Source organism: Oncorhynchus mykiss, chromosome 16 (assembly GCF_013265735.2).
Source record: "Oncorhynchus mykiss isolate Arlee chromosome 16, USDA_OmykA_1.1, whole genome shotgun sequence".
NCBI classification, from domain to species: Eukaryota; Metazoa; Chordata; class Actinopteri; order Salmoniformes; family Salmonidae; genus Oncorhynchus; species Oncorhynchus mykiss.
In genome coordinates, this window is record NC_048580.1 from 4,109,482 (window position 1) to 4,253,660 (window position 144,179).

The 144,179-nt window shown below is 44.0% G+C and overlaps 2 protein-coding genes across 4 annotated transcripts in view; both read left to right on the plus strand.

The window, feature by feature from the left end:
• Positions 1 to 24,935: 24,935 nt before the first annotated feature.
• Positions 24,936 to 119,897, plus strand: sptlc3 (serine palmitoyltransferase, long chain base subunit 3). The gene is made up of 12 exons (XM_036945981.1): positions 24,936 to 25,580; positions 29,487 to 29,693; positions 38,499 to 38,653; positions 39,169 to 39,317; positions 65,579 to 65,703; positions 78,538 to 78,631; positions 98,564 to 98,669; positions 100,953 to 101,172; positions 104,285 to 104,411; positions 113,668 to 113,803; positions 117,815 to 117,944; positions 118,701 to 119,897. Exons 1-12 carry the CDS (start codon positions 25,470 to 25,472, stop codon positions 118,821 to 118,823), a joined length of 1,683 nt encoding a protein of 560 aa, XP_036801876.1. The 5' UTR covers positions 24,936 to 25,469; the 3' UTR covers positions 118,824 to 119,897.
• Positions 119,898 to 135,516: 15,619 nt separating this feature from the next.
• Positions 135,517 to 144,179, plus strand: part of tasp1 (taspase, threonine aspartase, 1) — a 92,419-nt gene continuing 83,756 nt past the window's right edge. For 2 of the 3 annotated variants that reach the window (XM_036945982.1, XM_036945984.1), the window contains exons 1-5: positions 135,517 to 135,801; positions 136,524 to 136,727; positions 137,358 to 137,425; positions 139,778 to 139,846; positions 143,624 to 143,744. In XM_036945982.1, coding sequence (XP_036801877.1) covers positions 136,574 to 136,727; positions 137,358 to 137,425; positions 139,778 to 139,846; positions 143,624 to 143,744 — 412 coding nt within the window. In that variant the 5' untranslated portion in view covers positions 135,517 to 135,801; positions 136,524 to 136,573. Of the gene's footprint in view, positions 135,802 to 135,855; positions 136,272 to 136,523; positions 136,728 to 137,357; positions 137,426 to 139,777; positions 139,847 to 143,623; positions 143,745 to 144,179 lie in introns of those variants that run through there. The other variant, XM_036945983.1, reaches the window with a different exon arrangement.

Below are 144,179 nucleotides of genomic sequence, written 5' to 3' on the forward strand. Positions count from 1 at the left end.
CCTTTATATTTTTGGAGTAAAGGACGTTGCTCACTCATTTTGCTCTCTCCTGCGCCTGACTTCCTGCAGCAGCTACACTTACCTTCTGACACCAACAGATCTTCTCGTGGAGTTTTCATTCCTTTGGGTTTTCCAGCTGTCTAAAGCCATCCCCTTTAAATTTGGTGTACCTTTAATTAGACTCACTAGAAAATATGGAGAGAACAGTTCAGAATATCAGGGATGAATTACAGAAAGCAAAACATGCATATTCATCTCCTTTTCAGCACCATATAAATAAAGAAATTCTCTGGTCTTGTACTGTATATTATTTAGGGTTAGGAAAGTATTTATAAAAATAAAAAACATTTTATTTAGCTTTTACACATGAAATACACTCAGCAAAAAAAAAGAAACGTCCTCTCACTGTCAACTGCATTTATTTTCAGCAAACTTAACGTGTAAATATTTGTATGAACATAACAAGATTCAACAACTGAGACATAAACTGAACAACTTCCACAGGCATGTGACTAACAGAAATGGAATAATGTGTCCCTGAACAAAGGGGGGGGGGGGGGGTCAAAATCAAAAGTAACAGTCAGTATCTGGTGTGGCCACCAGCTGCATTAAGTACTGTAGTGCATCTCCTCCTCATGGACTGCACCAGATTTGCCAGTTATTGCTGTGAGATGTTGCCCCACTCTTCCACCAAGGCACCTGCAAGTTCATTTCTGGGGGGAATGGGCCTAGCCCTTGACTCCGATCCAACAGGTCCCAGACGTGCTCAATGGGCTTGAGATCAGGGCTCTTCACTCGCCATGGCAGAACAAGGACATTCCTGTCTTGCAGGAAATCACATACACAGAACGAGCAGTATGCTTGGTGGCATTGTCATGCTGGAGGGTCATGTCAGGATGAGCCTGCAGGAAGGGTACCACATGAGGAAGGAGGATGTCTTCCCTGTAACGCACAGCGTTGAGATTGCCTGCAATGACAACAAGCTCAGTCCGATGATGCTGTGACACACCGCCCCAGACCATGACGGACTCTCCACCTCCAAATCGATCCCACTCCAGAGTACAGGCCTCGGTGTAACGCTCATTCCTTCGACAATAAATGCCAATTGACCATCACTCCTGGTGAGATAAAACTGCGACTCGTCAGTGAAGAGCACTTTTTGCCAGTCCTGTCTGGTCCAGCGATGGTGGGTTTGTGCCCATAGGCGACATTGTTGCAGATGATGTCTGGTGAGGACCTGCCTTACAACAGGCCTACAAGCCCTCAGTCCAGCCTTTCTCAGCCTATTGCAGACAGTCTGAGCACTGATGGAGGGATTGTGCATTCCTCGTGTAACTAGGGCAGTTGTTGTTGCCATCCTGTACCTGTCCCGCAGGTGTGATGTTCGGATGTACCGATCCACTGAGAGGACGATCAGCTGTCCGTCCTGTCTCCCTGTAGCGCTGTCTTAAGCATCTCACAGTACGGACATTGCAATTTATTGCCCTGGCCACATCTGCCGTTCTCATTCCCCTTGCAGCATGCCTAAGGCACGTTCACGCAGATGACCAGGAAGCCTGGGTATCTTTCTTTGGTGTTTTTCTGAGTCAGTAGAAAGGCCTTTTTAGTGTCCTAAGTTTTCATAACTGTGACCTTAATTGCCTACCGTCTGTAAGCTGTTAGTGTCTTAAAGACCGTTCCACAGGTGCATGTTCATTAATTGTTGATGGTTCATTGAACAAGCATGGGAAACAGTGTTTAAACCCTTTACAATGAAGATCTGTGAAGTTACTTAGATTTTGTTTTTACTAATTATCTTTGAAAGACAGGGTCCTGAAAAAAGGGACGTTTATTTTGTTTGTTGCCGAGTTTATAAAAAATGGTTTGATTCATCCTGGAAGTTACCATATTCCATTGTTCAAGTCATGAAAATATTGGAAAGTGACATGTTGCTTCAGTTTGACTGAAAGTTTCACATTTATCTCCAGCGATCTTCAAGGTAAAAGATGTAAAACAATTTATATTTTACGATCCCAGCGGAGTAAAAATAATTACTCATTTACCTAGATCGTATCAACCCGCTCGGCCTCTTATCACACACAGTGCAGTGGAGAATAGTGGTATATTCTATTTGAATACGGCGCTGTCTGTAGACACACCTTCACCTCTTTGATCTACACCCCAAACGACTAGGGGGTGATTAGCGTGATATTTCTCCTGCTTAAGTTCAGAGGTCAGAGTAGAAAAGGTCATTCCATTCCATGCTAGTTCAAGGTCAGAGAAAAGTGCATAAAAGGAGAATTCCACATTCTATTTACGCTCGCTTAACTCCAGGACTTCCCCTTAGATTGCAAAGGACTGGAATATAGACATACTACATGTTAGTTGATTGAACAGTAATATGTACATGTATCTCTGTCTCTATTAGAGGTCGACCGATTTCAAGTTTTCGTAACAATCGGAAATCGGTATTTTTGGGCTCCGATTTTGCCCCAAAAAATATATATATATTTTTTTACAACTTTATTTAATCTTTATTTAACTAGGCAAGTCAGTTAAGAACACATTAGACACGTTATAATTCCTGTAATAACTTGCGGCTGATCTTGAAAGGGGTTTCCTTCGTTATTTTACTGTTCATGTCTTCCATAGAGAATGTCTTGATCTACTTCAGATAAGGTCTGTGTTTCGTGCAGGTTAGAGTGCAGGTTAGGGTGCAGGTTAGGGTGCAGGTTAGGGTGCAGGTTAGGGTGCAGGTTAGGGTGCAGGTTAGGGTTCAGGTTAGGGTGCAGGTTAGGGTGCAGGTTAGGGTTCAGGTTAGGGTGCAGGTTAGGGTGCAGGTTAGGGTGCAGGTTAGGGTGCAGGTTAGGGTGCAGGTTAGGGTGCAGGTTAGGGTGCAGGTTAGGGTGCAGGTTAGGGTGCAGGTTAGGGTGCAGGTTAGGGTGCAGGTTAGGGTGCAGGTTAGGGTGCAGGTTAGGGTGCAGGTTAGGGTTCAGGCTTAAACCACCTCTGCGTTTTGGTACCCATGTAAATCTCACTAGGTTAAGGTAACGTATATTAAGGTAACGTTTGTCAACATATTTTCATAAATCCACTCTACAAAAAAATAATCTTCGCTTATTTTTAGCCAATATTGATCAGAGTTACCTTGTCCTATGGATATCTACACAGTTATTAAATTGGCAAGGTGGTGTAAGCCTACACGAAACACAGACCTTATTTTAAATTAATCTGAAAATATCCTATGGAATAAATGACTGAAGGAACCGCTTTTCAGATTTTGCTAGAAGGTGTCATGGGATTTATGACTCGCAGTTTGGTAGTCAATTCTTACCATGTCCAATATTAAAATAGGATTTCCTGCATATAGAAAGTCTAGTTTTTGTTTTCAACATTCATCACAGGTAACTTAAACTCAATTTTCATTCAAACAGTTGAGAGTATGTCTCCTAAGCAGACTCTTCAGTATCATTGTCACTTCAGAGCTGTGTGTGTGTGTGTGTGTGTGTGTGTGTGTGTGTGCGTGTGTGTGTGTGTGTGTGTTTTACAGATGGCAGAGAAAAGCAGAGCACCAGTGTGGGACTATGACATGGAATTGGCACCAGGGAAAGCAAGGTGTCTTATTTGTGATAAAGATGTAAGCATGGGGTCAGCAACGGCTAAATCAAAAAATACCACCAACCTGTGGAATCACCTTAAGAACACCCATCCAAAAGCCCATAATATGTAGTATATTAAGTTAAAATAAAAGTGTTCATTCAGTATTGTTGCAATTGTCATTATTACAAACATGTGTGTATATATATATATACTGTATGTATACATTTTTTTAAAATCGGGCGATTAATCGGTATCTGTTTTTTTTTGTCCTCCAATAATCGGTATCGGAATTGGATAATCATAATCGGTCGACCTCTAGTCTCTATGTTACATGTTAGTTGATTGGACAGTAATATGTGTCTCTGTCTCTGTGTAACATGTTAGTTGATTGGACAGTAATATGTGTCTCTGTGTTACATGTTAGTTGATTGGACAGTAATAGGTGTTTCTGTCTCTATGTTACATGTTAGTTTATTGTAACTAAAAAATGGCTGCTGTTATTCTCTCTCCCTTCATACAGTGTGATACTATTAAACTTTAATTCAGTATAAGCTTAGGTGGGGAACACGTTCATCCCTACAGTCGCTCTTACATCAAGCTTTTATGATGTTGTCTTCTGCTTTTCTCTGCTTTAGATCCTACATGGAGATGGTGTTTTTCTCTCCTTTAGACCCTAAATTGTGTTTTGTTGTTATTTAGTGAGTTCTGCTTTCATGTAGCACTCTCTTGACAGGCAACACACACACACACACGCACACACACACACACACACACACACGCACACTTATCTTAACTCACAACTCACATACACCATTACCACCTTGACACCCAAAACTTACTGAACAAAAACATAAACGCAACATGCATTTTACTGAGTTACAGTTCATATGAGGAAATCAGTCAATTTAAATCAATTCATTAGGTCCTAATCAATGGATTTCACATGACTGGGAATACAGATATGTATCTGTTGGTCACAGACACCCTAAAAAAAAAAGTAGGGTTGTGGATCAGAAAACCAGTCAGTATCTGGTCTGACCACCATTTGCCTCATTCAGTGCAACACATCTCCTTGGCATAGAGTTGATGAGGCTCTTGATTTTGGCTCTTGACTACTGTTGACTACCCTGGTCAACAGTAGTCCACTACCCTGGTCAACAGTAGTTCACTACCCTATAGACCCTGGTCAACAGTAGTCCACTACCCTGGTCTACAGTAGTCCACTAACCTGGTCAACAGTAGTCCACTACCCTGGTCAACAGTTGTCCACTACCCTGGTCAACAGTTGTCCACTACCCTGGTCAACAGTTGTCCACTACCCTGGTCAACAGTAGTCCACTACCCTGGTCAACAGTAGTTCACTACCCTGGTCTACAGTAGTCCACTAGCTTGGTCAACAGTAGTCCACTACCCTGGTCAACAGTAGTCCACTACCCTGGTCAACAGTAGTCCACTACCCTGGTCAACAGTAGTCCACTACCCTATAAACCCTGGCCTACAGTAGTCCACTAGCCTGGTCAACAGTAGTCCACTACCCTGGTCAACAGTAGTCCCCTACCCTGGTCCACTACCCTATAGACCCTGGTCTACAGTAGTCCACTACCCTGGTCAACAGTAGTAAATTAACCTGGTCAACAGTAGTCTACTATATCGAGAATAGTTTGCCCTTTGAGACAAACATCTTGTTTTGAATCATTTATTAATGTGATGTGGGGTATTAAAACGAGGTCACCCAGGCCTGACGAAGAAATTATGTGATTTATTGACCCCCCAGGGGTTAACAGTTTAAATAAATATTCAGCCACTCCCGTCTGCATTATGACCCCTAACAGCGCAGAATACCTGGGAGTACAGCCATAGCTGTAGTATAATTCATGGGGTTGTGTCCATTTTAGAAAGCATTAGGTAGAAACTATGGCCCCTCATACAGAACACATGACAATAGAGGGAAAGGGCGTTCATTGAAGGAAGAAAGATTACCGGTTAACTCTGATGACATGAACCACACTTGAACTGTGAGTAAATCTACCATTCAAACGACAATTTATGAACACTTGCCAACCCCAAAAAAATAAAAACATTTATTTGTTATACTGTTAGGCACCTCAGCTGAGAGTAGTTTTCCGTCAGAGTAACCTGTGCTGGAAATGCTGTTGATTTGTTATTTTCTAATAACCAATTTCATGCAAGTGATTGACTGAGAGAAATCTTCACTGTAGTATTTCCAATTTGACAGGACGCCCAGACCCATGTTTTGAGAACAGTTTCAAGGTCTCAGCTTGGAGAGAAGAAGCCTCGTTATTGGTCTGTCACATGCTTGAACCTGTATTGTACTTGTCACATGAATTATATAATGAATAAGCTAAATTAGCTAAATCAGTCTGTTTACATTAGAGAACTAACGGGACTGCCCCGGGAGAGCTCCTGATCGACATGTATACATGATGCATTGAGTTGGCTGAAACCTCTCCAGCACGCTGATATTAAATAATAAATCATTTAAGATTGACTTTGGGTGTCCCTGTGTAAAAATGTCCATGACAAAACTGTTTGTTTTATTACATACATATTACATACACATTACATACACATTACATACACATTACATACACATTACATACATATTACATACACATTACATACACATTACATACACATTACATACATATTACATACATATTACATACATATTACATACACATTACATACATATTACATACATATTACATACATATTGCATACATATTACATACATATTACATACATATTACATACACATTACATACATATTACATACATATTACATACATATTACATACATATTACATACATATTACATACATATTACATACACATTACATACATATTACATACACATTACATACATATTACATACACATTACATACATATTACATACACATTACATACATATTACATACATATTACATACATATTACATACACATTACATACATATTACATACATATTACATACACATTACATACACATTACATACATATTACATACACATTACATACATATTACATACATATTACATACATATTACATACACATTACATACATATTACATACACATTACATACATATTACATACATATTACATACACATTACATACATATTACATACATATTACATACATATTACATACATTAATACATCTGTTGTCTAGTTTATGTCTCTTTTCTTTTTTAATGCAAGAGTTTGTTTTCAACTCACTCAATATTGTTAGCCTGAATGCTCGGGGTTTGAGAGAAAAAGGAAAGCCTTATTTTTGTAAATGCAGTAACACAGATTTTGTCCTTCTTCAGGAAACTAATTTGCGTGAAAGTGACCTGAAATTTTGGAATCAAACCCTTCAATTGACTCAGATGCTGTTTTATTTTTTGGACTTCTGTAAAGCCTTTGATAGAATTGAATATTAATTATTCTCTTTCGGTCTGTTAAACTTTTTTGTTTTGATTTGCATGTTTTACAAAGATAAAAATAGTTATGTGATATTAAACCTCCAAACATCCAGATAGATGTATGACAGAGATGACAAATGTAGCTGTTTTTTTTTTCATTTTGACAGTGGAACTTCTATCTCCAGATATGAATATTTCAAATCTGCATGATTTATCAATTTTTTAACAGAGAAATCTAAAATTCCCAACTGGCTGATGATACTACTATTCTTTTTTTTTTTTTAAGACAAAGGTCGCCCATGTCCTTAATGCTACCACTGCATTCTCTATTACATCTGGATTCAAACTTAACATTTCAAAATTTGAAATAATTAAGGTTTATATGACTCTGATGATAAAGAAATAGAAACATTCCCGTATTCTCGAATACATCGATCGAAAAGAAAAACACTTACAACATATGAATTTCTCTACAAAAATTAAGAAAACAAGGAATACTTAGCAGAGTGCTTCTGGGACTGTCTCGTTTTGTGTACCCCTCATTATCTTTATTTGTAAATATCTCTTCTTGTAAAGAGATCAACAAGACCTTTCTTGACTCGCAAACTAAAAATGTCAGTCCTCTCAAACAAAAAGATATGTAAGCAGGTCTGGAAGTATCGGAGATGATGAGATAAATAACAAGATCAACAATAGTCCACTACCCTGGTCTACAGCAGTGAACTACCCTGGTCAACCGTAGTCCTCTCAAACAAAAGATTTATAGCAGGTCTGGAAGTATCGGAGATGATGAGATAAATAACAAGATCAACAATAGTCCACTACCCTGGTCTACAGCAGTGAACTACCCTGGTCAACCGTAGTCCTCTCAAACAAAAGATCTGTAGCAGGTCTGGAAGTATCGGAGATGATGAGATAAATAACAAGATCAACAATAGTCCACTACCCTGATCTACAGCAGTGAACTACCCTGGTCAACCGTAGTCCTCTCAAACAAAAGATCTGTAGCAGGTCTGGAAGTATCGGAGATGATGAGATAAATAACAAGATCAACAATAGTCCACTACCCTGGTCTATAGCAGTGAACTACCCTGGTCAACCGTAGTCCTCTCAAACAAAAGATCTGTAGCAGGTCTGGAAGTATCGGAGATGATGAGATAAATAACAAGATCAACAATAGTCCACTACCCTGGTCTACAGCAGTGAACTACCCTGGTCAACCGTAGTCCTCTCAAACAAAAGATTTATAGCATGTCTGGAAGTTGAGATAAATAACAAGATCAATTGGTTGAAAATACGTTTGGTCAATACAAAATCAATTTAATATTTCATTCCAAACAATGTGTTGGGAGGTCTTCAATTTTTACTAAAATGTAATTATATTTCAAATCAAATTTTTGAATATTTTTTTTAATTTTTAATTTGTTTTTTTATGCGCCGAAAACAACATGTGTAGACCTTACCGTGAAATGCTTACTTTCAAGCTATTAACCAACAATGCAGTTTAAGAAATAGAGTTAAGATAATATTTACTGAATAAACTAAAGTACAAAAATTAAATCAATAGTAACTCAAGAAACAAACAATAACGAGGCAGGGTGTACCGGTGCGGGGTACAGGTTAGTTGAGGTAATGTATACATGTAGGTGGGGGTAAAGTGACTATGCAACGATAATAAACAGTGAGCAGCAGTGTAAAAACAAAGGGGGGGGGGGGGGGGGGGGGGGGGTGTCAATGTAAACTGTCCGGGTGGCCAATTGATTAATTGTTCATCAGTCTTATTGCTTGGGGGTAGAAGCTGTTAATTAACTTCTTAATGTTGGCTAAAAGCCAGGGAAAATGCAGTGCGGCAAATTCAAATAAAATGATATACAAATCAAACTTTCATTAAATCACACATGTAAGATACTAAATTAAAGCTGTGAATCCAGCCAACATGTCAGATTTTAAAAAGGCTTTTCGGCGAAAGCATAAGAAGCTATTATCTGATGATAGCACAACAGTAAACAAAGAGGGTAGCATATTTCAACCCTGCAGGCGCTACACAAAACGCAGAAATAAAATATAACTCATGCCTTACCTTTGACGAGCTTCTTTTGTTGGCACTCCAATATGTCCCATAAACATCACAATTGGCCCTTTTGTTCGATTAATTCCGTCCATATATATCCAAAATGTCCATTTATTTATTTGGCGCGTTTGATCCAGACAAAAACAGCTTCCAATTTGCACAACGTCACTACAAAATATCTCAAAAGTTGCCTGTAAATTTTGCCAAAACATTTCAAACTACTTTTGTAATACAACTTTAGGTATTTTTAAACGTTAATAATCGATCAAATTGAAGACGGGTCTATCTGTGTTCAATACAGGAAGACAACAAACCAACGCTACTTTTCAAGTCTTGCGCACTCTCAACAGTGTTACCCAGTTCCTAGATGGCCGTACTTCTTCATTGCACAAAGGAATAACCTCAACCAAATTCCAAAGACTGGTGACATCGAGTGGAAGCGGTAGGACGTGAACACAAGTGCCTAAGAAATATAGTTTCCCAATGAGACCTCACTGAACAGAGGCCTCAAAAAAAAAACATCTGAACGGTTAGTCCTCGGGGTTTTGCCTGCTACATAAGTTCTGTTATACTCACAGACATGATTCAAACAGTTTTAGAGTGTTTTCTATCCAAATCTACTAATAATATGCATATCTTATATTCTTGGCATGAGTAGCAGGAAGTTGAAATTGGGCACGCTATTTATGCAAAAGTGAAAATGCTGCCCCCTATACCTTAAGAAGTTTTAAAGAGTTTTTTGGACCTAGATGTGGCACTCCGGTTCCGCTTGTCCTGCGGTAACAGAAAGAGAAAACAGACTATGACTTGGGTGAGTGGAGTCTTTGACCACAGTTTGGGCCTTCATCTGACACCGCCTTGTATATAGGTCCTGGACGGCAGGAAGCTTGGCCCCAGTGATGTACTGGGCAGTACGCACTACCTTCTGGGCCGCCATACGTCGGAGGCAGAGCAGTTGCATTACCAGGCGGTGATGCAACCGGTCAGGATGCTCTCAGTGGTGCAGCTGTAGAACCTTATGAGGATCTGGGGACCCATGCCAAATATTTTCAGTCTCCTGAGGGGGAAAAGGTATTGTCGTGCCCTCTTCACGACTGTCTTGGTGTGTTTGGACCTTGTCAGTTTGTTACAGCCCTGTCGATGAGAATGGGGGCGTGCTCGGTCCTCTTTTTCCTGTAGTCCACGATGAGCTCTTTTGTCTTGCTCACATTGAGAGAGAGGTTGTTGTCCTGCCAGGTCTCTGACCTCCTCCCTATAGGCTGTCTCATTGTTGTCTGTGATCAGGCCTACCACTGTTGTGTCGTCAGCAGACTTAATGACGGTGTTGGAGTTGTGCTGGGCCAAGCAGTCATTGGTGAACAGGGACCATTTAAGAAATGATCTATCAGTAAGACATCACACAGAAAACATCAGAATGAAAAGAACTGGGATAAAAAGAAGGCCACACTTCAAAACACTCACACACACACACACGCACACACACACACACACACACACACACACACACACACACACACACACACACACACTCACACACACACACACACACACACACACACACACACACACACACACACAGAGGACCGAACAGCATAAGATAATCTTTTGAAGAGGAATGTTGAAGTGGGATTTCCCTGTAGAGTTGGGCTTGTTTCTGTAAACAGCTTCTAACGGTCGTTAGCCAACTAGATGAAGGAACTGGGGTAGTTGTGGTGATGCATGTGGCCACACGAGTGTAACTTCCTCAGTAGGTTTGTATAGGGATGCTGACTATAGAAAGCAAACGTAACAATGAGGGAAATTGCAATAGCTTTTCATAGCAAAATGTAAACCTTCAGTAACACTGTAAACCTACAGTAACATACAGTAACAATGTAAACCTACAGTAACAATGTAAACCTACAGTAACAATGTAAACCTACAGTAACAATGTAAACCTACTGTAACATACAGTAACAATGTAAACCTTCAGTAACACTGTAAACCTACAGTAACATACAGTAACAATGTAAACCTACAGTAACAATGTAAACCTACTGTAACATACAGTAACAATGTAAACCTACAGTAACAATGTAAACCTACAGTAACCTACAGTAACAATGTAAACCTACAGTAACAATGTAAACCTACAGTAACAATGTAAACCTACTGTAACATACAGTAACAATGTAAACCTACAGTAACAATGTAAACCTACAGTAACAATGTAAACCTACTGTAACATACAGTAACAATGTAAACCTACAGTAACAATGTAAACCTACAGTAACAATGTAAACCTACTGTAACATACAGTAACAATGTAAACCTACAGTAACAATGTAAACCTACAGTAACCTACAGTAACAATGTAAACCTACAGTAACAATGTAAACCTACAGTAACAATGTAAACCTACTGTAACATACAGTAACAATGTAAACCTACAGTAACAATGTAAACCTACAGTAACCTACAGTAACAATGTAAACCTACAGTAACAATGTAAACATGCAGTACATATATTAGTATAGTATATTTAGTTATATAGTACATATATTAGTATAGTATATTTAGTTATATAGTACATATATTAGTATAGTATATTTAGTTATATAGTACATATATTAGTATAGTATATTTAGTTATATAGTACATATATTAGTATAGTATATTTAGTTATATAGTACATATATTAGTATAGTATATTTAGTTATATAGTACATATATTAGTATAGTATATTTAGTTATATAGTACATATATTAGTATAGTATATTTAGTTATAGAGTACATATATTAGTATAGTATATTTAGTTATATAGTACATATTTTAGTATAGTATATTTAGTTATATAGTACATATATTAGTATAGTATATTTAGTTATATAGTACATATTTTAGTATAGTATATTTAGTTATATAGTACATATTTTAGTATAGTATATTTAGTTATATAGTACATATTTTAGTATAGTATATTTAGTTATATAGTACATATATTTTCATATGCAAAGGAAGACAAATAGTCCTATTTGTATTGCATGTTAGATCAATTTTACAGAATAGACTAAAACAAGAAGAAAGTCAAATCTAAATCATAATTGAAGAAATAAATACTAAATTTTGTGAAAACTAAACCAGTCATGTCTGTTGTTTTGGTCCGGCCACAGATTTTCATCAACATAACAGGTGATATTCTCCTTGGTCAGACAGCGGGGCAAATATCTCCTGACATGATGCATCCTCCCCCTGACAGGACTCTGATGGAATGTCACCACAGGCCTCCTCCATGGCCTGGAGAAGGGTCATACGTTTATTGGGGTTTGCGATCAAACACCTTCCACAGCCATGCTGAAAACAACTCCTCGGTGGAGTTGAGAATTTTAAAAACCTGGGATGGTGATGGAACCAGTCTCGGACCTGAGCAGCCCAATGGAAACACACTTTGTCCCAAATTACAACATACAGTTGCTCCTCAGGGTCACCTGGTGTCTCTCTGCTCAGGATCACCTGGTGTCTCTCTGCTCAGGATCACCTGGTGTCTCTCTGCTCAGGATCACCTGGTGTCTCTCTGCTCAGGATCACTTGGTGTCTCTCTGCTCAGGGTCACCTGGTGTCTCTCTCCTCAGGGTCACCTGGTGTCTCTCTGCTCAGGGTCACCTAACGTCTCTCTGCTCAGAACACCTGGTGTCTCTCTGCTCAGGATCACCTGGTGTCTCTCTGCTTAGGATCACCTGGTGTCTCTCTGCTCAGGATCACCTGGCGTCTCTCTGCTTAGGATCACCTGGACCGTCTCTGCTCAGGATCACCTGGACCGTCTCTGCTCAGGATCACCTGGTGTCTCTCTGCTCAGGATCACCTGGTGTCTCTCTGCTCAGAATCACCTGGGGTCTCTCTGTTCAGGATCACCTGGTGTCTCTCTGCTCAGGATCACCTGGTGTCTCTCTGCTCAGGGTCACCTGGTGTCTCTCTGCTCAGGGTCACCTGGTGTCTCTCTGCTCAGGGTCACCTGGTGTCTCTCTGCTCAGGATCACCTGGTGTCTCTCTGCTCAGGGTCACCTGGTGTCTCTCTGCTCAGGATCACCTGGTGTCTCTCTGCTCAGGATCACCTGGTGTCTCTCTGCTCAGGATCACCTGGTGTCTCTCTGCTCAGGATCAACTGGACCGTCTCTGCTCAGGATCACCTGGTGTCTCTCTGCTCAGGATCACCTGGTGTCTCTCTGCTCAGGGTCACCTGGTGTCTCTCTGCTCAGGGTCACCTGGTGTCTCTCTGCTCAGGGTCACCTGGTCTCTCTCTGCTCAGGATCAACTGGTGTCTCTCTGCTCAGGATCACCTGGTGTCTCTCTGCTCAGGATCAACTGGACCGTCTCTGCTCAGGATCACCTGGTGTCTCTCTGCTCAGGGTCACCCGGTCCTCTCTGCTCAGGATCACCTGGTATCTCTCTGCTCAGAACACCTGGTGTCTCTCTGCTCAGGTTCACCTGGTGTCTCTCTGCTCAGGATCACCTGGTGTCTCTCTGCTCAGGATCACCTGGTGTCTCTCTGCTCAGGTTCACCTGGTGTCTCTCTGCTCAGGATCACCTGGTGTCTCTCTGCTCAGGTTCACCTGATGTCTCTCTGCTCAGAACACCTGGTGTCTCTCTGCTCAGGATCACCTGGTGTCTCTCTGCTCAGGGTCACCTGGTCCTCTCTGCTCAGGATCACCTGGTGTCTCTCTGCTCAGAACACCCGGTGTCTCTCTGCTCAGGTTCACCTGGTGTCTCTCTGCTCAGGATCACCTGGTGTCTCTCTGCTCAGGATCACCTGGTGTCTCTCTGCTCAGGATCACCTGGTGTCTCTCTGCTCAGGTTCACCTGGTGTCTCTCTGCTCAGGATCACCAGGTGTCTCTCTGCTCAGAACACCTGGTGTCTCTCTGCTCAGGATCACCTGGTGTCTCTCTGCTCAGGATCACCTGGTGTCTCTCTGCTCAGGTTCACCCGGTCCTCTCTGCTCAGGGTCACCTGGTGTCTCTCTTTTCAGGATCACCTGGTGTCTCTGCTCTGGCTGATAAAGATTGTCATGTAAGGTGTTCAGGAAATGATGGAGATGGGCAGTGTTGTATGGTCCAACAGTAGCATGACGGTGGAGAACCACATTGTGGCTCACAGTAACTCATATGGTGACATTTCTCCCCCGCGCTGGCCAGGTACCTCAATGACGGCACGTTGACCAATGATGTTCCTTCCTCTCCTCCTCGTCTTCGCCTAAATTGAATCCAGCCTCATCTCTGAATATGAGTTCCTGGGAGAATGGGAGTTGTATCCAACTTCATGATCCTCTGAAATGACAGTAAATACTGTCATGGCGTGGGGGGGGGGGGGGGGGTCCTCCACTGTCATGCTACTGTTGGACCATACAACACTCTCCATCTCTTTAATGTCCTGAACACCTTACATGAAAAGGTCACTGTCCACATCAATGAGTCAATGAGTCTGTAATGTTTCAAGAGTGTAGTACTAGAACAGTATGTACTTGGTGGCCTTTTAATCAGAGGTCTGTTTGCAAAGAGAACATTTAAGCATTTAGTGTTTAGTGTTCAGACTGTGACTACCTCCATTCAGAGATTCTGTGGCTGAGGTAAGAAGCTAAGCCGCTAATCTGTAAACTTTTCAGCCTGTCTGTCTGTGGGTGAGGTAAGAAGCTAAGCCGCTAATCTGTAAACCTTTCAGCCTGTCTGTCTGTGGGTGAGGTAAGAAGCTAAGCCGCTAATCTGTAAACCTTTCAGCCTGTCTGTCTGTGGGTGAGGTAAGAAGCTAAGCCGCTAAGCTGTAAATCTGTATCTTTCAGCCTGTCTGTCTGTGGGTGAGGTAAGAAGCTAAGCCGCTAAGCTGTAAATCTGTATCTTTCAGCCTGTCTTTCTGTGGGTGAGGTAAGAAGCTAAGCCGCTAAACTGTAAATCTGTATATTTCAGCCTGTCTGTCTGTGGGTGAGGTAAGAAGCTAAGCCGCTAAGCTGTAAACCTTTCAGCCTGTCTTTCTGTGGGTGAGGTAAGAAGCTAAGCCGCTAAGCTGTAAATCTGTATCTTTCAGCCTGTCTGTCTGTGGGTGAGGTAAGAAGCTAAGCCGCTAAGCTGTAAATCTTTCAGCCTGTCTTTCTGTGGGTGAGGTAAGAAGCTAAGCCGCTAAGCTGTAAACCTTTCAGCCTGTCTTTCTGTGGGTGAGGTAAGAAGCTAAGCCGCTAAGCTGTAAACCTTTCAGCCTGTCTTTCTGTGGGTGAGGTAAGAAGCTAAGCCGCTAAGCTGTAAATCTGTATATTTCAGCCTGTCTGTCTGTGGGTGAGGTAAGAAGCTAAGCCGCTAAGCTGTAAACCTTTCAGCCTGCATTCTGTGGGTGAGGTAAGAAGCTAAGCCGCTAAGCTGTAAATCTGTATCTTTCAGCCTGTCTTTCTGTGGGTGAGGTAAGAAGCTAAGCCGCTAAACTGTAAATCTTTCAGCCTGTCTGTCTGTGGGTGAGGTAAGAAGCTAAGCCGCTAAGCTGTAAATCTGTATCTTTCAGCCTGTCTTTCTGTGGGTGAGGTAAGAAGCTAAGCCGCTAAGCTGTAAATCTTTCAGCCTGTCTGTCTGTGGGTGAGGTAAGAAGCTAAGCCGCTAAGCTGTAAACCTTTCAGCCTGTCTTTCTGTGGGTGAGGTAAGAAGCTAAGCCGCTAAGCTGTAAACCTTTCAGCCTGTCTTTCTGTGGGTGAGGTAAGAAGCTAAGCCGCTAAACTGTAAACCTTTCAGCCTGTCTGTCTGTGGGTGAGGTAAGAAGCTAAGCCGCTAAGCTGTAAATCTGTATCTTTCAGCCTGTCTGTCTGTGGGTGAGGTAAGAAGCTAAGCCGCTAAGCTGTAAACCTTTCAGCCTGTCTGTCTGTGGGTGAGGTAAGAAGCTAAGCCGCTAAGCTGTAAATCTTTCAGCCTGTCTTTCTGTGGGTGAGGTAAGAAGCTAAGCCGCTAAGCTGTAAACCTTTCAGCCTGTCTTTCTGTGGGTGAGGTAAGAAGCTAAGCCGCTAAGCTGTAAATCTGTATCTTTCAGCGTGTCTGTCCCTCACCCTCCATCCCCCCTCTCTCTTTTTCCCCCTCACCCTCCACCCCCCCTCTCTCTTCTTCCCTCTCACCCTCCATCCCCCCTCTCTCTTCTTCCCTCTCACCCTCCCCCACTTCTCTCTTCTTCCCTCTCACCCTCCACCCCCCCCCCCCCCTCTCACCCTCCATCCCCCCCACTCGTGCCATGTGAAAGGTACTGGGTTATTAGACAACACAAACCTTCATCAGTGTGAAGTGAAGACAGGAGAATTGATGTGAGGGCATGGACATACACACACACATACACACACATGCACATACACACACACACATACACACACATGCAAACACACACACACACACACACACACACACACACACGCACACACACACACACACATGAACATACACACACAGCCATCAAACACACTCTGAGCTTTGCAATTTAAATTAAGATTTTAAAAAAACTCTAGAGACAAATCAAAGAGACAAGCACTATCTCTTATTTGTAGAACGGAGGGAGGTAGAGGGAGATACAGTATGAGTGAATAAGCATATATATATATATATATTTATCAAGAAAGAGAGATAGAGCAGTATATACAGTGGGGCAAAAAAGTATTTAGTCAGCCACCAATTGTGCAAGTTCTCCCACTTAAAAAGATGAGAGAGGCCTGTAATTTTCATCATAGGTACACTTCAACTATGACAGACAAAATGAGAAAAAGAAATCCAGAAAATCACACTGTAGGATTTTTAATGAATTTATTTGCAAATTATGGTGGAAAATAAGTATTTGGTCAATAACAAAAGTTTACCTAAATACTTTGTTATATACCCTTTGTTGGCAATGACAGAGGTCAAACGTTTTCTGTAAGTCTTCACAAGGTTTTCACACACTGTTACTGGTATTTTGGCCCATTCCTCCATGCAGATCTCCTCTAGAGCAGTGATGTTTTGGGACTGTTGCTGGGCAACACGGACTTTCAACTCCCTCCAAAGATTTTCTATGGGGTTGAGATCTGGAGATCTGGAGACTGGCTAGTCCACTCCAGGACCTTGAAATGCTTCTTACAAAGCCACTCCTTCGTTGCCCGGGTGGTGTGTTTGGGATCATTGTCATGCTGAAAGACCCAGCCACGTTTCATCTTCAATGCCCTTGCTGATGGAAGGAGGTTTTCACTCAAAATCTCACGATACATGGTCCCATTCATTCTTTCCTTTACACGGATCAGTCGTCCTGGTCCCTTTGCAGAAAAACAGCCCCAAAGCATGATAGAGCAGTTTATATATTTATCTAGGAGAGACTGAGCAATCGGGGGAGAAGGGCCTTTGTCAGGGAGGTGACCAAGAACCCGATGGTCACTCTGACAGAGCTCTGGTGTTCCTCTGTGGAGATGGGAGAACCTTCCAGAAGGACAACCATCTCTGCAGCACACCACCAATCAGGCCTTTAATGTAGAGTGGCAAGACGGAAGCCACTCCTCGGTAAAAAGGCACATGACAGCCTGCTTGGAGTTTGCCAAAAGGCACCTAAAGAATCTCAGACCATGAGAAACAAGACTATCTAGTCTGATTAAATGGAGATTGAACTCTTTCCCCTGCATGCGAAGCGTCACGTCTGGAAGAAACCTGGTTCCATCCCTACGGTGAAGCATGGTGGTGGCATCATTCTATGGGGATGTTTTGCAGTGGCAGGGACTGGGACACTAGTCAGGACTGAGGCAAAGATGAATGGAGCAAAGTACAGAGAGATCCTTGATGAAAACATGCTCCAGAGTGCTCAGGACCTCAGACTGGGGCGAAGGTTTACCTTCTAACAGGACAACAACCCTAAGCACACAGTCAAGACAATGCAGGAGTGGCTTCAGGACAAGTTTCAATGTCCTTGAGTGGCCCAGTCAGAGCCTGGACTTGAACCCGATCGAACATCTCTGGAGAGACCTGAAAATAGCTGTGCAGTGACACTCCCTTTCCAACCTGACAGAGCTTGAGAGGATCTGCAAAGAAGAATGGGAGAAACTCCCTAAATACAGGTGTGCCAAGCTTATAGAGTCATACCCAAGAAGACTCAAGGCTGTAATCGCTGCCAAAGGTGCTTCAACAAAGTACTGAGTAAAGGATTGGAATACTTATGTAAATGTGACATTTTCATTTTTAATAAATTTGCAAAATTCAAGGGTTTTTCTTTATTGTTTATATTTTCTACATTGTAGAAAAATAGTGAAGACAATCAAAATGTGAGATTCTTCAACACCCTTTGCTTTGATGACAGCTTTGCACACTCTTGGCATCCTCTCAACCAGCATCATGAGGTAGTCACCTGAAATGCATTTCAATTTACAGGTGTGCTTTGTTAAAAGTTAATTTGTGGAATCTCATTCCTTCTTAATGCGTTTGAGTCAATCAGTTGTGTTGTGACAAGATAGGGGTGGAATACAGAAGATAGCCCTATTTGGTAAAAGACCAAGTCCCTATTACGGCAAGAACAGTTCAAATAAGCAAAGAGAAACAACAGTTCATCATTACTTTAAGACATGAAGGTCAGTCAATGTGGAAAATTTCAAGAACTTTGAAAGTTTCTTCAAGTGCAGTCGCAAAAGCCATCAAGCGCTGTGATGAAACTGGATCTCATGAGGACCGCTACAGGAAAAGAAGACGCAGAGCTCCCTCTACTGCAGAGGACACGCTCATTAGAGTTAACAGCCTCAGATTGCTGCCCAAATAAATGCTTCACAGAGTTCAAGTAACAGACACATCTCAACATCAACTGTTCATGGTTGAATTGCTGCAAAGAAACCACTACTAAAGGACACCAATAAGAAGAAGAGACTTGCTTGGGCCAAGAAACATGAGCAATGGACATTAGACTGGTGGAAATCTGTTCTTTGGTCTGACGTGTCTTTGTGAGATGCAGAGTAGGTGAACGGATGATCTCTCCATGTGTGGTTCCCACCGTGAAGCATGGAGGAGGAGGTGTGATGTCTTTGTGAGATGCAGAGTAGGTGAACGGATGATCTCTGCATGCGTGGTTCCCACCGTGAAGCATGGAGGAGGTGTGGTGTCTTTGTGAGATGCAGAGTAGGTGAACGGATGATCTCTGCATGCGTGGTTCCCACCGTGAAGCATGGAGGAGGAGGTGTTATGGTGTGGCGGTGCTTTGCTGGTGACACTGTCAGTGATTTATTTAGAATTCAAGGCACACTTAACCAGCATGGCTACCACAGCATTCTGCAGCGATACGCCATCCCATCTGGTTTGCGCTTAGTGGGACTATCATTTGTTTTTCAACAGGACAATGACCCAAAACACACCTCCAGGCTGTGTAAGAGCTATTTGACCAAGAAGGAGAGTGATGGAGTGCTGAGTCAGATGACCTGGCCTCCACAATCCCCCTACTTCAACCCAATTTAGATGGTTTGGGATGAGTTGGACCGCAGAGTGAAAGAAAAGAAGCCAACTCAGCAATTGTGGGAACTCCTTCGAGACTGTTGGAAAAGCATTCCCCATGAAGCTGGGTGAGAGAATGCCAAGAGTGTGCAAAGCTGTCATCAAGGCTAAGGGTGGTTTCTTTGAAGAATCTCAAATATAAAATATATTTTGATTTATTTAACACTTTTTTGGTTACTACATGATTCCATATGTGTATTTCATAGTGTTGATGTCTTCACTATTATTCAACAATGTAGAAAATAATAATAAAAATAAAGAAAAACCCTTGAATATGTGTGCAACCTTTTGACTGGTACTGTATGTGACGTACAGTAAATTCCCAATAAGTTCCAGAGAATCCCAATAAGTTCCATAGAATCCCATTAAGTACTAGAGAATCCCAATATATTCCAGAGAATCCCATTAAGTTCCAGAGAATCCCATTAAGTACCAGAGAATCCCATTAAGTACTAGAGAATACCATTAAGTACCAGAGAATCCCATTAAGTACTAGATAATCCCATTAACTTCCAGAGAATCCAATTAAGTACTAGAGAATCCCATTAAGTTCCAGAGAATCCCATTAAGTACTAGAGAATCCCATTAAGTACTAGATAATCCCATTAACTTCCAGAGAATCCCATTAAGTACTAGAGAATCCCATTAAGTACTAGATAATCCCATTAAGTACCAGAGAATCCCATTAAGTACTAGATAATCCCATTAAGTACTAGAGAATCCCATTAAGTACTAGATAATCCCATTAAGTACTAGAGAATCCCATTAAGTACTAGAGAATCCCATTAAGTACCAGAGAATCCCATTAAGTACCAGAGAATCCCATTAAGTTCCAGAGAATCCCATTAAGTACTAGAGAATCCCATTAAGTACTAGAGAATCCCATTAACTTCCAGAGAATCCCATTAAGTACTAGAGAATACCATTAAGTTCCAGAGAATCCCATTAAGTACTAGAGAATACCATTAAGTTCCAGAGAATCCCATTAAGTACTAGAGAATCCCATTAAGTACTAGAGAATCCCATTAAGTACTAGAGAATCCCATTAAGTACTAGAGAATCCCATTAAGTACTAGAGAATCCCATTAAGTTCCAGAGAATCCCATTAAGTACTAGAGAATACCATTAAGTTCCAGAGAATCCCATTAAGTACTAGAGAATACCATTAAGTTCCAGAGAATCCCATTAAGTACTAGAGAATCCCATTAAGTACTAGAGAATCCCATTAAGTACTAGAGAATCCCATTAAGTACTAGAGAATCCCATTAAGTACTAGAGAATCCCATTAAGTACTAGAGAATACCATTAAGTACCAGAGAATCCCATTAAGTACTAGAGAATCCCATTAAGTACTAGAGAATCCCATTAAGTACTAGAGAATCCCATTAAGTACTAGAGAATCCCATTAAGTACCAGAGAATCCCATTAAGTACTAGAAAATCCCATTAAATTCCAGAGAATCCCATTAAGTACTAGAGAATCCCATTAAGTACTAGAGAATCCCATTAAGTACCAGAGAATCCCATTAAGTACTAGAGAATCCCATTAAATTCCAGAGAATCCCATTAAGTACCAGAGAATCCCATTAAGTACTAGAGAATCCCATTAAGTTCAAGAGAATCCCATTAAATTCCAGAGAATCCCATTAAGTTCCAGAGAATCCCATTAAGTACTAGAGAATCCCATTAAGTACTAGAGAATCCCATTAAGTACTAGAGAATCCCATTAAGTACTAGAGAATCCCATTAAGTACCAGAGAATCCCATTAAGTACCAGAGAATCCCATTAAATTCCAGAGAATCCCATTAAGTACTAGAGAATCCCATTAAGTACTAGATAATCCCATTAAGTACTAGAGAATCCCATTAAGTACTAGAGAATCCCATTAACTTCCAGAGAATCCCATTAAGTACTAGAGAATACCATTAAGTTCCAGAGAATCCCATTAAGTACTAGAGAATACCATTAAGTTCCAGATAATCCCATTAAGTACTAGAGAATCCCATTAAGTACTAGAGAATCCCATTAAGTACTAGAGAATCCCATTAAGTACTAGAGAATAACATTAAGTACCAGAGAATCCCATTAAGTACTAGAGAATCCCATTAAGTACTAGAGAATCCCATTAAGTACTAGAGAATCCCATTAAGTACTAGAGAATCCCATTAAGTACTAGAGAATCCCATTAAGTACTAGAGAATCCCATTAAGTACTAGATAATCCCATTAAGTTCCAGAGAATACCATTAAGTACTAGAGAATCCCATTAAGTACCAGAGAATCCCATTAAGTACCAGAGAATCCCATTAAGTACTAGAGAATCCCATTAAGTACCAGAGAATCCCATTAAGTTCCAGAGAATCCCATTAAGTACTAGAGAATCCCATTAAGTACCAGAGAATCCCATTAAGTACCAGAGAATCCCATTAAGTTCCAGAGAATCCCATTAAGTACCAGAGAATCCCATTAAGTTCCAGAGAATCCCATTAAGTACTAGAGAATCCCATTAAGTACCAGAGAATCCCATTAAGTACCAGAGAATCCCATTAAGTTCCAGAGAATCCCATTAAGTACCAGAGAATCCCATTAAGTTCCAGAGAATCCCATTAAGTACAAGAGAATCCCATTAAGTACCAGAGAATCCCATTAAGTTCCAGAGAATCCCATTAAGTACCAGAGAATCCCATTAAGTACCAGAGAATCCCATTAAGTACCAGAGAATCCCATTAAGTTCCAGAGAATCCCATTAAGTACCAGAGAATCCCATTAAGTTCCAGAGAATCCCATTAAGTACTAGAGAATCCCATTAAGTACCAGAGAATCCCATTAAGTACCAGAGAATCCCATTAAGTTCCAGAGAATCCCATTAAGTACTAGAGAATCCTATTAAGTACTAGAGAATCCTATTAAGTACTAGAGAACCCTATTAAGATCTCATTGATCAGACTGAAAGCTGAAACAACCTACACACACACACACACACACACACACACACAGTGCAGGGTTTTATGTATAATAATCCTCTGTAACATCTTAGTTATACACACACACACACACAGAAAGAGAGAGAGAAACACAACATATTGTTTTCAGATTACATAGGCCTATCTAGGAGACCAGGGTGGAGGGAAGACCATTCTGGGACAGTATAGGAATAGAGATAGAGACCAGAGTGGAGGGAAGACCATTCTGGGACAGTATAGGAATAGAGACCAGGGTGGAGGGAAGACCATTCTGGGACAGTATAGGAATAGAGAGCAGGGTAGAGAGAAGACCATTCTGGGACAGTATAGGAATAGAGACCAGGGTGGAGGGAAGACCATTCTGGGACAGTATAGGAATAGAGAGCAGGGTAGAGAGAAGACCATTCTGGGACAGTATAGGAATAGAGACCAGGGTGGAGGGAAGACCATTCTGGGACAGTATAGGAATAGAGACCAGGGCGGAGGGAAGGCCATTCTGGGACAGTATAGGAATAGAGACCAGGGTAGAGGGAAGGCCATTCTGGGACAGTATAGGAATAGAGACCAGGGTGGAGGGAAGACCATTCTGGGACAGTATAGGAATAGAGACCAGGATGGAGGGAAGACCATTCTGGGACACTATAGGAATAGAGACCAGGGTGGAGGGAAGACCATTCTGGGACAGTATAGGAATAGAAACAAGGGTGGAGGGAAGACCATTCTGGGACAGTATAGGAATAGAGACCAGGATGGAGGGAAGACCATTCTGGGACAGTATATGAATAGAGACCAGGGTGGAGGGAAGACCATTCTGGGACAGTATAGGAATAGAGACCAGGATGGAGGGAAGACCATTCTGGGACAGTATAGGAATAGAGACCAGGGTGGAGGGAAGACCATTCTGGGACAGTATAGGAATAGAGACCAGGGTGGAGGGAAGACCATTCTGGGACAGTATAGGAATAGAGACCAGGGCGGAGGGAAGACCATTCTGGGACAGTATAGGAATAGAGACCAGGGTGGAGGGAAGGCCATTCTGGGACAGTATAGGAATAGAGACCAGGGTGGAGGGAAGACCATTCTGGGACAGTATAGGAGTAGAGACCAGGGCGGAGGGAAGACCATTCTGGGACAGTATAGGAATAGAGACCAGGGCGGAGGGAAGACCATTCTGGGACAGTATAGGAATAGAGACCAGGGTGGAGGGAAGACCATTCTGGGACAGTATAGGAATAGAGACCAGGGCGGAGGGAAGACCATTCTGGGACAGTATAGGAATAGAGACCAGGGTGGAGGGAAGACCATTCTGGGACAGTATAGGAATAGAGACCAGGATGGAGGGAAGACCATTCTGGGACAGTATAGGAATAGAGACCAGGGTGGAGGGAAGACCATTCTGGGACAGTATAGGAATAGAGACCAGGGCGGAGGGAAGGTATTTCAGTAGACTAATAACAACTCAAGGCAATTTGACAGAGACAGTTATTTCTTTCTTTCTTTCTCTCTGTGCCTCCCTCTCTCTTCTTAATCTCTCTCGCTCTCCCCCTCTCTCTCTCTCCTGCGCTCTCTCTCTCTCTCTCTCCTGCGCACTCTCTCTCTCACTCTCTCTCTCTCGCTCTCTCCTGCGCGCTCTCTCTCTCCTGCACGCTCTCTCTCTATCTCCTGCGCGCTCTCTCTCTCTCTTTCTCTCTCTCTCTCTCTCCTGCATGCTCTCTCTCTCTCTCTCTCTTTCTCTCTCTCTCTTGCGTGCGCTCTCTTTCTCTTTCTCTCTCTCTCTCTCTGCAGTATTGCCTCAAGGAGAGTATGCGGTTTAGTTTTCTGAGAAGCAGACAGATACTGATTTACTACACCAGAGCATAATGTAATAGAAAAGCCCAGTGCAGAGATAGTCACCTAGCCAGGTCAAAACCAGTTCAATATTACTCCAGACCACACCTTGAACAGTGCTCTCGGTGGCTCTAGCATACAGCCCTAGACATATAGTGCAAGATAGTTTCTGTACTCCTTTCAAAGTACCGGTGGTCTACTGCTGTGTCGTGTTATATCCTTAGCCTACAGGCTCATGTGCTTTAGACAGTAAGTTTGATTTATTAAAACAGCACAGGAACATTGTCTGTCATTTCAAACTATCGTGTCTCTTTTCTCACTTGGTTTGAAGCAGAGTCACTACAAGTTGTATTGTTTTCATTGCTTCCTGTATTTGTGTAAATGAGTAACCTAACACACACTATCACACCCTATGGGTAAAGTCCCAAATGCCACCCTATTCCCTAAATAGTGCACTACTTTTGACCGGGGACCATAGAGCTCGGTTTAAAAGTTGTGCACTATATAGGGAATAGGGTGCTATTTCGGATGCACCCTTTTTATTGTACACTATAATAGAGAAGTGAAAGGTAGCACCCTGAAACCAGAGTAATGATAACAGATACAGTCCAAACTACTGTTGAATTCTGTGAGCGGCCTAAGGTCTGGTGACGACACATATTTACAAACTACATTATATTTCGACGGATGACAGCCTATCACCAGTTTAGGAAAACGGAATGTACATTTTTCTTCCAATCGGATTTCAGATTCAGAAGTCTAATCATTTGTTTCACCAGCTGCTTCCTCAAGATCTATTTCACAGCGTGGAGATGAGCTGCTAGTTTTGTGTACACAATAATAAGAGGCTTGCGCGTGGGTTAGGTTTCCAACGCGACCTGTAGGAGTCACATAACTCTGGTCCGGGGCGTTACGTCGGCTTTGTTGACGCGGTGCTATCAACCCACACGTAACGTCACGGACCAGAGCTACCCGTAGTGCTGATTATAAATCACCTTTTGTCGTAATGACCCAAGGAAGGTAAACCGGTTTCATACCTGGGCTGCCATTCATTCACCGCTGCTGGGGGGTGAAAAAACACTTCCTACTTATTCACTCAGTGTACACCATATCTTCTCCTGACTAGATATGGCTCGAACTACAGCCCCTGTGCCCAACGGAAACCTCAAGATACAACTGAACGGGAATAACTTCAAAAACGAGAATTGTAAGAAAAATGGATACCACAATAAGGCACAGGTAAGTAGAATTACTGGCGAGTAGATGTCATGGGGCGTTTTCCAGTGATATGTGCGACATCTTGAGCAGCCTAACTTTTATTCTCTGTAAAAAAAAAAAATAACAATAGCGAGAAAAAAAACAACACCAACAAAAAAAGTCAATAATATGAACGGCGTAATAATAGTGTAGGCTCTGTTGCCGAGTTAGTGTCTGTCACTGTGACTACATGAAGCGTAGCGCTGCCTGGTGTCTCAGGGTCGCACTTGTTGATGCAGCCCGGTATATTAACTACCTCGTTACATTAAGGCCCACCTCGCATCTCCTCATCTTTATCCGGTCCCGGACGAGCCAAGAAGCACGTGGAATCGGACATTTCACGACACATTTTAAAACAGATTTTATAGATGGTTTTGAAATCTACAAATCTGATTCCTGGTCGTGCATCTTGTGTCTGAACGGTCAAATCTGATTCCTGGTCGTGCATCTTGTGTCTGAACGGTCAAATCTGATTCCTGGTCGTGCATCTTGTGTCTGAACGGTCAAATCTGATTCCTGGTCGTGCATCTTGTGTCTGAACGGTCAAATCTGATTTATTTGCCCTCAATTCTTTGAGGGGGGGTTGTTATTTGGCATATCTTGTAGTTTTCCTACCTAAATAGTTACTGTTGTGTGGACAGTTTGACAATACCGTGTGGTAGTTAACTAGCGAGCTGTTCAGAAACAAATGAGTGAAAGTGTTGGCAAACTAAACGGCACACTAGTTGACCGTTGTGGCCGGACAATAAAAACGGACTCGTTTTGAAAGTTGTGTCATCCTCTTTCAGGCTTTAAACGTGTTCTTACACTTTTGATTTTGAACATTTTGAAAGTAACTGGGAGTCTTCCGTGGCAGGTATTGTTTCCTTAGTTTGCTCTAATCACAACTCCTGAGTGCCACCACCTACCAGTCTACTGTAGTGAGCCCACACACCCTTTTACAACTACAGCAGCCATGTCAGAGTCACTACAGTCTGAAATAGGGATTGTTTTGACAGCTCATGTACTAATGGTTACTAACTAGTACTAATGGTTACTAACTAGTACTAGTACTTAGTTCGTTATATTATTGGAAAACAAAAGCGCAAGTGGAAAAAAAAAAATATGTGCGCATGTGCCAAAAGATCGCAACAATGCCAAATTAGCATAACCATTACAGATAAATCCACACTTTCTAAATTGCCTCATATATATATATATATATATATATATATATATATATATATATATATATATGGCAATTAAAAAGCAAGTGCCATTTAATAGTAATTTATTGAAACTCTAAAATCAACTGGTTATATTATATCGTGGAAGACAATATTTTAAAAAGCAGTAACCTCAGCAATGGTGCTTTGATGGAGAAGCCTATGGCTGTGCAATGACATAGCCTTGTTTGGTTAATTTAGCAGACAATATGCTCTTATTTATTGAGCCCTTATCACAGTCAAGACACACCTACACTACCGGTCAAAAGGTTTAGAACACCTACTCATTCAAATCAAATCAAATCAAATGTATTTATATAGGCCTTCGTACATCAACTGATATCTCAAAGTGCTGTACAGACACGCAGCCTAAAACCCCCAAACAGCAAGCAATGCAGGTGTAGAAGCACGGAGTCAAGGGTTTTTCTTTATTTTCTTTATTTTTACTATTTTCTACATTGTAGAATAATAGTTGAGACATCAACACTATTAAATAACACATATGGAATCATGTAGTAACCAAAAAAAGTGTTAATCAAAATTGATTTTAGATTCTTCAAAGTAGCCACCCTTTGCCTTGATGACAGCTTTGCACACATTGCACACAATAAATAAAATTACGTAATATAACATAATAAAATAATAGAATATATAAAAAATATATATATATTTAAAAAAAAAGATGGCCATGGTGAAGTGATGCCCATACCTGGAACAGTTGGAGAACATTTGAAACTCAATCTGGCGAGATGAAAAACCCGTTTTTTAAACCCGTGGTTAACAAACCAAAATCTGTTTTCTTTTGGATATACAGATGTTCAATTTGGTTTATTCTGCCTGTTCTTTGGAATTTTGAAAATGTATTAACAATTTCACACTGAACACTGACATACAGAGCATTAGGAAAGTATTCAGACTTATTCAACATTTTGTTAAGTTACAGCCTTATTCTAAAATTTAGATTTTTAATTTTTTTATCCATCTACACACAATACCCCATAATGACAGCAAAAACAGGTTTAGACATTATGCTAATTTATTATTCATTTATAAAACAGAACTATCACATTTACATAAGTATTCAGACCCTTTACTCAGTACTTTGTTAAAGCACCTTTGGCAGTGATTACAGCCTCGAGTCTTATTGGGTTTGACGCTACAAGCTTGGCACACCTGTATTTGGGGAGTTTCTTACATTCTTCTGTGCAGATCCTATCAAGCTCTGTCAGGTTGGATGGGGAGCGTCACTGCACAGGTCTCTCCAGAGATGTTCGATCGGGTTCAAGTCTGGGCTCTGGCTGGGCCACTAAAAGACATTCAGAGACTTGTCCCGAAGCCACTCCTGCGTTATCTTGGCTGTGTGCTTAGGGTCATTGTCCTATTAGAAGGTGAATCTTCACCCTAGTCTGAGGTCCTGAGAGCTCTGGAGCAGGTTTTCATCAAGGATCTCTCTGTACTTTGGTCCGTTCATCTTTCCATCAATCCTGACTAGTCTCCCAGTCCCTGCCGCTGAAACACATCCCCACAGCATGATGCTGCCACCACCGTGCTTCACCGCAGGGATGGTATTGGCCAAGTGATGCGCGTTGCCTGGTTTCTTCCAGATGTGACGCTTGGCATTCAGGCCAAAGAGTTCAATGTTAGTTTCATCAGACCAGAGAATCTTGTTTCTCATGGTCTGAGAGTCCTTTAGGTGCCTTTTGTCAAACTCCAAGAGGGCTGTCATGTGTCTTTTTACTGAGGAGTGGGTTCCGTCTTGCCACTCTACCATAAAGGCCTGATTGGTAGAGTGCTGCAGAGATGGTTGCCCTTCTGGAAGATTCTCCCATCTCCACAGAGGAACTCTAGATCTCTGTCAGAGTGACCATCGGGTTCTTGGTCACTTCCCTGACCAATGTTACCATGACTGTTTGTGTGTGGTTACCATGCCTGTTGTTTTTGTGTAGTTACCCTGACTGTTGTTGTTGTTTTGTGTGTAGTTACCATGATTGGTGTTGTTGTTTGTGTGTAGTTCCCATGCCTGTTGTTTTTGTTGTTTTGTGTGTAGTTACCCTGACTGGTGTTGTTGTTGTTTGTGTGTAGTTACCCTGACTGGTGTTGTTGTTGTTTGTGTGTAGTTACCCTGACTGGTGTTGTTGTTGTTTGTGTGTAGTTACCCTGACTGGTGTTGTTGTTGTTTGTGTGTAGTTAGCCTGACTGGTGTTGTTGTTGTTTGTGTGTAGTTAGCCTGACTGGTGTTGTTGTTGTTTGTGTGTAGTTACCCTGACTGGTGTTGTTGTTGTTTGTGTGTAGTTACCCTGACTGGTGTTGTTGTTGTTTGTGTGTAGTTACCCTGACTGGTGTTGTTGTTGTTTGTGTGTAGTTACCCTGACTGTTGTTGTTGTTGTTTGTGTGTAGTTACCCTGACTGGTGTTGTTGTTTGTGTGTAGTTACCCTGACTGTTGTTGTTGTTGTTGTTTTGTGTGTAGTTACCCTGACTGGTGTTGTTGTTGTTTGTGTGTAGTTACCCTGACTGGTGTTGTTGTTGTTGTTTTGTGTGTAGTTACCCTGACTGTTGTTGTTGTTGTTGTTTGTGTGTAGTTACCCTGACTGGTGTTGTTGTTGTTTGTGTGTAGTTACCCTGACTGGTGTTGTTGTTGTTTGTGTGTAGTTACCCTGACTGTTGTTGCTCTTCTTCCTCTAGAAAAACAGCACAGCACACAGCGCTGGGCCCCCCTCCAGTCGGCAGAGGTTTCAGAGACCAGAATCCTTTGAGAATCCTCCCATGTACGTAGCTGTGATGACATACCTGGGGTTCGGCATCGTCACACTGTTCGGATACTTCAGGGACTTCCTCAGAGCAGTAGGACTGGAGAAATGTCACATCGCCAGGGAGAGAGAGGAGCAGAAGGTAGAGATGTACAGTATAAGTCAATAGTTTGGACACCCCTACTCATTCCAGGGTTTTTCTTTATTTTTACTATTTTATACATTGCAGAATAGACATCAAAACTATGAATTAACACATATGGAATCATGTTATAAAGAAAAACCTTTGAATGAGTAGGTGTGTCCAAACCTTTGACTGGTACTATATATATAAATATATATATATATATATATATTGTTTTAAAATATATTTTTTCTGCCTCCCGCGTGGTGCAGTGGTCTAAGGCACTGCATCGCAGTGCTAGCTGTGCCACTAGAGATCCTGGTTTGAGTCCAGGTTCTATCGCAGCCGGGAGACACATGGGGCGGTGCACAATTGGCCCAGCGTCGTCTGGGTTGGGGGAGGGTTTGGCCCAGCGTCGTCTTGGTTGGGGGAGGGTTTGGCCCAGCGTCGTCTGGGTTGGGGGAGGGTTTGGCCCGGCGTCGTCTGGGTTGGGGGAGGGTTTGGCCCAGCGTCGTCTTGGTTGGGGGAGGGTTTGGCCCGGCGTCGTCTGGGTTGGGGGAGGGTTTGGTCCGGCGTCGTCTGGGTTGGGGGAGGGTTTGGCCCAGCGTCGTCTGGGTTGGGGGAGGGTTTGGCCCTGCGTCGTCTGGGTTAGGTTGGGGGAGGGTTTGGCCCAGCGTCGTCTGGGTTGGGGGAGGGTTTGGCCGACAGGGATGTTCTTGTCCCATCGCGCACTAGTGACTCCTCTGACAGGCTGGGCGCAATGCACGCTGACACGGTCACCAAGTGCACGTTGTTTCCTCCGACACATTGGTGCAGCTGGCTTCCGGGTTAAGTGGGCAAGAAGCAGTGCGGTTTGGCTGGGTTGTGTTTCGGACGACACACGGCTCTCGACCTTCGCCTCTTCCGAGTCCGTACGGGAGTTGCAGTGATAGGACAAGACTAACTACCAAGTGGATACCACTAATTTGGGGAGAAAAAAGGGGTACAAATAATTAATTAAGTTCCCGCAGCAATATTCCAACATCTGGTGGAAAGCCTTCCCAGAACAGTGGAGGCTGTTATAACAGCAAAGGGACCAACTCCATTTTTAATGCCCATGATTTTGGAATGAGATGTTCGACGAGCAGGTGTCCACATCAGAGTATATGAGCAGAGCAAGGAGTGGAGCCCAATTTGACTGGAGCGTGGAGCGACATTCCCAAAGGCTGAAGAGACGGCCTTCTCGCAGCGATGAGACAACACTGTAACTACCAATTGGATGGCATGAAATTGGGAATAAAAATAAATGAAACATTTCCTTTATTATTTTCCCATAACCCACCCCTCCCTTAATTGGAGTAAACTAATGGATAACAACACTTAGGCTTCTACTTCAAGCTTAGGCTTAGAAGGCATGAGGACTGCAGATGTGGCCAGGGCAATAAATTGCAATGTCCGTACTGTGAGATGCCTTAGACAGCGCTACAGGGAGATAGGACGGACAAACCCACCGTCGCTGGACCAGACAGGACTGGCAAAAAGTGCTCTTCACTCACGAGTCACGGTTTTGTCTCACCAGGGGTGACGGTCGGATTCGCGTTTATCATCGAAGGAATGTACAATGGAGCGGGATCGATTTGGAGGTGGAGGGTCCGTCATGGTCTGGGGCGGTGTGTCACAGCATCATCGGACTGAGCTTGTTGTCATTGCAGGCAATCTCAACGCTGTGTATTACAGGGAAGACATCCTCCTTCCTCATGTGGTACCCTTCCTGCAGGCTTATCCTGACATGACCCTCCAGCATGACAATGCCACCAGCCATACTGCTCGTTCTGTGCGTGATTTCCTGCAAGACAGGAATGTCCTTGTTCTGCCATGGCCAGCGAAGAGCCCAGATCTAAATCCCATTGAGCACGTCTGGGCCCCGTTGGATCGGAGGGTGAGGGCAAGGGCCATTCCCCCCAGAAATGTCAGGGAACTTGCAGGTGTCTTGGTGGAAGAGTGGGGTAACATCTCACAGCAAGAACTGGCAAATCTGGTGCAGTTCATGAGGAGGTGATGCACTGCAGTACTTAATGCAGCTGGTGGCCACACCAGATACTGACTGTTACTTTTGATTTTGACCTCCCCCTTTGTTCAGGGACACATTATTCCATTTCTGTTAGTCACATGTCTGTGGAACTTGTTCAGTTTATGTCTCAGTTGTTGAATCTTGTTATGTTCGTACAAATATTTACACATGTTAAAGTTTGCTGAAAATAAACACAGTTGACAGTGAGAGGACGTTTCTTTTTTTTGCTGAGTTTATATACATTTTACAGACACAAATCTATTTTACATTTCGCTTTAACTTGCAATGAAAACGACTTTCTGACTAAATTAGAAAACATATAATGTGTTAGCTAGACCGCTAGCTCTTACCGTATGAACGCTTCTCCCTCTCGGTCATGGTTGCCATGGTTGCCCTTAGTTTGAAGATGTAATCCGGAGACAGGTGTTTTATACAACGGTTATCTTCCTTCTTCTCTTTTGGATTCTCCGCATTTGGCAATCATCTCTCTGCTTCCACTGAATTCAAAACTCTTCTTCTTCTTTGGTGACAACGACACCGTTTCTTCCCACTACTGTCAACAGAAGACTCTACAATGTCAATTCAAATGTTTTTTTCTTTGATTTTTCCTTTCCTAAATCAGGGATTTTCTCATTGTCTGATTCATTTTCAGAATGAAATCAGCGGTTAGTTTCCTGAATATTTCCTTACTAACTCGGCTCGTAATTCAACAATTTCATTTACATACATGTTTATTATTAAGGCAACATGAAATGCCAAAACATTTTGGTAAAAAAAAAAAAAAGTTAAAATACTTCTGCTGAATGGCCTCCCGGGTGGCGCAGTGGTTAATGGTGCTGTACTGCAGCGCCAGCTGTGCCACCAGAGACTCTGGGTTTGCGCCCAGGCCCTGTCGTAACCGGCCGCGACCGGGAGGTCCATGGGGCGACGCACAATTGGCCTAGCGTCGTCCGGGTTAGGGAGGGGTTGGCCGGTAGGGATATCCTTGTCTCATTGCGCACCAGCGACTCTGTGGCAGGCCGGGCGCAGTCAGTTGGATGCGCGCTGTGTTAAGAAGCAGTGCAGCTTGGTTGGGTTGTGTATCATGACTTTCAACCTTCGTCTCTCCCAAGCCCGTACGGGAGTTGTAGCGATGAGACAAGATAGTAGCTACTAAACAATTGGATACCACAAAATTGGGGAGGAAACGTTTTCAGGAACTCATGTAAATCTGAAAAGGACATGGATAATGTAAATGCTCTCTCATTAGTTTTTTCCCCCCTTCTTGTTGTTGTTTAATAATCTACTGAGTCACAATGGGTGACAGACGACCCAGAGGACTAGATCTGGTGTTAATGAACTCTCAGGGGAGACAGAGACAGAGGCAGAGAGAGAGAGAGAGAGAGAGAGAGAGAGAGAGAGAGAGAGAGACAGCGAGAGAGAGAGAGAGACAGAGAGAGAGACAGCGAGAGACAGAGAGAGAGACAGCGAGAGAGAGCGAGACAGAGAGAGACAGAGAGAGAGAGACAGAGAGAGAGAGAGACAGAGAGAGAGAGAGACAGAGAGAGAGACAGCGAGAGAGACAGAGAGAGAGAGAGGCAGCGAGAGAGAGAGAGACAGCGAGAGAGAGACAGCGAGAGAGAGAGACAGCAAGAGAGAGAGAGACAGAGAGAGAGACAGAGAGAGAGAGAGACAGCGAGAGAGAGACAGCGAGAGAGAGAGGCAGAGATTTGCTTTATTTATACAGAAACAGGTGGAAAGAGGCTCTCTGTCCTTAGAGAATTGTGGCCTGCTTTTTGAAAACTGTTGTAGTGATACTTACAATACTGGTGAAATGTGGTTGTTTAGCCTACTTTAGTTGAATGTTGCTAAGTCACTCAGACTTACGTGTGTGTGTGTGTGTGTGTGTGTGTGTGTGTGTGTGTGTGTGTAGACAATCTGCTCTAATGTGCTCTCTGTTTGACATGGTTGTCTTTACGAGGTCACTCTAGGGGACTACTTTATGTATCCTCTGTCCCTGAATAACACTCTTCACTGCATCACACACACACACACACACACACACACACACACACACACACACACACACACACACACACACACACACACACACACACACACACACACACACAGCTGTGGCCATCAGAGACTGATTAACATCCTAAATGGCATTGACTGGGATGGGATAGCTCTTTTCTGTTCTGCCCTGTTCTGTTGTGTTCTGCCCTGTTCTGTTCTGCTCTTTTCTGCCCTGTTCTGTTGTGTTCTGCCCTTTTCTGTTGTGTTCTGCCCTGTTCTGTTCTGCTCTTTTCTGCCCTGTTCTGTTGTGTTCTGCCCTTTTCTGTTGTGTTCTGCCCTGTTCTGTTCTGCTCTTTTCTGCCCTGTTCTGTTGTGTTCTGCCCTGTTCTGTTCTGCTCTTTTCTGCCCTGTTCTGTTCTGTTCTGCTCTTTTCTGCCCTGTTCTGCTCTTCTCTGTTCTGCTGGAAATGATTTGCACTTTTCGCACCAAAGTACATTCATCTCTAGGCAACAGAATGGGTCTCTTCCCTGAGCGGTATGACAGCTGCGTGGTCCCATGGTATTTATACTTGCGTACTATTGTTTGTACAGATGAACGTGGTACCTTCAGGCGTTTGGAAATTGCTCCCAAGGATGAACCAGACTTGTGGAGGTCTACAATTTGTTTCTGAGGTCTTGGCTGATTTCCTTTGATTTTCCAATGATGTCAAGCTAAAAGGCACTGAGTTTGAAGGTAGGCCTTGAAATACATCCACAAGTACACCTCCAATTGACTCAAATTATGTCAATTAGCCTCTCAGAAGCTTCTAAAGCCATGACATCATTTGCTGTAATTTTCCAAACTGTTTAAAGGCACAGTCAACTTAGTGTATGTAATCTTCTGATTCACTGGAATTGTGATACAGTGAATTATAAGTGAAATAATCTGTCTGTAAACAATTGTTGGAAAAATGACTTGTGTCATACACAAAGTAGATGTCCTAACCGACTTGCCAAAACTATAGTTTGTTAACAAGAAATATGCGGAGTGGTTGAAAAACGAGTTTTAATGACTCCAACCTAAGTGTATGTAAACTAGTGTTAATGACTCCAACCTAAGTGTATGTAAACTAGTTTTAATGACTCCAACCTAAGTGTATGTAAACTAGTTTTAATGACTCCAACCTAAGTGTATGTAAACTAGTTTTAATGACTCCAACCTAAGTGTACGTAAACTTCAGACTTCAGACAAACTGTATGTGCCATGTAGTAATCACGCTGTGCTGTGACAATGAACCCTGTTTTCAATGTCCTGCTGGGTTCTGCCCTGCTCTATTCTGCTGCATTCTGCTCTGTTCTGCTCTGTTCTGCTCTGTTCTGCTGTGTTCTGCTCTATTCTGCTGCATTCTGCTCTGTTCTGCTCTGTTCTGCTGTGTTCTGCCATGTTCTATTCTGCCATGTTCTGCTGTGTTCTGCTATGTTCTGCTCTGTTCTGCTCTGTTCTGCCATGTTCTGCTGTGTTCTGCTGTGTTCTGCTCTATTCTGCTGCATTCTGCTATGTTCTGCTGGGTTCTGCCCTGCTCTATTCTGCTCTGTTCTGCTCAGTTCTGCTCTGTTCTGCTGGGTTCTGCCATGCTCTATTCTTCTCTGTTCTGTTCTGTTCTGCTGCATTCTGCTATGTTCTGCTCTGTTCTGCTGTGTTCTGCCATGTTCTGCTCTGTTCTGCCATGTTCTGCTCTGTTCTGCCATGTTCTGCTCTGTTCTGCTCTGTTCTGCTGTGTTCTGCCATGTTCTGCTGTGTTCTGCTGTGTTCTGCTCTATTCTGCTCTGTTCTGCCATGTTCTGCCATGTTCTGCTTTATTCTGCTGTGTTCTGCCATGTTCTGCTCTGTTCTGCAATGTTCTGCTCTGTTCTGCTGTGTTCTGCCATGTTCTGCTGTGTTCTGCTATGTTCTGCTCTGTTCTGCCATGTTCTGCTCTGTTCTGCCGTGTTCTGCTGTGTTCTGCTCTATTCTGCTGCATTCTGCTATGTTCTGCTCTGTTCTGCTGGGTTTTGCCCTGCTCTATTCTGCTCTGTTCTGCTCAGTTCTGCTCTGTTCTGCTGGGTTCTGCCATGCTCTATTCTTCTCTGTTCTGCTCTGTTCTGCTCTGTTCTGCTGCATTCTGCTATGTTCTGCTCTGTTCTGCTGTGTTCTGCCATGTTCTGCTCTGTTCTGCTGTGTTCTGCCATGTTCTGCTCTGTTCTGCCATGTTCTGCTCTGATCTGCTCTGTTCTGCCCTGCTGTGTTCTGCCATGTTCTGCTCTGTTCTGCCATGTTCTGCTCTGATCTGCTCTGTTCTGCCCTGCTGTGTTCTGCCATGTTCTGCCATGTTCTGCTTTATTCTGCTGTGTTCTGCCATGTTCTGCTCTGTTCTGCAATGTTCTGCTCTGTTCTGCTGTGTTCTGCCATGTTCTGCTGTGTTCTGCCATGTTCTGCTCTGTTCTGCTGTGTTCTGCCATGTTCTGCTGTGTTCTGCCATGTTCTGCTCTGTTCTGCTGTGTTCTGCTCTGTTCTGCTGTGTTCTGCTGTGTTCTGCCATGTTCTGCTGTGTTCTGCCATGTTCTGCTCTGCTGTGTTCTGCTCTATTCTGCTGCATTCTGCCATGTTCTGCTCTGCGGTGTTCTGCCATGTTCTGCTGTGTTCTGCCATGTTCTGCTGTGTTCTGCTCTATTCTGCTGCATTCTGCCATGTTCTGCTCTGTTCTGCTGTGTTTTGCCATGTTCTGCTGTGTTCTGCCATGTTCTGCTCTGTTCTGCTGTGTTCTGGTCTGTTGTGCCTTAGGTCCTAATGGAGCTCTTTGAACATAATGTCAGATCAGAAGCTCAAAACAAACAAACTATTTTTGCCAACAGCACCATGTCCAGTGCACTCCTCTTACAGTGATCATCCACTTCTAGTCTTGGGATACAGTGATCACCCACTTCTAGTCATGGGATACAGTGATCACCCACTTCTAGTCATGGGATACAGTGATCTCCCACTTCTAGTCTTGGGATACAGTGATCACTATATCTCATTAGGAGGTAACTGTACCACCTCTCCAATTATTCAAACACACTTACCACTTGCAGTTGAAGTTGGGAAGTTTACAGACACTTTAGCCAAATGCATTTAAACTCAGTTTTTCACAATTCCTGACATTTAATCCTAGTAAAAAAATCCCTGTCTTGGTCAGTTAGGATCACCACTTTATTTTAAGAATGTTAAATGTCAGAATAATAGCAGAGAGAATTATTTATTTCAGCTTTTATTTCTTTCATCACATTCCCAGTGGGTCAGAAGTTTACATACCCTCAATTAGCATTTGGTAGCATTGCCTTTAAATTGTTTAACTTGGGTCAAACGTTTAGGGTAGCCTTCCACAAGCTTCCCACAATAAGTTAGGTGAATTTTGGCCCATTCCTCCTGACAGAGCTGGTGTAACTGAGTCAGGTTTGTAGGCCTCCTTGTTCGCACACGCTTTTTCAGTTCTGCCCACAAATTTTCTATGGGATTGAGGTCAGGGCTTTGTGATGGCCACTCTAATACCTTGACTTTGTTGTCCTTAAGCCATTTTGACACAACTTTGGAGGTATGCTTGGGCTCATTGTCCATTTGGAAGACCCATTTGCGACCAAGCTTTAACTTCCTGACTGATGTCTTGAGATGTTGCTTCAATATATCCACATAATTTTTCTTCCTCATGTTGCCATCTATTTTGTGAAGTGCACCAGTCCCTCCTGCAGCAAAGCACCCTCACAACATGATGCTGCCACCCCCGTGCTTCACGGTTGGGATGGTGTTCTTCGGCTTGCAAGCCCCCCCCCTTTTCCCTCCAAACATAACGATGGTCATTATGGCCAAACAGTTATATATTTGTTTCATCAGACCAGAGGACATTTCTCTAAAAAGTACGATCTTTGTTCCCATGTGCAGTTGCAAACCGTAGTCTGGCTTTTTTATGCCGGTTTTGGAGCAGTGGCTTCTTCCTTGCTGAGTGGCCTTTCAGGTTATGTCGATATAGGACTCATTTTAAAGTGGATATAGATACTTTTGTACCTGTTTCCTCCAGCATCTTCACAAGGTTCTTCGCTGTTGTTCTGGGATTGATTTGCACTTTTCGCACCAAAGTACGTTCATCTCTAGGAGACAGCATGAGTCTCCTTCCTGAGCGGTGTGACGGCTGCGTGGTCCCATGGTGTTTATACTTGCGTACTATTGTTTGTACAGATGAACGTGGTACCTTCAGGCGTTTGATAATGGCTCCCAAGGATGAACCAGACTTGTGGAGATCTAATAATGTTTTTTCTGAGGTCTGATTGGCTGATTTCTTTTGATTTTCCCATGATGTCAAGCAAAGAGGCACTGAGTTTGAAGGTAGGCCTTGAAATACATCCACAGGTACACCTCCAATTGACTCAAATGATGTCAATTAGCCTATCAGAAGCTTCTAAAGCCATGACATCATTTTCTGGAATTTTCCAAGCTGTTTAAAGGCACAGTCAATTTAGTGTATGTAATCTTCTGACCCACTGGAATTGTGATACAGTGAAATAATCTGTCTGTAAACAATTGTTGGAAAAATGACTTGTGTCATGCACAAAGTAGATGTCCTAACCGACTTGCAAAAACTATAGTTTGTTAACAAGAAATATGTGGAGTGGTTGAAAAACGAGTTTTAATGTGTATGTCTAAGTGTATGTAAACTTCATACTTCCAATTGCATGTGCCATGTAGTAATCACGAACGAACCCTGTTTTCAATATGTGTCTCCTCAGGATTTTGTCCCTCTGTACCAAGACTTTGAGAACTTCTACACCCGTAACCTGTACATGAGAGTAAGAGACAACTGGAACAGACCTATATGCAGTCTGCCTGGCCCTGTGTTCGACGTGATGGAGAGGGTGTCCCCAGACTACAACTGGACATTCAGGTACAGGGTTGCTGATCTAGAATCAGTTTTTTTTCCACTTGTAGATAACAATGGATCTTATTACATCGGACAAGGGAGGACCTGATCCTAGATCTGAACTCCTACTCTGATACACTGTGTGTGTATATGGTCCTAGGTTCTAATTAAGGCTATGAGCAAATTCAATGAAACAATATTGATTGATATGTTTACTGTTTTGAGTTCTAATTGCTTATCGTGTTATGTTGTAGGTTGGGTTCCCACTATTACTGTATAGACGATGTCATCAACGTGGGTTTAACGTCTGTCTGTCTGTCTGTCTGTCTGTCTGTCTGTCTGTCTGTCTGTCTATCTGTCTGTGTGTGTGTTTTCAGTCTAACAGGGAAGACCATAGACGATGTCATCAACGTGGGTTTAATGTCTGTCTGAATGTCTGTCTGTGTGTGTTCAGTTTAACAGGGAAGACCATAGACGATGTCATCAACATGGGTTTAACGTCTGTCTGTATGTCTGTATGTCTGTCTGTGTGTTTTCAGTTTAACAGGGAAGACCATAGACAATGTCATCAACATGGGTTCCTATAACTACCTGGGTTTCGCTGAGAACGACGGTGATTTCCTGAAAACTGTGGCAGACAGAACCCAGCAGTATGGTCTCGGGGTCTGCAGCACTCGACAGGAAATGGGTGAGCAGTGTGTGTGAGTGTGTGTGTGTGTGTGTGTGTGTGTGTGTGTGAGTGACAGGTTGGGGCTGGGAAGGAGGGGTGTGTGTGTGTGTGTGTGTGTGTGTGTGTGTGTGTGTGTGTGTGTGTGTGTGTGTGTGTGTGTGGGTGTGTGTGTGTGTGGGTGGGTGTGTGTGTGGTAAACGTGTGTTTTTTGGGTCAACTGTAAAGCTAGCCACTCTTTTTTTTCCCCACTCGGTTTGAAATAGGTCAGAACTGAACTGGTCTGCGTCCCAAATTGCGTCTTTTCTGTGCCCCTATTGCACACTATTATGCATTAATAGTGCACTACTTTAGGGCTTTAGTCAAATGTAGTGCACTTTGTAGGCAATAGGGTTTCATCTGGGATGTTCCCCAACAATGTTTGTACCATGTTGTGTTGCTGCCATGTTGTGTTGCTGCCATGTTGTGCTGCTACCATGTTGTGTTGCTGCCATGTTGTGTTGCTACCATGTTGTGTTGCTGCCATTTTGTGTTGCTACCATGTTGTTGTTGTGCTGCTACCATGTTGTGCTGCTGCCATGTTGTGTTGCTGCCATGTTGTGTTGCTGCCATGTTGTGCTGCTACCATGTTGTGTTGCTGCCATGTTGTGTTGCTGCCATGTTGTGTTGCTGCCATGTTGTGTTGCTGCCATGTTGTGCTGCTGCCATGTTGTGTTGCTGCCATGTTGTTGTTGTGCTGCTACCATGTTGTGTTGCTGCCATGTTGTGTTGCTACCACATTGTGTTGCTGCCATGTTGTGTTGCTACCATGTTGTGTTGCTGCCATGTTGTGTTGCTACCATGTTGTGTTGCTACCATGTTGTGTTGCTGCCATGTTGTGTTGCTACCATGTTGTGTTGCTGCCATGTTGTGTTGCTACCATGTTGTGTTGCTGCCATGTTGTGTTGCTGCCATGTTGTGTTGCTACCATGTTGTGTTGCTGCCATGTTGTGTTGCTGCCATGTTGTTGTTGTGTTGCTACCATGTTGTTGTTGTGTTGCTACCATGTTGTGTTGCTAGCATGTTGTTGTTGTGTTGCTACCATGTTGTGCTGCTGCCATGTTGTGGTGCTGCCATGTTGTGTTGCTGCCATGTTGTGCTGCTACCATGTTGTGTTGCTGCCACGTTGTGTTGCTGCCATGTTGTGTTGCTACCATGTTGTGCTGCTACCATGTTGTGTTGCTACCATGTTGTGCTGCTGCCATGTTGTGTTGCTGCCATGTTGTGCTTCTGCCATGTTGTGTTGCTGCCATGTTGTGTTGCTGCCATGTTGTGTTGCTACCATGTTGTGTTTTCATGTGTTGTCTGAGGTCTCTCTATGTAGTGTTGTGTTGTCTCTCTATGTAGTGTTGTGTTGTCTCTCTTTATGTAGTGTTGTGGTGTCTCTCTCTATGTAGTGTTGTGGTGTCTCTCTCTATGTAGTGTTGTAGTGTCTCTCTCTATAGTGTTGTGGTGTCTCTCTCTTTATGTAGTGTTGTGGTGTCTCTCTTTATGTAGTGTTGTGGTGTCTCTCTTTATGTAGTGTTGTGGTGTCTCTCTTTATGTAGTGTTGTGGTGTCTCTCTTTATGTAGTGTTGTGGTGTCTCTCTTTATGTAGTGTTGTGGTGTCTCTCTATGTAGTGTTGTGGTGTCTCTCTATGTAGTGTTGTGGTGTCTCTCTCTTTATGTAGTGTTGTGGTGTCTCTCTATGTAGTGTTGTGGTGTCTCTCTATGTAGTGTTGTGGTGTCTCTCTCTTTATGTAGTTTTGTGGTGTCTCTCTTTATGTAGTGTTGTGGTGTCTCTCTTTATGTAGTGTTGTGGTGTCTTTATGTAGTGTTGTGGTGTCTCTCTATGTAGTGTTGTGGTGTCTCTCTATGTAGTGTTGTGGTGTCTCTCTATGTAGTGTTGCGGTGTCTCTCTCTATGTAGTGTTGTGGTGTCTCTCTATGTAGTGTTGTGGTGTCTCTCTTTATGTAGTGTTGTGGTGTCTCTCTTTATGTAGTGTTGTGGTGTCTCTCTCTTTATGTAGTGTTGTGGTGTCTCTCTCTTTATGTAGTGTTGTGGTGTCTCTCTTTATGTAGTGTTGTGGTGTCTCTCTTTATGTAGTGTTGTGGTGTCTCTCTATGTAGTGTTGTGGTGTCTCTCTATGTAGTGTTGTGGTGTCTCTCTATGTAGTGTTGTGTTGTCTCTCTCTATGTAGTGTTGTGGTGTCTCTCTCTATGTAGTGTTGTGTTGTCTCTCTCTATGTAGTGTTGTGTTGTCTCTCTCTATGTAGTGTTGTGTTGTCTCTCTCTATGTAGTGTTGTGTTGTCTCCCTCTATGTAGTGTTGTGGTGTCTCTCTATGTAGTGTTGTGGTGTCTCTATGTAGTGTTGTGTTGTCTCTCTCTATGTAGTGTTGTGGTGTCTCTCTATGTAGTGTTGTGGTGTCTCTCTATGTAGTGTTGTGGTGTCTCTCTATGTAGTGTTGTGTTGTCTCTCTCTATGTAGTGTTGTGGTGTCTCTCTATGTAGTGTTGTGGTGTCTCTCTCAATGTAGTGTTGTGGTGTCTCTCTATGTAGTGTTGTGGTGTCTCTCTCTATGTAGTGTTGTGTTGTCTCTCTATGTAGTGTTGTGGTGTCTCTCTCTATGTAGTGTTGTGGTGTCTCTCTATGTAGTGTTGTGGTGTCTCTCTCTATGTAGTGTTGTGGTGTCTCTCTATGTAGTGTTGTGGTGTCTCTCTTTATGTAGTGTTGTGGTGTCTCTCTTTATGTAGTGTTGTGGTGTCTCTCTATGTAGTGTTGTGGTGTCTCTCTCTTTATGTAGTGTTGTGGTGTCTCTCTCTTTATGTAGTGTTGTGGTGTCTCTCTTTATGTAGTGTTGTGGTGTCTCTCTTTATGTAGTGTCGTGGTGTCTCTCTATGTAGTGTTGTGGTGTCTCTCTATGTAGTGTTGTGGTGTCTCTCTATGTAGTGTTGTGTTGTCTCTCTCTATGTAGTGTTGTGGCGTCTCTATGTAGTGTTGTGTTGTCTCTCTCTATGTAGTGTTGTGTTGTCTCTCTCTATGTAGTGTTGTGTTGTCTCTCTCTATGTAGTGTTGTGTTGTCTCTCTCTATGTAGTGTTGTGGTGTCTCTCTATGTAGTGTTGTGGTGTCTCTCTATGTAGTGTTGTGTTGTCTCTCTCTATGTAGTGTTGTGGTGTCTCTCTATGTAGTGTTGTGGTGTCTCTCTATGTAGTGTTGTGTTGTCTCTCTCTATGTAGTGTTGTGGTGTCTCTCTCTTTATGTAGTGTTGTGGTGTCTCTCTCTTTATGTAGTGTTGTGGTGTCTCTTTATGTAGTGTTGTGGTGTCTCTCTTTATGTAGTGTTGTGGTGTCTCTCTATGTAGTGTTGTGGTGTCTCTCTATGTAATGTTGTGGTGTCTCTCTATGTAGTGTTGTGTTGTCTCTCTCTATGTAGTGTTGTGGCGTCTCTATGTAGTGTTGTGTTGTCTCTCTCTATGTAGTGTTGTGTTGTCTCTCTCTATGTAGTGTTGTGTTGTCTCTCTCTATGTAGTGTTGTGTTGTCTCTCTCTATGTAGTGTTGTGGTGTCTCTCTATGTAGTGTTGTGGTGTCTCTCTATGTAGTGTTGTGGTGTCTCTCTATGTAGTGTTGTGTTGTCTCTCTCTATGTAGTGTTGTGGTGTCTCTCTCTATGTAGTGTTGTGTTGTCTCTCTCTATGTAGTGTTGTGTTGTCTCTCTCTATGTAGTGTTGTGTTGTCTCTCTCTATGTAGTGTTGTGGTGTCTCTCTATGTAGTGTTGTGGTGTCTCTATGTAGTGTTGTGTTGTCTCTCTCTATGTAGTGTTGTGGTGTCTCTCTATGTAGTGTTGTGGTGTCTCTCTATGTAGTGTTGTGGTGTCTCTCTATGTAGTGTTGTGTTGTCTCTCTCTATGTAGTGTTGTGGTGTCTCTCTATGTAGTGTTGTGGTGTCTCTCTCAATGTAGTGTTGTGGTGTCTCTCTATGTAGTGTTGTGGTGTCTCTCTCTATGTAGTGTTGTGTTGTCTCTCTATGTAGTGTTGTGGTGTCTCTCTCTATGTAGTGTTGTGGTGTCTCTCTATGTAGTGTTGTGGTGTCTCTCTCTATGTAGTGTTGTGGTGTCTCTCTATGTAGTGTTGTGGTGTCTCTCTTTATGTAGTGTTGTGGTGTCTCTCTTTATGTAGTGTTGTGGTGTCTCTCTATGTAGTGTTGTGGTGTCTCTCTCTTTATGTAGTGTTGTGGTGTCTCTCTCTTTATGTAGTGTTGTGGTGTCTCTCTTTATGTAGTGTTGTGGTGTCTCTCTTTATGTAGTGTCGTGGTGTCTCTCTATGTAGTGTTGTGGTGTCTCTCTATGTAGTGTTGTGGTGTCTCTCTATGTAGTGTTGTGTTGTCTCTCTCTATGTAGTGTTGTGGCGTCTCTATGTAGTGTTGTGTTGTCTCTCTCTATGTAGTGTTGTGTTGTCTCTCTCTATGTAGTGTTGTGTTGTCTCTCTCTATGTAGTGTTGTGTTGTCTCTCTCTATGTAGTGTTGTGGTGTCTCTCTATGTAGTGTTGTGGTGTCTCTCTATGTAGTGTTGTGTTGTCTCTCTCTATGTAGTGTTGTGGTGTCTCTCTATGTAGTGTTGTGGTGTCTCTCTATGTAGTGTTGTGTTGTCTCTCTCTATGTAGTGTTGTGGTGTCTCTCTCTTTATGTAGTGTTGTGGTGTCTCTCTCTTTATGTAGTGTTGTGGTGTCTCTTTATGTAGTGTTGTGGTGTCTCTCTTTATGTAGTGTTGTGGTGTCTCTCTATGTAGTGTTGTGGTGTCTCTCTATGTAATGTTGTGGTGTCTCTCTATGTAGTGTTGTGTTGTCTCTCTCTATGTAGTGTTGTGGCGTCTCTATGTAGTGTTGTGTTGTCTCTCTCTATGTAGTGTTGTGTTGTCTCTCTCTATGTAGTGTTGTGTTGTCTCTCTCTATGTAGTGTTGTGGTGTCTCTCTTTGTAGTGTTGTGGTGTCTCTCTATGTAGTGTTGTGTTGTCTCTCTCTATGTAGTGTTGTGGTGTCTGTCTATGTAGTGTTGTGGTGTCTCTCTATGTAGTGTTGTCGTGTCTCTCTATGTAGTGTTGTGTTGTCTCTCTCTATGTAGTGTTGTGGTGTCTCTCTATGTAGTGTTGTGTTGTCTCTCTCTATGTAGTGTTGTGGTGTCTCTCTATGTAGTGTTGTGGTGTCTCTCTATGTAGTGTTGTGTTGTCTCTCTCTATGTAGTGTTGTGGTGTCTGTCTATGTAGGGTTGTGGTGTCTCTCTATGTAGTGTTGTGGTGTCTCTCTATGTAGTGTTGTGTTGTCTCTCTCTATGTAGTGTTGTGGTGTCTCTCTATGTAGTGTTGTGTTGTCTCTCTCTATGTAGTTTTGTGGTGTCTCTCAATGTAGTGTTGTGGTGTCTCTCTATGTAGTGTTGTGGTGTCTCTCTATGTAGTGTTGTGTTGTCTCTCTCTATGTAGTGTTGTGGTGTCTCTCTATGTAGTGTTGTGGTGTCTCTCTCTATGTAGTGTTGTGTTGTCTCTCTCTATGTAGTGTTGTGGTGTCTCTCTATGTAGTGTTGTGTTGTCTCTCTCTATGTAGTGTTGTGGTGTCTCTCTATGTAGTGTTGTGTTGCCTCTCTCTATGTAGTTTTGTGGTGTCTCTCTATGTAGTGTTGTGTTGTCTCTCTATGTAGTGTTGTGGTGTCTCTCTCTATGTAGTGTTGTGGTGTCTCTCTATGTAGTGTTGTGTTGTCTCCCTCTATGTAGTGTTGTGGTGTCTCTCTTTGTAGTGTTGTGGTGTCTCTCTATGTAGTGTTGTGGTGTCTCTCTATGTAGTGTTGTGTTGTCTCTCTCTATGTAGTGTTGTGGTGTCTCTCTATGTAGTGTTGTGGTGTCTCTCTCTATGTAGTGTTGTGTTGTCTCTCTATGTAGTGTTGTGGTGTCTCTCTCTATGTAGTGTTGTGGTGTCTCTCTATGTAGTGTTGTGGTGTCTCTCTATGTAGTGTTGTGGTGTCTCTCTATGTAGTGTTGTGTTGTCTCTCTCTATGTAGTGTTGTGGTGTCTCTCTATGTAGTGTTGTGGTGTCTCTCTATGTAGTGTTGTGGTGTCTCTCTATGTAGTGTTGTGGTGTCTCTCTATGTAGTGTTGTGGTGTCTCTCTATGTAGTGTTGTGGTGTCTCTCTCTATGTAGTGTTGTGGTGTCTCTCTCTATGTAGTGTTGTGTTGTCTCTCTCTATGTAGTGTTGTGGTGTCTCTCTATGTAGTGTTGTGGTGTCTCTCTCTATGTAGTGTTGTGGTGTCTCTCTATGTAGTGTTGTGGTGTCTCTCTATGTAGTGTTGTGTTGTCTCTCTCTATGTAGTGTTGTGGTGTCTCTCTATGTAGTGTTGTGGTGTCTCTCTCTATGTAGTGTTGTGTTGTCTCTCTATGTAGTGTTGTGTTGTCTCTCTCTATGTAGTGTTGTGGTGTCTCTCTCTATGTAGTGTTGTGTTGTCTCTCTATGTAGTGTTGTGTTGTCTCTCTCTATGTAGTGTTGTGGTGTCTCTCTATGTAGTGTTGTGGTGTCTCTCTATGTAGTGTTGTGGTGTCTCTCTCTATGTAGTGTTGTGGTGTCTCTCTATGTAGTGTTGTGGTGTCTCTCTCTATGTAGTGTTGTGGTCTCTCTCTATGTAGTGTTGTGGTGTCTCTCTTTATGTAGTGTTGTGGTGTCTCTCTTTATGTAGTGTTGTGGTGTCTCTCTATATGTAGTGTTGTGTCGTCTCTCTTTATGTAGTGTTGTGGTGTCTCTCTTGTAGTGATGTGTGTTTTATCCTATTTAAGAAATAAAAAAAATGTTTTTTTTATTATTACAGTTTTTTTCGATTGCTAAACGACAGTGGGCACAACTGGAGTCACATGTGCAAAACTCTAACTACAGTCTGCACTACCAACAGTCACCTGAGCTAAACAGTTCACATCACCTGCAAAACTCATTCCAAGCAACACAACTCTTAACACATGGCTCAAAACACGCTCAGTGCAGCCAAACACTATGCACAACCCTCACTGAGATAACACACACTGTCACTCAGAACACACTGAGAGTAAAAACACTAGCATCAAACACCAATACAGAAAATACAAACTTTCCATCTTTACAGTTTGAACAATTTCAGTGACTTCATACAAAGTAATATTTTCTTCAAAGAAAAGAGTGACATTCTTTCACATGATTTATTACAATTTTTAGAACATAACAATTCTTTAAGGTAAATGAAAATTAGCAGTTTGCTTCAATAGTCTGTAGTAATTTACGGAATTACAGTAATGAGAAAAAAAAGGTAGAAACTAAAAGTACATACTGTAATTCGAACAAATAATTGAGGGGCTAATCCTGCCTCTCTCTAGCATCAGGCCACAGGTTTTCTTCAACATCACATCTAATGTTTTCTCTTGCCATGCACCTGGGGAAGAACCTTCTGGAGTGCCTTATCCATCCCTGTCAGTCCTCTGGACTCGTGTCCTCACATCCGGCACGCATGGCTTCCAAAAGAGACATTTGGTCATGTGGGTGGTGACCAAACACTTTCCACCTCCAGGCAGAGAAAAACTCCTCTATTGGGTTGAGGAAGGGTGAATATGCAGGCAGGTACAAAACCATAAATCTGTGATGTGCTGCAAACCAATCTGTGACAGCTGCAGAGTGGTGAAAAGCAACGTTATCGCAAACTATGACAAAAACTTGGGGGTTTCTTACTGGCTCCCCCTGTTTTGCTGGCTCTAGCTGATCATAGAGCTGTTCTAGGAAAGCTATAAGCCTTTCTGTGTTGTATGGGCCAATGAGTGGTGTGTTAAGAAGCAAACCATCATTGGCCATTGCAGCACACATGGTGATATTTCCCCCCCTTTGGCCTGGAACCTCCACAGTGGCCCTTTGACCTATAACATTCCTTCCTCTGCGCCGTGTTTTAGCAAGGTTAAATTCAGCTTCATCGATAAATACAAATGAATGTGGTCTTTCCAGTGCTTCCACCTCCATTACTCTCTGAAAAACAGTAAGTGCACAGTTTTACTGTAGAAATGCTAGTGTTTTTTTTTTACTGTAAATATTTTGTATAGCTGTGTACGTAACCTCAGACGTCTTACCTGGACATATTGGTATCTTTGCTCTTTTACCCGTTCACTGTTTCTCTCGAACGGTACAGTGTATAACTGTTTCATTGTAACTTGGTGTTTCTTTAGGACTCGAGCAATAGTTGTTTTCCTGACAGAATTAACATTTTCAAATATATCATTATCAGCCAGCACTCTATCTTGAATCTCCCGCAGTTTTATTGCATTGTTGACAACAACCATGTCAACAATAGCATTTTCCTGCCCATCTGAAAATATTTTTCCTCTTCCTCCTGTTGGGGGCAGCCTTTGGGTCCTGTTGTAAAAATATATTTTACAGTCAAACTTACTGTAATATATATCTGTGTAAATATTCTATAATTGCAATACAAAATAGATTCCTGTAATGTTTTCATTTACTGTAAGGATGTAACTCTCACCTGTTTGCATGATGGAAAATTCGCATTACAGATGCCACTGTGGATCTTTGCAGATTGGGTTGCACCCTCAACCCTGTCTCTCTCAATGAGAGACCATGGTTCACGACATGGTCTATAAGTGTAGCCCTTATTTCATCTGAAATAACAGCTCTTTGTCTTCTTTGTCTTCCTCCACGCATCCGCCCTCTCCCTGCCACCCTTCTCCCTCCACGAACCCATCTTCCTTGTTCCATTTCCAAAATGAGTCTTTCTGAGCTCTACCTACAGTATATATACTGTAATATGTGTGTGTGTTCACTAACAAGTCTAAAACAAGACACCTGCTTAGCCTTTCAGCTGAAATTGCAATCAGCAGTGTTTGAAAGGCACAAGGCTGAAATCTATTCCGTTTTGAATGTGTGGTTCACAGTTTTGACAGCAGTGTGTTAGCATTTGAACAAAGTGCTGTAAATCCACAGTGTTGTGCAGGTTGTGGTTAAAGTCATGGGATAAGTGTGTAGACTTTTGAAAACTGTGTTCAAGCAATGAAAAACGAACTAGAGTTTGGTCCACATGAACTGCTGCTGTGCAGACTGTAGTTAGAGTTTTGCACATGTGACTCCAGTTGTGTCCACTGTCGTTTAGCAATCAAACAAAAACTGTAATCCCAAACCCCCGTCCCCGCAGGAGGCCTTTTGGTAGGCCGTCATTGTAAACTGACTTTCCTAGTTAAAAAATAAATACAACATTGTGTAGAAAAGGTATTTCCATTTGGGACGTTTTCCCAGTTTGTGTGTTTTGTGGGGAGCACTGAAGCACTACTAGTGTCCACTTGACATGAGCCACTCCTTCACACGGTATCAGTCTTATCTATAGAGTATCTAGTCTTCTATTGTTGCCATATAAAAAAAATCCTACGCCTTATATACGTATATGTGAAGTCCAATAGTATTGAACTACTCTAACTCTTGAGGTGTTTTACAGGGCCAGTTCTTTGTTAATACCTGTAGGTTTACGAGCGGTATAAATTCCTCTCTTCTATAACCTACCACTTACATAAGATTCTGTGACCTACAGCGCATTCGGGAAAGATTTCAGACCCTTTGACTTTTTCCCACATTTTTTGTTACGTTACAGCCTTATTCTATAATGGATTCAATAAAAACATTTACTGTACCCCATAATGACATCACAATACCCCATAATGACATCACAATACCCCATAATGACATCACAATACCCCATAATGACATCACAATACCCCATAATGACATTTTTGTTACGTTACAGCCTTATTCTAAAATGTATTCAATTGTTGTTCTCCCTTCATCAATCTACACACAATACCCCATAGTGACAAAGCATTGTTTTTTTTTGTTTTTTGTAATTTAAAAAAAAAATAAACATTTACAGTATTCAGACACTTTAATGAGTACTTTGTTGAAGCATCTTTGGCAGCGATTACAGCCTCGAATCAAATAAAAAACAATAAATTGTACCGGTACAGAGTCAATGTGGAGGCTATATACAGGGTGTTACGGTACAGAGTCAATGTGGAGGCTATATACAGGGTATTACGGTACAGAGTCAATGTGGAGGCTATATACAGGGTGTTACGGTACAGAGTCAATGTGGAGGCTATATACAGGGTGTTACGGTACAGAGTCAATGTGGAGGCTATATACAGGGTATTACGGTACAGAGTCAATGTGGAGGCTATATACAGGGTATTACGGTACAGAGTCAATGTGGAGGTTATATACAGGGTGTTACGGTACAGAGTCAATGTGGAGGTTATATACAGGGTGTTACGGTACAGAGTCAATGTGGAGGTTATATACAGGGTGTTACGGTACAGAGTCAATGTGGAGGCTATATACAGGGTGTTACGGTACAGAGTCAATGTGGAGGTTATATACAGGGTGTTACGGTACAGAGTCAATGTGGAGGCTATATACAGGGGGTACCAGTACAGAGTCAATGTGGAGGCTATATACAGGGGGTACCGGTACAGAGTCAATGTGGAGGCTATATACCGGGTGTTACGGTACAGAGTCAATGTGGAGGCTATATACAGGGGTACCGGTACAGAGTCAATGTGGAGGCTATATACAGGGGGTACCGGTACAGAGTCAATGTGGAGGCTATATACAGGGTGTTATGGTACAGAGTCAATGTGGAGGCTATATACAGGGTGTTACGGTACAGAGTCAATGTGGAGGCTATATACAGGGTGTTACGGTGCAGAGTCCATGTGGAGGCTATATACAGGGTGTTACGGTGCAGAGTCAATGTGGAGGCTATATACAGGGTGTTACGGTACAGAGTCAATGTGGAGGCTATATACAGGGTGTTACGGTACAGAGTCAATGTGGAGGCTAAATACAGGGGTACCGGTACAGAGTCAATGTGGAGGCTATATACAGGGTGTTACGGTACAGAGTCAATGTGGAGGCTATATACAGGGTGTTACGGTACAGAGTCAAGGTGGAGGCTACATACAGGGTGTTACGGTACAGAGTCAATGTGGAGGCTATATACAGGGTGTTACGGTACAGAGTCAAATGTGGAGGCTATATACAGGGTGTTACGGTACAGAGTCCATGTGGAGGCTATATACAGGGTGTTACGGTACAGAGTCCATGTGGAGGCTATGTACAGGGGGAAGTCCATGTCTGGGGGCACTGGTGTCGAGGTAATTTAGATAATATGTACATGTAGGTAGAGTTATTAAAGTGACCATGCACAGATAATAAGATAGTAGCAGCAGTGTGGGGGGGAGGCATTGTAAATTGTCTGGGTAGCCATTTGATTAGCTGTCCAGGAGTCTTATGGCTTGTGGGTAGAAGCTGCTTAAAAGCCTCTTGGACCTAGACTTGGTGCTCCGGTACTGCTTGCCGTGCGGTGGCAGAGAGCACAGTCTATGACTAGGGTTGCTGGAGTCTTTGTAGGGCCTTCCTCTGACACCGCCTGGAATAGAGGTCCTGGATGGCAGGAAGCTTGGCACCGATGATGTACTGGGACCTACACACTACCTTCTGTAGCGCCTTGCGGTTGTAGGCCAGGCAGTTGCCATACCAGGCAGCGATGCAACCAAGCAGGATGCTCTCAATGGTGCAGCTGTAGAACTTTTTGAGGATCTGGGGACCCATGACACATTTTTTCAGTCTCCTGAGGTGCGAATAGGTTTTGTTCTGCCCTCTTCACAACTGTCTTGGTGTGCTTGGACCATGTTAGTTTGTTGGTGATGTGGACGCCAAGGAACTTGAAGCTCTCAACCTGCTCCACTACAGTCCCGTTGGTCATGCTTGGTCCTCCTTTTCCTTTAGTCCACAATCATCTGTCTTGATCAAGTTGAGGGAGAGGTTGCTGTCCTTGCTCCACACAGTCAGGTCTCTGACCTCCCTACAGGCTGTCTCATCCCTGCAAACTACAAGCAAGTTTTCTTGGGTATGATGCTACAAGCTTGGCACACCTGTATTTGGGGAGTTTCTCCCATTCTTCTCTGCAGATCCTCTCAAGCTCTCTCAGGTTGGATGGGGAGCCTCGATGCATAGCTATTTTCAGGTCTCTCCAGATATGTTTGATCAGGTTCAAGTCCGGACTCTGGCTGGGCAATTCAAGGATATTCAGAGGCTTGTCCCGAAGCCACACCTGCGTTGTCTTGGCTGTGTGCTTAGGGTCATTGTCCTGTTGGAAGGTGAACCTTCGCCCCAGTCTGAGGTCCTGAGTGCTCTGAAGCAGGTTTTCATCAAGGATCTCTCTGTACTTTGGTCCGTTCATCTTTCCATCAATCCTGACTAGTCTCCCAGTCCTTGCCGCTGAAGAACTTCCACACAGCATGATGCTGCCACCACCATGCTTCACCGTATGGATGGTGCCAGGTTTCTTCCAGATGTGATGCTTGGCATTCAGGCCAAAGAAAATAGTTCAATCTTGGTTTCATCAGACCAGAGACTCTTGTTTCACATGTTCTGAGAGTCTTTAGGTGCCTTTTGGCAGACTCCAAGCAGGCTGTCATGGAAGCCACTCCTCAGTAGAAGGCACGTCTGACCACTCTACTATAAAGGCCTGATTGATGGAGTGCTGCAGAGACGGGAGAACCTTTCAGAAGGACAACCATCTCCAGAGGAACTCTGGAGTTCTGTCAGAATGACCATCGGGTTCTTGGTCACCTCTCTGACCAAGGCCCTTCTCCCCCAATTGCTCAGTTTGGCTGGGCGGCCAGCTCTAGGAAGAGTCCTGGTGGTTCCAAACGTCTTCCTTTTAAGAATGATGGAGGCCACTGTGTTCTTGGGGACCTTTAATGATGCAGACATTTTTTGGTACCCTTCCCCAGATCTGTGCCTCTATACAATCCTGTCTCAGAGCTCTTTGGACAATTCCTTCAACTGCATGGCTTGGTTTTTGCTCTGACATGCTCTGTCAACTGTGGGACCTTATATAGACAGTTGTGTGCCTTTCCAAATCATGTCCAATCAATTTAATGTACCACAGGTGGACTCCAATCAAGTTGTAGAAACATTCCAAGGATGATCAATGGAAGCAGGATGCACCTGAGCTCAATTTCGAGTCTCATAGCAAAGGGTCTGAATTGTTATGTAAATAATAGGCACATGACAGCCCACTTGGAGTTTGTCAAAAGGCACCAAAAGACGCTCAGACCTCGAGACACAAGTTTCTCTGGTCTGATGAAACCAAGATTTAACTATTTGGACTGAATGCCGAGCGTCATGTCTGGAGGAAACTTGACACCATCCCTATGGTGAAAGACTGGGCGCACGTTCACCTTCCAATAGGACAACAATCCTAATCACACAGCAAAGACAACGCAGGAATGGCTTCAGGACAAGTCTCTAAATGTCCTTGAGTGGCCCAGGAAGAGTAGCTGTTGTCTTGGCAGGAACTAATGGGGATTCATAATAAACCACAGGAAGAGTAGCTGCTGCCTTGGCAGGAACTAATGGGGATCCGTAATAAACCCCAGGAAGAGTAGCTGCTGCCTTGGCAGGAACTAATGGGGATCCATAATAAACCCCAGGAAGAGTAGCTGTTGCCTTGGCAGGAACTAATGGAGATCCATAATAAACCCCAGGAAGAGTAGCTGCTGCCTTGGCAGGAACTAATGGGGATCCATAATAAACCCCAGGAAGAGTAGCTGCTGCCTTGGCAGGAACTAATGGGGATCCGTAATAAACCCCAGGAAGAGTAGCTGCTGCCTTGGCAGGAACTAATGGGGATCCATAATAAACCCCAGGAAGAGTAGCTGTTGCCTTGGCAGGAACTAATGGAGATCCGTAATAAACCCCAGGAAGAGTAGCTGCTGCCTTGGCAGGAACTAATGGGGATCCATAATAAACCCCAGGAAGAGTAGCTGTTGCCTTGGCAGGAACTAATGGAGATCCATAATGAACCCCAGGAAGAGTAGCTGTTGTCTTGACAGGAACTAATGGGGATCCTAAATAAATATATATACGAATAACTTACCACTTACATAATATTCTATAACCTACCACTTACCTAAGATGCTATAACCTACCACTTACATAAGATTCTTTAACCTACCACTTACCTAGGTGCATAGTTCTGTGATGACAGCCAAAAGATTGACCATTAAATTGAATGTGTCCCAAATGGCACCCTATTCCCTATATGGTGCACTACTTTAGACCAGAGCCCTATGGCACTCTAGTCCCTATATGGTGCACTACTTTAGGCCAGAGCCCTATGGCACCCTATTCCCTATATAGTGCACTACTTTAGACCAGAGCCCTATGGCACCCTATTCCCTATATAGTGCACTACTTTAGACCAGAGCCCTATGGCACTCTATTCCCTATATAGTGCACTACTTTAGACCAGAGCCCTATGGCACTCTATTCCCTATATAGTGCACTAATTTTGACCAAGGCCCATAGGGTATAAAATTCCATTTGGGACACAGACAAGATGGGTGAGCCCTTCCAAGTCTTGCTTATTTGGAATGGAAGAGTACGTGCAACTATGGGTTCTGGTCAATGATATTGCGTCATATAGAGAATAGGGTTTCATTTGGGACACACTTGTCTTTCGTCTCATTTATCTTTTTCATCAACTTAAACAGAATCTTTAATTAACTTGGTAGCGGCTGCAACGATGAATGAATTATTTAATCTGTGTTAAATTATGTACAGTATGAAGCACACGCTTGGATCATTACCCAGGGGCCCCATCCACTGTATGTGGAGAGGAAACACTATCATGGTTGTACTGTAACATCATGAAACAGACTTAAATTAGGTCACATGGACATAACGGAGTGTTAGAGGCTAGCAGAGGGGATGTGGAGGGAAGATTTGTGTGTGTGTGTGTGTTGGTGAAAGCTTGGCGTTAGCAACACTAGGGACACGGGTTCAGTTCCCACTGGGGTCACGGGTTCAGTTCCCACTGGGGTCACGGGTTCAGTTCCCACTGGGGTCACGCGTCCTCTGGAACCCGCTTAACCCGGAAGCCAGCCGCATCAATGTGTTGGGACGAAACACCGTTCACTTGACGCCCGAGGTCAGCCTGCAGGCGCCCGGCCCGCCACAAGGAGTCGCTAGAGCATAATGAGCCAAGTAAAGCCCTCCCCTAACCAAACCCGCCAAACCCTCCCCTAACCCGGACGACGCTGGGCCAATTGTGCGTCGCCCTATGGGACTCCCGAACACAGCCGGTTGTGATACAGCCCAGGGTTGAACCCGGTCTGTAGTGTCGCCTCTAGCTCTGCGATGCAGTGCCTTAGACCGCTGCTCCACTCGGGAGGGCCCTAACAAATGTGAATTATACTCTGGTTAAGAGGTAAAGACAAAAATACATCACGTAAGGTCTTTGAATGAAGAGATGGAGAGGAAAACGATCCAGTTTGAGTGTTTGTTGCAGCTCGTTCCAGTCGCTAGCGGCAGCGAACTGAAAAGACGAGCGACCCAGTGATGTGTGTGCTTTGGGGACCTGCAGCAGAATGTGACTGGCAGAACGGGTGTTGTATGTGGAGGATTACAAACAATAAATAACACTTATTTTTAATGAATATTACTAACAACAGATTAAACACATTTTGGCCAAAGGATCTGTGAAATAAGTTGAGGGTGTAATACAATACAATTAATCTACCATTTCTGTTCTTAACTCTGGGCAACATGGGCCTGGGAGGCTCACAGGGATATTGGTATCCACAGTAGTACACCAATTATTCATTTTATTAATACAATTATTTTTTAAACATACATGCACTGTACTGTACGCTTTAAAACTGCAAAGTTTTCTCTGCCTCATGGAAACATTTTATAGAATTGCAGGATATTATCTTTAAAGCTGCAACAACTCAACTGCAATTCACCTTCTCGTTTTACCAGATCGCTTTGTGCTCAGTATCTTTAAAAAAAAATGATCCAAAAGTGATATTTAAGACCATCCAAAAGCTGGTTTAAGCGGTAACGCTACATTTTTACAGTGGAAACGCTGTGACGCACACCGCCCATATGAACATGGGACAAGAGAAGCCTAAGGTCCTGTTGGTGCCTGGATACTTCCTGTTTAGAAACATTTAAAAAACAACATGTTTTTTTTTTTCTCCCCATTTAATTTTATTTTATTAAAAACCAAGCATAGCCTCCTCTCCTCTTTTTTATAAAAATCTGCCCCAAATCATTCACAAAGTAGACAAGACTTTGGATAAAGGGTTTGGCTCCTGAGACCGCTTGGAAATAAATCTTAATCACCAAAGCTTTATTAAAATACCAAGTTTAAGAGGAGTAAAACAATGAGCTGACATTCCCTTTTTTATCTATGAATTGAAGGCAGGACCTGTGGTCTATTTTAGTCAGGCAGGACCACATTATTTTAGTCAGGCAGGACCACATTATTTTAGTCAGGCAGGACCACATTATTTTAGTCAGGCAGGACCACATTTATTTTAATCAGGCAGGACCACATTATTTTAATCAGGCAGGACCATATTATTTTAATCAGGCAGGACCACATTATTTTAGTCAGGCAGGGCCACATTATTTTAGTCAGGCAGGACCACATTATTTTAGTCAGGCAGGACCACATTATTTTAATCAGGCAGGACCACATTATTTTAATCAGGCAGGACCGCATTATTTTAATCAGGCAGGACCACATTATTTTAATCAGGCAGGACCACATTATTTTAGTCAGGCAGGACCACATTTATTTTAATCAGGCAGGACCACATTATTTTAATCAGGCAGGACCACATTATTTTAATCAGGCAGGACCACATTATTTTAGTCAGGCAGGACCACATTTATTTTAATCAGGCAGGACCACATTATTTTAGTCAGGCAGGGCCACATTATTTTAGTCAGGCAGGACCACATTATTTTAGTCAGGCAGGACCACATTATTTTAACCAGGCAGGACCACATTATTTTAGTCAGGCAGGTCTCGTTTTGGATGTGTGTAAAAACCCTCCATAGTGTGTTTTAACATTATTTCCCCCACAGGGAGAAAGTATGGAGCCTGTAAGTGTGACATGGCCCATTTAAAACAAGTTGCTTTGTTTTTAGAATTTCATTATAATTATTTGTTCTCTTTGGCCTCGATCAATAATTAATTGAATATTGTTTATTGACTACGTTTGGCATGTCCATGCTCAGCCATAATGCAATTTACAGTAGGCCTAGTCCCTATATCAGTGCGAATGCTATTGAAACCATGCAATAACTTAAAACAATGTGGATTACAAATGGGTTCAAGTTACCCTATTTAGCAAAGATAGAATGTTGTTCCTGTAAGCCATTTAACAAACTATAAAGGTCTAATGGGGCGGCAGGGTAGCCTAGTGGTTAGAGTGTAGAGGTGGCAGGGTAGCCTAGTGGTTAGAGTGTGGAGGCGGCAGGGTAGCCTAGTGGTTAGAGTGTAGAGGTGGCAGGGTAGCCTAGTGGTTAGAGTGTAGAGGTGGCAGGGTAGCCTAGTGGTTAGAGTGTAGAGGTGGCAGGGTAGCCTAGTGGTTAGAGTGTAGAGGTGGCAGGGTAGCCTAGTGGTTAGAGTGTAGAGGCGGCAGGGTGGCCTAGTGGTTAGAGTGTAGAGGTGGCAGGGTAGCCTAGTGGTTAGAGCGTTGGACCAGTAACCGGAAGGTTGCAAGTTCAAATCCCCGAGCTGATAACCCACTGTTCCCCTGAACAAGGCAGTTAACCCACTGTTCCCCTGAACAAGATAGTTAACCCACTGTTCCCCTGAACAAGATAGTTAACCCACTGTTCCCCTGAACAAGGCAGTTAACCCACTGTTCCCCTGAACAAGGCAGTTAACCCACTGTTCCCCTGAACAAGGCAGTTAACCCACTGTTCCCCTGAACAAGATAGTTAACCCACTGTTCCCCTGAACAAGGCAGTTAACCCACTGTTCCCCTGAACAAGGCAGTTAACCCACTGTTCCCCTGAACAAGATAGTTAACCCACTGTTCCCCTGAACAAGGCAGTTAACCCACTGTTCCCCTGAACAAGGCAGTTAACCCACTGTTCCCCTGAACAAGGCAGTTAACCCACTGTTCCCCTGAACAAGATAGTTAACCCACTGTTCCCCTGAACAAGGCAGTTAACCCACTGTTCCCCTGAACAAGGCAGTTAACCCACTGTTCCCCTGAACAAGGCAGTTAACCCACTGTTCCCCTGAACAAGATAGTTAACCCACTGTTCCCCTGAATAAGGCAGTTAACCCACTTGACCACGGAACAAGATAGTTAACCCACTGTTCCAAGGCCGTCATTGTAAATAAGAATTTGTTCTTAACTGACTTGCCTAGTTAAATAAAGGTAAAAACGTAAGAGGTAAAAACAAACTATAGGTGTAAAAAAATGAAATGTACGGTACCTGTAAAAATATAGAATGATTAACTTTGGCCATAGACAGGTGTAATAGTAGTACAATTATGAATGTATGTTTTTAATGAGTACAGTACTATTGTGATGTCATCTTCTATGACATAACAGACTTTTATATATATATATATAAAAAAATGTATTGGTCTTTTTAGAGGTTCTCATCAACCGGCGCGCACACAGTGTTAGAGAGAGAAATGATTAACTTAGCTCTTGTTGTTTTACAACTTTGAAGACGTAGCTACCGCAGTCACGCTCGTTCAATTACAACCAACCCAACATCAGGGGCGGCAGGGTAGCCTAGTGGTTAGAGCGTTGGACTAGTAACCGGAAGGTTGCAAGTTCAAATCCCCGAGCTGACAAGGTACAAATCTGTCGTTCTGCCCCTGAACAGGCAGTTAACCCACTGTTCCTAGGCCGTCATTGAAAATAAGAATTTGTTCTTAACTGACTTGCCTAGTAAAATAAAGGTAAAATAAAATAAAAATCACAGATATACTGTTGTTAGGTTCTAATTTGTCAGAGTAAAATAACTCACTGGACACTAGAGAACCAAGTATAATTCTTCCCAAAGGGTCGACACAGCTTTACAAATACATGTTTCCACCATCACAAATATATATTCTCCAACTTAGGCCCTCCTCCTCTCCAATCCTTATATCATATAGTTTGACAGGAAGAGGGTAATAAACAATCTCTCCTTTCAGTGGGATCTGACCTGACCTCAACCCCTCCTTTGCCTAATCCACAGATATCCATACACTTCCCCTATAGCAATCTCTCCCTTCAGGGGGATCTGACCTGACCTCAACCCCTCCTTCGCCTAATCCACAGATATCCATACACTTCCCCTTTAGCAATCCTGTGACTTTCTCCCGTCCACCCAAAACATCCCAAAGCCATCTGTCTCCTACAGAGAATCATTATCTTCTGATGTAAAAAAAAAAAAAAAAAACAATCTTTCACTCCTTTATATACTATTCTTCTGGAGTATAACAATGTTCCAAGTTTCACCCAGAATCTAACACTGTGAAATAAACACACATTTCTTATTGGAAATTTGTGCCAGGCACACAAACAATTAACTTTTTCAGTGAATTTCAGGCACAGATGAAGACCGTAGGTTACTTAAGACAGAAAAAATAGGAGTGAGGTTGGTCAGGGAGGATGGGTGGGTGTATAACGCGGCTGTCTAGCATCCCATTTTGTTGTGTGTTCGAATCACGTCAAGGACAACTTTAGAATTTTAGCAACAACTCAATACTTAACTACTGAACTAGCATGTCAGCTAACACTAAACTTTAACTACTTAGCTAGCATGTTAGCAAACACTAACCTTTAACTACTTAGCTAGCATGTTAGCTAACCCTAACCTTTAACTTCTTAGCTAGCATGTTAGCAAACACTAACCTTTAACTACTTAGCTAGCATGTTAGCTAACCCTATTGCGACCGTCAATCAAATGTTACGTTCCCCAGCAAAAGAAAATCCAAAATGTCACTTAAACAGAAGGGGGAACTGACAGAGTCACTGACAGAAACCTAAATGAAACAGGTGGTGTTTTAGGAGGAGTTCTGATAGACACTCATGGGGGTTGTCCACTGAAAGTTGACTAGCAACAACAACTGGAACCTAAAAGACAACCACCATGAGTGCCCACTAAATTTGCCCAAGAAGAGGCAAACTAAAGAACAACCCACCCCAAACTTCAAGACAGGAAGCAAACCAAAAACTTGAACAAAATGGAAACAGGGAAGATCAGACAAAGGAATGTTTTTCTAGAAATCAAAAAGGGGAGCGCCAATGTAAGGTGTTGACCCTCCACATCTCTCAAGACAACTGGAGCACTGGGCCAGTCACTCTTAAATATCACGTAGGCCAGCACAGGTGAAACACATACTGACTAACGAGGTGGCACCAATCGGTGCGCCGTACATGCCAACGTGCTACTCATGCTAAAAGTCCAACCTCAAAACATAAATGGAAAAACCAAAACTTTTAACACAACTGAAACGTTCAAATCACGTCATGGACTAACTTTAGCATTTGAGCGAATTAGCAACAACAAATTACTTTTTAGCTACTTAGCTACCCTATTACTTAAACTTAACCCCTAGCCTAGCTAAAGTTAACCACCCAGTTAACCTAGCTAGCTAACGTTAGCCACAACAAATTGGAATTTGTGTAATGTACACGAATGCATTATGAAGAAAGAAAATAATGTAATACACAGGAAATGCATTGTGAATAAATGTGTGTCGTGGACTAAGTAATTTATGTCTATTTCACAATAAGCTGTGATAGTCAGTTACCTATAAAGGCTTGACAATCCCCCTGCTACTGTTTCCCAGGAGTGGCCTGGTCCCTGATCTGTTTGTGCTGACCATAGGATTTGGCAAGACCGAACAAACAGATCTGGGACCTGGTTATCCCCAGGGGTGTTGGTGACTTTACACAACACTGGTCGTCAAGCTTGGGACTGGGACAGAGTGGGTTATGTTGCGAAGGTGGAATAGTTATTTGGCGTTCTAGATCTAATGGATGAGGTATGATGACTTGGATTACTTGGCATTCTAGAATCTAGTGGACAAGTGATGATGATTTAGAATACTTGGCATTCTAGAATCTAGTGGACAAGTGATGATGACTTAGAATACTTGGCATTCTAGAATCTAGTGGACAAGTAATGATGACTTAGAATACTTGGCATTCTAGAATCTAGTGGACAAGTAATGATGACTTAGAATACTTGGCATTCTAGAATCTAGTGGACAAGTGATGATGACTGGGGTTACTTGGCATTCTAGAATCTAGTGGACAAGTGATGATGACTTGGATTACATGGCATTCTAGAATCTAGTGGACAAGTGATGATGACTGGGGTTACTTGGCATTCTAGAATCTAGTGGACAAGTGATGATGACTGGGGTTACTTGGCATTCTAGAATCTAGTGGACAAGTGATGATGACTGGGGTTACTTGGCATTCTAGAATCTAGTGGACAAGTGATGATGACTGGGGTTACTTGACATTCTAGAATCTATTGGACAAGTGATGATGACTGGGTTGGGAGGCAGAGATCCATTTTACATGGCTGACCTCGGTTTAATCCGATAAATGTGTGTAGTGACATAATTGCCACTTGATTGAGGAAACTTAAGGGACTCTGGGCTTGTGCTGAGTAATGACTCCACAATCTCACTCTCCCTCCTTTCAAAAGAACTGAATGAGCCACAGGTGGAATACAGATTAGTATACAGGCCCGGCTGATTAAACATTCTAGCTTCAAAAGAGAACAGATGCCGATGACGCAGCCAAGACAGCGAACCAGTCAGATTACAATGATGTCCTCCACGTGCCTCTTGACTGGACCTGGGCTTTGAGCCTGTGTGGTTGAGGAAGTGAATGAATTCAATGTAATTTGACGAAGACGCTGAATGGGAATGAAGAGGGTGCAGTGCTGTTTCGATGCATTCTGTTGATATACACACCACGTGGTGTTCAATACCACAGTATGTCTGTCTCATACGCTCAATCGGTCATGATGTTGATATACACACCACTTGGTGCTAAGGGTGGGCGATATATAGAATTCATTTGAATGTATGTTTTTAGCGTGATATTCCAAATATCGCAAGAATTTGGGTTTTTATTTACATTTTTTCGTGTTTGTCCGCTTGTATGCCTTAAGTAACTGCCGCAGACCGTGCCTAAGGACTGTGGGCTGTGCTCAGCTTCCCACTTATACACCAAGCCCCTCCCTACTGCCACTCAAAACAAAAACAAAAAGGCGATTTGAGGTTTGGTCTAACAGAATCGATCACATGGACACTGAAACACATTGAGACATTATTGTACTGTGATAGAGGAGACGTTAACCTGTTTTATGTTTTATGTCTCAACTACTTACATTTTGCCAAAAGCAGACACTACTAAAAGTATCAATGAACATTGATTCTGGAAAATTAAAGCTCAATTTGTAGTGTGCAGCATTACGGTACCATGTACCACTAGCAGCATTGTAGTCAGACTGTTATACTAGCTGTCTAGTCTGTATTTTATAATACCATGTACCACTAGCAGCATTGTAGTCAGACTGTTATACTAGCTGTCTAGTACTAGCTGTCTAGTCTGTGTTTTATAATACCATGTACCACTAGCAGCATTGTAGTCAGACTATTATACTAGCTGTCTAGTCTGTGTTTTATAATACCATGTACCACTAGCAGCATTGTAGTCAGACTGTTATACTAGCTGTCTAGTACTAGCTGTCTAGTCTGTGTTTTATAATACCATGTACCACTAGCAGCATTGTAGTCAGACTATTATACTAGCTGTCTAGTACTAGCTGTCTAGTCTGTGTTTTATAATACCATGTACCACTAGCAGCATTGTAGTCAGACTGTTATACTAGCTGTCTAGTACTAGCTGTCTAGTCTGTGTTTTATAATACCATGTACCACTAGCAGCATTGTAGTCAGACTATTATACTAGCTGTCTAGTACTAGCTGTCTAGTCTGTGTTTTATAATACCATGTACCACTAGCAGCATTGTAGTCAGACTGTTATACTAGCTGTCTAGTACTAGCTGTCTAGTCTGTGTTTTATAATACCATGTACCACTAGCAGCATTGTAGTCAGACTGTTATACTAGCTGTCTAGTACTAGCTGTCTAGTCTGTGTTTTATAATACCATGTACCACTAGCAGCATTGTAGTCAGACTGTTATACTAACTGTCTAGTACTAGCTGTCTAGTCTGTGTTTTATAATACCATGTACCACTAGCAGCATTGTAGTCAGACTGTTATACTAGCTGTCTAGTACTAGCTGTCTAGTCTGTGTTTTATAATACCATGTACCACTAGCAGCATTGTAGTCAGACTATTATACTAGCTGTCTAGTCTGTGTTTTATAATACCATGTACCACTAGCAGCATTGTAGTCAGACTATTATACTAGCTGTCTAGTCTGTGTTTTATAATACCATGTACCACTAGCAGCATTGTAGTCAGACTGTTATACTAGCTGTCTAGTACTAGCTGTCTAGTCTGTGTTTTATAATACCATGTACCACTAGCAGCATTGTAGTCAGACTGTTATACTAGCTGTCTAGTACTAGCTGTCTAGTCTGTGTTTTATAATACCATGTACCACTAGCAGCATTGTAGTCAGACTATTATACTAGCTGTCTAGTACTAGCTGTCTAGTCTGTGTTTTATAATACCATGTACCACTAGCAGCATTATAGTCAGACTGTTATACTAGCTGTCTAGTACTAGCTGTCTAGTCTGTGTTTTATAATACCATGTACCACTAGCAGCATTGTAGTCAGACTATTATACTAGCTGTCTAGTCTGTGTTTTATAATACCATGTACCACTAGCAGCATTGTAGTCAGACTGTTATACTAGCTGTCTAGTACTAGCTGTCTAGTCTGTGTTTTATAATACCATGTACCACTAGCAGCATTGTAGTCAGACTATTATACTAGCTGTCTAGTACTAGCTGTCTAGTCTGTGTTTTATAATACCATGTACCACTAGCAGCATTGTAGTCAGACTGTTATACTAGCTGTCTAGTACTAGCTGTCTAGTCTGTGTTTTTATAAAAAAATGTGCAATAAGTATAAAACACAATTACATACAGTATAAGGCAACTCGTGCTCATTCTGAGATAAGGTAGGCCCATTGATTGATAAGGTAGGCCCATTGATTTCAATTGGCATGCTGTTGAAATGGTTGAAATGGACAGAGGTGTGTTCGTAACAATTCAGCTGTTCTACCTTGTTAAAAAGGGGAAAGGGGACACCTATGATGCGTTGCTAATATGACTAAGATTGTGGTTTTGGCTTCTGGACAACGAAAGAAAGTTGACAGGGGGAAAAAACCCAGTAGAGCAGGAGAGACGTGGTATATGAGGAAGTCTTGGCAAAAGCCCTAGCTGACTATTGAGTTGCGGCTGTCAGTGGACAACATCTAAAGTATTTGTGAAGAGTATCATTTAAATGTTCAGACAAGAAGAAGGTCTTGCTCTCAGCTATCCAGAACACGTGCTCTCAGCTCTCCAGAACACATGCTCTCAGCTCTCCAGAACACATGCTCTCAGCTCTCCAGAACACATGCTCTCAGCTCTCCAGAACACATGCTCTCAGCTCTCCAGAACACATGCTCTCAGCTCTCCAGAACACATGCTCTCAGCTCTCCAGAACACATGCTCTCAGCTCTCCAGAACACATGCTCTCAGCTCTCCAGAACACGTGCTCTCAGCTCTCCAGAACACATGCTCTCAGCTCTCCAGAACACATGCTCTCAGCTCTCCAGAACACATGCTCTCAGCTCTCCAGAACACATGCTCTCAGCTCTCCAGAACACATGCTCTCAGCTCTCCAGAACACATGCTCTCAGCTCTCCAGAACACATGCACTCAGCTCTCCAGAACACATGCTCTCAGCTCTCCAGAACACATGCAAGAATTGAAAAATTATTAACATGATCAACAACCAACTTGACAGAGCTTTAAGAATGTTTTAAAGAATAAAGTACACATTTTGTAGAATCCAGCTGTGCAAAGCTCTTAAAGACTTACCAGAAAGACTCACAGTTTAAAGATTTACCAGAAAGACTCATAGTTTAAAGATTTACCAGACAGACTCACAGTTTAAAGACTTACCAGAAATACTCACAGCTGTAATTGCTGCCGAAGGTCATTCTAACATGTATTGACTTGTGTGTGAATACTTATGTAAATCAGATTTTCATTTTTTATTTCCAACAAATGTTTTAACATTTTTAAAAATGTTTTATTTTGGGAAATATGTGTAGATGGGGTGAATTGATATTTATATTTTTTTATCCATTTTGAATTCAGGCTGTAACACAAAATGTGTAATGAGTCACACGGTATGAATACTCTCTGAAGGCCCTGTAATTGTATGCAGGAATGAACTGGACATTAGTGAACTGCCAATCAGTTTGTCCAAAACCTGCGGCAGACACACACCCATATATTTGAGGAGCTATAAATCTGTTAATCTCCCTGGATGGTGCGTGGACCATATTTCATAGATATTGGACGGGATCATCCTCTGCATTTGAATGAACAAATTATTGAACTGCCACTCACCTTGGTCCAAGAACACGTGGTAAACATCATAATGCTCGAACCCACCGGTCCCCTCTCCCGACCTCTTCTCACGCTTAGACGCTTAGATGGGGCGGCAGGGTGGTTAGAGCGTTGGACTAGTAACCGGAAGGTTGCAAGTTCAAACCCCCGAGCTGACAAGGTACAAATCTGTCGTTCTGCCCCTGAACAGGCAGTTAAACCCACTGTTCCTAGGCTGTCATTGTAAATAAGAATTTGTTCTTTACTGACTTGCCTAGTTAAATAAAGGTAAAAAAAATAAATAAATACATGTTAGCAGATCCGAAAAGTGGAAACAATATGTCAGAAGCTCCACTACTACAGTGCTTCCACCTATCGAGGGACTTGGGCCAAGGGGAAGGGGTAAGGAGGGAATTACACTCGTAGGGGGAATGAAATGTATTATTTAGAGGCTTAAAGGGGTTCTTTGGCTGTCCCCTTATCAAAACCCTTTGAATATTTTTTTTTGTTTCCAGGGTTTTACCTGGAACCCAGAAAGTTTCTACCTGGAACCCAAAAGGGTTCTACCTGAATCCCAAAAAGGTTCTACCTGGAACCCAAAAGGGTTCTCTTACGGGGTCATCTGAAGAACCCATTTGGGTTTCAGGTAGAAACTTTTTGGGTTCCAGGTAGAACCCCTTTTTTCTTAGTTTCGGACTGACTGTAAGAGCAATCAGATTGATCACTTGAAACAGCAGCAAACAGTGACAGGAAATGGATATGAATTTTCTTTTTGTTTCTCATTTCTCTGTCCAGGTAACCTGGCTATCCATGAGGAGTTGGAGCAGCTTGTAGCCACCTTCCTGGGGGTAGAGTCCTCCATGATCTTCGGCATGGGCTTTGCTACCAACTCTATGAACATACCGGCACTGGTCGGAAAGGTGGGTCTTTATCACCTAGCCTGGCTAAACCAGATTGAAACAATGTTCAGTGTGTGTGGCGAAATCCTGCACGGAACCTTCAGCGTGCCCTGCCACTTTAAGAGCGCCCTGCCACTTTAAGAGCGCGCTGCCACTTTAAGAGCGCCCTGCCACTTTAAGAGCGCCCTGCCACTTTAAGAGCGCCCTGCCACTTTAAGAGCGCGCTGCCACTTTAAGAGCGCCCTGCCACTTTAAGAGCGCGCTACCACTTTAAGAGCGCCCTGCCACTTTAAGAGCGCGCTGCCACTTTAAGAGCGCGCTGCCACTTTAAGAGCGCGCTGCCACTTTAAGAGCGCCCTGCCACTTTAAGAGCGCCCTGACACTTTAAGAGCGCCCTGACACTTTAAGAGCGCCCTGCCACTTTAAGAGCGCCCTGACACTTTAAGAGCGCCCTGACACTTTAAGAGCGCGCTGCCACTTTAAGAGCGCCCTGCCACTTTAAGAGCGCGCCAGCAGTCAGGAAGTAGGAGATTAAGAGCTCTTGCTGCTCTCTGTGGCGCGTGGAGCTCTCGGTTGGCATGGCTGTTGGACAGTATGTGCAACTCTGCAGTCTTGTTTATTTTCAGTGTGCTAGTTAGTTTGTAAACAGTTTTTAAGTCGATCGGAGGTGTTACCGGCGATAGGTCGTGGTTGTAATCTTTTGGGTCCGCTCCTGTCATTATTTGCATGGAGTAAATGCAACATTGTCACAAAGCTTTGAAACACAAACCAACAAACCATCAGGTGTGTCAGACGGACAGACAATGCAACTGCAAGCATTTTTTGGACATTTTAAGGCCTTTCCTTTGTGTATGAACAAACCCTCCCGACACCCAATCATACCCCCCTGCACTCCTCCACTGGGAGGTAACACAGATTATTTAAAATCCTCTATTGTTGATGACTGGGTTCTTTCATGTCAATTGTTTCTATGAAGTTGCCGTTAAATTGCTCTGCCATTATTGTATGAGGTATTCTTGGTTGGGTTACCCCTGTGCTGTGACTATGAAGTGTGTTTTATATGGTGTGTCTTATATTTTCTCTCCACTGGCTATCTGGCCAACCGGCTACCCTCTAGTCTCCACTGGCCAACCGGCTACCCTCTAGTCTCCACTGGCCAACCGGCTACCCTCTAGTCTCCACTGGCCAACCGGCTACCCTCTAGTCTCCACTGGCCAACCGGCTACTCTCTAGTCTCCACTGGCCAACCGGCTACTCTAGTCTCTACTGTCCAATAGGTTACTCTAGTCTCCACTGGCCAACAGGCTACTCTAGTCTCTACTGGCCAACCGGCTACTCTCTAGTCTCCACTGGCCAACCGGCTACCCTCTAGTCTCCACTGGCCAACCGGCTACCCTCTAGTCTCCACTGGCCAACCGGCTACTCTCTAGTCTCCACTGGCCAACCGGCTACCCTCTAGTCTCCACTGGCCAACCGGCTACTCTCTAGTCTCCACTGGCCAACCGGCTACTCTCTAGTCTCCACTGGCCAACCGGCTACTCTCTAGTCTCCACTGGCCAACCGGCTACCCTCTAGTCTCCACTGGCCAACCGGCTACCCTCTAGTCTCCACTGGCCAACCGGCTACTCTCTAGTCTCCACTGGCCAACCGGCTACTCTCTAGTCTCCACTGGCCAACAGGTTACCCTCTAGTCTCCACTGGCCAACCGGCTACTCTCTAGTCTCCACTGGCCAACCGGCTACTCTCTAGTCTCCACTGGCCAACCGGCTACCCTCTAGTCTCCACTGGCCAACCGGCTACCCTCTAGTCTCCACTGGCCAACCGGCTACTCTAGTCTCTACTGGCCAACCGGCTACCCTCTAGTCTCCACTGGCCAACCGGCTACTCTCTAGTCTCCACTGGCCAACCGGCTACCCTCTAGTCTCCACTGGCCAACCGGCTACTCTCTAGTCTCCACTGGCCAACCGGCTACTCTCTAGTCTCCACTGGCCAACCGGCTACCCTCTAGTCTCCACTGGCCAATAGGTTACTCTAGTCTCCACTGGCCAACAGGCTACTCTAGTCTCTACTGGCCAACAGGCTACTCTAGTCTCTACTGGCTAACAGGCTACTCTAGTCTCTACTGGCCAACAGGCTACTCTCTAGTCTCTACTGGCCAACAGGCTACTCTCTAGTCTCCACTGGCCAACAGGCTACTATAGTCTCTACTGGCCAACAGGCTACTCTCTAGTCTCTACTGGCCAACAGGTTACCCTCTAGTCTCCACTGGCCAACAGGTTACTCTAGTCACTACTGGCCAACAGGCTACTCTCAAGTCTCTACTGGCCAACAGGTTACCCTCTAGTCTCCACTCGCCAACAGGCTACTCTCTAGTCTCCACTGGCCAACAGGTTACCCTCTAGTCTCCACTAGCCAACAGGCTACTCTCTAGTCTCCACTGGCCAACAGGCTACTCTCTAGTCTCCACTAGCCAACAGGCTGCCCTCTAGTCTCCACTAGCCAACAGGCTACTCTCTAGTCTCCACTGGCCAACAGGCTACCCTCTAGTCTCCCCCATACAGTAATAACCCCCATACAGTAATAACCCCATACAGTACAGTAATAACCCCATACAGTACAGTAATAACCCCCATACCGTAATAACCCCATACAGTACAGTAATAACCCCATACAGTGATAACCCCCATACAGTAATAACCCCCATACCGTAATAACCCCCATACAGTACAGTAATAACCCCATACAGTAATAACCCCCATACAGTAATAACCCCCATACAGTACAGTAATAACCCCCCATACAGTAATAACCCCCATACAGTACAGTAATAACCCCATACAGTAATAACCCCCATAAAGTACAGTAATAACCCCCATACAGTACAGTAATAACCCCCATGCAGTAATAACCCCCATACAGTACAGTAATAACCCCATACAGTACAGTAATAACCCCCCTTACAGTAATACCCCCATACAGTACAGTAATAACCCCATACAGTACAGTAATAACCCCCATACAGTACAGTAATAACCCCATACAGTACAGTAATAACCCCCATACAGTACAGTAATAACCCCCATACAGTACAGTAATATCCCCCATACAGTACAGTAATAACCCCCATACAGTGCAGTAATAATCCCATACAGTAATAACCCCCATACAGTACTGTAATAACCCCCATAAAGTACAGTAATAACCCCCTTACAGTAATAACCCACATACCATAATAACCCCATACAGTAATAACCCCCATACAGTAATAACCCCCATACAGTAATAACCCCCATACAGTACAGTAATAACCCCCATACAGTACAGTAATAACCCCCATACAGTGCAGTAATAATCCCATACAGTAATAACCCCCATACAGTACTGTAATAACCCCCATAAAGTACAGTAATAACCCCCTTACAGTAATAACCCACATACCATAATAACCCCCATACAGTAATAACCCCCATACAGTAATAACCCCCATACAGTAATAACCCCCATACAGTACAGTAATAACCCCCATACAGTACAGTAATAACCCCCATACAGTACAGTAATAACCCCCATGCAGTACAGTAATAACCCCCAAACAGTACAGTAATATCCCCCATACAGTACAGTAATATCCCCCATACAGTACAGTAATATCCCCCATACAGTACAGTAATAACCCCCATACAGTACAGTAATAACCCCCATACAGTACAGTAATATCCCCCATACAGTACAGTAATAACCCCGTAACCCAATTAATTAAAATCTTAATTAAACATAACAGTAGCCAGGGGCATGCAGGCGGGGGGACAGGGAGGCTGAGGGCAGTCTGGAAACACACATACACACACACACACGCACGCACGCACACACACACACACACACACACACACACACACACACACACACACACAGGCAGTGATTAGCGGAGGAGGGCAGGGGACCACTCCAGGGCCTGATTACCCAATGCGCTGCCCTGCTCTGCTGGCACACAAACCCAGCTAATGTATTTAATTAATAAATGCATTTTATTTTGGAGCGATATTGCGTGGCACCAGCCCAGCTCACACGGAATGGCCAGGGGTTACCGTGGGAAACGTAGCAGTACAGCTGTCACTGATTGGACTGGATGGGAAGAGGCGGTTTGGGGTATTAGTGACAAGGACGAGGTCATGGGGCTGGTTTATACATCTCAAGTGGTTGAGTAGCCCTAGGAGGCAGGCATAGACGGCCATGGCTTCCCCCTGCAGGGACTGGATGGTTTGTACGGAGGCCTCAAGCATGGTGTTCTACTGGGAATGGATATATCACCAGGCTAGGTCTCTGTCCACAGGGACTGGCTATATTACCAGGCTAGGTCTCTGTCCACAGAGACTGTCTATATTACCAGGCTAGGTCTCTGTCCACAGGGACTGGCTATATTACCAGGCTAGGTGTCTGTCCACAGGGACTGTCTATATTACCAGGCTAGGTCTCTGTCCACAGGGACTGGCTATATTACCAGGCTAGGTCTCTGTCCACAGGGACTGTCTATATCACCAGGCTATCACCCAGCAGCATCAGGCTAGACAAGTCTGACTACATTACCCAGCAGCACCAGGCTAGACAGGTCTGACTACAGTACCCAGCAGCACCAGGCTAGACAGGTCTGACTACAGTACCCATCAGCACCAGGCTAGACAGGTCTGACTACATTACCCAGCAGCACCAAACTAGACAGGTCTGACTACAGTACCCATCAGCACCAGGCTAGGTCTGGTCTGACTACATTACCCAGCAGCACCAGGCTAGACTGGTCTGACTACAGTACCCAGCAGCACCAGGCTAGACAAGTCTGACTACAGTACCCAGCAGCACCTAACTATACAGGTCTGACTACAGTACCCAGCAGCACCAGGCTAGGTCTGATCTGACTACATTACCCAGCAGCACCAGGCTAGACAGGTCTGACTACAGTACCCATCATCACCAGGCTAGACAGGTCTGACTACATTACCCATCATCACCAGGCTAGACAGGTCTGACTACAGTACCCAGCAGCACCAGGCTAGACAGGTCTGACTACCGTACCCATCAGCACCAGGCTAGACAGTCTCCACTGGCCAACCGGCTACTCTAGTCTCTACTGTCCAATAGGTTACTCTAGTCTCCACTGGCCAACAGGCTACTCTAGTCTCTACTGGCCAACAGGCTACTCTAGTCTCTACTGGCTAACAGGCTACTCTAGTCTCTACTGGCCAACAGGCTACTCTCTAGTCTCTACTGGCCAACAGGCTACTCTAGTCTCTACTGGCCAACAGGCTACTCTCTAGTCTCTACTGGCCAACAGGTTACCCTCTAGTCTCCACTGGCCAACAGGTTACTCTAGTCACTACTGGCCAACAGGCTACTCTCATGTCTCTACTGGCCAACAGGTTACCCTCTAGTCTCCACTAGCCAACAGGCTACTCTCTAGTCTCCACTGGCCAACAGGCTACTCTCTAGTCTCCACTAGCCAACAGGCTGCCCTCTAGTCTCCACTAGCCAACAGGCTACCCTCTAGTCTCCCCCATACAGTAATAACCCCCATACAGTAATAACCCCATACAGTACAGTAATAACCCCATACAGTACAGTAATAACCCCCATACCGTAATAACCCCATACAGTACAGTAATAACCCCCATACAGTGATAACCCCCACACAGTAATAACCCCCATACCGTAATAACCCCCATACAGTACAGTAATAACCCCATACAGTAATAACCCCCATACAGTAATAACCCCCATACAGTACAGTAAAAACCCCCCATACAGTAATAACCCCCATACAGTACAGTAATAACCCCATACAGTAATAACCCCCATAAAGTACAGTAATAACCCCCATACAGTACAGTAATAACCCTCATGCAGTAATAACCCCCATACAGTACAGTAATAACCCCATACAGTACAGTAATAACCCCCCTTACAGTAATAACCCCCATACGGTACAGTAATAACCCCATACAGTAATAACCCCATACAGTACAGTAATAACCCCCATACAGTACAGTAATAACCCCCATACGGTACAGTAATAACCCCATACAGTAATAACCCCATACAGTACAGTAATAACCCCCATACAGTACAGTAATAACGCCATACAGTACAGTAATAACCCCCATACAGTACAGTAATAACCCCCATACAGTGCAGTAATAATTCCATACAGTAATAACCCCCATACAGTACTGTAATAACCCCCATAAAGTACAGTAATAACCCCCTTACAGTAATAACCCACATACCATAATAACCCCATACAGTAATAACCCCCATACAGTAATAACCCCCATACAGTACAGTAATAACCCCCATACAGTACAGTAATAACCCCCATACAGTACAGTAATATCCCCCATACAGTACAGTAATATCCCCCATACAGTACAGTAATATCCCCCATACAGTACAGTAATAACCCCCATACAGTACAGTAATAACCCCATACAGTACAGTAATAACCCCCCTTACAGTAATATCCCCCATACAGTACAGTAATAACCCCGTAACCCAATTAATTAAAATCTTAATTAAACATAACAGTAGCCAGGGGCATGCAGGCGGGGGGACAGGGAGGCTGAGGGCAGTCTGGAAACACACATACACACACGCACGCACACACACACACACACACACACACACACACACACACACACACACACACACACACACACACACACACACACACACACACACACACACACACAAACAGGCAGTGATTAGCGGAGGAGGGCAGGGGACCACTCCAGGGCCTGATTACCCAATGCGCTGCCCTGCTCTGCTGGCACACAAACCCAGCTAATGTATTTAATTAATAAATGCATTTTATTTTGGAGCGGTATTGCATGGCACCAGCCCAGCTCACACGGAATGGCCAGGGGTTACCGTGGGAAACGTAGCAGTACAGCTGTCACTGATTGGACTGGATGGGAAGAGGCGGTTTGGGGTATTAGTGACAAGGACGAGGTCATGGGGCTGGTTTATACATCTCAAGTGGTTGAGTAGCCCTAGGAGGCAGGCATAGACGGCCATGGCTTCCCCCTGCAGGGACTGGATGGTTTGTACGGAGGCCTCAAGCATGGTGTTCTACTGGGAATGGATATATCACCAGGCTAGGTCTCTGTCCACAGAGACTGTCTATATTACCAGGCTAGGTCTCTGTCCACAGAGACTGTCTATATTACCAGGCTAGGTCTCTGTCCACAGGGACTGGCTATATTACCAGGCTAGGTGTCTGTCCACAGGGACTGTCTATATTACCAGGCTAGGTCTCTGTCCACAGGGACTGGCTATATTACCAGGCTAGGTCTCTGTCCACAGGGACTGTCTATATCACCAGGCTATCACCCAGCAGCATCAGGCTAGACAAGTCTGACTACATTACCCAGCAGCACCAGGCTAGACAGGTCTGACTACAGTACCCAGCAGCACCAGGCTAGACAGGTCTGACTACAGTACCCATCAGCACCAGGCTAGACAGGTCTGACTACATTACCCAGCAGCACCAAACTAGACAGGTCTGACTACAGTACCCATCAGCACCAGGCTAGGTCTGGTCTGACTACATTACCCAGCAGCACCAGGCTAGACTGGTCTGACTACAGTACCCAGCAGCACCAGGCTAGACAGGTCTGACTACAGTACCCAGCAGCACCTAACTATACAGGTCTGACTACAGTACCCAGCAGCACCAGGCTAGGTCTGATCTGACTACATTACCCAGCAGCACCAGGCTAGACAGGTCTGACTACAGTACCCATCATCACCAGGCTAGACAGGTCTGACTACATTACCCATCATCACCAGGCTAGACAGGTCTGACTACAGTACCCAGCAGCACCAGGCTAGACAGGTCTGACCACCGTACCCATCAGCACCAGGCTAGACAGTCTCCACTGGCCAACCGGCTACTCTAGTCTCTACTGTCCAATAGGTTACTCTAGTCTCCACTGGCCAACAGGCTACTCTAGTCTCTACTGGCCAACAGGCTACTCTAGTCTCTACTGGCTAACAGGCTACTCTAGTCTCTACTGGCCAACAGGCTACTCTCTAGTCTCTACTGGCCAACAGGCTACTCTAGTCTCTACTGGCCAACAGGCTACTCTCTAGTCTCTACTGGCCAACAGGTTACCCTCTAGTCTCCACTGGCCAACAGGTTACTCTAGTCACTAGCAGCACCGAACTATACAGGTCTGACTACAGTACCCAGCAGCACCAGACTAGACAGGTCTGACTACAGTACCCAGCAGCACCGAACTATACAGGTCTGACTACAGTACCCAGCAGCACCGAACTATACAGGTCTGACTACAGTACCCAGCAGCACCGAACTATACAGGTCTGACTACAGTACCCAGCAGCACCGAACTATACAGGTCTGACTACAGTACCCAGCAGCACCAGGCTAGACAGGTCTGACTACAGTACCCAGCAGCACCGAACTATACAGGTCTGACTACAGTACCCAGCAGCACCGAACTATACAGGTCTGACTACAGTACCCAGCAGCACCGAACTATACAGGTCTGACTACAGTACCCATCATCACCAGGCTAGACAGGTCTGACTACAGTACCCAGCAGCACCAGGCTAGACAGGTCTGACTACAGTACCCAGCAGCACCGAACTATACAGGTCTGACTACAGTACCCATCATCACCAGACTAGACAGGTCTGACTACAGTACCCAGCAGCACCGAACTATACAGGTCTGACTACAGTACCCAGCAGCACCGAACTATACAGGTCTGACTACAGTACCCAGCGGCACCAGGCTAGGTCTGGTCACCAAACTAGAGTGGCAGCTGTCGTACCAGGGACGACTGAACTGGTCCTCCAGGCCAAGCCATGGAAGCCTCTCTGCCCTCCCTATGTATCCCTGGCTGCCACTGAGACACATTCATCAAAAGCCCAAGTTGAGAAGACAGACGAATGTTTAATCAATAAGGCATGAGAACCCGGAAACTATCGTATGAATAACTCCCGATTTAAGGGCTGTTCTTAGGCCCGAGGCGAAACTAAGGAGGGTGTCTGTCACGATAAATCCGGATTCGATGGCCTTACTGCTTTTGTAAAATGGCTGCCAACATATTAAAAAAAAGATTAACAACAGGTTTTCATTCATGTTATTTTACTGAGTAAATTTGTTTTTATTTCATCCTTCCACCAGATTATATAGTTTGGGCGAAAGCCAGTTATTTCTGAAGTTGCTAGCCGAACAGGCTGGTCGGTAGTTACTATGCTAAATAAATCATCGACGTGTAGCTAGCTAGCAGAGGTAAAATGCTGACGAGAGACAAGAAATAAGAAATAATGATTTTTTATAAATAGGCAACAACCAGATGATTAGCGAGTCCATAGGATAGCTATCGAGGCTAGCTAGGCTACTTCTCCCTTTGCTAGCGAAAGCTAACACACAATCACATGAAGCAGATGAAAAGACCATGCTTGACTGTGTATTTTCACTTGGGTTTTTTTTCCCCCTCTTATTTTCTATTGCCATTTCCTTGCATATATCCTATTATAATGATCCTGATAAATTAAATTTAAGCTGTCACTCGTTACGTTCATATGCATGTTACGGTGGAGAGATTACAAACAAATAAACATATTGCGCAGGTCGGAGAGGCAGACCGCAACGTTTAGACAAACCCCAACTGTTGCAAACCAATGCTAGGGTAAGTAGCATGGGGAAATATTGTCTAAATGCTAAGGGGAGATTCAGTTTGTAAATTGCCTGGCTGGGCTATGGGACAGTGAATGCGCGTTGATAAATCAAATGGAACTGTTAATAGGTATTATCCCGGAATTGTGGCGAATAACGCCCTGTTATCAACCAAGCAGCATCCAGGGTTCAAACAACACATTTTATAATTTTATAATTTACACACCCCCTCCACCCCTTATAAATTTGTATGCCCATATATGGTAATAAGTCACACCAATGATTTGAGGGCACCGATCAATACCCAAGATACTCAACTTTCTGCAGACACTTTGCTTTTGCAGATAAAGGCTATCGTTCTCACACCAGACTGAACTGAATAAAAACAAAATCACATAGGGTCTCCAAATATGGCGTCTTTACGTTTAAGAGGTTTTAAGAAGCCTAATATGTAAACTAATGCTTACGTTCACCCACGTCAGCTCTCTGTCTTCAAGAGGGACATTATAAACAGGGGTTGTGCTGTTGAGGATGGTTGTATTGAGTTTGCAGACCTAGTAACGTACCCTGTCATCTCAGATCTCAGATCTGGTTCCTACCATCGTTGTTTATGCATAGGAGTTGGCTATTCAGCACCAACAGACCTGGGACAAAAGACCCCAGCCACCCCCAGTCATAGACTGTTCTCTCTTCTACCCGGACTATTTGCATTGTGTGCCCTGTTGGGGAATAATCAGAATTAGTTGGTAACATAGATGTTTTATATTCATCATATGTTTAAGTTACTTCTCATCAGAATGTTATTTGTATAATACTGTGGCGGGGTTTGCAGTATCTGTTCTCTGTCATGACTAAGTTACTTGGGCCGCAGAGAGGGGAGAGGTCAAGCGTGTATCTCTTGGTTCCACAATGTCTGTGTGCCAGTCAATGTGTCTCTGTGATCTTGTCAAGATAGGATGGATTTGATATATGCCTGTTGATATGGAGGATTTGTTTATGGTTCTGAGTTTGAGAAAATAACATAGTTTAGGAGACAAAGCTGAACGATAAATTATGGCCTATGCTGTCTGGATATGTGTGTCTTTGCTATAAAGGATCTCGGTTGCAATGTGTAAGGGTCTCTCAGAGAATTCATTGATAGACACTGAATTGATCTGAGAGTCACAGGGTTGTGATGGAGCTCATATAATTAAAGATGGACTTTGTGATAACTCTGACTTGTGTGTGGTTTGCTCTCATGATTTGGTAAATACAGGAAATTTCCACGACAGCCCCCCCGACGCCCCAGCCCCTCTTTTACGCTGCTGCTACCCTCAGTTCATCATATATGCACAGTCACTTTAACGATACCTACATGTACATACTTCCTCAATCAGCCTGACTAACAGGTGTCTGTATAGAGCCTTATTACTAACAGGTGTCTGTATAGAGCCTTATTACTAACAGGTGTCTGTATAGAGCCTTATTACTAACAGGTGTCTGTATAGAGCCTTATTACTAACAGGTGTCTGTATAGAGCCTTGCTACTAACAGGTGTCTGTATAGAGCCCTGCTACTAACAGGTGTCTGTATAGAGCCCTGCTACTAACAGGTGTCTGTATAGAGCCCTGCTACTAACAGGTGTCTGTATAGAGCCCTGCTACTAACAGGTGTCTGTATAGAGCCCTGCTACTAACAGGTGTCTGTATAGAGCCCTGCTACTAACAGGTGTCTGTATAGAGCCTCTACTAACAGGTGTCTGTATAGAGCCTCTACTAACAGGTGTCTGTATAGAGCCTTATTACTAACCGGTGTCTGTATAGAGCCTTATTACTAACCGGTGTCTGTATAGAGCCTTGCTACTAACAGGTGTCTGTATAGAGCCTTATTACTAACAGGTGTCTGTATAGAGCCTTATTACTAACCGGTGTCTGTATAGAGCCCTGCTACTAACAGGTGTCTGTATAGAGCCTTATTACTAACCGGTGTCTGTATAGAGCCTCTACTAACAGGTGTCTGTATAGAGCCCTCGCTACTAACAGGTGTCTGTATAGAGCCTCGCTACTAACAGGTGTCTGTATAGAGCCTCTACTAACAGGTGTCTGTATAGAGCCCTCGCTACTAACAGGTGTCTGTATAGAGCCTCGCTACTAACAGGTGTCTGTATAGAGCCTTATTACTAACAGGTGTCTGTATAGAGCCCTCGCTACTAACAGGTGTCTGTATAGAGCCTCGCTACTAACAGGTGTCTGTATAGAGCCTTATTACTAACAGGTGTCTGTATAGAGCCTTATTACTAACCGGTGTCTGTATAGAGCCCTGCTACTAACAGGTGTCTGTATAGAGCCTTATTACTAACAGGTGTCTGTATAGAGCCCTGCTACTAACAGGTGTCTGTATAGAGCCCTGCTACTAACAGGTGTCTGTATAGAGCCTTGCTACTAACAGGTGTCTGTATAGAGCCCTGCTACTAACAGGTGTCTGTATAGAGCCCTGCTACTAACAGGTGTCTGTATAGAGCCCTGCTACTAACAGGTGTCTGTATAGAGCCTTGCTACTCTTTTTTTCAAATATCTTTCTACTGTTGTTTTATTTCTTTACTTACCTACCTACACACACACACACACACACACACACACACACACACACACACACACACACACACACACACACACACATACCTTTTTTTTGGCACCATTGGTTAGAGCCTGTAAGTAAGCAGGTCTACTACACCTGTTGTATTAGGCGCACGTGACAAATACACTTTTGAGACTACACCTAATCTATACAGACTACACCTAATCTATACAGACTACACCTAATCTATACAGACTACACCTAATCTATACAGACTACACCTAATCTATACAGACTACACCTAATCTATACAGACTACACCTAATCTATACAGACTACACCTAATCTATACAGACTACACCTAATCTATACAGACTACACCTAATCTATACAGCACCAACAGACTACACCTAATCTATACAACACCAACAGACTACACCTAATCTATACAGCACCAACAGACTACACTTTATCTATACAGCACCAACAGATTACACCTAATCTATACAGCACCAACAGACCTGGGACAACAGACTACACCTAATCTATACAGCACCAACAGGCTACACCTAATCTATCCCTGTGTTGTCTGTTCTTGTTTCCAGGGCTGTCTGATTCTGAGTGATGAGCTGAACCACACCTCGCTGATCTTGGGGGCCAGGTTGTCAGGGGCAACTATTTGGGTGTTTAAGCACAACAGTAAGTAGACATACTCTCAAACTAAAGTACTCAACCCCAACACATCTCTCTATGCTCAAACCCCAACACATCTCTCTGCTCAAACCCCAACACACCTCTCTACTCAAACCCCAACACATCTCTCTGCTCAAACCCCAACACATCTCTCTGCTCAAACCCCAACACACCTCTCTACTCAAACCCCAACACATCTCTCTGCTCAAACCCCAACACATCTCTCTGCTCAAACCCCAACACACCTCTCTACTCAAACCCCAACACATCTCTCTGCTCAAACCCCAACACATCTCTCTGCTCAAACCCCAACACATCTCTCTGTTCAAACCCCAACACATCTCTCTGCTCAAACCCCAACACATCTCTCTCTGTTTTGTGGTGGAAGACTCATTCTGATTGGCTGGTCCAGACTCCCCATTAGCTGGCCCTATGCCCTCCCAGGCCCATCCATGGCTGCACCCCTGCCCAGTCATGTGAAATCCATGGATTGGGGCCTAATTAATTTATTTCAATTGACTGCTTTCCTCATATGAACTGTAGGAAAATATTTGAAATTGTTGCACGTTGAGTTGATATGCTGGTTCACTGTAGACACCTCACATCTCTTAGAGGAAAACGATGCTATCCTCTCCCCAGGTGTCCAATGTGTTCTTTGTTCGGCTGGGTGATGTTGTTGGGTAGAAACATGGTTGAGATTGGCACTTTATTAACTATGGTTTTTGACCAGGGCTCTGTAGGGAACAGGGTGCCTTTCAGCCGTCATCTCCCTCTCGGTACAGTAGACAAGACAGATGAGTTTATCCGACGTCTGCTGTAAACCTCGGTCTGTAATGTGTCCTGATTGGTACAAGCAGAACCAGTTAATTAAGGGGGCTGCCCTCGGGGCCTCAGAGCAGCCTCACAGCAGACCTGTCCCCGCAGGGACTCTGACTGAGCTGAAGCCTCAGGCACCAGCTGACCCCCCCCCACCCCTCCTCCACTACCATATCTCTCCTCCGTCCATGTCCATCCAACACTAGACTGAATGAAACACAGGCTGAGATTCAATGTGGTTAACACATGGGTCTACTACGGAAGTGGACATTTGTTACAGTTCAGTCTGTCAGCAATGGGACTTTTTACAAATTATTATACATGCCACAATGTTTACAATGTGTGCCCCACAACACCCCACAACGCCCCACTACACCCCACTACACCCCATTGCCATTGTGATTGTGATTGAATTGGTGTGTAAAGGTTTTGATCCACTGGCCACTGTGGCAGGTAGATAAAAAATATATACCAGCCACATTTTTACCAGTCAATATATATATATATATATTCATAATTATTATCGCCGTGACCCTAAACCAACCTCTCCACTCACTGGACCCTTTTGATCACTCGACTAAGCATGCCTCTCCTTAATGTCAATATGTCTTGTCCATTGCTGTTCTGGTTAGTGTTTATTGGCTTATTTCACTGTAGAGCCTCTAGTCCTGCTCACTATACCTTATCCAACCTATTAGTTCCACCACCCACACATGCAATGACATCTCCTGGTTTCAATGATGTTTCTAGAGACAATATCTCTCTCTTCATCACTCAATACCTAGGTTTACCTCCACTGTATTCACATCCTACCTTACCTTTGTCTGTACATTATACCTTGATGCTATTTTATCGCCCCCAGAAACCTCCTTTTACTCTCTGTTCCAGACGTTCTAGACAACCAATTCTTATTGCTTTTAGTCGCACCCTTATTCTACTCCTCCTATGTTCCTCTGGCGATGTAGAGGTGAATCCAGGCCCTGCAGTGCCTAGCTCCACTCCTATTCCCCAGGCGCTCTCTTTTGACGACTTCTGTAACCGTAATAGCCTTGGTTTCATGCATGTTAACATTAGAAGCCTCCTCCCTAAGTTTGTTCTATTCACTGCTTTAGCACACTCTGCCAACCCGGATGTTCTAGCTGTGTCTGAATCCTGGCTTAGGAAGACCACCAAAAATTCAGACATTTTAATTCCAAACTACAACATTTTCAGACAAGATAGAACTGCCAAAGGGGGCGGTGTTGCAATTTACTGCAAAGATAGCCTGCAGAGTTCTGTCCTACTATCCAGGTCTGTACCCAAACAATTTGAACTTCTACTTTTAAAAATCCACCTTTCTAAAAACAAGTCTCTCACCGTTGCCGCCTGCTATAGACCACCCTCTGCCCCCAGCTGTGCTCTGGACACCATATGTGAACTGATTGCCCCCCATCTATCTTCAGAGCTCGTGCTGCTAGGCGACCTAAACTGGAACATGCTTAACACCCCAGCCATCCTACAATCTAAACTTGATGCCCTCAATCTCACACAAATTATCAATGAACCTACCAGGTACCTCCCCAAAGCCTTAAACACGGGCACCCTCATAGATATCATCCTAACCAACTTCCCCTCTAAATACACCTCTGCTGTCTTCAACCAAGATCTCAGCGATCACTGCCTCATTGCCTGCATCCGTAATGGGTCAGCGGTCAAACGACCTCCTCTCATCACTGTAAAACGCTCCCTGAAACACTTCAGCGAGCAGGCCTTTCTAATCGACCTGGCCGGGGTATCCTGGAAGGATATTGACCTCATCCCGTCAGTAGAGGATGCCTGGATATTTTTTAAAAATGCCTTCCTAACCATCTTAAATAAACATGCCCCATTCAAGAAATTTAGAACCAGGAACAGATATAGCCCTTGGTTCTCCCCAGACCTGACTGCCCTTAATCAACACAAAAACGTCCTATGGCGTTCTGCATTAGCATCGAACAGCCCCCGTGATATGCAGCTGTTCAGGGAAGCTAGAAACCATTATACACAGGCAGTTAGAAAAGCCAAGGCTAGCTTTTTCAAGCAGAAATTTGCTTCTTGCAACACTAACTCAAAAAAGTTCTGGGACACTGTAAAGTCCATGGAGAATAAGAACACCTCCTCCCAGCTGCCCACTGCACTGAAGATAGGAAACACTGTCACCACTGATAAATCCACCATAATTGAAAATTTCAATAAGCATTTTTCTACTGCTGGCCATGCTTTCCACCTGGCTACTCCTACCCCTGTCAACAGCACTGCACCCCCAACAGCAACTCGCCCAAGCCTTCCCCATTTCTCCTTCTCCCAAATCCATTCAGCTGATGTTCTGAAAGAGCTGCAAAATCTGGACCCCTACAAATCAGCCGGGCTAGACAATCTGGACCCTTTCTTTCTAAAATTATCTGCCGAAATTGTTGCCACCCCTATTACTAGCCTGTTCAACCTCTCTTTCGTGTCGTCTGAGATTCCCAAAGATTGGAAAGCAGCTGCGGTCATCCCCCTCTTCAAAGGGGGGGACACTCTTGACCCAAACTGCTACAGACCTATATCTATCCTACCATGCCTTTCTAAGGTCTTCGAAAGCCAAGTCAACAAACAGATTACCGACCATTTTGAATCTCACCATACCTTCTCTGCTATGCAATCTGGTTTCAGAGCTGGTCATGGGTGCACCTCAGCCACGCTCAAGGTCCTAAACGATATCTTAACCGCCATCGATAAGAAACATTACTGTGCAGCCGTATTCATTGATCTGGCCAAGGCTTTCGACTCTGTCAATCACCACATCCTCATCGGCAGACTCAACAGCCTTGGTTTCTCAAATGATTGCCTCGCCTGGTTCACCAACTACTTCTCTGATAGAGTTCAGTGTGTCAAATCTGAGGGTCTGTTGTCCGGACCTCTGGCAGTCTCTATGGGGGTGCCACAGGGTTCAATTCTTGGACCGACACTCTTCTCTGTATACATCAATGAGGTCGCTCTTGCTGCTGGTGAGTCTCTGATCCACCTCTACGCAGACGACACCATTCTGTATACTTCCGGCCCTTCTTTGGACACTGTGTTAACAACCCTCCAGGCAAGCTTCAATGCCATACAACTCTCCTTCCGTGGCCTCCAACTGCTCTTAAATACAAGTAAAACTAAATGCATGCTCTTCAACCGATCACTACCTGCACCTACCCGCCTGTCCAACATCACTACTCTGGACGGCTCTGACTTAGAATACGTGGACAACTACAAATACTTAGGTGTCTGGTTAGACTGTAAACTCTCCTTCCAGACCCATATCAAACATCTCCAATCCAAAGTTAAATCTAGAATTGGCTTCCTATTTCGCAACAAAGCATCCTTCACTCATGCTGCCAAACATACCCTTGTAAAACTGACCATCCTACCAATCCTCGACTTTGGCGATGTAATTTACAAAATAGCCTCCAATACCCTACTCAACAAACTGGATGCAGTCTATCACAGTGCAATCCGTTTTGTCACCAAAGCCCCATACACTACCCACCATTGCGACCTGTACGCTCTCGTTGGCTGGCCCTCGCTTCATACTCGTCGCCAAACCCACTGGCTCCATGTCATCTACAAGACCCTGCTAGGTAAAGTCCCCCCTTATCTCAGCTCGCTGGTCACCATAGCATCTCCCACCTGTAGCACACGCTCCAGCAGGTATATCTCTCTAGTCACCCCCAAAACCAATTCTTTCTTTGGCCGCCTCTCTTTCCAGTTCTCTGCTGCCAATGACTGGAACGAACTACAAAAATCTCTGAAACTGGAAACACTTATCTCCCTCACTAGCTTTAAGCACCAACTGTCAGAGCAGCTCACAGATTACTGCACCTGTACATAGCCCACATATAATTTAGCCCTATCAACTACCTCTTTCCCAACTGTATTTAATTTATTTATTTATTTTGCTCCTTTGCACCCCATTATTTTTATTTCTACTTTGCACATTCTTCCATTGCAAAACTACCATTCCAGTGTTTTACTTGCTATATTGTATTTACCTTGCCACCAAGGCCTTTTTTTGCCTTTACCTCCCTTCTCACCTCATTTGCTCACATTGTATATAGACTTGTTTATACTTTATTATTGACTGTATGTTTGTTTTACTCCATGTGTAACTCTGTGTTGTTGTATCTGTCGAACTGCTTTGCTTTATCTTGGCCAGGTCGCAATTGTAAATGAGAACTTGTTCTCAACTTGCCTACCTGGTTAAATAAAGGTAAAATAAAAATAAATAAATAAATAAATATATATTTTTTCTTCATAATTAATATATCTATTTTTTAAATGTATTAGTATGCTTTTTGTTTCAAAAACAATATATATATTACTACACTCAACAAAAATCTAAACATGCAAAAATTTCAAAGATTTTACTGAGTTACAATTCATATGAGGAAATCAGTCAATTAAAATAAATTCATTAGGCCCTAATCTATGGATTTCACATGACTGGGCAGGGGCACAGCCATGGGTGGGCCTGGGAGGGCATAGTCCCACCCACTTGGCAGCCAAGCCCACCCACTGTGGAGCCAGGCCCAGCCAATCAGAATGCATTTTTCCCCACAAAAGGTGTTTTTTACAGACAGGAATTCTCCTCAGAACCCCCACCCCTTCCTTTAGTGTAGAACGAAGTAATGGGGATATATTGCTGAATTTCATTTCATTTTTTTGTGACCTGCGTTTTTTAAACAATTTATGTTCAAATAAGTAATTTAGATACAATAGTAAAAACATGTGCATGATGTGCTCCTAAAGTAGAAATGTAAAAACTCACAAATAAATCCAGGCGAACAATGACTCAACGTTTTTATTCTGGGGAGCGATCCATCAAACGCAATCATTAGCTGGGACGAATATTTCTAGCTGGCACCTTTTTAAAAGGGGGACAGGTCGTTACCGTGGTAACTCGAACACTCGCTTGTCTGCGACGAAGAAGAAGAAGAAGAAGAAGAATCTCCCAACTGCGATGACTCCCGAGCAGCAACTCAAACTAACATTGGAACAACAACCAAAGCGTTTGAACGAAACGATGCAACTAGCCAGAATAAAGTCAGACTTTTTACTAGTTGCCCTTCAGGTTAATACGACCAACGTCTACAATGTGGTCTTCGGATGAATAAAAACAACGGTTCCCAAATGCTGTGTGTGAAAACGTGGCCGGTGAAATAGACGTTCTTATCCGCCAATGACAAAATCTACCCGCATATGGCGGGTGGCGGGTGGCGGGTGGCGGGTGTTCATTTCCAGCCCTGCCCATCACCTAGTCTGAGAGGCTCGACTCGCGAAGGTGGCCTGTCTCTGTTTGTTTATCTCTGTGTGTAGTAATCTGTGTGTCTCTCTGTGTGTGTAGTAAACTGTGTGTCTCTGTGTGTCTCTCTGTGTGTGTAGGAAACCGTGTGTCTATCTGTGTGTGTAGGAAACTGTGTGTCTCTCTGTGTGTGTAGGAAACTGTGTGTCTCTGTGTGTGTAGGAAACTGTGTGTCTCTATGTGTGGGAAACTGTGTGTCTCTCTGTGTGTGTAGGAAACTGTGTGTCTCTGTGTGTGTAGGAAACTGTGTGTCTCTCTGTGTGTGTAGGAAACTGTGTGTCTCTGTGTGTGTAGGAAACTGTGTGTCTCTCTGTGTGTGTAGGAAACTGTGTGTCTCTCTGTGTGTGTAGTAAACTGTGTGTCTCTCTGTGTGTGTAGGAAACTGTGTGTCTCTCTGTGTGTGTAGTAATCTGTGTGTGTAGTAAACTGTATGTGTCTCTGTGTGTAAGAAACTGTGTGTCTCTCTGTGTGTGTAGTAATCTGTGTGTGCCTCTCTGTGTGTGTAGTAAACTGTGTGTGTGTCTCTCTGTATGTGTAGTAATCTGTGTGTGTAGTAATCTGTGTGTCTCTGTGTGTGTGTAGTAATCTGTGTGTGTCTCTCTGTGTGTGTAGTAAAATGTGTGTCTCTGTGTGTGTGTGTAGTAATCTGTGTGTGTCTCTCTGTGTGTGTAGTAATCTGTGTGTCTCTCTAGCAGATAGACAGAGAAACAGGCTGTGGTGTAGGTAGGTACCTGTTCTTAATATTTAGATTACTTTTGGTATTTACAGTGGTACTGTGGAATAAAGTTCCATGTAGTCATGTCTCTATGTAGTACTGTGGAATAGAGTTCCATGTAGTCATGGTTCTATGTAGTACTGTGGAATAGAGTTCCATGTAGTCATGGCTCTATGTAGTACTGTGGAATAGAGTTCCATGTAGTCATGGTTCTATGTAGTACTGTGGAATAGAGTTCCATGTAGTCATGGCTCTATGTAGTACTGTGGAATAGAGTTCCATGTAGTCATGTCTCTATGTAGTACTGTGGAATAGAGTTCCATGTAGTCATGGCTCTATGTAGTACTGTGGAATAGAGTTCCATGTAGTCATGTCTCTATGTAGTACTGTGGAATAGAGTTCCATGTAGTCATGGCTCTATGTAGTACTGTGGAATAGAGTTCTATGTAGTCATGTCTCTATGTAGTACTGTGGAATAGAGTTCCATGTAGTCATGGTTATATGTAGTGCTGTGGAATAGAGTTCCATGTAGTCATGGCTCTATGTAGTACTGTGGAATAGAGTTCCATGTAGTCATGGCTCTATGTAGTACTGTGGAATAGAGTTCCATGTAGTCATGGCTCTATGTAGTACTGTGGAATAAAGTTCCATGTCATCGGTATGACTTTTACCACTTGACCAAATAGAGTTGATCAACACTGCCATCTAGTGGTAAAACCACCCTAACTGCAGTATCAATCCCTTCTAGAAACCCATGCATTTATCCAACAATTCTTACAGTGCAACAATGTATGATCCCTGCCTAATTAAACCCACAGTCGTTCTCTTGCCAACACAGCTATATATCCACTACTGGTCATTTCCCAGAGACCTCCACACTAGGCTCAGTCAGCAAAATAAGAAGAATTTGGTCAGTGCTCATGTTTGTCCTATTTCACACAAGTACAAGTGTGTATTAATACGTGTGTGTGAATTCAAAATGTTTTTTTCTTCATATCCCAATTCCCCCACTATGTAGGGAACACTATGTAGGGATCACTATGTAGGGAACACTATGTAGGGAACACTATGCAGGGAACACTATGTAGGGAACACTATGTAGAGAACACTATGTAGGGAACACTATGTAGGTAACACTATGTAGGGAACACTATGTAGGGAACACTATGTAGGGAACACTATGTAGGGAACACTATGTAGGGAACACTATGTAGAGAACACTATGTAGGGAACACTATGTAGGTTACACTATGTAGGGAACACTATACAGGGAACACTATGTAGGTAACACTATGTAGGGAACACTATGTAGGGAACACTATGTAGGTAACACTATGTAGGGAACACTATGTAGGGAACACTATGTAGGGAACACTATGTAGGGAATACTATACAGGGAACACTATACAGGGAACACTATGTAGGGAACACTATGTAGGGAACACTATGTAGGGAACACTATGTAGGGAACACTATGTAGGTAACACTATGTAGGGAACACTATGTAGGGAACACTATGTAGGGAACACTATGTAGGGAACACTATGTAGGGAACACTATGTAGAGAACACTATGTAGGGAACACTATGTAGGGAACACTATGTAGGAAACACTATGTAGAGAACACTATGTAGGGAACACTATGTAGGGAACACTATGTAGGTAACACTATGTAGGGAACACTATACAGGGAACACTATGTAGGGAACACTATGTAGGTAACACTATGTAGGTAACACTATATAGGGAACACTATACAGGGAACACTATGTAGGGAACACTATACAGGGAACACTATAAAGGGAACACTATACAGGGAACACTATACAGGGAACACTATGTAGGGAACACTATGTAGGGAACACTATGTAGGGAACACTATGTAGGGAACACTATGTAGGTAACACTATGTAGGGAACACTATGTAGGGAACACTATGTAGGTAACACTATGTAGGTAACACTATGTAGGGAACACTATGTAGGGAACACTATGTAGGTAACACTATGTAGGGAACACTATGTAGGGAACAGTATGTAGGTAACACTATGTAGGTAACACTATGTAGGGAACACTATGTAGGGAACACTATGTAGGGAACACTATGAAGGTAACACTATGTAGGTAACACTATGTAGGTAACACTATACAGGGAACACTATGTAGGGAACACTATGTAGGGAACACTATACAGGGAACACTATACAGGGAACACTATGTAGGGAACACTATGTAGGGAATACTATGTAGGTAACACTATGTAGGTAACACTATACAGGGAACACTATGTAGGGAACACTATGTAGGGAACACTATGTAGGGAACACTATGTAGGTAACACTATGTAGGTAATACTATGTAGGTAACACTATACAGGGAACACTATACAGGGAACACTATGTAGGGAACACTATGTAGGGAACACTATACAGGGAACACTATACAGGGAACACTATGTAGGGAACACTATGTAGGGAACACTATACAGGGAACACTATACAGGGAACACTATGTAGGTAACACTATGTAGGTAACACTATGTAGGTAACACTATACAGGGAACACTATGTAGGGAACGCTATGTAGGGAACACTATACAGGGAACACTATACAGGGAACACTATGTAGGGAACACTATGTAGGTAACACTATGTAGGTAACACTATGTAGGTAACACTATGTAGGGAAAACTATACAGGGAACACTATGTAGGGAACACTATACAGGGAACACTATGTAGGGAACACTATGTAGGGAACACTATGTAGGGAACACTATGTAGGGAACACTATAAAGGGAACACTATATAGGGAACACTATGTAGGGAACACTATGTAGGGAACACTATAAAGGGAACACTATGTAGGGAACACTATACAGGGAACACTATGTAGGGAACACTATATAGGTAAAAGTAAATAGGGAACACTATGTAGGGAACACTATGTAGGGAACACTATGTAGGGAACACTATGTAGGGAACACTATATAGGGAACACTATACAGGGAACACTATGTAGGGAACACTATACAGGGAACACTATACAGGGAACACTATACAGGGAACACTATGTAGGGAACACTATGTAGGGAACACTATGTAGGGAATACTATGTAGGGAACACTATGTAGGGAACACTATGTAGGTAACACTATGTAGGGAACACTATACAGGGAACACTATGTAGGGAACACTATTTAGGGAACACTATACAGGGAACACTATACAGGGAACACTATGTAGGGAACACTATATAGGTAAAAGTAAATAGGGAACACTATGTAGGGAACACTATGTAGGGAACACTATGTAGGGAACACTATGTAGGGAACACTATATAGGGAACACTATGTAGGGAACACTATGTAGGGAACACTATGTAGGGAACACTATACAGGGAACACTATACAGGGAACACTATACAGGGAACACTATGTAGGTAACACTATGTAGGGAACACTATACAGGGAACACTATGTAGGGAACACTATTTAGGGAACACTATACAGGGAACACTATACAGGGAACACTATGTAGGGAACACTATGTAGGGAACACTATGTAGGGAATACTATGTAGGGAACACTATGTAGGGAACACTATGTAGGGAACACTATGTAGGAAACACTATACAGGGAACACTATGTAGGGAACACTATGTAGGGAACACTATGTAGGGAACACTATACCGGGAACACTATACAGGGAACACTATGAAGGTAACACTATGTAGAGAACACTATACAGGGAACACTATGTAGGGAACACTATTTAGGGAACACTATGTAGGGAACACTATGTAGGGAATACTATGTAGGGAACACTATGTAGGGAACACTATGTAGGGAACACTATACAGGGAACACTATGTAGGGAACACTATGTAGGGAACACTATGTAGTGAACACTATGTAGGGAACACTATGTAGGGAACACTATAAAGGGAACACTATTTAGGGGACACTATGTAGGGAACACTATGTAGGGAACACTATAAAGGGAATACTATGTAGGGAATACTATGTAGGGGACACTATGTAGGGAATACTATGTAGGGAACACTATGTAGGGAACACTATGTAGGGAACACTATGTAGGTAACACTATGTAGGGAACACTATGTAGGTAACACTATGTAGGGAACACTATGTAGGGAACACTATACAGGGAACACTATGTAGGTAACACTATGCAGGGAACACTATACAGGGAACACTATGTAGGGAACACTATGTAGGGAACACTATGTAGGGAACACTATGTAGGGAACACTATGTAGGGAACACTATGTAGGTAACACTATGTAGGGAACACTATGTAGGGAACACTATACAGGGAACACTATGCAGGGAACACTATGCAGGGAACACTATGCAGGGAACACTATACAGGGAACACTATGTAGGGAACACTATGTAGGGAACACTATGTAGGGAACACTATACAGGGAACACTATACAGGGAACACTATGTAGGGAACACTATGTAGGGAACACTATACAGGGAACACTATACAGGGAACACTATACAGGGAACACTATACAGGGAACACTATGTAGGTAACACTATGTAGGGAACACTATACAGGGAACACTATGTAGGGAACACTATGTAGGGAACACTATACAGGGAACACTATACAGGGAACTCTATGTAGGGAACACTATGTAGGGAACACTATGTAGGGAATACTATGTAGGGAACACTATGTAGGGAACACTATGTAGGTAACACTATGTAGGGAACACTATACAGGGAACACTATGTAGGGAACACTATTTAGGGAACACTATACAGGGAACACTATACAGGGAACACTATGTAGGGAACACTATATAGGTAAAAGTAAATAGGGAACACTATGTAGGGAACACTATGTAGGGAACACTATGTAGGGAACACTATGTAGGGAACACTATATAGGGAACACTATGTAGGGAACACTATGTAGGGAACACTATGTAGGTAACACTATGTAGGGAACACTATACAGGGAACACTATACAGGGAACACTATACAGGGAACACTATGTAGGTAACACTATGTAGGGAACACTATACAGGGAACACTATGTAGGGAACACTATGTAGGGAACACTATATAGGTAAAAGTAAATAGGGAACACTATGTAGGGAACACTATGTAGGGAACACTATGTAGGGAACACTATATAGGGAACACTATGTAGGGAACACTATATAGGTAAAAGTAAATAGGGAACACTATGTAGGGAACACTATGTAGGGAACACTATGTAGGGAACACTATATAGGGAACACTATGTAGGGAACACTATGTAGGGAACACTATACAGGGAACACTATACAGGGAACACTATACAGGGAACACTATGTAGGTAACACTATTTAGGGAACACTATGTAGGGAACACTATGTAGGGAACACTATGTAGGTAACACTATGTAGGGAACACTATACAGGGAACACTATACAGGGAACACTATACAGGGAACACTATGTAGGTAACACTATGTAGGGAACACTATACAGGGAACACTATACAGGGAACACTATACAGGGAACACTATACAGGGAACACTATGTAGGGAACACTATAAAGGGAATACTATGTAGGGAATACTATGTAGGGGACACTATGTAGGGAATACTATGTAGGGAACACTATGTAGGGAACACTATGTAGGGAACACTATGTAGGGAACACTATGTAGGGAACACTATGTAGGTAACACTATGTAGGGAACACTATACAGGGAACACTATACAGGGAACACTATACAGGGAACACTATGTAGGTAACACTATGTAGGGAACACTATACAGGGAACACTATGTAGGGAACACTATGTAGGGAACACTATATAGGTAAAAGTAAATAGGGAACACTATGTAGGGAACACTATGTAGGGAACACTATGTAGGGAACACTATATAGGGAACACTATGTAGGGAACACTATGTAGGGAACACTATACAGGGAACACTATACAGGGAACACTATACAGGGAACACTATGTAGGTAACACTATGTAGGGAACACTATACAGGGAACACTATACAGGGAACACTATACAGGGAACACTATTTAGGTAACACTATGTAGGGAACACTATACAGGGAACACTATGTAGGGAACACTATTTAGGGAACACTATACAGGGAACACTATACAGGGAACACTATGTAGGGAACACTATGTAGGGAACACTATGTAGGGAATACTATGTAGGGAACACTATGTAGGGAACACTATGTAGGGAACACTATGTAGGAAACACTATGTAGGGAACACTATACAGGGAACACTATGTAGGGAACACTATGTAGGGAACACTATACCGGGAACACTATACAGGGAACACTATGAAGGTAACACTATGTAGAGAACACTATACAGGGAACACTATGTAGGGAACACTATTTAGGGAACACTATGTAGGGAACACTATGTAGGGAATACTATGTAGGGAACACTATGTAGGGAACACTATGTAGGGAACACTATACAGGGAACACTATGTAGGGAACACTATGTAGGGAACACTATGTAGTGAACACTATGTAGGGAACACTATGTAGGGAACACTATAAAGGGAACACTATTTAGGGGACACTATGTAGGGAACACTATGTAGGGAACACTATAAAGGGAATACTATGTAGGGAATACTATGTAGGGGACACTATGTAGGGAATACTATGTAGGGAACACTATGTAGGGAATACTATGTAGGGAACACTATGTAGGTAACACTATGTAGGGAACACTATGTAGGTAACACTATGTAGGGAACACTATGTAGGGAACACTATACAGGGAACACTATGTAGGTAACACTATGCAGGGAACACTATACAGGGAACACTATGTAGGGAACACTATGTAGGGAACACTATGTAGGGAACACTATGTAGGGAACACTATGTAGGGAACACTATGTAGGTAACACTATGTAGGGAACACTATGTAGGGAACACTATACAGGGAACACTATGCAGGGAACACTATGCAGGGAACACTATGCAGGGAACACTATGTAGGGAACACTATGTAGGGAACACTATGTAGGGAACACTATACAGGGAACACTATACAGGGAACACTATGTAGGGAACACTATGTAGGGAACACTATACAGGGAACACTATACAGGGAACACTATACAGGGAACACTATACAGGGAACACTATGTAGGTAACACTATGTAGGGAACACTATACAGGGAACACTATGTAGGGAACACTATGTAGGGAACACTATACAGGGAACACTATACAGGGAACACTATGTAGGGAACACTATGTAGGGAACACTATGTAGGGAATACTATGTAGGGAACACTATGTAGGGAACACTATGTAGGTAACACTATGTAGGGAACACTATACAGGGAACACTATGTAGGGAACACTATTTAGGGAACACTATACAGGGAACACTATACAGGGAACACTATGTAGGGAACACTATATAGGTAAAAGTAAATAGGGAACACTATGTAGGGAACACTATGTAGGGAACACTATGTAGGGAACACTATATAGGGAACACTATGTAGGGAACACTATGTAGGGAACACTATGTAGGGAACACTATACAGGGAACACTATACAGGGAACACTATACAGGGAACACTATGTAGGTAACACTATGTAGGGAACACTATACAGGGAACACTATACAGGGAACACTATACAGGGAACACTATACAGGGAACACTATGTAGGTAACACTATGTAGGGAACACTATACAGGGAACACTATGTAGGGAACACTATTTAGGGAACACTATACAGGGAACACTATACAGGGAACACTATGTAGGGAACACTATGTAGGGAACACTATGTAGGGAATACTATGTAGGGAACACTATGTAGGGAACACTATGTAGGGAACACTATGTAGGAAACACTATGTAGGGAACACTATACAGGGAACACTATGTAGGGAACACTATGTAGGGAACACTATACAGGGAACACTATACAGGGAACACTATGAAGGTAACACTATGTAGAGAACACTATACAGGGAACACTATGTAGGGAACACTATGTAGGGAACACTATGTAGGGAACACTATGTAGGGAATACTATGTAGGGAACACTATGTAGGGAACACTATGTAGGGAACACTATACAGGGAACACTATGTAGGGAACACTATGTAGGGAACACTATGTAGTGAACACTATGTAGGGAACACTATGTAGGGAACACTATAAAGGGAACACTATTTAGGGGACACTATGTAGGGAACACTATGTAGGGAACACTATAAAGGGAACACTATGTAGGGAATACTATGTAGGGGACACTATGTAGGGAATACTATGTAGGGAACACTATGTAGGGAACACTATGTAGGGAACACTATGTAGGTAACACTATGTAGGGAACACTATGTAGGTAACACTATGTAGGGAACACTATGTAGGGAACACTATACAGGGAACACTTTGTAGGGAACACTATGCAGGGAACACTATACAGGGAACACTATGTAGGGAACACTATGTAGGGAACACTATGTAGGGAACACTATGTAGGGAACACTATGTAGGTAACACTATGTAGGGAACATTATGTAGGGAACACTATACAGGGAACACTATGCAGGGAACACTATACAGGGAACACTATGCAGGGAACACTATACAGGGAACACTATGTAGGGAACACTATGTAGGGAACACTATACAGGGAACACTATACAGGGAACACTATACAGGGAACACTATGTAGGTAACACTATGTAGGGAACACTATACAGGGAACACTATGTAGGGAACACTATGTAGGGAACACTATACAGGGAACACTATACAGGGAACACTATACAGGGAACACTATATAGGGAACACTATGTAGGGAACACTATGTAGGGAATACTATGTAGGGAACACTATGTAGGGAACACTATGTAGGTAACACTATGTAGGGAACACTATACAGGGAACACTATGTAGGGAACACTATGTAGGGAACACTATACAGGGAACACTATACAGGGAACACTATGAAGGTAACACTATGTAGGGAACACTATGTAGGGAACACTATGTAGGGAACACTATGTAGGGAACACTATGTAGGGAACACTATGTAGGGAACACTATACAGGGAACACTATGCAGGGAACACTATACAGGGAACACTATGCAGGGAACACTATACAGGGAACACTATGTAGGGAACTATGTAGGGAACACTATGTAGGGAACACTATACAGGGAACACTATACAGGGAACACTATACAGGGAACACTATGTAGGGAACACTATGTAGGGAACACTATATAGGGAACACTATGTAGGGAACACTATGTAGGGAACACTATACAGGGAACACTATACAGGGAACACTATACAGGGAACACTATGTAGGTAACACTATGTAGGGAACACTATACAGGGAACACTATACAGGGAACACTATACAGGGAACACTATGTAGGTAACACTATGTAGGGAACACTATACAGGGAACACTATGTAGGGAACACTATTTAGGGAACACTATACAGGGAACACTATACAGGGAACACTATGTAGGGAACACTATGTAGGGAACACTATGTAGGGAATACTATGTAGGGAACACTATGTAGGGAACACTATGTAGGGAACACTATGTAGGAAACACTATGTAGGGAACACTATACAGGGAACACTATGTAGGGAACACTATGTAGGGAACACTATACAGGGAACACTATACAGGGAACACTATGAAGGTAACACTATGTAGAGAACACTATACAGGGAACACTATGTAGGGAACACTATGTAGGGAACACTATGTAGGGAACACTATGTAGGGAATACTATGTAGGGAACACTATGTAGGGAACACTATGTAGGGAACACTATACAGGGAACACTATGTAGGGAACACTATGTAGGGAACACTATGTAGTGAACACTATGTAGGGAACACTATGTAGGGAACACTATAAAGGGAACACTATTTAGGGGACACTATGTAGGGAACACTATGTAGGGAACACTATAAAGGGAACACTATGTAGGGAATACTATGTAGGGGACACTATGTAGGGAATACTATGTAGGGAACACTATGTAGGGAACACTATGTAGGGAACACTATGTAGGTAACACTATGTAGGGAACACTATGTAGGTAACACTATGCAGGGAACACTATGTAGGGAACACTATACAGGGAACACTATGTAGGGAACACTATGCAGGGAACACTATACAGGGAACACTATGTAGGGAACACTATGTAGGGAACACTATGTAGGGAACACTATGTAGGTAACACTATGTAGGGAACATTATGTAGGGAACACTATACAGGGAACACTATGCAGGGAACACTATACAGGGAACACTATGCAGGGAACACTATACAGGGAACACTATGTAGGGAACACTATGTAGGGAACACTATACAGGGAACACTATACAGGGAACACTATACAGGGAACACTATACAGGGAACACTATGTAGGTAACACTATGTAGGGAACACTATACAGGGAACACTATGTAGGGAACACTATGTAGGGAACACTATACAGGGAACACTATACAGGGAACACTATACAGGGAACACTATGTAGGGAACACTATGTAGGGAACACTATGTAGGGAATACTATGTAGGGAACACTATGTAGGGAACACTATGTAGGTAACACTATGTAGGGAACACTATACAGGGAACACTATACAGGGAACACTATGTAGGGAACACTATGTAGGGAACACTATACAGGGAACACTATACAGGGAACACTATGAAGGTAACACTATGTAGGGAACACTATGTAGGGAACACTATGTAGGGAACACTATGTAGGGAACACTATGTAGGGAACACTATGTAGGGAACACTATACAGGGAACACTATGCAGGGAACACTATACAGGGAACACTATGCAGGGAACACTATACAGGGAACACTATGTAGGGAACTATGTAGGGAACACTATGTAGGGAACACTATACAGGGAACACTATACAGGGAACACTATACAGGGAACACTATGTAGGGAACACTATGTAGGGAACACTATGTAGGGAACACTATGTAGGGAACACTATACAGGGAACACTATGTAGGGAACACTATGTAGGGAACACTATGTAGGGAACACTATGTAGGGAACACTATGTAGGGAACACTATGTAGGGAACACTATGTAGGGAACACTATACAGGGAACACTATGTAGGGAACACTATGTAGGGAACACTATACAGGGAACACTATGTAGGGAACACTATGTAGGGAACACTATGTAGGTAACACTATGTAGGGAACACTATGTAGGGAACACTATGTAGGGAACACTATGTAGGGAACACTATGTAGGGAATAGGGTGCTATTTGGAATGGAGTCAGTATTTGCTGCAGTTAAAGTTGTTATTTAGCCTCATGTTGTCTTGGTACTTCCTGTTGTGGTCCATAAGCAGGTGCTGTCTTGGTACTTCCTGTTGTGGTCCATAAGGTGTTGTCTTGGTATTTCCTGTTGTGGTCCATAAGGTGTTGTCTTGGTATTTCCTGTTGTGGTCCATGAGAAGATGTTGTCTTGGTACTTCCTGTTGTGGTCCATAAGAAGATGTAGCCTCTCTACTGTATATAGCCTCTCTACTGTATATAGCCCCTCTACTGTATATAGCCTCTCTACTGTATATAGCTTCGCTAATTTTATAGCCTCTCTACTGTATATAGCCTCGCTACTGTATAAAGCCCCTCTACTGTATATAGCCTCTCTACTGTATATAGCCCCTCTACTGTATATAGCCTCGCTACTGTATATAGCCTCGCTACTTTTATAGCCTCACTACTGTATATAGCCTCGCTATTGTATATAGCCTCTCTACTGTATATAGCCTCGCTACTGTATATAGCCTCTCTACTGTATATAGCCTCTCTACTTTTATAGCCTCGCTACTGTATATAGCCTCTCTACTGTATATAGCCTTGCTACTTTTATAGCCTCGCTACTGTATATAGCCTCGCTATTGTATATAGCCTCTCTACTGTATATAGCCTCGCTACTGTATATAGCCTCTCTACTGTATATAGCCTTGCTACTTTTATAGCCTCGCTACTGTATATAACCTCTCTACTGTATATAGCCTCTCTACTGTATATAGTCTCTCTACTGCATATAGCCTCTCTACTGTATATAACCTCTCTACTGTATATAACTTCTCTACTGTATATAGTCTCTCTACTGTATATAGCCTTGCTACTGTATATAGCCTCGCTATTGTATATAGCCTCTCTACTGTATATAGTCTGTCTACTGTATATAGCCTCTCTACTAGTTTTAGGGTTAGGGGTTAGTTTTAGGCTTAGGGGATAGTTTTAGGGTTAGGGGTTAGTTTTAGGGTTAGTGGTTAGTTTTAGGGTTAGGGGTTAGTTTTAGGGTTAGGGGTTAGTTTTAGGCTTAGGGGTTAGTTTTAGGGTTAGGGGTTCGTTTTAGGGTTAGGGGTTAGTTTTAGGGTTAGGGGTTAGGTTTAGGCTTAGGGGTTAGTTTTAGGGTTAGATTTAGGCTTAGGGGTTAGTTTTAGGGTTAGGGGTTAGTTTTAGGGTTAGGGGTTAGTTTTAGGGTTAGGGGTTAGGTTTAGGCTTAGGGGTTAGTTTTAGGGTCCGGCTTAGTTTTAGGCTTAGGGGTTAGTTTTAGGGTTAGGGGTTAGTTTTAGGGTTAGGGGTTAGGTTTAGGCTTAGGGGTTTATTTTAGGGTTAGGGGTTAGTTTTAGGTTAGGGGTTAGTTTTAGGCTTAGGGGTTAGTTTTAGGCTTAGGGGTTAGTTTTAGGGTTAGGGGTTAGTTTTAGGTTTAGGGGTTAGTTTTAGGGTTAGGGGTTAGTTTTAGAATTAGGGGTTAGTTTTAGGTTTAGGGGTTAGTTTTAGGGTTAAGGGTTAGTTTTAGGCTTAGGGGTTAGTTTTAGGCTTAGGGGTTAGTTTTAGGGTTAGGGGGTTAGTTTTAGGGTTAGGGGTTAGTTTTAGGGTTAGGGGTTAGTTTTAGGGTTAGGGGTTAGGGAAAATAGGATTTTGAATGGGAATCATTCGTGTGTGTGTGTGTGTGTGTCCAAGACATGCAGAGCCTGGAGCGTCTGTTGAGGGAGGCGGTGTGTAGTGGGCAGCCTCGGACCCACCGGCCCTGGAGGAAGGTTCTGATCATGGTGGAAGGAATCTACAGGTTAGGACACCTAATTATTCTCTGGGACAGTGGGCAGCTGCCCTCTCTCTGTCACTATGTCTCTCTGTCTCTCTCTCTCTCTCTGTCTCTCTCTCTGTCTCTCTCTCTCTGTCTGTCTCTCTCTCGCTCTGTCTCTCTCTCTGTCTCTCTCTCGGTCTCTCTCTGTCTGTCTGTCTGTCTGCCTCTCCCTCTCTCTCTCTCTCTCTCTCTCTCTCTCTCTCTGTCTCTCCCTCTCTGTCTCTCTCTCTCTCTGTCTCTCTCTCTCTCTCTCTGTCTCTCTCTCTCTCTCTCTCTCTCTCTGTCTCTCTCTCTCTGTCTCTCTCTCTCTCTGTGTCTCTCTGTCTCTCTCTGCCAGATGCAGACCACAAAATAATCAATAGTTTAATGAACTGGCAACACACAAACAGAGAACACAGGTATAAATACACAGGGGATAATGGGGAAGATGGGCGACACCTGGAGGGGGGTGGAGACAATCACAAAGACAGGTGAGACAGATCAGGGTGTGACAGTACCTCTAGGGGCACCACCTGACGTCCTACCTGGGCGCACACCTGGTTGACTGGGTCCAGGATGTCCCTGGCGGGGATCAAGCGCCTCTCCTCCGGGTCGTAACCCTCCCAGTCAAGCAGGTACAGGAACCCCCTGCCCCGGGGTTGAACCTTCAGGAGACGCCTCACCGCTTGTTGGTTGTCGATGAGACGGGGGAGAGGGATGGGCCTGGAAACGGGAGACAAAGGGCTGTGAGACATGGGTTTGACTCTGGATACATGAAATGTGGGATGTATACAAAGGGGCAACAGAAGACAGACAGCAGATGGTCTAATGATCTTGGAGATGGGGAACGGGCCAATAAACCGGGGGGAGAGTTTGCGGGATTCCACCCGGAGGGGCAGATCCCGGTGGATAGCCATACCTTCTGCAGAAGACGATACCGAGGAGCCAGTGTCCGATGGCGGTCCGCTTGTTGACGGTACCTTGAGGAGGGCCGACCGGGCTGTCCTCCAGGGAATAAGGTATGACGACCTCTTCTTCCTGCTCAGGGAAGAGTGGGGGCTGATACCCTATGGAACACTCAAACGGTGATAGGCCCATGGCAGAGCAGGGAAGGATTCCACCCACACCAGCTGCTGGCTCCAGGTGGTGGGGTTGGTGGAGACTAGGCAGCGCAGGGTGGTTGGAATCCTTCCCTGCTCTGCCATGGGCCTATCACCGTTTGAGTGTTCCATAGGGTATCAGCCCCCACTCTTCAGAACCAAGACGAGAACTGAGGACCCCGGTCGGAGACCATGTCCATGGGCAGTCCATGAATCCGGAAGACGTGTTGCACCATGAGCTGGGCCGTCTCCTTGGCCGAGGGTAACTTGGGGAGAGGAATGAATGAAGTGGGCAGCCTTGGAAAAGTGATCCACCACGGTCAGGGTGGCCTTGTTACCATCAGATGGGGGGAGACCCGTGACAAAGTCCAGGGAGATGTGAGACCAGGGCCGATGAGGGACAGGCAGAGGTTGGAAGAGGCCAGCCGGAGCTTGTCGAGGGGACTTGTTCCGTGCACAGACCGTGCAGGCGGCGACAAAGGTGGCAACGTCCGGACCATGGTAGGCCAATTAAAGCGTTGTCGCACGAAGGCCAGGGTCCGCTGGGAGCCCGGGTGGCAGGAAAGATGGAGGAATGGGCCAGGACCGCGGAGCAGACAGCATCAGACACAAACATCCGGTTACCAGGGTTTGGCTCGGACCGCTGCGCCTCCCGGACCTGTTTCCCGATTCCCCAGCTGAGTGCCGTCGCCAGGCACGAGGTGGGAAGGATGGTCTCGGGCTCCGGGGTGGGAGCCGTGAGGTTATAGTGGCGAGACAGGGCATCCAGCTTTACGTTCTTGGACCCCGGCCGGTAGGAGAGGGAAAAGTTGAACCAGGTTAACAGCATCTCGCCTGCCTGGAGTTGAGGCGCTTGGCGGTGCGGAGATACTCCAGGTTTTTGTGGTCGGGAAGAGAGATAGAGAGATTGGGTATTAGTGGTTATGTAATCAGGGAGAGATGGGTATTAGAGGTAATGTAACCAGGGAGACAGAGAAAGATGGTATTAGAGGTAATGTAACCAGGGAGACAGAGAAAGATGGTATTAGAGGTAATGTATCCAGGGAGACAGAGAAAGATGGTATTAGAGGTAATGTAACCAGGGAGACAGAGAAAGATGGTATTAGAGGTAATGTAACCAGGGAGACAGAGAAAGATGGTATTAGAGGTAATGTAACTCAGTGTATATCTCTGTGCCCTGTTCTAGTATGGAGGGGTCGGTGGTGCGTCTGCCAGACATCGTAGCCCTGAAGAAGAAGTACAAGGCCTACCTGTACCTGGACGAGGCTCACAGTATCGGGGCGGTGGGGCCGACAGGGAGGGGTGTGACAGAACTGTTTGGTCTGGACCCCTCAGACATCGACGTCATGATGGGAACATTCACCAAGAGTTTCGGGGCTGCAGGAGGATACATCGCTGGGAAAAAGGTAGGTGGGCATTGGGCATTCCTGGGCATCCCTGGTCAATTAGATGAACTTGTCATTAGTCCTGGGTCATGTTCAGCAAGGAGAACACGTCTTGGAAAGTTTTTAAAATGTTTTGAAGCTAACTCCACTCCCCAGATGTGTAGTTAAAGACTAGGATGTGGAGACAGACAGCCAAACTCCACTCCCCAGATGTGTAGTTAAAGACTAGGATGTGGCGACAGACAGACAGACAGACAGACAGACAGACAGACCTAACTCCAGTCTCCAAATGTGGGCTGGATTTCGGACATGTTCCTAGTTGAATTCAGTCGGAGCAAAACCCCTTCAAGGCCCTAAAGCAGAGATAGTTACCCAGCCCTAGCTAGAACCAGATGTCTGCTTGTTTCAGGGTTCATTTACCCCTACCCCCCAGGGCTGACAAAACTGATCCTGTCAACCACTAGCTGAATGAATCTACTGTTGACGTTTAGGAACAATGAGCATGACAGGCCTCATCCTTTGGGGCGGCAGGTGGTTAGAGTGTAGGGACGGTAGGTAGCCTAGTGGTTAGAGTGTAGGGACGGTAGGTAGCCTAGTGGTTAGAGTGTAGGGACGGCAGGTAGCCTAGTGGTTAGAGTGTAGGGGCGGCAGGTAGCCTAGTGGTTAGAGTGTAGGGGCGGTAGGTAGCCTAGTGGTTAGAGTGTAGGGGCGGTAGGTAGCCTAGTGGTTAGAGTGTAGGGACGGTAGGTAGCCTAGTGGTTAGAGTGTAGGGGCGGCAGGTAGCCTAGTGGTTAGAGTGTAGGGACGGCAGGTAGCCTAGTGGTTAGAGTGTAGGGACGGTAGGTAGCCTAGTGGTTAGAGTGTAGGGACGGTAGGTATCCTAGTGGTTAGAGCGTTGAACTTGTAACCGAAAGGTTGCAAGATCGAATCCCCGAGCTGACAAGGTTCAAATCTGTCATTCTGCCCCTGAACAAGGCAGTTAACCCCACTGTTCCTAGGCTGTCATTGAAAACAAGAATTTGTTCTTAACTGACTTGCCTGGTTAAATAAAGGTTAAAAAAAGTAAATTTAAAAAAATCCTGCCTCACTACAACACGGTCTCTTTACAGTTAGTTGCTGCACTGATATCCCAAAAGTCTTCCTGTTGTATTCAGTCTTCAGATGGCTGAGGAACACTGACAGAAATGGTTTTCAGGCTCACGTTGTGTCACATGAGCTCCCTCTACATTATGGTCTCGTGTCGTTTGAGAACAGTTGACTAAGTCAGAGGGTCTCAGGTCTCTCCTCGGGGACCCCACAGCTGTACCAGAGGGTCTCAGTTCTCTCCTCAGGGACCCCACAGCTGTTCCAGAGGGTCTCAGTTCTCTCCTCAGGGACCCCACAGCTGTTCCAGAGGGTCTCAGTTCTCTCCTCAGGGACCCCCAGCTGTACCAGAGGGTCTCAGTTCTCTCCTCAGGGACCCCACAGCTGTACCAGAGGGTCTCAGTTCTCTCCTCAGGGACCCACAGCTGTTCCAGAGGGTCTCAGTTCTCTCCTCAGGGACCCACAGCTGTACCAGAGGGTCTCAGTTCTCTCCTCAGGGACCCACAGCTGTACCAGAGGGTCTCAGTTCTCTTCTCAGGGACCCCACAGCTGTACCAGAGGGTCTCAGTTCTCTCCTCAGGGACCCACAGCTGTACCAGAGGGTCTCAGTTCTCTCCTCAGGGACCCACAGCTGTACCAGAGGGTCTCAGTTCTCTCCTCAGTTCTCTCCTCAGGGACCCCACAGCTGTACCAGAGGGTCTCAGTTCTCTCCTCAGGGACCCACAGCTGTTCCAGAGGGTCTCAGTTCTCTCTTCAGGGACCCACAGCTGTTCCAGATGGTCTCAGTTTTCTCCTCAGGGACCCCCAGCTGTTCCAGAGGGTCTCAGTTCTCTCCTCAGGGACCCCGCAGCTGTACCAGAGGGTCTCAGTTCTCTCCTCAGGGACCCACAGCTGTACCAGAGGGTCTCAGTTCTCTCCTCATGGACCCCCAGCTGTACCAGAGGGTCTCAGTTCTCTCCTCAGGGACCCACAGCTGTTCCAGATGGTCTCAGTTTTCTCCTCAGGGACCCGCAGCTGTACCAGAGGGTCTCAGTTCTCTCCTCAGGGACCCCACAGCTGTACCAGAGGGTCTCAGTTCTCTCCTCAGGAACCCCCCAGCTGTACCAGAGCTACCACACCTGATTCAACTAGACAATTATTAACACAATAATAACACCTAGAGAAGTTCAACAAAATAACATAATGGTTAAACAGAATAAATCCCTGTATGGTTCTATAGTACAAAATTATCTACAAAGAACCTTTAAGATTGAGGAAGGGTATTTATAGAACCATTCTTTATAGAACCTTAGAAAATGGTTCTTTATAGAACCTTAGGAAAGGGTTCTTTATAGAACCTTAAGAAAGGGTTCTGTATAGAACCTTAAGAAAGGGTTCTGTATAGAACCTTAGGAAATTGTTATTTATAGAACCTTAGGAAATGGTTCTTTATAGAACCTTAGGAAAGGGTTCTTTATAGAACCTTAAGAAAGGGTTCTGTATAGAACCTTAAGAAAGGGTTCTGTATAGAACCTTAGGAAATTGTTATTTATAGAACCTTAGGAAAGGGTTCTTTATAGAACCTTAGGAAATGGTTCTTTATAGAACCTTAGGAAAGGGTTCTTTATAGAACCTTAAGAAAGGGTTCTGTATAGAACCTTAGGAAATTGTTATTTATAGAACCTTAGGAAATGGTTCTTTATAGAACCTTAGGAAAGGGTTCTTTATAGAATCTTAGGAAAGGGTTCTTAATAGCACCAAAAAGGGTTCCGCTATGGATAGAAGCACAATATATAGAACCATTTTTTTTTGTGTGTGTGCCTGCGTAGCCACTCCCACAGTGTGTAATGTTGCCCTGTGATTGGTCTGTATTACAGGAGCTGGTGGACTACCTGCGTAGCCACTCCCACACTGTGGTGTATGCCTTGGCCACTTCTCCCATCACATATATACAGTACGTGTATTCATGGCTCTAATGTTATAAACTGTACTCTCTCGCTCTTCTCTCTCTCTCCCTCCCTCTCGCTCTTCTCTCTCTCTCTCTTTCTCTCCCTCTCTCGCTCTCTTTTAGGAGCTGGTCGACTCCCTGCGTAGCCACTCCCACAGTGCGGTGTACGCCTCGGCCATGTCTCCTCCCGTCACAGAACAGATCCTGAGAGCCATGAAATGCATCATGGGGCTGGATGGAACCACCGTGGGTAAGCTCCCAGAACCTCCCTTTAGTCCCTCAGCCCTTATCATGTGTCCAACAAATGTTCCCAGCTTTCTCTCTCTCTGTGTGTATCTCTTTCTCTCTGTTTCTGTCTCTCTCTCTGTGTGTGTCTCTCTCTCTCTGTTTCTGTCTCTATCTCTGTGTCTGTCTGTCTCTCTGTTTCTGTCTCTCTGTGTCTGTCTCTCTCTGTGTGTGTCTCTCTCTGTGTCTGTCTCTCTTTGTGTCTGTCTCTCTCTCTCTGTGTCTGTCTCTCTCTCTCTGTGTCTTTCTGTCTCTCTCTCTGTGTCTCTCTCTATCTGTCTCTATCTCTGTCTGTCTGTCTCTGTGTCTGTATCTATGTCTGTCTCTCTCTCTCTCTCTCTCTCTCTGTGTCGCTCTCTGTGTTTGTCTCTCTCTCTCTGTGTCTAAAACTTTGCATTTCCCTTCATGCCCTTAAACTCCATCCATACTCTGTAGATGGTCAGATCCAGGGTCTAGTAGATATAGATGGTCAGATCCAGGGTCTAGTAGTAGATATAGATGGTCAGATCCAGGGTCTAGTAGATAGATGGTCAGATCCAGGGTCTAGTAGATATAGATGGTCAGATCCAGGGTCTAGTAGATATAGATGGTCAGATCCAGGGTCTAGTAGATATAGATGGTCAGATCCAGGGTCTAGTAGATATAGATGGTCAGATCCAGGGTCTAGTAGATATAGATGGTCAGATCCAGGGTCTAGTAGATATAGATGGTCAGATCCAGGGTCTAGTAGATATAGTTGGTCAGATCCAGGGTCTAGTAGATATAGATGGTCAGATCCAGGGTCTAGTAGATATAGATGGTCAGATCCAGGGTCTAGTAGATATAGATGGTCAGATCCAGGGTCTAGTAGATATAGATGGTCAGATCCAGGGTCTAGTAGATATAGATGGTCAGATCCAGGGTCTAGTAGATATAGATGGTCAGATCCAGGGTCTAGTAGATATAGATGGTCAGATCCAGGGTCTAGTTGTAGATATAGATGGTCAGATCCAGGGTCTAGTAGTAGATATAGATGGTCAGATCCAGGGTCTAGTAGATATAGATGGTCAGATCCAGGGTCTAGTTGTAGATATAGATGGTCAGATCCAGGGTCTAGTAGATATAGATGGTCAGTTCCAGGGTCTAGTAGATATAGATGGTCAGATCCAGGGTCTAGTAGATATAGATGGTCAGATCCAGGGTCTAGTAGATATAGATGGTCAGATCCAGGGTCTAGTAGATATAGATGGTCAGATCCAGGGTCTAGTAGATATAGATGGTCAGATCCAGGGTCTAGTAGATATAGATGGTCAGATCCAGGGTCTAGTTGTAGATATAGATGGTCAGATCCAGGGTCTAGTTGTAGATATAGATGGTCAGATCCAGGGTCTAGTAGATATAGATGGTCAGATCCAGGGTCTAGTTGTAGATATAGATGGTCAGATCCAGGGTCTAGTAGATATAGACGGTCAGTTCCAGGGTCTAGTAGATATAGATGGTCAGATCCAGGGTCTAGTAGATATAGATGGTCAGATCCAGGGTCTAGTAGATATAGATGGTCAGATCCAGGGTCTAGTAGATAAATAGTGTAAACACCATGGGACCAGGCAGCCGTCATACCGCTCAGGAAGGAGACATCATCATGTTGTGGGGGTGGCAGCATCATGTTGTGGGGGTGGCAGCATCATGTTGTGGGGGTGGCAGCATCATGTTGTGGGGGTGGCAGCATCATGTTGTGGGGATGGCAGCATCATGTTGTGGGGGTGGCAGCATCATGTTGTGGGGGTGGCAGCATCATGTTGTGGGGGTGCTTTGCTGCAGGAGGGACTGGTGCACTTCACAAAATAGATGGCATCATGAGGGAAAATTATGTGGATATATTGAAGCAACATCTCAAGACATCAGTCAGGAAGTTAAAGCTTGGTCGCAAACGGGTCTTCCAAATGGACAATGACCCCGAGCATACTTCCCAAGTTGTGGCCAAATGGCTTAAGGACAACAAAGCTCTAACGGCTCTCGTTTGTAGAATGAGTAGACGAAGGCTCAGCGTGGAAAGTGTTCATGATTTTTAATATTCAAAAAAGCACTCAAACAAACTAACAAATGTGAAAACTCACAGTTCTGTCTGTCGGGCAAAAAAATCACTAAAACAGAAATCAAGATCCCACAAAACCCAAAAGGAAAATGACAACTTATATGTGATCCCCAACCAATCAGAGACAACGATAGACAGCTGCCTTTGATTGGGAACCACACGTGGCCAAAAACAAAGAAATAGAGAACATAGACTTTCCCACCCGAGTCACACCCTGACCTAACCAAACATAGAGAATAATAAGGATCTTTAAGGTCAAGGCGTGACAAAAGTCAAGGTATTGGAGTGGCCATCACAAAGCCCTAACCTCAATCCCATAGAAAATTTGTGGGCAGAACTGAAAAAGCGTGTGCGAGCAAGGAGGCCTACAAACCTGACTCAGTTACACCAGCTCTGTCAGGAGGAATGGACCAAAATTCACCCAACTTATTGTGGGAGGCTTGTGGAAGGCTACCCGAAACATTTGACCCAAGTTAAACAATTTAAAGGCAATGCTACCAAATACTGATTGAGTATATGTAAACTTCTGACCCACTGGGAATGTGACGAAATAAATAAAAGCTGAAATAAATCATTCTCTCTACTATTATTCTGACATTTCACATTCTTAAAATAAAGTGGTGATCCTAACTGACCTAAGACAGGGATTTTTACGAAGATTAAATGTCAGGAATTGTGAAAAACTGAGTTTAAATGTATTCGGCTAAGGTGTATGTAAACCTCCCGACTTCAACTGTACCACGGGTATGGCAAAACATTACTTTTTACTGTTGTAATTACATTGGTAACCAGTTTATAATAGAAATAAGGCACCCCCGGGGTTTGCGGTATACGGCCAATATACCACGGCTAACGGCCGCATTGAGTCATGCATAAAAACAGCCCTTAGCCGTGGTATATTGGCCATATACCACACCTCCTTGGGCATTTGATCTGGCGAGGTTTAATAAGGGCAAATAACTTTTTTCTCTTGCCATATATTCAAATTCCTTTATTATGTCATAGCTTTCAATAATTATTATTTTGAGGAAAATGTTGCTTCTAACGTCGTTACTATGATATAATTGACTCGATAACGTTATGGGGGAAAATAATTATTGTATAAATATGGCAACTCCTCTCTTGCTGTGAGCAAACATAAATTGGTGCTTAAGTTTCCTTTTTTGGCGGGTTTTGAGTAGTCATTGAGCTACAAAATGTTGCTTGACCTGGCAACCCTGAGGCCAAGCTCTGAAAGGTAGAATGTTTTCGTGGTGTGTGTAGTAGATCTAAATAAAAGAGAGTCAAGGCTTTACATGATTCACTGGTGACTAACCCTCTGTCCTCTGGCCCTGGAGGCTCCTGAGAGGTAGGAGGAGGGATGCTTGGTGCCTGACGTAGCCCATTCAAACAGCTGTTCGTTGGGAAGGAAATAAGCTCTGACCTGCCCGTCTGTTGTGTACTCTTCCAACACACCAGGGAATGGTGAAGTCAGACATCTCCACACTAAAGGTTAAAGTTTACACAGCTTTGGGGTGAGAGGTCACGTTATGAATACAAATACTGGAAGGGTATGCGAAATATGTCTATCTCTCTCGCTCTGATTTAGAGGGGTTGGGTTAAATGCGGAAGACACATTTCAGTTGAGTGCAGTCAGTTGTACAACTGACTAGTTGTATCCCCCTCTCGCTCCCTCTCGTTCTCTGTGGTTTTCAATATGTCTTAAACAACAAGCCATAGAGGAAGGTGAACTGTCATGCACTTCCATGAAACCGGCACTTGCTTTTGTCAACATTATGTCAAGGATTTGTCTTATTTTATCAGGAGGGAGCAGTTGACAAAAACAGGGCTTGTGTTTTCGGCAGGTTATTAAGTGTCTTCTGCCTTCAATCGTTGCTTTGAATAGCCTATCAGCTCTGAGGTAAATGCCCTACTGGTTGGTCCTAAAGTTGCCTGGATCTGGCTCTTACCTGGCTCTCCCTTAGCTCTTACCTGGCTCTGCCTTAGCTCTTACCTGGCTCTCCCTTAGCTCTTACCTGGCTCTCTCTTAGCTCTTACCTGGCTCTCTCTTAGCTCTTACCTGGCTCTCTCTTAGCTCTTACCTGGCTCTCCCTTAGCTCTTACCTGGCTCTGCCTTAGCTCTTACCTGGCTCTCCCTTAGCTCTTACCTGGCTCTCCCTTAGCTCTTACCTGGCTCTCCCTTAGCTCTTACCTGGCTCTCCCTTAGCTCTTACCTGGCTCTCTCTTAGCTCTTACCTGGCTCTGGCTCTCCCTTAGCTCTTATCTGGCTCTCCCTTAGCTCTTACCTGGCTCTCCCTTAGCTCTTACCTGGCTCTCCCGTAGCTCTTATCTGGCTCTCTCTTAGCTCCTACCTGGCTCTCCCTTAGCTCTTACCTGGCTCTCCCTTAGCTCTTACCTGGCTCTCTCTTAGCTCTTACCTGGCTCTCCCTTAGCTCTTACCTGGCTCTCCCTTAGCTCTTACCTGGCTCTGGCTCTTACCTGGCTCTCTCTTAGCTCTTACCTGGCTCTGGCTCTTACCTGGCTCTCCCTTAGCTCTTACCTGGCTCTGGCTCTTACCTGGCTCTCTCTTAGCTCTTACCTGGCTCTGGCTCTTGCCTGGCTCTCCCTTAGCTCTTACCTGGCTCTCCCTTAGCTCTTACCTGGCTCTCCCTTAGCTCTTGCCTGGCTCTCCCTTAGCTCTTGCCTGGCTCTGGCTCTTACCTGGCTCTCCCTTAGCTCTTGCCTGGCTCTCCCTTAGCCCTTGCCTGGCTCTGGCTCTTACCTGGCTCTCCCTTAGCTCTTACCTGGCTCTCCCTTAGCTCTTGCCTGGCTCTCCCTTAGCTCTTACCTGGCTCTGGCTCTTACCTGGCTCTCTCTTAGCTCTTACCTGGCTCTGGCTCTTACCTGGCTCTCTCTTAGCTCTTACCTGGCTCTGGCTCTTACCTGGCTCTCCCTTAGCTCTTACCTGGCTCTCCCTTAGCTCTTGCCTGGCTCTCCCTTAGCTCTTACCTGGCTCTCTCTTAGCTCTTACCTGGCTCTTACCTGGCTCTCTCTTAGCTCTTACCTGGCTCTGGCTCTTACCTGGCTCTCTCTTAGCTCTTACCTGGCTCTGGCTCTTACCTGGCTCTCCCTTAGCTCTTACCTGGCTCTCCCTTAGCTCTTACCTGGCTCTCCCTTAGCTCTTACCTGGCTCTGGCTCTTACCTGGCTCTCCCTTAGCTCTTACCTGGCTCTCCCTTAGCTCTTACCTGGCTCTGGCTCTTACCTGGCTCTCCCTTAGCTCTTACCTGGCTCTCCCTTAGCTCTTACCTGGCTCTCCCTTAGCTCTTGCCTGGCTCTCCCTTAGCTCTTACCTGGCTCTCTCTTAGCTCTTACCTGGCTCTCTCTTAGCTCTTACCTGGCTCTCCCTTAGCTCTTACCTGGCTCTCCCTTAGCTCTTACCTGGCTCTCTCTTGGCTCTTACCTGGCTCTCCCTTAGCTCTTACCTGGCTCTCCCGTAGCTCTTACCTGGCTCTGGCTCTTACCTGGCTCTCTCTTAGCTCTTACCTGGCTCTGGATCTTACCTGGCTCTCCCTTAGCTCTTGCCTGGCTCTCCCTTAGCTCTTACCTGGCTCTCCCTTAGCTCTTACCTGGCTCTCCCTTAGCTCTTGCCTGGCTCTCCCTTAGCTCTTGCCTGGCTCTCCCTTAGCTCTTATCTGGCTCTCCCTTAGCTCTTGCCTGGCTCTCCCTTAGCTCTTACCTGGCTCTCCCTTAGCTCTTGCCTGGCTCTCCCTTAGCTCTTGCCTGGCTCTCCCTTAGCTCTTATCTGGCTCTCCCTTAGCTCTTATCTGGCTCTCCCTTAGCTCTTACCTTGCTCTCCCTTAGCTCTTACCTGGCTCTGGTTCTTACCTGGCTCTCTCTTAGCTCTTACCTGGCTCTGGCGCTTACCTGGCTCTCCCTTAGCTCTTACCTGGCTCTCCCTTAGCTCTTGCCTGGCTCTCCCTTAGCTCTTACCTGGATCTCCCTTAGCTTCTCTCTCTCCCCAGTCCTTCACATCATTAGTTCTCCCAGCGGGGTTGGCCTGCTGCTATAGATTTGTCTGTGATCATCAATATTTGAAAGAGATGTGAGACATTGAAGCGTCGTTTGTGTTTCACCTGTGGCTCAGCACCAGAGAGGCACATCCAGGGTCCATCGCTGTTTTCTAGGAAATGCATTGTATCCTATTGGCCAGGGAGCTCTGGGATGTGTGCCAAATAGCACCCTATTCCCTACATATCCCTCCCTATAGGCTCTGGTCTAATGTAGTGCACTATATAGGGAATAGGGTGCCATAGGGTTCTGGTCTAAAGTAGTGCACCATATAGGGAATAGGGTTCCATAGGGTTCTGGTCTAAAAGTAGTGCACTATATAGGGAATAGGGTGCCATATGTGATGTGTCTCTGGTCTTGGCAAGGTGTAAGTGTGTAGTACACCTCCCTCCCTCCCTTCATCAGATGGACAACCCAGAACCAACTGGCTGCAGAAGCAGGATACAGAGAGCTGGAGAGGAGGTTGTGGAGAAGCATTGATATGCTGTACAGTAATCACGTATTGAAGGAGAAAGTCCTTGATGGATGACAGGAGGTTGGTAGGAGCCAGATGGCTGGACAGAGAGAGAGAAATGGGGCGAGGGGAGGGACCGAGAGAGAGAGAGAGAGAGAGAAATGGGGCGAGGGGAGGGAGAGAGAGAGACAGAGAGAAAGAAATGGGGCGAGGGGAGAGAGGGACAGAGAGAGAGAAATGGGGCGAGGGGAGAGAGAGACAGAGAGAGAGAAATGGGGCGAGGGGAGGGAGAGAGAGACAGAGAGAGATAAATGGGGCGAGGGGAGAGAGAGACAGAGAGAGAGAAATGGGGCGAGGGGAGGGAGAGAGAGACAGAGAGAGAGAAATGGGGCGAGGGGAGGGAGAGAGAGACAGAGAGAGAGAAATGGGGCGAGGGAAGAGAGAGAGAGCAGCAGGGCTCTTCAGTAATCACCGGCTATGAAGCCTGTAAGTCCAGGGTGGAATGGCCCAGACAGAGCGGCTGGACTGAGGAACAGCAGGGTGGACACTCCAGGAGAGTTCCCACTAACACTATCACTACACTGTCACTACACTATCACTACACTATCACTACACTACGCTATCACTATCACTACACTATCACTACACTACGCTATCACTACACTATCACTACACTATCACTATACTATCACTACACTATCACTACACTATCACTATACTACACTATCACTACACTATCACTATCACTACACTATCACTACACTATCACTATACTATCACTACACTATCACTACACTATCACTATACTACACTATCACTACACTATCACTATCACTACACTATCACTATACTATCACTATACTACACTATCACTATACTACACTATTACTACACTACAATACACTATCACTACACTGTCACTACACTATCACTTCACTATCACTACACTATCACTACACTATCACTACACTACACTATCATTACACTGTCACTACACTACACTATCACTATACTACACTATCACTACACTATCACTAAACTATCACTATCACTAACTATCACTACACTAAACCGTCACTACACTAACTATCACTACACCACAGTGGATATTCCTGGAAGGTTCTCATAACTCTGAACGAATGGCCATTCCTGGTGGGTCACCGAGCAGAGCCAATGTCTGGCAGAGCACACACTGGGTTTACTTTCCAACGGCTGGGGTCTGTGGCTGAGGAACGGAGGCTTTAGAGGTAGCCATGTGAGGTTTTATCTTCCAACACTGTGACCACCCCCCCCCCCCCCCCTCTCTCCATCCCTGGTTCATGTTAACTGGCCAGGTGGTATGGTGCAGCTCATTAAAGTGTCCAGGGTCAGTTTAAACCTACATGTGGTTCAAGCTGACTAAAACGATGTAGAAGAGACAGTGTTCTATAATGAATGCTGTGGCTCCAGTGCTATGAAGTATTACTCCCCCATGATGGTTCCCTACACCACCGTGGCTCATCTCCTGCGGGTGACAGGTAAACCTAAAGGTTAGCGAGGCAGAACTGTTACCAAAGTGTTGCCGGTTTGAAACCCAAGGCTGACGGGAAGAAGTTTGGGATTCTAGGTATCGCTCAAATCAACTCGAAGCGAAACACTTAACTGATCCAGGGTTGCTGCACTGGCGTTTGTTCTGGATGCTAGATAACTGTCACGGCGTTCGTAATAATGGTCGGACCGAGACGCAGCGCGATATGAGTTCCACATACTTTATTATTAGGGAAACTTAACAAAACAATAAACGAACAGACCGTGACTCCTGAGGTGCTATGTGCAATAACTCTATAAAAAAAATTATACTTAAATATGATCCCCAATTAGAGACAACGATAACCAGCTGCCTCTAATTGGGAACCATACAAATCACCAACATAGAAAATCAAACCTAGAACCCCACATAGAAAATATAAACTAGAACAACCCCCTCAGTCATGCCCTGACCTACTCCACCATAGAAAATCAAACCTAGAACTCCACATGAAAAATATAAACTAGAACAACCCCCCAGTCACGCCTACTCTACCATAGAAAATAAAAGCTTTCTATGGTCAGGACGTGACAATAACAAATTAATGTATAAATAAACCTTATGTTTTTCTCCTGACTCCAGGCCAGGGTTGGACCCCATCACCACTAGCCCTAACCCCATATTAACTCTCTCAGGGTTGGACCCCATCACCACTAGCCCTAACCCCATATTAACTCTCTCAGGGTTGGACCCCATCACCACTAGCCCTAACCCCATATTAACTCTCTCCAGGGTTGGACCCCATCACCACTAGCCCTAACCCCATATTAACTCTCTCAGGGTTGGACCCCATCACCACTAGCCCTAACCCCATATTATCTCTCTCCAGGGTTGGACCCCATTACCACTAGCCCTAACCCCATATTAACTCTCTCCAGGGTTGGACCCCATCACCACTAGCCCTAACCCCATATTAACTCTCGAAATGGTTGGACCCCTCACAACTAGCCCTAACCCCATATTAACTCTCTCCAGGGTTGGACCCCATCACCACTAGCCCTAACCCCATATTAACTCTCTCCAGGGTTGGACCCCATCACCACTAGCCCTAACCCCATATTAACTCTGTCTCTGTAGGTCAGGCCAGGGTGCACCAGCTGGCAGAGAACACACGCTACTTCAGGTCTCGTCTTCAAGAGATGGGCTTCATCATCTATGGTAACGATGATTCTCCTGTGGTCCCAATTCTGCTCTACATGCCAGGAAAAGTTGTGTAAGTTGCTTTCATTTGGTTTATTCGACAGGGACAATGCACTGCTTTCTAACCCCAGTTAGTTGAACGTGGTGCTTGTAACGCCAAGGGTAGTGGGTTCGAATCCCGGTACCAGCCGACTGGTAAACATCCATGCACCTCATGGGTGTAAATCGCTTTGGATAAAAGTCTGCTAGATGGTATATTAGATTAGGAATTATAACCCTTGCCACTAGGGGGCGTATGTAGTCTGTTGTCTGACCTACCACCACCATCAGACCCAGACAAGACCACCTTCAACTAATTACCTGGCACATAAAATAACTCATAGAGGAAATCTGCTTTCACTTTGTGTGTGTCTATCTCATCTTACCTTCTGTGGACATAAGAGGGGCGGCAGGGTAGCCTAGTGGTTAGAGCGTTGGACTAGTAACTTAAAGGTTGCAAGTTCAAACTGACAAGGTACAAATCTTTCGTTCTGCCCCTGAACAGGCAGTTAACCCCACTGTTCCTTGGCCGTCATTGAAAATAAGAATTTGTTCTTCACTGACTTGCCAAGTTAAATAAAGCTAAAAAAAATATATATATATATATACACAGTACATTATAGCTGTAGAATTGGTTAGTTCCAGAGGCCACAACAATGTCTGAATGTATGTACAACAGGTCAGCTATTGGCCATGATCTTTTTGCTGTTTTAATTGATCGAGTCACTTGGACTAATTGTCATACAGCTACTATATCTGTTGTTGGAAAGCAGGTGGTCATTTTACTAGGGGTCAGTTCAGAAGCAACAACAACAACAACAAAAAGGGTCAATATTGAGTGTCTTTTCAAGATGACTTTGAACTGCGGCCATGTTTACTGTGTCCAGATGCTCAGTGAATCAGTCAGTGAATCAGTCAGTGAATCAGTCAGTGAATCAGTCAGTGAATCAGTCAGTGAATCAGTCAGTGAATCAATCAGTGAATCAGTCAGTGAATCAGTCAGTGAATCAATCAGTGAATCAGACAGTGAATCAGTCAGTGAATCAGTCAGTGAATCAGTCAGTGAATCAGTCAGTGAATCAGTCAGTGAATCAGTCAGTGAATCAGACAGTGAATCAGTCAGTGAATCAGTCAGTGAATCAGTCAGTGAATCAATCAGTGAATCAGTCAGTGAATCAGTCAGTGAATCAATCAGTGAATCAGACAGTGAATCAGTCAGTGAATCAGACAGTGAATCAGTCAGTGAATCAGTCAGTGAATCAGTCAGTGAATCAATCAGTGAATCAATCAGTGAATCAGTCAGTGAATCAGTCAGTGAATCAGTCAGTGAATCAGTCAGTGAATCAGTCAGTGAATCAGTCAGTGAATCATATAAAATGTAGTAGGCGAGGATCGTATTCACACAGGACAGACACTTTCAGATGCGTCCCAAAGATAACAGCCTTCTGGCAGGATAACAACGAACCCTGTTGAGCAGCTGGAGGACCTTGTATACTGGGCTTCCTTCTACTATGATGTCATCACTGGTCGTCTGCTGTCCTAGTTCCTGGTGGAAAACTAGGTTAATGTTCAGGGAGCCAATGTCCATCTCTACCATTCCACTCAGTGGCACCAAGGACAAATAGCAGAAAATTTGCTGATCAAATGCTACCATGTGGTTTGATCATGTGAGCGAGTAGTAAACAAGGTCATACGTTCAGGGTCATACTGTACGTTCAGGGTCATACTGTATGTTCAGGGTCATACTGTATGTTCAGGGTCATACTGTATGTTCAGTGTCCTACTGTTGGTTCAGGGTCATACTGTATGTTCAGGGTCACACTGTATGTTCAGGGTTATACTGTATGTTCAGGGTCATACTGTACGTTCAGGGTCATACTGTATGTTCAGTGTCCTACTGTATGTTCAGGGTCATACTGTATGTTCAGTGTCCTACTGTTGGTTCAGGGTCATACTGTATGTTCAGTGTCCTACTGTTGGTTCAGGGTTATACTGTATGTTCAGGGTCACACTGTATGTTCAGGGTTATACTGTATGTTCAGGGTCATACTGTACGTTCAGGCTCATACTGTATGTTCAGTGTCCTACTGTATGTTCAGGGTCATACTGTATGTTCAGTGTCCTACTGTTGGTTCAGGGTCATACTGTATGTTCAGGGTCATACTGTATGTTCAGGGTCATACTGTATGTTCAGGGTCATACTGTACGTTCAGGGTCATACTGTATGTTCAGGGTCATACTGTACGTTCAGGGTCATACTGTATGTTCAGGGTCATACTGTACGTTCAGGGTCATACTGTATGTTCAGGGTCATACTGTACGTTCAGTGTCATACTGTACGTTCAGGGTCATACTGTACGTTCAGGGTCATACTGTATGTTCAGTGTCCGACTGTACGTTCAGGGTCATACTGTATGTTCAGTGTCCTACTGTTGGTTCAGGGTCATACTGTATGTTCAGGGTCACACTGTATGTTCAGGGTCATGGTGTATGTTCAGGGTCATGGTGTATGTTCAGGGTCATACTGTACGTTCAGGGTCATACTGTATGTTCAGGGTCATGGTGTATGTTCAGGGTCATGGTGTATGTTCAGGGTCATGGTGTATGTTCAGGGTCATGGTGTATGTTCAGGGTCATGGTGTATGTTCAGGGTCATACTGTTTGTTCAGGGTCATACTGTATGTTCAGGGTCATAGTATATGTTCAGGGTCATACTGTATGTTCAGGATCATACTGTATGTTCAGGGTCATACTGTATGTTCAGGGTCATACTGTATGTTCAGGGTCATACTGTATGTTCAGGGTCATGGTGTATGTTCAGGGTCATACTGTATGTTCAGGGTCAAAGTGTATGTTCAGGGTCACACTGTATGTTCAGGGTCATACTGTATGTTCAGGGTCAAAGTGTATGTTCAGGGTCACACTGTATGTTCAGGGTCATACTGTATGTTCAGGGTCAAAGTGTATGTTCAGGATCATACTGTATGTTCAGGATCATGGTGTATGTTCAGGGTCATACTGTATGTTCAGGGTCAAAGTGTATGTTCAGGGTCACACTGTATGTTCAGGGTTATACTGTATGTTCAGGGTCACACTGTATGTTCAGGGTCATACTGTATGTTCAGGGTCACACTGTATGTTCAGGATCATACTGTATGTTCAGGGTCATACTGTATGTTCAGGGTCATACTGTATGTTCAGGGTCATACTGCATGTTCAGGGTTATACTGTATGTTCAGGGTCATACTGTATGTTCAGGGTCACACTGTATGTTCAGGGTCATACTGTATGTTCAGGGTCATACTGCATGTTCAGGGTTATACTGTATGTTCAGGGTCATACTGTATGTTCAGGATCATGGTGTATGTTCAGGGTCATACTGTATGTTCAGGGTCAAAGTGTATGTTCAGGGTCACACTGTATGTTCAGGGTTATACTGTATGTTCAGGGTCACACTGTATGTTCAGGGTCATACTGTATGTTCAGGGTCACACTGTATGTTCAGGATCATACTGTATGTTCAGGGTCATACTGTATGTTCAGGGTCATACTGTATGTTCAGGGTCATACTGCATGTTCAGGGTTATACTGTATGTTCAGGGTCATACTGTATGTTCAGGGTCACACTGTATGTTCAGGGTCATACTGTATGTTCAGGGTCATACTGCATGTTCAGGGTTATACTGTATGTTCAGGGTCATACTGTATGTTCAGGGTCATACTGTATGTTCAGGGTTATACTGTATGTTCAGGGTCATACTGTATGTTCAGGGTTATACTGTATGTTCAGGGTCATACTGTATGTTCAGGGTCATACTGTATGTTCAGGGTTATACTGTATGTTCAGGGTTATACTGTAAGGTGGTTCTGTTTAACACATTCAGTTGTGTATTTCATGGTGGACCAGGCAGGTTACTGAACAGCCCTTTATGACAGCTGGGTAAAAGGGGCTGTAAATACAAATTATTGATACATTGGTACGTTCATTCATCCCTGCGCCTTGTCTTTCACAATGCCTTCCTGTGACTGTGTTCTGCCTCTGTAGGGCTTTCTCTCGCGCCATGCTGAAGAGGAAGATAGGAGTGGTGGTGGTAGGGTTCCCTGCTACGCCCATCACAGAGGCACGGGCACGCTTCTGTCTGTCTGCTGCACACACCAAGGCCATGCTCGACCAGGTGAGTACACACGCAAACACACACCGGGACACAAACACACACACACACATAGAGACATACATACATCTCTCTCTCTCCATCTCCCCTCTCTCAATTAAATTCTCTCTCTCTTTCTTAATTTATTTCAATTTCTCTCTCCCCCCCTCTTTCCCTCTCTCAATTAATTTCAATGTCTCCCTCTCTCTCCCCCTCTCTCTCTCTCTATCTCTCTCTCTCTCTCTCTCTTTCCCTCGCTCGCTCTCTCTCTCAATTAATTTCAATTTCTGTCTCTCCGTCTCTGCCGCTCTCTCCTTCTCTCTCTTTCTTTCTCTCTCTCAATTAATTTCAATTTCTCTCTCTCTCCCGCTCGCTCTCCTGCCCTCTCTCTCTCTCCCTCTCCCTCTCTCTCTCTCTCAATTCATTTCAATTTCTTTCTCTCTCTCTCCCCCACTCTTTCCCCCTCTCTCTCCATCTCCCCCTCTCTCAATTCAATTCTCTCTCTCTCAATTCATTACAATTTCTCTCTCTCTCCCGCTCGCTCTCCTGCCCTCTCTCTCTCTCCCTCTCTCTCTCTCTCAATTCATTTCAATTTCTTTCTCTCTCTCTCCCCCACTCTTTCCCCCTCTCTCTCCATCTCCCCCTCTCTCAATTCAATTCTCTCTCTCTCAATTCATTACAATTTCTCTCTCTCTCCCGCTCGCTCTCCTGCCCTCTCTCTCTCTCTCTCTCTCCCTCTCTCTCTCTCCCTCTCTAACATTATATTTTCCTCCTCCCCAGGTGTTGTTTGATCTGAACGAGTTAGGAGATGATTTGTGTCTGAAGTTCTCCCGGAGGAAATATTCTCCTCGTCCACAACAACACAACAACAACGACGACACAGACTTTGAGCTGGACAGTTAGCCAATAGACTGATAGGATAACCCCTGATCTCTGACCTCCCACCTCTGACCTCTGACTTCTGCACTGAGAGACTGTAACGGTGGTTCCATGCTGACAGGGAATGGCCATACGTCCCAATAATTTGTCCTTTATCTCGAAGTGTACACTTGTGCTCTCCTCCCCACACATGTTATAAACATTGGATTGGGTGTAAGCATGGGTTAGACAGTGTCTAGTACCATTTGTCTTGTACCAGATCATAATGGGAAGTGAACCGGTCGTACATGGTTACATTTTGGGAACAGCAGGTGCCTTCCGTGCCAGTCCAATACACCGAGAGAGTGGGGTCTCGACTCGACCAGTCCAATACACCGAGAGAGTGGGGTCTCATCCCTGCCAGTCCAATACACAGAGAGAGTGGGATCTCGACTCGACCAGTCCAATACACAGAGAGAGTGGGGTCTCATCCCTGCCAGTCCAATACACCGAGAGAGTGGGGTCTCATCTCTACCAGTCCAATACACCGAGAGAGTGGGGTCTCGACTCGACCAGTCCAATACACCGAGAGAGTGGGGTCTCATCCCTGCCAGTCCAATACACCGAGAGAGTGGGGTCTCATCCCTGCCAGTCCAATACACAGAGAGAGTGGGGTCTCGACTGTACCAGTCCAATACACAGAGAGAGTGGGGTCTCATCCCTGCCAGTCCAATACACAGAGAGAGTGGAGTCTCAACCCTGCCAGTCCAATACACCGAGAGAGTGGGGTCTCGACTCTACCAGTCCAATACACCGAGAGAGTGGGGTCTCGACTCTACCAGTCCAATACACCGAGAGAGTGGGGTCTCATCCCTGCCAGTCCAATACACAGAGAGAGTGGGGTCTCATCCCTGCCAGTCCAATACACCGAGAGAGTGGGGTCTCATCCCTGCCAGTCCAATACACAGAGAGAGTGGGGTCTCATCCCTGCCAGTCCAATACACCGAGAGAGTGGGGTCTCATCCCTGCCAGTCCAATACACCGAGAGAGTGGGGTCTCATCTCTACCAGTCCAATACACAGAGAGAGTGGGGTCTCATCTCTGCCAGTCCAATACACAGAGAGAGTGGGGTCTCTACCAGTCCAATCCACAGAGAGAGTGGGGTCTCATCTCTGCCAGTCCACTACACAGAGAGAGTGGGGTCTCATCTCTGCCAGTCCACTACACAGAGAGAGTGGGGTCTCTACCAGTCCAATCCACAGAGAGAGTGGGGTCTCATCGCCACCTTATACAACCAAAAGGAATGTCCAGTGCCCGAAGTGCTGCTGCTCTGTTCTGTATATAATAGTGTGTGTTTATATTAGAATGTAAATTAAGAGATCATATAGTTCGGATCATTATACAAGGCAACCAATCGTTCCAGGCTGCCTTTGTAGATATTGACTGGCCTGATTTATAAATAAATGTCAAATGAATAAATGTATGAAAGCCAGAGTTCAAAGGAAAGATGTTTGTCTCTCGGTGTTTCACGATGTGTTTTATTAAATGTTGCTTTGTTACCGTACCTCTTGGTTCTTTTACTGAACTGGTTGCAGTGACTCTTGTCATTTTACACCGAAATACATCGTTGCATTTTGTTTTTGTTTCCCCCCAGAATGTTTTCCATGTGCTTCTGGACTCGCATTGATGATAACGTTGTGTTGTGACGTGATAATATCTCACTATCGGCTGAATCTGATAGAGACGAAGACCACATATCTCAACAGAGGAACTGCTTTAGTTCCAGAATGTTCCGGGAAGACCACATATCTCAACAGAGGAACTGCTTTAGTTCCAGAATGTTCCGGTAAGACCACATATCTCAACAGAGGAACTGCTTTAGTTCCAGAATGTTCCGGTAAGACCACATATCTCAACAGAGGAACTGCTTTAGTTCCAGAATGTTCCGGGAAGACCACATATCTCAACAGAGGAACTGCTTTAGTTCCAGAATGTTCCGGTAAGACCACATATCTTAACAGAGGAACTGCTTTAGTTCCAGAATGTTCCGGGAAGACCACATATCTCAACAGAGGAACTGCTTTAGTTCCAGAATGTTCCGGTAAGACCACATATCTCAACAGAGGAACTGCTTTAGTTCCAGAATGTTATGGTAAGACCACATATCTCAACAGAGGAACTGCTTTAGTTCCAGAATGTTCCGGTAAGACCACATATCTCAACAGAGGAACTGCTTTAGTTCCAGAATGTTCCGGTAAGACCACATATCTCAACAGAGGAACTGCTTTAGTTCCAGAATGTTCCGGTAAAACCACATATCTCAACAGAGGAACTGCTTTAGTTCCAGAATGTTCCGGTAAAAGTCATGCTGTCTGTCTCTACGACAAACCAGAATGTTCCACTAAAAGTCATGCTGTCTGTCTCTACGACATACCAGAATGTTCCACTAAAAGTTATGTCTCTATGACAAACCAGAACATTCCACTAAAAGTCATGCTGTCTGTCTCTATGACATACCAGAATGTTCCACTAAAAGTTATGTCTCTACGACAAACCAGAATGTTCCACTAAAAGTTATGTCTCTACGACAAACCAGAATGTTCCACTAAAAGTCATGCTGTCTGTCTCTACGACATACCAGAATGTTCCACTAAAAGTTATGTCTCTACGACAAACCAGAATGTTCCACTAAAAGTTATGTCTCTACGACAAACCAGAATGTTCCACTAAAAGTCATGCTGTCTGTCTCTACGACATACCAGAATGTTCCACTAAAAGTTATGTCTCTACGACATACCAGAATGTTCCACTAAAAGTTATGTCTCTACGACAAACCAGAATGTTCCACTAAAAGTTATGTCTCTACGACAAACCAGAATGTTCCACTAAAAGTTATGTCTCTACGACAAACCAGAATGTTCCACTAAAAGTCATGCTGTCTGTCTCTACGACAAACCAGAACAATACAATAACAGCTCATGTAGAAATTACAAATCTGACACGCAATGAAATCTCAACAGATCTTTGCATAGAACTGAACTAGATGTCTTGGCTTGTCCTTCTCTTGGCTTTAGGTGTAGTTTTTAACAGCTTAATTGTACGGTTTACAGAGGTGCCTTTTCTCCCTGTCTGAGGTGAGTAGTGTGAGGACATGTACTGTAAATATTCACGGTATGCATCGTCTGAGCCAACAGTAACCAAACCTAGCAACGAGCACAATAGAGATCGTCCTTGTCCCAAATGACACCCTATTCCCTATTTAGTGCACTACTTTTGACCAGAGCCCCCTCAGAGCGTAGGGAGTCATTTGGAACACTGCCCCGGGATTCTGTTGGTATGGGGTAATGATCGTTTGATTAACACACACACACACACACACAGGCAGGAAGGAATTTACACAGATGATAAATACTTCACAATGTGTCATATTCAGTCTAGTCTGCACTTGTTTTGCTGTACCCCAACGGGATGATGATGGGGTATTTTCCATCACATAAACAACGCAGTGATCACCTTTTACAAGGCTGACTGGATCACTGCTAAGAAAGGGCTGTCAGCGTCGATGAAAACGTACGTGGTTTTGGGGGTCCGTTTCGCATTTTCAAAAATGAAGCTCCCAATGTTTGTCACGCGTCTAAGCACATGTTCTGGTTATGAAAGAGCTGTCCTCGCTAAACTCTTATAGGACTCTGACTAAACACACAGAGAGAGGGAGAGAAGGAGAGAGAGGGAGAGAAGGAGAGAGAGGGAGAGAGAGAAGGAGCGAGAGAGAGAGGAGAGAGATAGAAGGAGAGAGAGAGAGAAGGAGCGAGAGAGAGAGGAGAGAGAAGGAGAGAGGGAGAGAGAGAGAGAAGGAGAGAGAGAGAGAAAGGAGAGAGAGGGAGAGAGAAGGAGAGAGGGAGAGAGGAGAGAGAGAGAAGGAGAGAGAGAGACTCATTCCATGGATGGTTTTAGAGAGAGTTTCTTGGGAAGAAACTCAACTGGACTGTCAGCAGCTTAGTTCCTGGTCCAACCCAGTCATCAGCCCACCCCCTATACACTTGGTTTCATTGCAGCTGTAGATCCTGCCTCAAGACTGTGTCAACACACTGACAGAAAACACACAGGATGTGGGGATCCTATACTGTAAAACAGAGTTCAGACTGCATGAGCCTGGTGGGAATCAGCCAGGGAATCAGGTGTGCTCAGGCCTGGTGGGAATCAGGCGTGCTCAGGCCTGGTGGGAATCAGGTGTGCTCAGGCCTGGTGGGAATCAGGTGTGTTCAGGCCTGGTGGGAATCAGGTGTGCTCAGGCCTGGTGGGAATCAGGTGTGCTCAGGCCTGGTGGGAATCAGGTGTGCTCAGGCCTGGTGGGAATCAGGTGTGCTCAGGCCTGGTGGGAATCAGGTGTGCTCAGGCCTGGTTTGGAGTTGCAACCAGCCAGTGTGTTTCATTGGGTACTGAATGATTTAATGAAGCGTCACATTCCCCCCCTCCTCTGAGTGTTTTCCTGCAGTATTCCTGTGTTGTATCTTTATCTGAACGTGTTGTAACTGTTAAGTCTCTTATTGTTTATTTGACCGTGTGACTCGTCACACCACACAGCGTTGTCTGCTTCGTCCGTTGGTGTATCTCCGTGCAGGACAGGAGGAACGTTGTACAGATGTGCTCATCGTGTTGTAACGGCTGACCATCTTTTACAAACACGTGTCGTTACACTGATTGACACAAAGGGGGGTAATTTACAACATCACCCCAACGTGTTGACCATACCGGTCACGATCGTCGTAAGAAGAGGACCAAAGCGCAGCGTGGCATGAATGCATCATTTTAACGGATGACGAAAACACAACGCAAACTGAACAAAACAATTAAATGACCGCCGACCTTGACGCTACATACCAACTGTGCTGACACAAGCAACATAACATAGACAATCACCCACAACCCACAACGACAAAAACAGGCTACCTAAATATGGTTCCCAATCAGAGACAACGACTAACACCTGCCTCTGATTGAGAACCATATCAGGCCCAAACACAGAAACAGACAAACTAGACACACAACATAGAATGCCCACTCAGATCACACCCTGACCAAACAAAACATAGAAATAGACAAACTAGACACACAACATAGAATGCCCACTCAGATCACACCCTGACCAAACAAAACATAGAAACAGACAAACTAGACACACAACATAGAATGCCCACTCAGATCACACCCTGACCAAACAAAACATAGAAATAGACAAACTAGACACACAACATAGAATGCCCACTCAGATCACACCCTGACCAAACAAAACATAGAAATAGACAAACTAGACACACAACATAGAATGCCCACTCAGATCACACCCTGACCAAACAAAACATAGAAACAGACAAACTAGACACACAACAGACAAAGCAAACTATGGTCAGGGTTTGACAATACAACAACTTCCGAAGGCTTGTAAGGTAAGATCGTTTTGAAAGACAGGGTACATACAGTATTTTACCGTAAAATCCAAAGGAACTTTACTGTAAACTGTGTTTTTTTTTTTACTGCAACTTTACAAGTAACTAAGAAAAACAGGATTTTGTTTTAACATTGTATAGTTTAGTTAAGACCATAAGACCTTGGTTTATAACGTTATTTATTTAGTTAGTTAGTTAGTTATTGTCCACTGAGTCATACGTTATGTATTAGGGGGTACTAAAATGTGAAGCCATTTGGCATTTTGAGTGGTTAAATGTTATCTCTTTGCATGTGCCATTATCTTTTAGAAATGACTAGAGGGGGATTTCTTTTCTTCAAATTCATTTGGAAAATGTCTAATTCTCTGGCACCGGGTTTAACCTTGAAATGTGGCTTCTATTAAATCACATAGAAATGGTTGACGGGGGGGGGGGGGAAGTCCACTTAAAACTTTCAAACAAATGACTGTCCGCAACAACAACAACAACAACTACAACAACAACAACAACAACAACAACAACTACAACTACAACAACAACTACAACAACAACAACAACTACAACAACTACAACAACAACAACAACAAAAACAACTACAACAACTACAACAACTACAACAACTACAACAACAACTACAACAACAACAACAACTACAACAACTACAACAACAACAACAACAAAAACAACTACAACAACTACAACAACAACTACAACAACAACAACAACAAAAACAACTACAACAACTACAACAACAACAACAACAACAACAACTACAACAACTACAACAACACATGTCTTCCATTGTCATAGACGGCGTGAGCGGGGTAACGTGTGATTCCAGGAGAGGAGCATCTGTGTGGTTAAAACAGAAGCCTTGAAGGAAGCGGCTCTTTGTCTATTTGTTAGACTTGTCTTACAGGACTAGACACCCTCTCTCTGTGTAGAAGCCTCTGCAGCACGGTGTGAGACTAAGCCGTTTCCATAGAGACCACGTCCAACCCCCCCCCCCCCCCCTCTATGGGCTACTGGCCCCTTCACTGTAGCTCATACACCCTCCTGCATCCCCCTCACCTCCTGCACCCCCCCTCACCTCCTGCCCTCCATCTGTCCTCTCATTTCATTTCTCTCCGCCTTCTCTCTCTCTCTCCCCACTTCCCTCCTCCTGGCCCCCGCTCCCCTCTCTCTCTCTCTCTCTCTCTCCCTCCTGCTGGCCCCCGCTCCCTTCTCTCTCTCTCTCTCTCTCCCTCCTCCTGGCCCCCGCTCCCTTCTCTCTCTCTCTCTCTCTCTCTCTCTCTCTCTCTCTCCCTCCTCCTGGCCCCCGCTCCCTTCTCTCTCTCTCTCTCTCTCTCCCTCATTCCCTCCTCCTGGCCCCCGCTCCCTGTTCTCTCTCTCCTCCTGGCCCTCGCTCCCTTCTCTCTCTCTCTCTCTCTCCCTCCTCCTGGCCCCCACTCCCTTCTCTCTCTCTCTCTCTCTCTCCCTCCTCCTGGCCCCCACTCCCTTCTCTCTCTCTCTCTCTCCTTCCCTCCTCCTGGGCCCCCGCTCCCTTCTCTCTCTCTCTCTCTCTCTCTCTCTCTCTCTCCCTCCTTCCCTCCTCCTGGCCCCCGCTCCCTTCTCTCTCTCTCTCTCTCTCTCTCTCCCTCCTTCCCTCCTCCTGGCCCCCGCTCCCTTCTCTCTCTCTCTCTCTCTCTCTCCCTCTTTCCCTCCTCCTGGGCCCCCGCTCCCTTCTCTCTCTCTCGCTCTCTCTCCCTCCTTCCCTCCTCCTGGGCCCCCATACTCTCCTTCGCAGTATTCTTTCATCTCTAACCCGCTTGAGCCAAAACAAACATCATTATCCTGCTCATATGGCTAAAGAAGAATACCTTCGTCTTCAGTCCAAACTGACCCTTAGTTTCTGATCACGGGCATTGAGTTGACCGAGGTGTGTGTGTGTGTGTGTGTGTGTGTGGAATTGGTCTTGTGAAATCAGTTTTGCCTGATTTTTGTTGTTGCAGCATGCAGATTGTTTGACAGAATCATACTCGTGGAGCAATCAATTAATTTCCCTAGGTACAGATCCATAATGGACAAACAACAATTGCCTATAGAAACATAAATACTGTATTAACTGCTTATTCCTGCATCCCAATAAACAACTAAACATAATTGTTCTCATCCATAGTGTCTCTTCCTTTTGGAATGATATCCAATGAATATGTTGTTTGAATGGACCAGTCTGGAGTGATATCTCAATCCTGCATGTTACATTACTAAGAGACTGCTGAGTATCTGTTCTAAACAATTAAACAGTCCCTGTTCTAAACAATTAAACAATCCCTGTTCTAAACAATTAAACAATCCCTGTTCTAAACAATTAAACAATCCCTGTTCTAAACAATTAAACAGTCCCTGTTCTAAACAATTAAACAATCCCTGTTCTAAACAATTAAACAATCCCTGTTCTAAACAATTAAACAATCCCTGTTCTAAACAATTAAACAATCCCTGTTCTAAACAATTAAACAATCCCTGTTCTAAACAATTAAACAATCCCTGTTCTAAACAATTAAACAGTCCCTGTTCTAAACAATTAAACAGTCCCTGTTCTAAACAATTAAACAGTCCCCATTCTAAACAATTAAATAATCCCCATTCTAAACAATCCCCATTCTAAACAATCCCCATTCTAAACAATCCCCATTCTAAACAATCCCCATTCTAAACAATCCCCATTCTAAACAATCCCCATTCTAAACAATCTCAAACAACAGCCCTGCTTTGTGAGGTCACTGACAGACTGAACAATGCTCAGCATCCAAATCAATATGCTTAGTTAGACTAAACATGACTGAATAATATGTGAGTTGAAGGACCCTGACTGTTTTATAGATTGTTTTCATCTATGTCCTGCTCCCAGCAGCTCTAAAAGGGCAAATATAATGACAGAGAAGCATCCAAATATGTTTGTGTGTGTGTGTGTGTGTGTGTGTGTGTGTGTGTGTGTGTGTGTGCCGAGTGTGTTCGAAAGAGAGACTACTAAATGACTAAAAATAACTTAAAACCAAGCAAGACTGCCTACATGAGCTAGATTAGACCACCTGCAGTTTACACACACACACACACACACACACACACACACACACACACACACACACACACACACACACACACACACACACACACACAGACGGAGGTATGTTTTATTCTAATTAAAGAGATCATGTAAATTCCCTGGCCTATGACAACATCCATCTCTACTAACCATACCATATGATTAATACCTGACTCATTTCCTCTGGTTCGTTGTCATGTCTTAATGGGGTCTTGGACAATGAAGCTTCTATTCACATCTATTCACTTGTCTAGACCGAACGGAAAAGGCCCGCGGGAGCTCTTCAATCAACACGTGCTCTAATAACCAACTGATTGGGGTTTACCCCAAGCTTCATATTGGGAGAGGAATAGAAACAGATTTCCTAGAATGGGTGAAAGATCCTCTGAACCAACGCAATCAGGCACCTCGTAGAATGCCTTTGAACCCCCATAAATATATGTGTGTGTTCAGCGATTAACGTCTCCAGGCTTGTACTGCTTGGGGGAAACCGAGGGAGGTAATATTGGTAATAGCAATTTGCTGCCAGGTACTGGTACTGTAAAGGCCCAATTTGCTGCCAGGTTCTGGTACTGTAAAGGCCCAATATGCTGCCAGGTTCTGGTTCTGTAAAGGCTCAATTTGCTGCCAGGTTCTGGAACTGTAAAGGCCCAATTTGCTGCCAGGTTCTGGAACTGTAAAGGCCCAATTTGCTGCCAGGTTCTGGTACTGTAAAGGCCCAATTTGCTGCCAGGTACTGGTACTGTAATGGCCCAATTTGCTGCCAGGTACTGGTACTGTAAAGGCCCAATTTGCTGCCAGGTTCTGGTTCTGTAAAGGCCCAAATTGTTGCCAGGTTCTGGTTCTGTAAAGGTCCAGTAATGATGACAAGTCAGATACCATCTCATGTTGTTGTGCCCTTGAGGAAGGCCCTCAACCCTTCAAACGGCTCCAGGGGCACTGCAGAGCAGCTGACTGTGTCTGCAGAGGGGTGAACAAAGTAACTACTTGTATTTATTTCATTTAATTAACCTTTATTTATTTATATTATTATTATTATTTATTATTTATTTATTTATTTAATTTAATTTAATGAATCTTTATTTAACAAGGTATGTCAGTTAAGAACAAATTCTTATTCACAATGACGGCCCACACCCGCCTGGCCAAACCCGGACGACGCTGGGCCAATTGTGCGCCGCCCCTATGGGACTTCCAATCACGGCCGGATGTGACACAGCCTGGAATCGAACCAGCGACTGCAGTGACGCCTCTCGCACTGAGATGCAGTGTCTTAGACCGCTGCAATAACGATAGACAGTAAAGCCATCTTCTCATTAATCTTCTTTTTCCCCAAGCTGGGTGTGATCTCACGACACAATTCAACAATGAGCCAAGTTCTTTCAACAACAAACAAAACATAATTTAAATAACTGTTTTAGTTGTCAGTCACGAGTCTTTCATTCAAACTTTTCAAAGTACACCACATCACGCAATTGTGATTTAGTGCTGAGCTTTGTAGTTTTATGAGTTTAATTTGAATATATAATTGATATAAGTATGTAAGGTAAAAAAAAAGTTAAATTCATTAAAATACATGGCAACATATATTTTAGAAATATATTTTGGAATATATTTCTACACCATACAGTATATTTAATCATTGCATATAAACAAATATCACATATTCAGACCCTCAGGACTTTATTGAAGCACCTTTTGGCAGCGATTACAGCCTCGAGTCTTCTTGGGTATTGACGCTACAAGCTTGGCACACCTGTATTTGGGGAGTTTCTCCCATTCTTCTCTGCAGATCCTCTCAAGCTCTGTCAGGTTGGATGGGGAGCGTTGCTGCACAGCTATTTTCAGGTCTCTCCTGAGATGTTCGATCGCGTTCAAGTCCGGGCTCTGGCTGGGCCACTCAAGGACATTGAGACCACTACTACGTTGTCTTGGCTGTGTGCTGAGTGCTCTACAGCAAGTTTTCATCAAGGATCTCTCTGCACCTCGCTCCGTTCATCTTTCCCTCCATCCTGACTAGTCTCCCAGTCCCTGCCACTGAAAAAACATCGCCACAGCATGATGCTGCCACCACCATTCTTCACTGTAGGGATGGTACCAGGTTTCCTCCAGACGTGACGCTTGGCATTCAGGCCAAAGAGTTCAATCTTGGTTTCATCAGACCAGATAATCTTGTTTCTCATGGTCTGAGAGCCCATTAAGTGCCTTTTGGCAAACACCAAGCAGGCTGTCATGTGCCTTTTACTGAGGAGTGGTTTCCGTCTGGCCACTCTACCATAAAGGTCTGATTGGTGGAGTGCTGCAGAGATGGTTGTTCTTCTGGAAGGTTCTCCCATCTCCACAGAACTCTGGAGCTCTGTCAGAGTGACCCTCGGGTTCTTGGTCTCCTCCCTGGCCAAGGCCCTTCTCCCCCGATAGCTCCATTTTGGCTGGGCGGCCAGCTCTAGGAAGAGTCTTGGTGGTTCAAATGTCTTCCATTTAAGAATGATGGAGGCCGCTGTTTTCTTTGGGACCTTCAATGCTGAAGAAATGTTTTGGTACCCTTCCCCAGATCTGTGCCTCGGCACAATCCTGTCTCGGAGCTCTACGAACAATTCCTTGTTCCTCATGTCTTGGTTATTGCTCTAACATGCACTGTCAACTGTGGGACCTTCTATAGACAGGTGTGTGACTTTCCAAATCATGTCCAATAAATAGATTTTACCACAGGTGGACTCCAATCAAGTTGTAGAAACATCTCAAGGATGATCAATGGAAACAGGATGCACCTGAGCTCAATTTCGAATCTCATAGCAAAGGATCTGAATACTTATTTAAATAAAGGTAAATAAAATGTCTAAAAACCTGCTTTTTGCTTTGTCATTATGGGGTATTGTGATGTCATTATCGGGTATTGTGATGTCATCATGGGGTATTGTGATGTCATTATGGGGTATTGTGATGTCATTATGTGGGTATTGTGATGTCATTATGGGGTATTGTGTGTATATTTATGAGGACCACATTTAATTGGATCAATTTTAGAATAAGGCTGTAACGTAACAAAATGTGAAAAAAGTCAAGGGGTCTGAACACTTTCCGAAGGCACTGTATGTGTACCATTGAAGGATCCTCTGAGGAGGAAAGGGAGGACCATCCTCCCCAGTGAATGTGTAAGATTCCATACAAATAAAGGCATTTTGATTAATTATATGGAGAGTGCCTTGGTCCTCTCTTTTTGTAAGGTTCTGTATTTATTTTCTTAGTCAACCTTGTGTTCTGTTTCGTTGTGTTCTTGAACGTAGCCCTGTCTTTCATATTTGTTCATTGATTTTACCTGTGTTAGTTACTCACCTGGTCTAATCAGCTCCCTATTTAGTTCAGTTCATTCTGTTTGTGCCTTTTGTGAGGTATTGTCCATTTTGACTCTACTAAGACTTTTCCTAGCTTGTTTGTGAGAACCAGTTATAGCCTTCAGTCCTAGTTTTGATTTTCCTACCTGTGTATGACCACGATCCTTCTGCCAAATAAACACCTGCCGCACTCTGCTCGTGAATCAACACCTTTTTCTCCTGATAATTTATTACAGAATTTCATAAACATAAACACTGTAAAACATTTAAAAAGTTGTCCTTTTTAGATAAAACTTTACTAAATATATTCACGGCAACATGTTATTGATTAAAACACACTGTTTTGTAATAGTAGCCTCAACAGCACTCTGTAGGGTAGCACCATGGTGTAGCCGGAGGACAGCTAGCTTCTATCCTCCTCTGGGTACATTGACTTTAATACAAAACCTGGGAGGCTATTGATTTTCACCCCCTTCCATTACACAGTAATTATGACACCTTCCGGAGGACATCCTCCAACCTATAAGAGCTCTTGCATCCTGAACTGACATGTTGTCCACCCAATCAAAGGATCCCATTTTAGCACTGCAGTGTATAAAATGTGATGAGTAGTTGATTCAAAGTGAGCGAAAGACAAAAGTTTAACAGTTTTTAACAAATTAATTCATTCAAAAATGAAGGAGAAACAAGAGAGAGAGAGGGAGATTTTTTTTTTCAGTTTCACTTACTTAGCTATCAAATGCAGCTAGCTGGTTTAGCCTACTTAAAACACCCGGCTCAAACAGAGAGGGATGCTATGTTAGCTAGCTGGCTGTGGCTATCCAACAGAGAGGGATGCTATGTTAGCTAGCTGGCTATGGCTATCCAACAGAGAGGGATGCTATGTTAGCTAGCTGGCTGTGGCTATCCAACAGAGAGGGATGCTATGTTAGCTAGCTGGCTGTGGCTATCCAACAGAGAGGGATGCTATGTTAGCTAGCTGGCTATGACTATCCAACAGAGAGGGATGCTATGTTAGCTAGCTGGCTATGACTATCCAACAGAGAGGGATGCTATGTTAGCTAGCTGGCTGTGGCTATCCAACAGAGAGGGATGCTATGTTAGCTAGCTGGCTATGACTATCCAACACAACATTGGAACTCTTCCAAGTCAAGGTAAGGCTTTTGGTGTTATTAATTTATTGCCACCGGGGCCCTCCGGTGTCACTGCTTACTGACTATACATTGTAACGTTACTGTATGACTGTAGCGGGTTTACTAATTACGTATTAGTTCTATTAGCTATGTTGACCGTGTTGTTACTTTAGCTAATATGGTGACAACGATGTAGCCTGTGTGTAGCGGTTATGATATGGTTTGTCTTGAAAATGTTTTCTTCGCCTGGTCACACACAGCTGTGTTGTGCGTAAAAAAAATCCACAAACGAAGCGAAAGGGTGAGGTGGGCAGTGCATAGTTGCGAGAGGGAACACAACGTGGCTGCTATGAAAGTGAACTGTGTTTACGCACGATCAAGGGGTGTATTCATTCTGACAAATCTGTTAAAACGTTTTCTTTACATCCACATTTTCTCTCGACCTGTGTGCAGCAACATTGTAAACGTTCAGTCATAGGCTAGGTTGTAACAAACACGTGATTGGTATTGGGAAGATTTGAGAATCACGTATCAGCTTAATTGAACCTATCAATGTTTTATTGAACTGGGCGAATGGAATATTCTACAGTCATCCAATATGCTGTAATAGACATAAGGCCAAAAAAAGAACATCACTAATGCGTACATATAAGGCTTCAACATAGTTCGATATCTGTAATACTGTATACGTAAATACATGTGTACAATACATGTTAAAATATTATGTCAATATATATGTTTTCCGTATACTGTACTGTCTGTAGTAGTTTACTAGAGGTCAGTGCTTTGTCTGTAGTAGTTTACTAGAGGTCAGTGCTTTGTCTGTAGTAGTTTACTAGAGGTCAGTGCTTTGTCTGTAGTAGTTTACTAGAGGTCAGTGCTTTGTCTGTAGTAGTTTACTAGAGGTCAGTGCTTTGTCTGTAGTAGTTTACTAGAGGTCAGTGCTTTGTCTGTAGTAGTTTACTAGAGGTCAGTGCTTTGTCTGTAGTAGTTTACTAGAGGTCAGTGCTTTGTCTGTAGTAGTTTACTAGAGGTCAGTGCTTTGTCTGTAGTAGTTTACTAGAGGTCAGTGCTTTGTCTGTAGTAGTTTACTAGAGGTCAGTGCTTTGTCTGTAGTAGTTTACTAGAGGTCAGTGCCTTGTCTGTAGTAGTTTACTAGAGGTCAGTGCTTTGTCTGTAGTAGTTTACTAGAGGTCAGTGCTTTGTCTGTAGCAGTTTATCAGAGGTCAGTGCTTTGTCTGTAGTAGTTTACTAGAGGTCAGTGCTTTGTCTGTAGTAGTTTACTAGAGGTCAGTGCTTTGTCTGTAGTAGTTTACTAGAGGTCAGTGCTTTGTCTGTAGTAGTTTACTAGAGGTCAGTGCTTTGTCTGTAGTAGTTTACTAGAGGTCAGTGCTTTGTCTGTAGTAGTTTACTAGAGGTCAGTGCTTTGTCTGTAGTAGTTTACTAGAGGTCAGTGCTTTGTCTGTAGTAGTTTATCAGAGGTCAGTGCTTTGTCTGTAGTAGTTTACTAGAGGTCAGCCATCTGTACGGGGTAAATACGTCTCAGCCAGCCTGGCTCATGTTTGGGATAAACCATGCCAGATGTGTGGTAGGGAAGATTTCATCTCTGCCATTGCAATGGATTGGAAACAGATAATGAGATGAAATGGACCAATAATCTCTGAGAAGGTTGCTGGCTGACCTGTTCTTCTTGAACACTGTTTTTGTAAACCAACCTTCTTGTTTGTGTATTTTTATCTTATATTTGTATGTTTGATTAAACCCCAGGAAGAGTAGCTGCTGTCTAGTATCTAATGGGGATACTAATAAACCACATTAAACCTGCCTGGAGACTGGAGGAAGAATATTTCTCAGATTGAATTGTAGTGTTGTGATTTCCAATCCATGGAATTAGGCTACTATGATATTTGAATAAACTGTGATGTGTAATATTCAAGAGTCCCCCTCCCCCCTATCATATTCCATTTCATAAAGCTCGCTAGCTTGTTGTCCTAAATCATCGGAAATTAATGGGGAAAAAAATAGAGTTCTGGAATTAATGCTGAAAATAAGGTCTGAGGTTAACACAGGTTTAAGAGATAATATCAGTCAGTTGACATGACATTTATGGGCTTTATGGCCTTTAAAAAAAAAATAATGCTTAAGAATTCACAAAACGTGTCATTAGTTGTTTAAAAAAAAAATTGAACCTTTATTTAACTAGGCACAGTCAGTTAAGAACAAATTCTTATTTTCAATGACGGCCTAGGAACAGTGGGGTTAACTGCCTTGTTCAGGGGCAGAATGACAGATTTGTACCTTGTCAACTAGGGATTCGATCCAGCAACCTTTCTAACTGCTTGGCTACCTGCCGCCTCGTGGAATATGGAGATTGGCTCATAGGACAAAACCTATAAGATCTCCTACCACCTTATTTTCAGCATTTATCCAAAAACCATACAAAAAAAAAAACTTGATTTCCCGATGGGCTTTGAACTATGTCTGAGTAAGTTCCTAAAACAAAACATGATTACTCTCTATTTGTAGTGGTTTCAATCTGTGTGCCGCGTTCACGTGCTAGTCGGAACTAGGAAACTCTGAAATGTCCGACTTGCTGACTGGTTGAACGCGGCATGTGTATAACTACAACCTATTAGCAAATCGCACATTTCAGAGTTTCCTATTTTTCCGACTAGCACGTGAACGCTCCTCTTCAATGGCTGTGCGAAGTTGCTCGACATTGGCGGGAACTGGAACACACTGTCGTACACGTCGATCCAGAGAATCCCAAACATGCTCAATGGGTGACATGTCTGGTGAGTGTGCAGGCCATGGACGAACCGGGACAATTTCAGCTTCCAAGAATGGTGTATAGATTCTTAGTGACATGGGTTAGCAGTGGCGCAGTGGTCTAAGGCACTGTATCTCAGTGCAAGAGGGTTAACTACAGTTTCACATCTGGCTGTGATTGGGAGTCCCATAGGGTGGTGCACAATTGGCCCAGCGTTGTCTGGGTTTGGCCGGGGTAGGCTGTCATTATAAATAAGAATTTGTTCTTAACTGACTTACCTAGTTAAACAAAATGATCATGCTGAAACATGATGTGATGGTGGTGGGTGAATGGCATAACAATGGGCCTCAGAATCTCGCCACGGTATCTCTGTGCATTCAAATTGCCACCAATAAAATGCAATTGTGTTCGCTGTCTGTAGCTTTTGCCTGCCGATGCCATAACCCCACCGCCACCATGGGGCACTCTGTTCACAATTTTGACACCAGCAAACCGCTCGCCCACACGACGCCATACATGTGGTCGGCAGTTGTGAGGCCGGTTGAACCTACTGCCAAATTCTCTAAAACGATGTTGGAGGCTGCTTATGGTAGAGAAATGAACATTAAATTCTCTGGCAACAGCTCTGGTGGACATTCCCGCAGTCAGCGGGCCAATTGCACGCTCCCTCAAAACTTGAGATATCTGTGGCATTGTGTTGTGTGACAAAACTGCACATTTTAGTGTGGCCTTTTATTGTCCCCAGTACAAGGTGCACCTGTGTAATGATCATGCTGTTTAATCAGCTTTTTGATTTGCCACACCTGTCAGATGGATGTATTATTTGGGCAACAGGGATGTAAACACATTTGGGAAAAACAAATTAGATAAATAATATGTTTGTGCATATGGATAATTTCGGGGATCTTTTATTTCAGCTCAAGATACATGGGACCAGCACTACATTTCGCGTTTATATTTATGTTCAGTGTAAAACTCGTGGGATATGTCTCGTTCCAATCTAATCGGAAACGAGTAAACGCGGAAATTTCCGACTTACAATCTGGTTGAAAGCGGCAATTGTATAACTATAAACAGTTACACAAGTTGAAAATTATCGAGTTTCCTGGTGCCGACTAGTATTTGAACGTGGCAATAATGTTTTGGGACGCGCACATTTGCGTCATGTGACGTATTCCTGAACCCGGAAGAGATTTCTGCTGCAGAGCCGCAGCCAGAGTACAATCTCAACTTGCAAAGTTTTTAATAGTAAAGTAAGTTTTCACATAAACACAAGAACACGTACCGGGTCCGTACTAGTGTGGCAGCTAGTTAGCAGATTCGTGCAAAAAAACAAGTTTTTATAGTCGAGTCTTCAAAATGTGGATGCTATGCTATGTAGCTAGTTAGCTTTCTTAGTTGTCGCAAAACGTTAAATGTCAACGAATATTTGCACGCTGTAACTACGCACTGAGAGACACATGCTACCTTTCTCTAATCGCTAGTTAGACACTTATTTCTAAATCAATTTGTTCGATAACAACCTAGACGTTAAGGCTAACTAGCTTCCAAACAGACTAGCCAGCTAAGCTAATGCCTACAATGGCATGTCAGCCTGAATGATGTAGTCTCGGGGAATCACATTGTTTACATTGTGGCAGGCAACCCGTCTCAGTCAAACAACCCAGCAGCAACACTGTGTCCCCACTCAGTTGATTTGTGCGATGAGCTTTTCCCCAAGCAGGTTTGAACTAAAATGATATTGTGCGCCTTTTTAGTGTCGGCACCTACTTATCCAGACTATCAAAGCACAGTCCAAAATCACACAATGTTAATAGATCACGTTCAGCAGATGACTGTTGACACTGCATATAGGCATTTGCTAAAATACAACTCGTTTATCAATTGTGGTACACAGATGCTTAAGCCACCATTCCTAGTATGACAAATGGCATCTCCCCATTTAAAAAAAATAAATAATTGTCTTTTCTCCCAGGTGTGAGAGCCAAGATGCCAGTGTTACCTGGGGCCAATGGTCCATGATGCATGTGGAGGGTTATGGAGACGCCACTGAACTGTGCTGAAGAGCAACAACCCCCTCCTGCCTTACCTGCCTCCTGGTCGACAGTCACACCACAGGAGTCTCCTGCAGACAGAAACGACAAGGGGAACGCTGTTGGCTTTGTGTTGGTGCATGCAGGTTTGGTGTACTTACTAGTACCTTTAGTGGTCTGATTTTTCTGTGCTACGTAAATTAAGCCGTTGTCAGGTGTCCGATGAGATGACATTCAGTTTACATGTGATAAGGATAAGTTACTGATGACGTTGACTGTGTATATATATATATATATATACTGAATCTATCACTTCTGGAGCGTTATCGTGTTCTGTCTTCTTACCTACTACTTTAATCACACTTAGAGAGCTTGTTTCCCGCTGTTCATACATTTTTGGTAGAGTGCTTATTCTAATTTATCAGCAGTTGTCAAACATACACGCGTGTGTGTGTGTGTGCGCTCGCGCATGTGTGCGTGTGAAAATACTATTCTCTTCCTCAATAGTGTGCAGAAATGAGTACAACATCCTGGCATTTACATCCCCCTACTATTTAGAACCCACGTCTGTGTATTCTAACATGGCCTCTGACTATGCAGACCGTGAAAGAGAGGCCTACAAAAATGGGATGTAGGATGATGTCACCGTTAGCCAGCTGTTGAAAACGACACACTGTCTTTACTGAGGAATGTGCAACCCTTTAAAAAAAAATGTAAAAAAAAATTCACATCACATACCTTCTTTCCACTTCTTTGTGTGTTTTATTTTTTTTCAGGAGCAGGATACCACTCCGAGTCCAAAGCCAAGGAATACAAGCATGTCTGCAAGAGAGCTTGTCAGAGAGTGAGTTTCCTTCGCCTTGTCCGGCCGCTTCCTGCATCAGTGCAGAATGCACCACTTTGCACATGGCTTTGGCCAATGTTAACACCCGTTTCCCATGCCAATAAAGGCCCTTGAATTGAATTGAGATGCAGCCTGAGACGACAGCGTTGTGGTCGTGTTCAGATCAGGAGGACCAGGGAGGGATCTAGCACCCTGTAGTAGTAGTAGTAGTAGTAGTAGTGCACTACGTTGGACCATTTGGAACGCACGTCTCCGTCTTCAGAGAGGAGTCCCGTGTGAGACAGTGTTGCGTCAGGGTGTTGGTAACACGCCATCGTCAGTCTCAGCTGGCCCGGAGAAAACTACACGCTGTAATGTCATGTTCCGGCACTTTCTGTGTTTTCAGCGTTGTACAGCAGAAAACCGCCTTTTACTTGTATTTTATAGTCCATCAGATTAGAGCAGGGTCAGGGTCAGGGTCAGGGTCAGGGTCAGGGTTAGGGTTAGGGTTAGGGTCAGGGTTAGGGTCAGGGTTAGGGTCAGGGTCAGGGTTAGGGTTAGGGTTAGCAGCTACAGACGTCCACGGGGAACATCGGCTGTCTGTCCAAGTCTCTGTACTGTCTGTCTATATGCTGTCTCTGTCTATAGGCTGTCTCTGTGCTGTCTGTCTCTGTGCTGTCTATCCTGTTTCTGTACTGTCTGTCTCTGTGCTGTCTCTATCCTGTCTCTGTACTGTCTGTCTATATGCTGTCTCTGTCTGTCTATATGCTGTCTCTGTGCTGTCTGTCTCTGTGCTGTCTCTATCCTGTCTCTGTACTGTCTGCCTCTGTGCTGTCTCTGTGCTGTCTCTGTGCTGTCTCTGTGCTGTCTCTATCCTGTTTCTGTACTGTCTGTCTCTGTGCTGTCTCTATCCTGTCTCTGTACTGTCTGTCTATATGCTGTCTCTGTCTGTCTATATGCTGTCTCTGTGCTGTCTGTCTCTGTGCTGTCTCTATCCTGTCTCTGTACTGTCTGTCTCTGTGCTGTCTCTATCCTGTCTCTGTACTGTCTGTCTATATGCTGTCTCTGTCTGTCTATATGCTGTCTCTGTGCTGTCTGTCTCTGTGCTGTTTCTATCCTGTCTCTGTACTGTCTGTCTCTGTGTTGTCTCTGTACTGTCTGTCTATATGCTGTCTCTGTCTGTCGATATGCTCTCTCTGTCTGTCTATATGCTGTCTCTGTGCTGTCTGTCTCTGTGCTGTCTGTCTCTATCCTGTCTCTGTACTGTCTGTCTATATGCTGTCTATATGCTGTCTGTCTCTGTGCTGTCTGTCTATATGCTGTCCAATTCTCTATCCTGTCTCTGTACTGTCTATATGCTGTCTCTGTGTTGTCTCTTTGTGCTGTCTACTGTCTCTTTGCTGTCTCTGTGTTGTCTGTCTCTGTGCTGTATTTTGGCTGTTTCTGTGCTGGCTGTCTCTGTGCTGGCTGTCTCTGTGCTGGCTGTCTCTGTGCTGTCTGTCTCTGTGCTGTCTGTATCTGTGCTGTCTACTGTCTCTTTGCTGTCTTTGTGTTGTCTCTGTCATGTCCCTACTTTCTCTGTTGTCTACTGTCTGTCTATATTCTGTCTCAGTGCTGTCTCTCTGTGTACTGTCTGTCCCGTCTCTGTGCTGTCTCTCTGTGTACTGTCTCTGTGCTGTCTCTGTCTCTCTCTCTGTGCCGTCTCTGTCTCTCTCTCGATGTCGTCTCTGTCTCTGTCTCCGTCTCTGTCTCTGTGCCGTCTCTCTCTCGATGTCGTCTCTGTCTCTGTGCCGTCTCTCTCTCGATGTCTCTGTAGTGTTGAGTGATGCAGTAGGTAAATGCTGTCTCTGTAGTGTTGAGTGATGCAGTAGGTAAATGCTGTCTCTGTAGTGTTGAGTTATACAGTAGGTAAATGCTGTCTCTGTAGTGTTGAGTGATGCAGTAGGTAAATGCTGTCTCTGTAGTGTTGAGTGATGCAGTAGGTAAATGCTGTCTCTGTAGTGTTGAGTGATGCAGTAGGTAAATGCTGTCTCTGTAGTGGTGAGTGATGCAGTAGGTAAATGCTGTCTCTGTAGTGTTGAGTGATGCAGTAGGTAAATGCTGTCTCTGTAGTGTTGAGTGATGCAGTAGGTAAATGCTGTCTCTGTGAAATATGATCCCCATGATTTGTTGGTGTTCAATCAGCAAGGAGAGAGATTGTATTGCTCTTACCCTGTTTGCATCATGGGTCGTGTTCATTAGGGCATGCAACGGACAACAACGAGTAAGTCCAGGGAGACTCTCCCTGTTTCAGTCCCTTGTTCGTCTGTTGCGCGCCCCGTGAACACGGCGACTGTCAACTGTCCTACCTGTAATGTAACGTCTCTCTCTCAGGCTGTGGACAGACTGAAAGCCGGTGCTCTGGCAGTGGACGCTGTGACTGCAGCCCTTGTTGAGCTTGAGGTTAGTGTGTGTGTGTGTGTGACCACAGCCCTTGTTGAGCTTGAGGTTAGTGTGTGTGTGATCGCAGCCCTTGTTGAGCTTGAGGTTAGTGTGTGTGTGTGTGTGAGTGTGAGACCACGGACCTAGTTCAGCTTGAGTTATCTTGGAACCAGAGATGATTTAAACGTGTTCTATGACACATTAGGGCTGAGAGAGGCACTGCATTCAGGAAACTATTCAGACCCCTTCCCCCTTTTTCCACATGTTGTTACGTTACAGCCTTATTCTCAAATTGATGAGGAAATGTTTTTCTTTCATCAGTCTTTTTTTTTGTAGGCCGTCATTGTAAATACGAATTTGTTCTAAACTGACTTGCCTAGTTAAATAAAATAAATAAAATCTACACACAATACCCCATAATGACAAAGCGAAAACAGTTTTTTTTTTAGAAATGTTTGCAAATGTATATATATATTTTTTAAAGGATATCGTATTTACTTACGTTTTCAGACCCTTTGCTATGAGACTCGGAATTGAGCTCAGGTGCATCCTGTTTCCATTGAACATCCTTGAGATGTTTCTACAACTTGATTGGAGTCCACCTGTGGTAAATTCAATTGATTGGACATGATTTGGAAAGGCACACACCTGTCTATATAAGGTCCCACAGTTGACAAAGCATGTCAGAGCAATAACCAAGCCATGAGGAACAAGGAATTGTTCGTAGAGCTCCGAGACAGGATTGTGTCGAGGCACAGATCTGGGGAAGGGTACCAAAACATTTCTGCAGCATTGAAGGTACCCAAGAACACAGTGGCCTCCATCATTCTTAGATGGAAGAAGTTTGGATCCACCAAGAGTCTTCCTAGAGCTGGCCGCACGGCCAAACTGAGCAATCAGGGGAGAAGGGCCTTAGTCAGGGAGGTGACCAAGAACCTGATGGCCACTCTGACAGAGCTCCAGAGTTCCTCTGTGGAGATGGGAGAACGTTCCAGAAGGACAGCCATCTCTGCAGCACTCCACCAATCAGGCCTTTATGGTAGAGTTGCCAGATGGAACCATCTCCTCAGTAAAAGGCATATGACGGCCCACTTGGAGTTTGCCAAAAGGCACCTAAAGTCTCTCAGACCATGAGAAACAAGATTCTCTGGTCTGATGAAACCAAGATTGAACTCTTTGGCCTGAATGCCAAGCGTCACGTCTGGAGGAAACCTGTCAGCATCCCTATGGTGAAGCATGGTGGTGGCAGCGTCATGCTGTGGGGATGTTTTTCAGCGGCAGGGACCGGGAGACTAGTCAGGATCGAGGCAAAGATGAACGGAGCAAAGTACAGAGAGATCCTTGACAAAAACCTGCTCTAGAGCACTCAGGACCTCAGACTGGAACGAAGGTTCACCATCTAACAGGACAACGACACTAAGCACACAGCCAAGATAACGCAGGTTTCAATGTCCTTGAGTGGCCCAGCCAGAGCCCAGACTTGAACCCCCATCGAACATCTCTGGAGAGACCTGAAAATAGCTGTGCAGCGACGCTCCCCATCCAACCTGACAGAGCTTGAGAGGATCTGCAGAGAAGAATGAGAGAAACTCCCCAAATACAGATGTGTCAAGCTAGTAGTGTCATACCCAATAAGACTCGAGGCTGTAATTGCTGCCAAAGGTGCTTCAAAAAAGTACTGAGTACAGGGTCTGAATACTTACGCAAATATGATATTTCAGTTTTTTATTTGTAATAAATTTACAAACATTTCTAAACACTTGTTTTTTTTGCTGTGGCGTATTGTAGGATACATTTTAAGAAAAATATATTTTAGATTTAGGCTGTTTTGTAACAAAATGTGGAAAAAGTCAAGAGGTCTGATTACCTTCCTAATGTAATTTCACAATTTTCACCAATTCAACCAATTTAATTCGATTTTTGTTGACTGTTTGAATTGCGGTGTATTTGTACAACAAAGCGGATTTTAGGGGAAAAAAATTGTCCAAAAAAAAAAAGTAAAGCCCAGCCTTATTGCTGAATCTGAGTACAGACATTAAAGGCATTAAATCCAACCACAGATGCCTTTTAAAGCTCCTGAATTCTAAAAACATACATATCACAGAGTGAGTGGACTGAATGGACTCTTAGGATCCTTACAAAGTGATGTGTGACATAACATCTATGTTTAGATCACAGCTACTTAGTCCTCCTACTGGGTGAAGGAAGGAGGCCCTAGTAAAGTTTCCTTTCTGTGAAAATGTATATCTGTGTCTAAATGTCCTATTTCTTAATGTAAACTTGGCAAAGAAACGTACCTTTTTCAGGACCTTTGTCTTTCAAATATGAATGGTAAAAATCCAAATAACTTCACAGATTTTCATTGTAAAGGGTTTAAACACTGTTTCCCCATGCTTGTTCAATGAACCATAAACAATTAATGAACATGCACCTGTGGAACGGTCGTTAAGACACTAACAGCTTACAGACGGTAGGCAATTAAGGTCACAGTTATGAAAACTTATGACACTAAAGAGGCCTTTCTACTGACTCTGAAAAACACCAATAGAAAGAGGCCCAGGGTCCCTGCTCATCTGCGTGAACGTGCCTTAGGCATGCTGCAAGGAGGCATGAGGACTGCAGATGTGGCCAGGGCAATAAATTGCAATGTCCGTACTGTGAGACGCCTAAGACAGCGCTACAGGGAGACAGGACAGACAGCTGATCGTCCTCACAGTGGCAGACCACGTGTAACAACACCTGCACAGGATCGGTACATCTGGACATCACACCTGCGGGACAGGTACAGGATGGCAACAACAACTGCCCAAGTTACACCAGGAATGCACAATCCCTCCATCAGTGCTCAGACTGTCTGTGAGAGGCTGGACTGAGGGCCTGTAGGCCTGTTGTAAGGCAGGTCCTCACCAGACATCACCGGCAACAACGTCGCCTATGGGCACAGACCAACCATCGCTGGACCAGACAGGACTGGCAAAAGGTGCTCTTCACTGACGAGTCGCGGTTTTGTCTCACCAGGGGTGATGGTCGGATTCGCATTTATTGTCGATGGAATGAGCTTTACACCGAGGCCTGCACTCTGTAGTGGGATCGATTTGGAGGTGGAGGGTCCGTCATGGTCTGGGGCGGTGTGTCACAGCATCATCGGACTGAGCTTGTTGTCATTGCAGGCAATCTCAACGCTGTGCGTTACAGGGAAGACATCCTCCTCCCTCATGTGGTAACCTTCCTGCAGGCTCATCCTGACATGACCCTCCAGCATGACAATGCCACCAGCCATACTGCTCATTCTGTGCGTGACTTCCTGCAAGACAGAAATGTCAGTGTTCTGCCATGGCCAGCGACGAGCCCGGATCTCACGCCTAGGACCCTTTGGATCGGAGGGTGAGGACTAGGGCCATTCCCCCCTCCCAGAAATGTCTGGGAACTTGCAGGTTTCTTGGTGGAAGAGTGGGGTAACATCTCACAGCAAGAACTGGCAAATCTGGTGCAGTCCATGAGGAGGAGATGCACTACAGTACTTAATGCAGCTGGTGGCCACACCAGATACTGACTGTTACTCTTGATTTTGACCCCCCCTTTGTTCAGGGACACATTATTCCATTTCTGTTAGTCACATGTCTGTGGAACTTGTTCAGTTTATGTCTCAGTTGTTGAATCTTGTTATGTTCATACAAATATTTACACATGTTTAAGTTTGCTGAAAATAAACGCAGTTGACAGTGAGAGGACGTTCCTTTGTTTATCTGTGTCAAAATGTCAGTTCATGATTCTTCTAAATGTTTTTGTCATCCACAGGATTCTCCGTTCACCAACGCGGGAATGGGCTCTAACTTAAACCTGTCTGGGGAGATCGAGTGTGATGCCAGCATCATGGATGGGAAGTCTTTACGTTATGGAGCTGTAGGTGCTGTTAGTGGTGGGTTACTGACCAACTACTGATGCCTTCGTGTTTGTGTAACTAGCAACTATTTAAAGCCGGGGACAAAACTTCTAGAAAATATCTTCTATTCTGGTTGTAATGTTGTCAGATTGACGTTATTTCAACCAGCTCTGCCTGTTGGGATCTATGGTAGAACTTCAGCTATAAGCAACCCTGAACCAACCCTTCAGCTATAAGCCACCCTGAACCAACCCTTCAGCTATCAGCATTGTACAGTCCCCTGAACCAACCCTTCAGCTTTGTGGAGTGCATTCCTCGATAGCTGGTTCTACATCTACAGATCCAACCCCTTATAAAAAGAGTGACGATGTTATTGGCTTTGTAACCAGTCCTGCACTGTGTTCACCATTAACATTTCAGCAGTCTGCCCTGCGCCAAAAAGGCCTCCAGCAAAGACAGATCTCCTGAGTA

Excerpts from the sequence above, each read along its gene's own strand:
- sptlc3 (XM_036945981.1), top strand. The coding sequence starts at position 25,470 with ATGGCTCGAACTACAGCCCCTGTGCCCAACGGAAACCTCAAGATACAA. Across the intron at positions 39,318-65,578 it reads CAGCACTCGACAGGAAATGG|GTAACCTGGCTATCCATGAG; the intron begins GTGAGCAGTGTG and ends TTCTCTGTCCAG. Across the intron at positions 117,945-118,700 it reads CCAAGGCCATGCTCGACCAG|GTGTTGTTTGATCTGAACGA; the intron begins GTGAGTACACAC and ends CCTCCTCCCCAG.